The 138,313-nt window shown below is 38.0% G+C and overlaps 2 protein-coding genes across 11 annotated transcripts; one reads left to right on the top strand and one right to left on the bottom strand.

Annotated features, from left to right (window-relative positions):
* Window positions 1–11,922: 11,922 nt before the first annotated feature.
* ATG12 (autophagy related 12) lies at window positions 11,923–21,756 on the bottom strand. Its single transcript, NM_001251998.1, is given in 4 exon segments — window positions 11,923–12,078; window positions 12,797–12,859; window positions 17,804–17,940; window positions 21,587–21,756. Coding segments are annotated over 4 exon segments (423 nt in total). The 5' UTR covers window positions 21,750–21,756; the 3' UTR covers window positions 11,923–12,018.
* Window positions 21,757–21,793: 37 nt separating this feature from the next.
* AP3S1 (adaptor related protein complex 3 subunit sigma 1) lies at window positions 21,794–94,235 on the top strand. 10 transcript variants are annotated; one of them, XR_010156978.1, is made up of 8 exons: window positions 21,936–22,304; window positions 46,856–46,947; window positions 50,205–50,316; window positions 75,285–75,356; window positions 83,069–83,176; window positions 86,992–87,032; window positions 92,252–92,299; window positions 93,519–94,235. XR_010156978.1 is itself a non-coding variant. In XM_016953651.4 (7 exons), the coding sequence occupies exons 1-6, from the start codon at window positions 21,936–21,938 to the stop codon at window positions 87,025–87,027; spliced, it is 789 nt and encodes a 262-aa protein (XP_016809140.1). In that variant the 3' UTR covers window positions 87,028–87,032; window positions 93,519–94,235. The 10 variants fall into 10 exon arrangements, 8 of the variants coding, with proteins under 8 accessions (XP_001148407.1, XP_016809140.1, XP_054540509.1 ...); XR_008548070.2 differs by having other exon boundaries at window positions 21,936–22,454; window positions 93,519–93,534; XM_016953651.4 differs by lacking the exon at window positions 92,252–92,299.
* Window positions 94,236–138,313: the final 44,078 nt, after the last annotated feature.

Consider the following 138,313-nt stretch of genomic DNA (forward strand, 5'->3'; position numbering starts at 1 on the left):
TTTTTGGACAAAGGTCTTGCTGTGTCACTGAGGCTGGAGTGCAGTGGAGCCATTGGCTCACTGCAGCTTTCAACACCTGAGCTCAGGCAAGCCTACTGCCTACGCCTCCTGAGTGGCAGGGACTACAGGCGTGCACCACCACACTTGGCTGATTTTTTATTTTTTTGTAGAGATGTGGTCTTGTTATGTTGCACAGGCTGGGCTTGAACTACTAGGCTTAAGTGATCTTCCTGCCTCAGCCTCCTGAAGTGTTGAGATTATAGGCATGAGCTACTGTACCTACCCTCTTTTCAACTTTTTAGATTCAGGGTTTACATGTGCAGGTTACCTGGGTATATTGTGTGATGCTGAGGCTTCTGGTACAAATGTTATTGTCACCTAGGTACTGAGCATAGTATCCAACAGTTTCAACCCTTTTTCTCCTCCATCCTCCCTCTAGCTATCCCCAGTGTCTATTGTTGCCATCTTTATGTCCATCTGACTCCACCTCTTGACCTTCAAAGACCTCAAGGAACTTTCTTAATATACTGATATTGACACATTTTTATTGTTTCTTCTCTCAACTTCCTCCCTTCCCCCACACTCAGGATTTCATTGATCGTCTGTATGTGGATGCCTCCCACATTCCCTTAGTTTTACATGCAGACTGCAATCTCCAACACCTTTTGGCACCTCCGATGCAGTATGTGTGAAACTCCTTTCAAGAATGCTCTTCCAAACTCCTAAAGGTTCTATTTCTGCAATGAGGCACCCAGGCTCAAAAACCTCATCCACTGCTGCCTACTCCTTCCTTGCATCATTATCCAGACCCCATTCAACCAATTGCCAAGTTTTGTATCTCCTTATCATTTTCTCTACTTTGTATTCTTATTGCTATTCCACTATTCAAACCTCTATTTGATTTTGGCTGGATTATGGCACTGGCCTCTGAACTGGATTCCTTGGTTCCAGCTTTCTCCCATATGTATCCTTTATTCACAATCGCTTGATTTATTAGCCTAAAGCACAGAACTGATGATGTAGTTTCCTGGTCACATTCTTCCAATAACTCTAACTTTCCTATACAATAGGTCTTATCAGGCTGGCATAAATTTTTTTTCATATTTTGACTGTAAACTACCTTTCTTGATATTTCGCCTTTTATTATTTTTCTTTATGAATATATCTTTCAGCCAAATTGAATGTGCTTACCAAATCCATTCTTTTGCTTAAGCTTTTCCTTCTGCTTAAATCCTAGCCAGCCATTTCAACATGTCCCAATCTTATTTTAAGATCCAGCTTTTACTTTCCTGTCAAATGTGCCATCTCTCCTCCTCCTGAACAACGGAACGATCACTATCTTCCTTAAGGCACTTACCATTTCTCAGCATGTATTGCAATTACTTACGTGGATCACTTTGACAGTGAGAACCTTTAAGACAGGCTCCTCTTAAATTTTATTTTTATATCACCATCAGTGCCTAGCACACAGTATTTTGTACAGTATTAGGCACAAATAGAAATATTTCTTAAGTGCATGCATAAATGAAGTTAGTAAAAGCATATTGGCTAGAGTAATTTGTCTAGTTCCTCATTCCTCTTTAAGGATCCTAGGGTTGTGATTTCAAATCGAGAAAAGACTTTTTTCAGGTTCTTTGCAAAGGACATCTGAATTCTTCCCAACAGTGTTGCATATTGTAACCTAAATGTAGTCATTAAAAAAGTTGACATTATAGACTTTATTAACATAAGTATAATACCTAGATCCAGAGAGGTAGCTCTACTGTACTCTGAATTGCCCAGGGCAATCAATGACTGTCACATTTTCAGACAGGCATTGACATGGTGGTAGATATAAAGAGAAGGGAACTATCCAACATATTTTAAAAAGCATGTACTATATGCCAGGCACTGCTAACAAAACTAAGCCACTGCCCTCAGAGGGCTTACATTTTAATGGGGTTGGGTTGGTAGGAGGAGCACACCAACAAATATTGTATACAGCATACATGGAGAAATGGACATACAAATACTTTATAAAATATACAATCGAGAAAAATAAAACAGGGGAAGTTGGGTAAGTAGAGTGGCGAGTTGCTGTTTTAGAGGGAGTTCAGGGGAACATTTCCTTGAGGTGGTATTTGAGCGAGGACTGAAGGATATTAGCAAGACATTTGTCTAGGGCAAGTTTCCAGGTGGAAGAACCAGTAAGTGCAACAGCCCTGGGATTGGAGAAAGCTTAGTGTTTGAGTAACAGCATTTGGGTTGCAGAGTGTGGGGAAGTGATGACTACATATCAGATAGGCCAAGGTAAAGACTTCAGCTTTTACACCAATATAGAAAGCCACTGGGGATTCTAGGCGAGGAGAGAGTACATACAGAGGAACCAACGAGTTAGTTGTTGCAATTTGAGTGAAAAAAAACTATGATGGTGGCTCTGTCCACAGTGGTAGCAGATAAGAAATGGCTGGACTCTGAACATGTTTTGCAGGTAAATCAGTCAGGCTTTTAAATTTTTATGGATACATAAATGTACATATATATGGGATACATGTGAAATTTTGATACAAGCATACAATATGTAATGATCAAATAAAGGTAACTGAAATATCCATCACCTCAAGCGTTTCTCATCCTTTGTGTTATGAACATTCCAACTCCACTTTTCTAGTTATTTTTTGAAGTATACATTATTAACTATAGTCACCCAATTGTGCTACCCAACACTAGATCTTTTTCCTTCTAACTGTATTTTTTTTACTCATTAACCAACCCTTTATTATTTCCCTTTTCCTACTACCCTTCCCAGCCTCTGGTAACCATCATCTACACTCTATTTCCATAAAAGCAACTTCATTTTAAGTTCTGTGATAGATGTGCTGAACGTGCAGGTTTGTTAAATAGGTATACATGTGCCATAGTGGTTTGCTACACCTATCAACCCATCATCTAGGTTTTAACCTCCACACACATTAGGTATTTGTCGTAATGCTCTCCCTCCCCTTGCCCCCAACCCACCCACAGGCCCTGGTGTGTTATGTTCCCCTCCCTGTGTCCATGTGTTCTTATTGTTCACCTCCCACTTATGAGTGAGAACATGACGTGTTTGGCTTTCCATTACAGTGTTAGTTTGCTGAGGATGATGGTTTCCAGCTTCATCCATGTCCCTGCAAAGGACATAAACTTATTCTTTTTTTATGGCTGCATAGTATTCCATGGTGTATATGTGCCACATTTTCTTTATTCAGTCTATCATTGATGGGAATTTGGGTTGGTTCCAAGTCTTTGGTATTGTGAACAGTGCTGCAATAAACATAAGTGTGCATGTATCTTTACAGCAGAATGATTTATAATCCTTTGGGTATGTACTCAGTAATTGGATTGCTGGGTCAAATGGTATTTCTGGTTCTAGATCCTTGAGGAATCACCGCACTGTCTTCCACAATGGTTGAACTAATTTACACTCCTACCAACAGTGTAAAAGTGTTCCTATTTCTCCGCATCCTCACCAGCATCTGCTGTTTCCAGGTTTTTTTAATGATTGCCATTCTAACTGGTGTGAGATGCTAGCTCATTGTGGTTTTGATTTGCATTTCTCCAACTGACCAGTGATGATCAGCTCTTTTTCATGTTTCCTGGCTGCATACATATCTTCTTTTGAGAAGTGTCTGTTCATATCCTTTGCCCACTTTTTGATGGGGTTGATTTTTCTTGTAAATTTGTTTAAGTTCCTTGTAGATTCTGGATATTGGACCTTTGTCAAATGGATAGATTGGAAAAATTTTCTCCCATTCTGTAGGCTGCCTGTTCACTCTGATGATAGTTTCTTTTGCTGAGCAGAAGCTCTTTAATTTAATTAGATCCCATTTGTCAATTCTGGATTTTGTTGCAATTGCTTTTGGTGTTTTAGTCATGAAGTCTTTGCCCATGCTTATGTCCTGAATGGTATTGCCTAGGTTTTTTTTAAGGGTTTTTATAGTTTTAGGTTTTACATTTTAGTCTTTAATCCACCTTAATTTTTGTATAAGGTGTAAGGAAGGGGTCCAGTTTCTGTTTTCTAAATATGGCGAGCCAGTTTTCCCAGTACCATTACCGTTTATTAAATAGGGAGTCCTTTCCCCATTGCTTCCTTTTGTCAGGTTTGTTGAAGATCAGATGGTTGTAGATGTGTGGTGTTATTTCTGAGGCCTCTGTTCTGTTTCACTGGTGTATATATCTGTTTTGGTACCAGTACCATGCTGTTTTGGGTACTGTAGCTTTGTAGTATAGTTTGACATCAGGTAGTGTGATGCCTCCAGCTTTGTTCTTTTTGCTTAGGATTGTCTTGGCTATACGGGCTCTTTTTTGGGTCCAGATGAAATTAAAGTCGTTTTTTTCTAGTTATGTGAAGAAAGTCAATGGTAGCTTGATGGGAATAGCATTGAATCTATAAATTACTTGGGGCAATATGGCCATTTTCATGATATGGATTCTTCCTATCCATGAGAATGGAATTTTTTCCAATTTGTTTGTGTTCTCCCTTATCTCCTTGAGCAGTGGGCCTTGAAGGCCCTTCATGTCCCTTGTAAGGTGTATTCCTAGGTATTTTCTTTTTTTTTTGAGACGGAGTCTTGCTCTGTCGCCCAGGCTGGAGTGCAGTGGTGCGATCTCAGCTCACACTGCAAGCTCTGCCTTCTGGGTTCACACCATTCTCCTGCCTCAGCCTCCCGAGTAGCTGGGACTACAGGCGCCCACCACCACACCCAGCTAATTTTTTAAATTTTTTTATTTTTAGTAGAGATGGGGTTTCACCATGTTAGCCAGGATGGTTTCGATCTCCTGACCTTGTGATCTGCCCACCTCGGCCTCCCAAAGTGTTGGGATTACAGGCATGAGCCACCGTGCCCAGCCAGGTATTTTCTTTGTAGCAATTGTGAATGGGAGTTCACTCATGATTTGGCTATCTGCTTGTCTTTATTGGTGTATAGGAATGCTTGTGATTTTTGCACATTGATTTCCAGTCCTGAATATCCTTGTTAATTTTCTGTCTCATTGATCTAATATTGACAGTGGTGTGTTAAATCTCCCATTGTTATTGTGTGGGAGTCTAAGTCACTTTGTATGTCTCTAAGAACTTGTTTTATGAATCTGGGTGCATCTGTATTGGGTGCATATATATTTAGGATAGTTAGCTCTTCTTGTTGCATTGATCCCTTTACCACGATATAATGCCCTTGTCTTTTTTGAACTTTGTTGGTTTAAAGTCTGTTTTATCAGAGACTAGGATTGCAATCCCTGCTTTTTTGTTGTTGTTGTTGTTGTTTTCCATTTGCCTGGTAAATATTCCTCCATCTCATTATTTTGAGCCTGTGTGTGTCTTTGCACAGGAGATGGGTCTCCTGAATACAGCACACTGATGGGTCTTGACTCTTTATCCAATTTGCCAGTGTGTGTCTTTTAATTGGGGCATTTAGCCCATTTACATTTAAGGTTAATATTGTTACGTGTGAATTTGATCCTGTCATCATGATGCTAGCTGGTTATTTTGCACATTAGTTGATGCAATTTCTTCATAGTGTCATTGGTCTTTATATTTTGATATGTTTTTGCAGTGGCTGGTACTTGTTTTTCCTTTCCATATTTTGTGCTTCCTTCAGGAGCTCTTGTAAGGCAGGCCTGGTGGTGACAAAAATCCCTCAGCATTTGCTTGTCTGTAAAGGATTTTATTTATCCTTCACTTACGAAAGTTAGTTTGGCTGTATATGAAACTTTGGGTTGAAAATTCTTCAACAGTGTTGAATATTGGCTTCCACTCTCTTTGGGCTTATAGGGTTTCTTCAGAGATCCACTGTTAGTCTGATGGCTTCCCTTTGTAGGTTACCTGACCTTTCTCTCTGTTGCCCTTAACATTTTTCCTTCATTTCAACTTTGGAGACTGTGACAATTATGTGTCTTGGGGTTGCTCTTCTGAAAGAGTATCTTTGTGGTGGTCTCTGTACTTCCTGAATTTGAATGTTGGCCTGTCTTGCTACGTTGGGGAAGTTCTCCTGGATAATATCCTGAAGAGTGTTTTCCAACTTGGTTACATTCTCCCCATCACTTTCAGGGACCCCAGTCAATCGCAGGTTTGGTCTTTTCACATAGTCCCATATTTCTTGGAGGCTTTGTCATTCTGTTTCAATCTTTTTTCTCAATCTTTCCTTCACACCTCATTTCAGTAAGTTGATCTTCAATCTCTGATATCCTTTCTTCCACTGATCAATTCAGCTATCGATGTGTGAAAAGAACTCCTGCAGCTAGCTCGGTGTCTGCCTGAACAGCTGCCCAGTTTTGTGTTTGAAACCCAGAGCCCTGGTAGTGTAGGCACATGAGGGAATCTCTTGGTCTGTGGATTTCTAAAACCAGGGGAAAAGTGTGGTATCTGGGCCAGATAACACAGTCCCTCACAGCCTCCTTTGGCTGGGAAAAGTAGGCTCCCCTGCTCCTTCCACTTCCTGCATGAGGCGACACCCCACCCTGCTTCTGCTCACCCTCTTTGGCCTTACCCACTGCCTACCCAGTCCCAATGAGATGAACAAGATACCTCAGTTGGAAATGCAGAAATTACCCACTTCTGCATTCATCTCACTGGGAGCTGCAGACTGGAGCTGTTCCTATTTGGCCATCTTGCCAGCCAATCCTAAAAGCATTTTTTTTTTAGGCTCCCACATATGAGAGTATGTGCTATTTGTTTTTCTATGCCTGGCTTCTTTCACTTAACATCACAATATCCTCCAGTTCCATGTTGCAAATAACAAGATTTCATTCTCTTTTAGGGCTCAAGATGCCATCATGTACACTTTCTTTATCCATTGATCCATGCATGGACTCTCAGGTTGATTATGTATCTTGGCTATTGTGCATACTGCTGCAATGCAGGTATCTCGATATACAGATCTTCTTACCTTTGGGTTTACAACCAGCAGTGAGAATGCTGGATTACACAGTAGTTCTTTTCTTCATTTTTTGAGGAAACTTCATACTCTTCTCCTTAGTGGCTTTAGTAATTTACACTCCCACCAACAGTGTACAAGTATTCTTTCTCCACATCCTCACCAGCATCGATTATTGCCTGTTTTTTGGATAAGTCATTTAAACTGGGGTGTGATAGCTCATTTAGTTTTGATTTGCATTTCCCTGGTGATTAGTGATGTTGAGCATTTTTTCATATACCTGTTGCCCATTTTGATATCTTCTAAGAAGCACCTATTCAGATCTTTTGCCTATTTTTAATTTTTTTTTGCTATTAAGCTCTTTATATATTCGTTTTTAATTCCTTGTCAGATGAGTAGTTTGCAAATATTTTTGCCCATTCTGTAGCATATTTCTTCACTTTTCCTCTGCTGTGCAGAAGCTTTTTAGCTTGATGTGATCTCATTTGCTCATTTTCACATTGGTTGTGTTTTTGAGGTCTTACAAGAAATCATTGCCCAGCTTAAACTTTTGGTTTCCCCAATTTTCTCTTCATAATTTCAAGTCTTACATTTAAGTCTTTAATCTATTCTGATTTTTGTATATGGTGAGAGAGGGGTCTAATTTCATTCTTCTGCGTTTGGATACTCAGTTCTGCCTGCACCATTTATTATAGAAGAGATTGTCCTTTCCCTAATGTATGTTCTTAGTGTCTTTGTCAAAAGAGTTGACTGTAAGTAAATACATGGATTTACTTCTGGGTTCTCTATTCTGGTCCCTTGGTCTGTGTCTTGTTTTTATGCTTCTATCATGCTGTTTTTGTTACTATAGCTTTGTAGTACATAATTTGAGGCCCAGTAATGTGATGCCTCTGGCTTTGCTATTTTTGCTCAGGATGGCTTTGGCTGTTCTGGGTCTTTTGTGGTTCCATACAAATTTTAGATTTTTTTTCCTCTATGTCAGTGAAGAATGTCACTGGTATTCTGGTAGCAATTGCATTGAATCTTTAGATTACTTTGGGTAGTAAAGCTGATGGATTGAAACTGGGTTGGAACAGAGTCAAGATTCTAAGCAACTATAGGGATGGATTTATCATTCTTAAGACAAGACTTGGGAAAAGTGGGGCAGGAAAGGGGGAAAGGTATGTTTTGTAGATGTAGATAAAAGAACTGGGAACATATACTTGGAGGAAGCAAGGAGGCAGATTTTGCCATGTTGTAAGAAAGACAGTTATGAAACAAATAGAGCCATCTCAAAATGGACAGGACATCCTTTTTGTCTATCACTAGAAGTAATCAACCTAGATTCATGTGTATCAGCTATGACAGAAGGAACTATGGGAATTGATTTATAAGGATTCCTCTAAAGATTTTACTCACGTTTTATCTTTCATTAATATTAAATACGAAAACATGGGTATAGTAGCTAGTATCAGGTATCAAATTACTTTCCATTATTTCTAAAAATTCAATTTTAAAAACTTCCAAGACTTAAATTGAAATCTGAAAATCTGTCCTACCCCCCTGAGTCAACATGAAAGTGACTCCAAGAACAGGGACTTTATTAGTCTCTTATGAGCTTTATTAGTGTTATTCCAATATTTAGGACATAGTAGGCACTCAATATGTGAATGACAGGTTATATGAACAAATTGAAGTTTATACTTACGTTTCAAGGTTTTTGATATTGCCAAATGGCCCCCTAAAAGTGATATACCAACTCATATTCTATTCACCAAAATATGACAGGATTTCCCCACAACTCTGCTAATAGCAAGATGTACATTATTTTTATTGTCAGTCAGCATTGTTTTTATTTGTATTTTTTGTAACCAATGGGGTTCAAGGTGTTTCATGTTTTGTTGGCCATTTGTATCTTTTTGTGAATCGAAATTTGGTATGTTTTGCCTGTTTTTCAGTTGGTCTTTTCTTACCAATTGAAATGAATTCTTCATATATTTAAGACATTAAAAACACTGTCATATGTTGCAAATATTTTCCATTACCTTCTGCTGTACAAAAACTTAAACTATACAAAATTTCCTGTTTTTAGCTGTCATACTTTGCTAATCACAATTTCATTCACTCCATGTGTTACATTACTAATTATTTACATATAAGGAAATGTACTAAGTATTATGTGTGCGTGGGTACCAGATAAAAACCAGAATAACTGGACACATGGCTCTGAGGCAGTATGCAATAAGTGCTGTAATAGTGGTAGTTTGCTCTAAGTGTTTCTATGAGAGAAAGGGTATCTTCTCCTTGAATGATTCAGATAGCCTTTAAAAAGTTAAAATCTGAATCAGGCCTTGAAGAAGTTAGGATTTGAAAGGGTGAAGGTGTAAGTAAACTGCACGAGCAGAAGTAGATAACAGAAAACACAAGGCATCTTCAAAGAATGGTGAATAATCCAGTTTGGGTTAAATAATGTAGGCAGAGTATTTATATAAATACGATTTGAACTGTATTCAAATAGTAGTATTTGCTGAACTGTTTTCTGAATAGTTTTCATTACGTGGCCTGTAGCTGGCTTCCTTAGTGCCAAAAGTTTACTCAGCATATAATCCTTGGAAAATGAAGCAGAAACTGCATGAAAAGAGATTTTTATTTTCACACTCCTTCAACACCTAAGGCTTTCTCACTTTGTGTTACAACTAAATTGGTTGACTAATGTCATGTAATCTGAGAAATACACTGTACTTCGTTCTAGTAGATATTTAAGGTCCCTTTAGGACTGAAACTTACAGAAATCAGATTCCAGGAATTATCCAATCTCATTTTGATTTCGGATAAAACATTAATTTGCCTTATTCCTTAAATATGGTGAATTCATTATGAAGTCTTTGACATACTTTTAAAGATGGAAGTACAATATTGCAATATTATACATATACTTTGTGTGCCATGGGTCATCTATGCACAGCAAGATGAAGCATGATATTAATGACATCTATTTAGTCACAAAGAAAATTTAAAATATCACCTGAATGTTCAGTTTTTCCCCCAAGTTTAATCAGACTTGAGAGTTTAAATTAAAAATAAATTGTGTTGTAGGTTCTAGTCACCCAATAACTTATCGGATCCAGGCTTAATTATTGTTTAATGCTGCAAATTTAGCGCAGAATAATTCTTTGAGTAAAGATCAAGAAATAATTAAATATGATTTGAAAAAGTACAAAGTCCAGGCCCGGCACGGTGGCTCACACCTATAATCCCAGCACTTTGGGAGGCCAAGGCGGTTGGATCACCTGAGGTCAGTCAGGAGTTTGAGACCAGCCTGGCCAAAATGGTAAAACCCTGTCTCCACTAAAAATAACAAAAAATTAGGCGGGTGTGGTGGCAGGTGCCTGTAATCCCAGCTACTCAGGAGGCTGAGGCAGGAGAATCACTTGAACCCGGGAGGTAGAGGCTGCAATGAGCCGAGATTGTGCCATTACAGTCCAGCCTGGGCAACAAGACCGAAACTCCGTCTCTTTTAAAAAAAAAAAAAAAGTGCAAAGTCCTATGTATTCTTCAGAGTTGTTAGGAAAGAAAACAAATAAGGTTAGCTACATATTTAGCTAACCTTAGATTTAATAAACTATTAAGTTATTTAGGTCAAAAAGAATAATTAAATGGATGCTACAAATTCAACCAGTATTTTCGATTTTTTGAGGTCTATCATCTGAACCCTCAGTGGCAAACAATACGAAAATTCAACATATTTTTATTTGTTAAATATATGAATATAATTAAATATATTCCTTCAGTAAACTGAACTGGACAAAACTAGAGAACAGACCTTTTCCATACTCAACTTATTTAACTTTAAAGTGATCTTACTTTGAATTCTACTACATACCATCTTAGATCCTGTTTTGAAATTCCATTCACATTACATTCGATTTACTAGAATGCCTTTTTTTTTCTTTTTTGAGATGGGGTCTCACTCTGCTGCTCAGCAGGAATGCAGTGGTACAATCACGACTCACTATACCCTTGAACTTCTGGGCTCAGGGGATCCTCTTGCCTCTGCAGCCTAATAATGGCTGGTCTCAAACTTGTGGCTTCACGCAATCCCCACACCTCGGCCTTCCAAAGTGCTGGGATTACAGGTGTAAGCCACCATGCCTGATCTGGAATGCTTTCTAAAAATATGGCATTATAAACATAATACTAAAGAGAAAAAAAGGTTAAATCTCACTTCAAGAAATTATCAGTCTAATAGCATCAGTAAAAATGGCACTTTTAGTCATGGCATAAAATACACAATAAGGCTATTTTTCAATTATTGAGTGTTTTCAAGTTGGAAAATGCATTATGAAACACTCAAAAAGATGTTACTGGGTTTACTCATCAAGTGCTTTTGACACCATATAAATGACAGAGTAACACCACAGTTATGTGATTGGGACTCAAGAATCCTTAAATGATAGGACTGAAAACAGGTATATGACTTATTTGTCCAGAATTTATATTTTTCTGTATCCCAATAAAATAATTAAGCCATGTGTATTGTGTAAAATTACAGTCTTTCAGTCTGTCCAATGTGCTTGCTCTCCTGGCTAGATATTAGCTAAAAATTAGCAAAAACAGCCATTTCCCCTATTATTCCCCAGCAAAGATGTGAAACCAAAGTGCCTAACCTTTTCTGCCTGGTGGACTGCCCTCTACTGGACTATTTGAGGTATTCAGCCAGCAGGTCAATGTGACTAAAAAGGTAAACATAGACATAAATGTAAACATTAAAAAAAAAGGAACCCTTTAGTATATTAACTTTTACCATGAAAACAATTTCAGTCATTTTGAGAACTGGCAATGAAGATGTTTATACAGTCTTAGTCTCCTTTTCAACCTTGGAGGCAGATCTGCAGCAATAATAGTAACAAGTAGGAGCAATGGGTGTACTATCATGACCATCTTTTATGATGACTGGTGTATTAATACAAATCACATTTTTCTGAGTCCATTCATGCTATGGATGTTTTCTTATGCATAAACATAGAGTAGACACATACTAAATAGATCACATCTGTTAAGTCTCTTGCCACAAGCATCAAAACTTTTCAGAGCTGTCTCTTCCGTGAAAATCCATTTTATGTAGTAGCAAGTTGATTTTCTTTGTGGTTCATCCCCACGCCTGAGACTTGCAGTAATGTAAAACCAGTTTACCATCACTGCCAAAACACTACAAAAAAAAAGGCAATAAATCAAACTCAATCTTTATTATTCTTAGATGAAACTAAGAAAATAAATGCCACATGTATCATAAATATCCACACACGTATATTAAGTTACCTATGTTACAGGCTATCTCAAGGATGCCTGTTTCTATCAGACACATATTAATAATCCTAAGTGTTTAATAAAATCTGTCCTTTAAGCATCTTAGGCATGAATGAGCTTATGTATTTTAATCTTGTCCTTTCTCTACATGTCCAACCACAATGTATGTAATTTTAGCTGTTTTCTAGTAGTGGTGCTAGTATGTGTACTCTAATAACTATTACAATGACACTGTAAGATGTTTAACAGTCATTCTTACGCTGTTTTCTCAATTTCTTGTAGGCAGATTTGGATAACAGATTATAAGAACAATGTAGAAGAAATCAAATGTAGATAAAGAAAAAGCCTTACTTTATGAGAATCATGAAGATGACTTTGAAATGTAATTTATTCCTTGGTTCTTCAATCATTGTATAATTTATTAATATCTTACTATGATCAAGATGTTAGATAACAGAACAAGAAAGTCATCTTTTCTACCCCAGAAAATTAAGAATGGCATGCCATCTCTTGAAATAAAAATGTGAATTAACAATACTACACAATATACATATTATACAGATGTGCATACTCGATTAAGAAAAAAAAGCAGTAATTTCTTTTTTTTTTTTTTTTTTTACCTCATAGAGAGTTCCAACTTCTTGGTCTGGGGAAGGAGCAAAGGACTGATTCACATAAATAAACTACAAGAAAGGAAGGAAAAACAGAGATGTTTAATGGTATCCTGATTAATCTGCATTTTTCTGCATTCCATTCAGCTAGCTATTTTGTATTGTTTTCACAATTGAAGAAAGCTTCTCTGAACTCCTAACTTTTTTAAATAGTCAATTTAAAGAGATCTTTATGAAGATCTCATTTTTCCTCCACAGGAATAAAAATAACACAATTCCAGTTCCTAGAACAGTGGTTCCTAACTTTTTATAACTAAGAAACTTTTAAATATTTTTTACAAATAGCTTTTGAAGAGCTGGCTATTCAAGAAATTACATTATCGTAAAAATGTCCCCACTTACCCACAAAGAATTTCTCCTAAGATAATTACACAGGCACACAGCCAAAAATCAATATGTCTAATATTCAAGGTAGTTTGTACACTTTCCTTGGGTAAATGTATGACATATATACTTAGGTTTTTTAATAAAGTCACTTACAGGCAAATGAAGCAGGAAAAAAAGTAACAATCAAAACCTTATAACCTTGCTCTTTAAAGGATTCACTGCTCAATGTTTCAGTTTAGTCTGTTTTTACTAAAATATTTCTAGTACTTAAAGTCACAGTGTTGAAGTGCCCTCTAATAATTTTCTTTTTGGAAAACAAAACTTTATTTGCAGGTAACATATTTAGTTTTCCTTTAATATCCAAATTTGGGACTAAAATGTCCTGGGTTAAACTTAGTATTTAAAAAAAAAAAGTATCAGAATAGTTGGTTGACAGATACTATTTTGATCACCAACCATGAACCATCAATATTGCTTGCATCTCTCTTAGCCAATATAGTGTGGTGATTAAGTGTATAGGCTCTGAGACACACCTGGGTTTGAATCCTGGCTTTACAAATAATCTCTCATCCTCTTTATTTGTAAGATATGGAAAATAATAGGACCTATACCTCTTGGGTCTGTTAGGAAAGACAAAATGAGATAATACACTAACTTTCAGTGCCTGGTATATGTACTCAATAGACGTTATTGTTAAATTATCTTTAAATAGTTCATGCTGAAATATCAATTCGTGGTTATGGCTGAGTAGAGTTCTGGCACAAAAATTTCAGAACTGTAACAGAAAACAATGTGCATTATAATGTGAATTTTTTGTAATACAGATATAATTTGTGTTCAGTGCCTGACAATTTATGAGCAAATCCAGATTTTACTCTTGTACATTATAAATGAGGGGAAGGGCTCTCAATAACAGCTTAGTTTATTTTATCAGTGTCTATGATGTGCTGAGAATTGTACATGGAACTATGAAGATTAATGTGATCTCTTCCCTCAATGAGCTTATAATCTGTAGGAGAGGCAGACACACACATGAATAAATACGGGTGAGAAAAGTACATCTAATGAAGTATGTAGCGTACAGAAATGTACACTACTCTAGCCTAGCAAAAGGGTCAGTGATGGCTTTGTGGGAAATAAGCAGGATTTAACCAGGTGAAGAAAGCAGTAATCAGGACTTCACAGGCAAAGGAGACAAAGAGTAAGATGGTGTTGTGTTCACAGAAAACAGCAGACTCAATGGAGCAGAGAACCAACCAAAGGCATTCAATGTGATTTTGTAACAGGTGTTAACTGGAAATTTTAAAAAAGCAATTCAGTTAGTTTAAAAGACAGAAAGACATAAATCTGTTTGTATACTATAAAGCTCTATATAAGTAATAGGTTAACATCATCAATTCCATTGCAGAATCGCTAAGTGGCGTATAATTTGTTACTTTAAAGTAGATGTAGTTACTCCAGGTTTGTGAAAGTAAAATTCCATGGAAGTATTATTTCCAAACTGCAAGAACTTGGGCAGACAAAATTAGTTAGTTTTATTAATTACTTTGCCTTTAAATCAGCTTTTTTTTCTTTCTGCTTTTAAATCAGCAGTCTTTAAATTGATGTCTCTAGTTATTCTGGTTATAAAGCTCTCTGTCTAGTGGATTCCTCAGGGTTCACTGGAATTGCATTTTCTGCTAATAGTCTGTGCCCCGATTAAGTCAGTTATGCAGGATATGAAAGCCTTATTTCACACTTTTTCCTTACGCATCTTTGCTGTCAAAGTTTGACGACAGCCTAATTTTCTAAGTCATGCCCTCTTTGCCGTCCCCTACATTTCCAAATGATTTCAAGTCCAGTAATTTTAACAGAATGCATCCTGATGTTCATTATTCTGGGTTGATACTCTCAGGTACTTCGGATGTTTTTTCAATATGTAGTTTCAAATCTCTTACCTTAAATGACATTTTAACAGTATTTTTTCTGTTCCCTTGCTCTGGTTTTCTTCACAGACTCTTGTCCAAAGGTTGACTCACTTTTTAAATTTTTTTCATCTTCTATTTTTCTTAACACATTATCCATTGTTTATGTTCCTCCTACTTTAGTCTCCATTTCTGAAATAATTTTCTTTTATTTCTAATTCTTTTCCTGAGCTTCATTTCTTAGTTTTACTAATGCTGATCGTTTTTCTTTCATGTCTTATACCATCTTCTTGTTTTTAGCTCATTTTGAAATACAAGGTTACAGTTTTCGACTTGTCTTACAGGTGTATATTTCTGGCTTGATTTCATCGTCTCAAGGGATGCTGTTCTTTTCCGCATCTCTTTTTTCTTGTAACACTGTACGGGATTTGACCTTGTTATTCCTGTTATTGTTTTTATGTGAAATTAGTTTTCCTCAACTTTTAGAATGAGGTGAATTAGGGTAGTTTTTCTAACTTCACAGAGTTCCCCCTGTTGTTTTTTGTATACTATTCAAAACGATGGAGGCCTGCTTTGAGCTTTCCAGGCTCTGTTCCCCTCCATTTTGATCTGGTCTTTCTCTTTCCTTCCTTTCTCATGTCCCTACCCTTTTCAATTTTCATTTCACTTCCTGAAATTTCTCCTCAGTATGGGGTCCCGGAGCCCTCCTGGGTCCATTTTGAGATTGTTTGAGCCCTTCAAGTCCTTAGTGCAAATGTATTGTCATCACGTGCTACAGAAGAGGGCAAAACTCCTTAGTCAGCTTCTATTCTTAAATTGGCTCACTTTACTTCCCGGTCAGGATCTATTAGCGCTTTTGAGGTTCTACTTTTCTCAGTGCCATCAGATGCCAACCCTGTTTCTTACTGCTTCTTTCAGCACAGATGCTGATACCATGAAGGTCCTGTGGTTGCTGGTGGTTTGTCCCCACCAACATGTGTTTTGGGGCTCATGGGGATACCTTATCACCTAGTTTTGTTACAAATACTAATCAGGGGTTTTTGGTTTTGCTATCTAGTTGACTAAGTTTTGTGAGAATTCAGAGAGATTCACGTATACCTTCTGATTCCACCATCTTCCCAGAATTCCTAGCATTACTTTTTTTTCCTTTAACATCCATTTTGCTAGATAAAATTCAGGAGGTATCAGTTTTAGTTTAATCTAGGAAAATGACAAAATAATTCTCATGTTTCCTATTGCTTAAATGGGAAAGGATAATCATATTCACTACAGAGGCTTTAATTTAACCCTTATGAAATTGTTTTCATAGGGTAAAATGGCTGAATGATGGCAATTTTATATGGTTCAACCTACTATGTATTGGTATCAATCAAGTCCTTTCAGGTTACTGAATGAACACAGGCAATACAAAATTTCAAGACTCTTAACACAGAACACAGTATCATTTCATTTTTCTTAAATCTCCATGTATTTCTAAACTAATGCATTAAATTACTCAGTACTCTTATTTTACCAACTCTTTATGTTGCATCTTTAGCAAAGATACAGCCTCTGCTCATTTCTCTCAAGTGTATGTCCTCATTCCCCTGACTTTTCCATTTAGCTTCACTTTTGTGAGAGCATTTGCAGCCAAACTCTTAGATCGGAGTCAGTTTTTTGCTCCTCCCTGACAAAAAGAAATTCCAACATGTCCTGCTTTAATGATAGTTCACTTGTTTTACCCATGCACACGCCTGTGTTCAGAAGCAAATATTTCCCCCTAGTGCTCCCAAAAATTCCTGATGTTATTTAAAAAATACTTAGCAATTCTTCAACTACCTATCCACTCATGTTATCTGAGTTAATACTATCCAAGATTGTGATCTATCTGCAGATAAAGGTGTCTCATACATATAATTATGTATATATAAAAAACACTTAATGTGCCAAATACATGTAGACATTTAAATTTCTGTAGTCAAATGCCAAATTAAAATGCAGTGGCATTTAAAGAATTAACGTTTACTACAACTGCCACTGTGAAGTGCTTAACGTGTACTGTAACATGAAATATTTCCTAGTTCTTTCACAATATATGGCAAAGATACATTGCTTACCTCAAGAAAAATAGGAAAAAAGTAACTGCTATCAAAACAAACTGAAAAAATCCAAAACTTCTGTAGTAATGTACAGATATTGCAATGCTCTATGATAGATTTTTATGCATGGGTATTCAGTGACTTTCTGAGGAAAACAATACAGGAGGCAAAAAATAAATACATAAACTGGTTCACACTGTAAAACAAATCTAAAACATTTCATTTCAGAATTCCCCAGAGAATCCTTTGATAAAGTACATAAACTCCACTAACAAGAGATAAGGCAGGGCACAGTGGCACACTCATGTAATTCTAGCATTTCTGAGGCGGCCCCGTCTCTACTAAAAACACAAAAATTAGCCAGGCTTGGTGGTGCACTCCTGTAATAATCCTGGCTACTAGGGTGGCTGAGGCAGGAGAATCGCTTGAACCAGGAGAAGGTTGCAGTGTGTCACTGCACTCCAGCCTGGGCAACAGAGCGAGACTGTCTCAAAAAAAAATTGAATAAATAAAAATAAAGGGATAAAAGGGCATAACAAAAGCAACATATGTGGCTCCATATGCATTTCTATAAACAACAGTTAATTCACTGTTGCCTAGGAACTACTGCAAATTTTTGTAGGAAAACATCACCATTGGTTTCATACCAACTGTTCTGAGGCCACAAGTTTAAGAAACTTTTTGATGAAGTCAATGAGTCCTTGGATGGTTCGTGTTCGCTCTACTGCCCACTTCTTTGTTTTCATAATAGGAGTGTCTCCCACAGCCTTTAGCAAAATGTCAACTGTAAAAGAAGAATAAAATTTACTGACAATTACACTGAAACATCTAAAGAGAATGGAATATAAAAGACTTAGAAATCAGAAATATTTAATCTACATCCATCTTACGTATTTATGATACCGAAGATACGTGAGAGATGTAACAATGTTAGATTCTTTTCCATCATTTTTTTCTTGATCCTACAAAGTTCTCCCAACAGGACTAATTTTTAAAATGCATTTTATCTTAACAGGCAATTCCAAAGAGAGGAAATACAAATGATCAATACACAAACAATATTTAAGTTCACAAAAAGCAAAGTAAAATAATGTCATGTCCCTTTTCACCCACGAAACTAGTTAAAATTAGAATAATTACCAGTGTAGATGATACTACTTTTGAGAATGTAAAATGGTATACCCTTTGTGGAATGCAATATGGTAATACAGATCCTAATAAAAGTATACTTTGATTCAATAATACTTCTAGGAACCCAGTGTAAGAAAATATGAAATGTGTAAAAATTCACTTAAAAAGATTTCACCTCCATTTAAGCATTTATTTTTATATGAAACACTGGTAAACCTAAATATCCAAAAAGGATATTTGGAGGTGACTGATTAAATAGAATGTAGTAAACCGCATACACTTTAAACTGCCTGGGGTTCGAATCCTGGCTCTGCCACTTGCTGGGTATATATGTGGATATTTAATCTCTCCAACAGCATGTATAATATCTTAAATTCATTAAAAACCATCACAAACACATTCACATAAATATGGAAGAATATGCACCAAAATGGTATTTCTCAGTAGTGACATTGTAGGCAATGATTACTTGGTTTTACTTATGCTGTTTGTAACTACCAAATTTTCTGTAATAAACTTTTTAATAAAGGAAAGCAATAAGTTATTAACAATAATAGAACAACCAAAGCCAAAAAGAAGTTGCAGAAAGAGAAATCTTAAGGTTTCAACGATCCAAAACACAGATATGCAAACCCAAACCCTATGAATCTGTCTCTCAGACATAAAGTTATTTGCTAAAACAAAACAAAACAAACATACATCTGGCTGGGCGCGGTGGCTCACGCCAGTAATCTCCACACTTTGGGAGGCCGAGGCAGGAGGATCACTTGAGGTCAGGAGTTCAAGAGGGCCCAGTCCCCTTCCAACTTCTTGTTCAAGACCAGCCTGGCCAACATGCTGAAACCCCGTCTCTACTAAAAATACAAAAACTTAGCCAGGCGTGGTGGTGCATGCCCGTAATCTCAGCTACTTGGGAGGCTGAGACAGGGGAATAGCTTGAACCCGGGACGCGGAGGTTGCAGTGAACCGAGATTAAGCCACTGCACTCCAGCCTGGGTGACAGACTGAGACATCCTCTCAAAAAAAAAAAAAAAAAAAAAAAAATCTACAGTCAAAAAGCAAGACACATTGAAAGCAAAATAGTGTATTGCTGCCCCCTAAAGTTAACTCTATTCTATTACACCCTTCTTGCTCCATTCTTTTGATATTAAATATTGGGGCCAAAAGATCAGAGGTCATTTTATTCAAGTTTACTCCTGGAATGAACGCATCTAGAACACATGATGTATGCACACTTTATCTTCCTACTAAAGAACTACTTAATTATCCTAGGTCCAGTTATCTTGGGAATAGGAATGAATTTGGAGATAACGTGGGATTTTAGTTAGCCTATCTTTCATACCTCCCTTCACTGCTCCCTCAAATCCCCTGGGGATATCAATAAATCGATTAATGCAATTAAACATTTCCAGAAAGTGAAGCAGGAAATATCATGAGTTATGCTACCAAGGATGAAGTGTAAGACAGTGAGAAACTAGAGAAGGAAAATAATTTAATTACAGCTGCCCTCTCTTTTTAATTTTAAAGGTGATTTGCTTGTAGTTCTGAACCCGGATGCACATTAGAATCAACTAGGGAAACACTTACTCCCCAGGAAACCTAACATACCTCCAGTGCCAAAACCTTGGTCTGTTTCAACAATCTTTCTTCTGTAGATTAAAACAAAGGCTGAGGATACAAAACAGTTAAGCTGCTTTCATCATATTATCCTCAACAAATGATGACAACCACAAGGTAGGAATAGTTAGAAACTAAGTTTTATATTGGAGAGGCAAACTCAAATGCTAACAAGAGCCAGAAAATAAAAATCTCATCCTTAAATGACAGTTCAATTTGCAAAAAAATACTGTCCAGACCAAGAAAATATGCCCTCGGGCAATATTTAGATTGTAAGCCATTTTTTTTAGCTTTTGTTTTACACAGCTATCATCAGAGTCCAGTAACAAGTTTTGACTAAGACTGTTAGACCTTAAAAAGAATCTCCGGAAGTCCGCTCTTGCCTATAGTAAATTGGAAGAAAAAATGCAACAAAACACTGTAAAACCTGCAGAATTATTTTGAAGATTCTAGTGGCTATCCATGGAAATACTCATAGTGCATCACGTGGAAATGGGAGTCTGATATAAAGGGGGAAGGGGGGCAGTCTTGGGAGAGAATTATCCTCCACAGTAGCAGAAGTTGAAGAAAAGGCAATGAGACCAATGTCTTTTTTTTTTTTTTTTTTTTTTTTTGAGGCGGAGTTTCGCTCTTGTTGTCCAGGCTGGAGTGCAATGGCGAGACCTCCGCCCACTGCCACCTCCGCCTCGCGGGTTCAAGCGATTCTCCTGCCTCAGCCTCCCGAGTAGCTGGGATTACAGGCGCGCGCCACCACACCCAGCTAACTTTTATATTTTTAGTAGAGATGGAGTCTTACCATGTTGGCCAGGCTGGTCTCGAACTCTTGACCTCAGGTGATCCACCCGCCTCAGCCTACCAAAGTGCTGGGATTACAGGCGTGAGCCACCGCGCCCGGCCAGAGACCACTGTCATCTTAAGACAGAACGGGGAAAACGTCTAAGGACGAAATCAGCCTCTCTGAATCGAGGATGCTTATATGCTGCTTTTCCCATAGGCAACTCTAACTCTACACAGAGTGCTTTAGAACACGTAAGTTAGCAATCTCTTTTACAAAGGGAAACATTCTCAAGCAATAAAGGGTTGAGGATAGCTGGCTCAAGCAATGAAATAACTCACAAAGGTTCCAAAATGTGTTTCTTAAAAAGGTAACATCTATGCCTTTAGCTTTCCCTTAGCAGTCTTCATTTTGCGTTAAGAATTTGGTTTTTGGTTTAAGGAGTGAATTCACAACCAACTGGGAGGGGGAAAAAAGCAAAAGCGAGTTAAATTGGAAGGCGTGAATGCTAATCCAGGCTTTGCCAATGACCATCCCTACACCATAAAACATTACTCAAATAATTAGCTCCTGTGTTAAGTACCTGGAATTACCGAGACCACCCCCCCCCCACTCAGCTCCCTCCTTCCTTCAAAGAGCTCGCAGTATGGCCAACTCAAAAAATACAGTATAAAATTAAGTGTGGCAGCCAAGTATCAGGCCCTACACCGACAGACAGAGATGGTACTTTAACACTCAACTTAAAGGCCTTAAAAATCAAAAAGTACACTTCTTTTCTTCTGATGACTGGTCAAAATGCAGGTCTAGGACAGGCGCTCCTCTAAATTTTGCTTCTTTACTGGCCGCCACCCCTAGTCGGATGCAATCTGAACCTCCCGCCTCTCTGCCCGGAAATAAATTCAGTTACTTTTTTTCTTGGTGTCGCCAGCAGGTTCCTCTGTTCCCGGGGAAACTGCAGCGGAAGACGGGGGCTCCGGGGTGGTTGTTTCTGGGGAGACATCCGTAAGTCCTTCCCCTCCAGCAGCACTTGAGGGAGGAAGCTGCAACACAGACTGCGGCTCCTCCGCCATCTTGCTTGGAAAGACTCGAGAGCGGAAGTAGCGACTGAGCGCGTGCAGTGGGCGTGCTTTTTCTCCAGGGAGCGTCGCAAAGGAGGCGCCGGAGTAGGGGGACGCAATTACACAGTGAAACTTGGTGTTCCCGGCTAGTCATTCAAATCGAAGCTGTCGCAGACCTCTGAACGTTAGTAACGCAACATGTGTTTCTCCGCGACTACAGACCTCGGGAGAGGAGCGGTGGGCAACGTGTCCGTGCTCGGTCGAATGCGCACACTCCCGTTAGGCCGCTGGCTCGGACCTAGAAATGTTTCCGCTTTCCTTAGTGCCTGCCTCGCCCAGGCCCCGCCCCTTGGGCCCCGCCCGACGGCTCGGGAGCGCGCGCGGTCGCGTGCGGGAGGGGGCGGGTGGGGAAGGATCGCAGGCGAGATTACGAGGCGAGGCCCGCGCGCCCGCCCCCGCCCTGGCCCCCAGTGCCCACCCGGTCGGCCCGGCACAGCCATGATCAAGGCGATCCTAATCTTCAACAACCACGGGAAGCCGCGGCTCTCCAAGTTCTACCAGCCCTACGTGAGTATCCAGCCGCCGCTGATCCGGGCGAGGGGGAGTCGTTGGCGACGGGCAGCGCCCAGCGCGGCTTTCTCAGAGCGACCCCCTCCGGCGCGCTGCGGCCCTTGTCGCGTCCCGGCCGCCTGGCGCTCGCCAGCTGTCAGCCTCCCGGTGGGTGTGGACAGGGTGCCCACCTCCTTGCCGCGCGGTCAGCCACCGACGTGGCTTTGCCCGGGCGGTTCCTCCGCCCGTCGGTGGGCTGCATGCTTTCCTGGCTGCGCGGGCGAGGCCTTGGAGACTTCCCGGCGCCCGGCCCTCGCCGATCGGGCAGCCGCAGCCCAGCCGCGCCGCGGAGCCCTGCGCCCCGTCCCCAAGAGCCCACCCCGCGCGGCTGCCTTCCTGCCGCCCGCGGCTGCAGTTAGCCCGGGAGGAGGAAGACGGCGTGGAACTCGTTCTTCTCGCCCCCCTCCGCCGACTCCCATCCTTTCCAGGTGGACTTCTTTCTGTTCTTTGGACAGATGGGCTACCGTTTTTCACTGTGATCCTCTCATAGCGCAGGAACTTTGGCTTCCTGCGTTTGATAGATAACTGCATGTTCTGTACAGTCTCTCTTCTGTATGTTTCGATACGTGACAGACTCCCCAGTGTGACTTTCAGGTGTCTCCTTATTGAAAAGGAAGATATGTGAGGACCTAATATTTTTATCAGGCTTTTTACCAGCTGGCTGCAAATTATTTACCCTCGAAGTAACCGGCGACGTTTGTAGTTGACTGATTGGAGCTGTGGTTCTATACCTAAAAGTTATGATTTCAGCTTCTGGTTTGGCATTTTTCCACGTATGGGAATTTGCCCTCATTTATAGTTTTTTTCTATTTATGAAGAATAGTAGCATTTGTAGAACTTCTCTTTTAGACGTGTAAATACTGTTTAGTATGGACAAGTGCAGGAGGCATTAAGGTAGTAGAGATAAGTGATTTGTTGATGATCGAGGAAGGGTTTTATAGAGTTATGTGCTTATCTGAGGGCAGAATTCGCTAGCTGAAACACATAAAATTGGACTCCCAGTGGTAGGATTAATGTGAGGTATAACTGTTGTGTGGTATTGTGGCACTTTGCTTATAGCAAGAAATGAGCTTTCAATTCAGTTTTGAAATTGTGCCAAGGCTAACACTTTTATGCAGATAAGTCCCAGATGGAAATCAATCTTGCCATTACAAAGTAAATGTGAAAATGTCAGTTTGCCTAAAATGATAATGCAGTCTGGAGGTGTTAGTTGAAGTGAGAAATCTTGAGCTTATTCATCATTTTTTTCAGTTGTTTTGCTTTTGCTAGCTATAAAGAATATTTTCTGCTACTCGTGTGTGGTTTTAATTTAGTATAACTTGAATACTAATGGTCTGTTTAAAAATTCTACATCATTCTTTAATCCAGATTAAATTCTAGTTGATCCTCTCGAATGGGAAAAAATGCCATTAACTTTACCTGTTTGTTAAAATATTGTACCAGCTTTTATTGAAGGAGTCTTTGTCATAACCATTTTGCCAGTGTCATCCATTTGCAGTGTAAAAAAGGTATGTTGCAATAGTAAAACAATTCAAAAAATTATTTTTCCATATCTAAACTTAAGCAATATTCAAAATAGTGGGTTTCCTGGCTAATCCATATAATCGGTGTATACTACTCGTATAGTGTATAATTTAACTATCTATTGAAAAATGCATTTAATTTAGAAACTCAGGAATCTGTCTTTCCCTTGTCCAAAAGTGGGAACAAAGTATTGTTTACCATCACTTACTAGGTAGCAGTGACGGTTAATGTGGGAAGTGGCAGTTGTGGCAGGAGTGGCAGCTCTGGTGGCATTTTTGGCCATTGTATGAGTGACAGTGCCACTGAGGGCACAGAGCTAGAAGATATAAAAAGAAGAATCTGGTGGTCACTGGCCGTGTATAAGTGGAGTATGAGAAGTTGTTTCTGTGTATTAAGTTTCTATAAGTTGGGTTTTGCTGAGTGTTTTTTTGTCTTTCAGGAATAATTTAAGATTATTTATTTATACATTTGCTTACTCCACTAGACCATAACCTTTTTGAGGGCAGTTATTTTTTTTCAGTCATTCATTCCATCAGTTTGTCAACGGATAAATTTAATTTATGCCTACCATGTGCAGGCACTGTTTTAAAATCTGAAGATGAACAGATAACTTTCACTCTTGTGTGAGAAACATAGCGCTATTAAGGAGTAGGCTATATTATAGCATGCCAGATAGTATTATGTGCTGTGGAAAAAAAAATAAAGCGGGTAAGAGTCTTAGAGAGTGAGAGGATGACAGTTTAAAATAGGGTAGTCTGGTAAGTTCTCACTGAGAAGGTGGCATTTGAGCAAAGACTTGAAGGAGGTAAGAAAGGCAGCCTTGCAGTTATCTGGGGGAAGAGCATCCCGGGTAGAAGGAGCAGCAAATGCAAAAACCCTGAGGAGAGCGCCTGTTTGAAGAACCCCAGGAACTTGTACATAGCAGGAGCAGACTGTGTAAGGGAACATTAGTTGGAAGTGTCTGTTTGTGTAGGGCGTCATTCTATTCTTGCTGCCTGGAATGTCCTTCCTTTCCATTGCCACGTGTACAAATTCAACCCCTTGTTCTAGGCCCAGCACAAACATCACCTAAACATTCCGTGAAGCCTTTGATCTTGCTCAAAGCCTCCTCATGGTTTTTAGGATTTTTTTCATCTTTGTTATGACACAGTATTCTCGTTCACAGCCTATAATTCCTCGTGGCAGCCATCCTATAGAATACTTGAAGGAACGTATCAGATTTTAGGTATATTTTTGTCATTCTAAGCAGTCAACACTGAGTCTTGAACATAGAAAACTCTCTAACTCTTTGCTAAATGCCTTTATTTAGAATCTCCTAGCTTGGGATAGAGTTGGGATTAGTTAACTTGCTGAGTTTCCTTCTATCTCTTAAAATGTAGTCCTTCACTAACTAGAGGTTTTAAGAATCTCTGCCTTTAGCATAAAAGTAATGATGGAATATGTGTTACTCAGCTGTTTCTCTTTTAAGGGGTCTCTAAGAAGTATATGTCCAATATGAATAAAAATATTGAGTTTAATTTATTAAACAATATCTAGAGGTGTGACTGAGCTAACAATTCCATATACTGGCAGGATGCTGAGGTTTGAGTCCAACAGTAATCGTTTAACACTGAGCAGTTTAAAAAATGTTTAACCATTTGCCAACAAGTTTATCCTACTGCACTGCATTTTCATTCCTCATTTATCTCCCTCAAATATAACAACTTACATATTCATCTCTGCCCTTTAACAGTGCACATTTCCATTTCATGCTGTAATAGATTGTTAGATTCGATTGTGGCTCCAAGCTGTTATATGTGAGAAATATGAAGTTACGCACCTGTTTTGCTAAACAGAAGTTTTGGTTCATTCTGCTAGAGTCAGACATTACGAATTCAAGTGTGGGCTAGGTGCCATGGCTCATGCCTGTAATCTCAGCACTTTGGGAGGCCGAGGCAGGCGGATCACCTGAGGTCAAGAGTTCAAGACCAGTGTGGCCAACATGGTGAAACCCCATCTCTACTAAAAATACAAAAATTAACCAGGCATGGTAGCGCACGCCTATAAGTGCAGCTACTCGCTCGAGGCTGAGATAGGAGAATTGCTTGAACCTGGGGAGGTGGAGACTGCAGTGAGCTGAGATCGTGCCACTGCATTCCAGCCTGGGTGACAGAGTGAGACTCCATCTCAAAAAAAAAAAAAAAAAAAAAAAAAAAAATTCAAGTCTGGACTCAAAATGCATCCCTTTTTGTTTTTGCCTTCTATATCCTTGGCCTATGACTGCATAAATTCAAATGTTTTGCTTGGTTTGTCTTTTTAAGTTGATACTTAGCTTCAGCGACTTGGCAACAGTAACCTTTAGTCTTTTAATACTTACCTGACAGTATTTGTGCATTACTGTAAATAACTAATGAGACTTATATTTTATAAACCAAATATATTTTTACATAGCTATCAAACAAAAAAATCCCTTGGGTTGTGATTCCATAGTGTATCCTCTGGTGAATTACTTTTAAAAAATTTTTCTTTTCTTATAGAGAAAAGGTCTCACTATGTTGCTCAGGCTGGTCTTAACCTCCTGGCCTCAAACACTCCTCCAGCTTTGGCTTCCCAAAGTGCTGGGATGACAGTTCTGAGCCACCATGCCTGGCCTGTGAATTACTTTTATAAAGTGGAAATGTCTTTCTTTTGTGTGAATTATCTTAGTTGTTTCTTCAGATATAAAATACTGTGTGTATGTATGCATGCGTGTGTACACACCACACACATATGAAGTGCAAGCAGGAAAATTTTCAAATTAACCTATATGAGTTGCCTCAATTTTTTTAATAAACTGTATTTAATTAAACTGTTAACCAAATGCAAGCCTTAGGAGGAACTCTAAGATTCTTCTTTCTCGTTTTTTTTTTTTTTGAAAATCTTAACATAAAAATACAAAGTGTTGAAAGTATAGATAACTTCTTTTTTCTTTTAAAAATATCCCTTAAAAAGATCCATCCATGTTCACTGATGTCTTTTTTTAGTGACTATTAAGACGTTGTGGCAGATGGGATAATTAAACTTATGTCTGTGATCAAGATAGAATTATCAACACTCCTGAGTATGAGGGTGTTAACACATACTAACACACGGCATTTCAGCTTTTTGTTAAGAAGAAAATTCCATACGATTTGGTTTCCTTCCATATTAGTTATAATGCGTTTGTCTGCATAAATTGGGTTTTATGTAGCCTGACTCAAGTGCTTGGAAAGAACTATGTTAGGTACATTGTAGGAAGTGCAGAGTAGTAGACCGATTCCAAAAGTATTTGATTCAGCAAATCAATGACTTTATTGTAGATCCAATTTCTTTCTCTTTCTCTGCTTTACTCATCACAAAATTACTATTATCCAAAGGCTGTTTTTCTCCTTTGGTAATCAGTTCAATTCAGAAAGAGACAACTATCTGTTTCTGCAGTCCTGGACTGTGTCTTTCCCTTCATTCTGGTTAGACCCACCCAAGACCAATATTAATAGCTTACCCTAATCAAGATCCAACTTTGGATTGGAGCTGAAGATGAGAGTGAAAACGGGAATAAAATGGATATTCTCTTGGAAAGATGAAAGAAAGGAGTGGATGGTGGGTAGGCAAACAAGGGTCTGCTATTTCTTCTTCTAAACGTTTAAAAAAATATTTATTTTTATGGCCGGGTATAGTGGCTCATGCCTGTAATCCCAGCACGTTGGGAGGCCTAGATGGGAGGATTGTTTGAGCCCAGGAGTTCAAGACAAGCCTGGGCAACATGGCAAAACCCTGTCTCTATGCCAAAAATACAAAAATTAGTGAGTCATGTTAGCACACACCTATAGTCTTAGCTGCTTAGGTGACTGAGGTGAGAGGATCACTTGAGCTCCGGAGATCAAGGCTGCAGTGAGCTGAGATTGCGCCATTGCGCTCCAGCCTGGGTGACAGAGAAGACCTTGTCTCAACAAATTTAAAAAAATATATGTTTTTATTGAGGTATAGATGACAAAAAAAAATTACATATATTTACCGTGTACATGTTATTTTCGTATATGTATATATTGTGAAATGGGTAAATCAAGCTAACTAACATGTCTATCACCACTATTCCCTCTTTATTAGCTTTTAATATATATTAGTTTTCTGAAATTCTAGATTGCTTCTGAGGTTGTTAATATCAGGAATAGTTCCTTGTAATATGCAATACTGAACATGTGTCACAATAGATCTTAATTTCAGGTTTTCCTTATACCAAAGTATCCTCTAAAAACCCAAATGCTTATACGTTCACAGTTTTTATGTGGAGTATGCTGGAAAACTTGCTTTTTAAAAATTAAGATTAAACCTTTTGAATATTTAATTGTAAAGGTGGAAATAAAGTCTTCAAAGTTAAAATGATTTTTGGTTATGAGGTAAGTGTTATAAATAGGACAATGTTATAGGTCATTTCATGGCTTTTCTAAAAGAAGGCCTTACGTGACGTACCTATATTATATTCTTTAGCAAAGTTGTTTTCAATTTTAAGTAAGTTTCTTTTTTTGTGACTGTGGAAAATTAAATATTAAGGCCACTAAGGTCATTCTTGATTTTACCACACACAGATAATTATTAACACTTAGTGTATTTCCCCCCGGTCTTTATTTTTCTTTTCAGAATGTCCCAGTGAATAGGATATACCTTTTAGACATTAATAACACAAATAAATGCTTTGAAGCTGATGATGGATTTATTAAACATTGTGGCTTTAAGATAACTGAATATGTTAATGTTCAGCCACTCTCTTGTTAAAATTAAAAAAAGACAGTATATGTTAATAGCACATTAATAATTTGCATGTTTTAAGAAATGTGTATATATCTTTCTTTTGTATAAAATTAAACTTACCTATGTAACCTGAGGTTATCAGTGTCCTTGTCTTTTTCGTTCTGAAAGGAAATCTTTGCTAATTTTTGTTTGAAAGTCAAGAGTTCATTCTTACCTTTAGCACTTAGTCTTTTTTGTACCTGTGGATTATGGATTTTGTCACTGCTGTTTATAATTCAGGGTGATTCTGAGTTGTTACCATCTAGAGGGCCCAGTCCCCTTCCAACTTCTTGTTGTATAAAACTGTCACATTAGGCTAACTAAACACATTCTTTCCTCACCCATCTGCCTTTTCAGCTCTCCTCTCATCAAATCCTTTGAAGTACAATATAGTTAAAACAGCTTTCTTTGCTGAAGAATCAAGCAACTCTTAGAAGGATATTGAAGTGAATAAAGGACAATTCTAGCTAATAACTGTTTTCTTAAGACTCCAAGTGGAGGAAGCTCTTGTAGAGTTAGGCCTCTGACTAGGCCTTCTAGAGATAGGCCTCTGGGAAGAGGGGTGGTCTTTCTGGATACTTTCTGATCTGTCTCTCCATTACACTCTTTCTCTTTTCCTGTGCATATTCTTTCAAGTATTTATTTGTTGTTTGTATGGCCCTATTCTAAGCACTAGTAATACAGTGATGAGTAAGACAGATGTCACCCTTGCCCTGTGGGTTTACATTCTGGTGATAGGAGATAGGCAGTAAATTATTTAAGATTGTAATTAGTCTGAAGACAAATGAAACAGTATAAGGGAATAAAGCTTGATGGAGGAAAGCCTATATTAGATAGGGTCATTGGGAATACCTCTTTGACGACCTGACATTTGAGAGGAAAACTGAATGAGATAAGAGAGGAAGAATATGAAAACAGCAAAGAAAAGAATGTTTCAGGCAGAAAGAAGTGCAGTGTCCCTCAAATGGGACCACACTTGATGTGTTCAGGAATAGCAAGAAGGCAAGCTGAGAAATCACGGGGAAGAGAGACAGGAGATGAAGCTAAAGAGAACGATGGGGACAGATCATGCCTGTATGCCACACCATGCCCCTTCTTGACATAATTCAGTTTGATGACATCATGCCCAGCATGTTCTCCACAAGAGGAGATACTCCTCTTTGAATCACACTTGCATTTTGCCATTTAAACAGTGCCTCTGCAGAAGGGGCAGTGAGGCTCTCCTCTGATTAGTTACTTTCTTCTCTACCCAGTTATTGTTAGGCTCTGTAAAGATGGTGTTGCTAGGCCAGTGAATGAAGGTAAAAGTCAGGGCATCAAAACCAGGCATGGTGTGTGCCTATAGTCCCAGCTACTTGGGAGGGTAAGGTGGGAGGATTGCCTGAGCCCAGGAGTTGAGGCTATGCTAGGCAACCATAGCAGGGCCCCTGTCTTCTAAAAAAAAAAAACAAAAACAAAGGAAACAAAAAACATGAGTGCTCCAGTTCTGTATAGCCTCTCTATCAATGAGACCTGTGATCAAGCTTTCGTAAGTCACCTGTGAAGTAACAGAACTCAAGAAGAAAACCATTTTTTTCTTAGCTTATTGTCTTAATTATATGTGAATAGAGTTTATGTGAAGCCCACTAGACCCACCTCTATTGTGCTGAAAAGCATTTACATTTTTCCATTCTTGCAAGCCTGGTGTAATTACAAGAATCACTTGCTGTCAGTCACAGTTCTCTTTGTTACTCAGGAGGAAAGGGCTATCTTTTAATATTCCAGACCCACTGAATTGTTTTGATTACCTTGTGCTTACTGAGGAAGAGTACTAGTTGATTCTACCGCATACATATCCTGCTATTTCCTGTCATTAATATATCTTAGTGTGACATGAAAGGGTTATAAAATAAATTTTATTGTAGTAAAAAATATATAACATAAAATTTATCATTTTAACAGTTGCAAGTGTACAGTTTTGTGGCATGAAGTATATTCACATTGTTGTGTCACCATCACCACCATCCATCTGTAGAACTTAGTCTTTCCCAGCAGAAACTCCTTACACATTAAAGACTAACTTCCTATTCTCCCCTTCTCCTAGTACCTGGCAAACACCATTCTACTTTGTGTCTCTATGAATTTGACTGCTCTAAAAACCTCATATAGGAGGAATCATAGAATTTTTGTGTTTTGGAAACTGGCTTTTCTTTTAGCACGTCTTCGAAGTTCACTCATGTTATGTAGCATGTATCAAAATTTCCATAATTGTTAAGGCGGAATAATATTTCATTGTATGTGTGTACATACCATCGACCTAAAAGGAAGAGGCTGAAGCACAAAATAGGATTCAAAGAGTTTACTTGAGCCAAAATGAGAACAGTTGCCTGGGAGACTCAGTCTCAAGTATCCTTGGATATGAGCTCCCTTTGGCCATTGTTACAAGCAGGTTTGTGAAGGCATTAAATAAAGGGGACATGGAGTGGGCTGATACTAAGTGGTCTGTCAGGAATTCTCACTAGTTTATAGAAATAACTTTGGTTAATGATTAACATTGTTGAGATGCAGGGAGTAGTTTATAGTGTGTGGTGCAGCATTATTAGGTTATTTTCTAGTTACTTGTGGCAGTATAAAGCAGTTTCAATAGATAAATATTTCTCATAGCTCAAAGGAGAGAAGTAGGATGTGATTGCTGTCACATTTTAATGCCTTTCTGGGCCAGATCATTTAAAAGGACTTGCATTCCTCAGATAAAAGTTTCTTTCTCGATGCCGTATTTTGTTTATCCGTTTGTCAGTGGAAACTTGGGTTGCTTCCATCCTTTGGCTATTATGAATAATGCTGTGAACATAGATGTACTGATATCTGTTTGAGTGCCTGCTTTTACTTTTTATAGGTACATACCCAGAAGTGGAATTGTTAGATTATATGGTAATTTTATGTTTTGCTTTTTTGTGGGGAAGCGGCACATCATTTTCCACAGTGGCTGTACCATTTTACATTCCCACCAGCAATGCACAAATGTTCTAGTTTCTCTACATCCACGTTATTTTTTGTTTTTTGAAAATAGCCATCTTAATGTTTATGAAGTGGTGCCTCATTATGGTTTTGATTTGCATTTCTTTAGTGACTAGTGCTGTTGCGGATCTTTTTGTGTGTTTATTGACCATTTGTATATCTTTGGAAAAATATCTATTTGAGTCTTTTGCCCATTTTAATATTCAGTTGTTTGTTTTTGTTGTTAAGTTGTAGGAGTTTTAAAAATATATTCTAGATATCAGTCTCCTGTTGTATATATGATTTGCAAATATTTTCTCTGATTCTCTGGTTGCCTTTTTACTCTGTTGATAGTGTCCTTTGATACACACAACTGTTTAATGAGATTTAACTTACGTTTTTGTTGTTGTTGTTGTTGTTGTTGCTGGTGCTTGCTTTTGGTATCATACCCAGAAAATATTTTTTTAATTACTATATAATAGTACATTGTATGGTATACTATAATTTAACCAATCAATGTGGACTTCAATTTTGAGTAAGGTTTTTTGATGAGATTAAATAAGAGAATGGTTGTGGAGCTTGACATACAAAGACTTAGTAATTGTTGTGTAAATAATAATGATTACTTTTATTACTGCTTGTTACTTTCTACTTCTAATTGGAAGATCATGTAGTCAGTCATAGGACTATAGAACACACCAGAGATTGTTCTCAAATACTCTTTGTGTTTTCTCAGAATGAATTATCTCTTTTATTTTATTTTTTTCCAAAAACCCCAGCGTTTAAATTATATGGGCCCTGTTTTGGTAAAAGGCAAAAGGTTTGTAAGATCTGAAGAGAAACCAGAGTATGTGGGCCCTGTTTTGGAATGAACTTGCTGCTTATAAAATGGAAAGTCCTCAAACACTCTTCCACAGAAAAGTTCTGTAAGAAGACTTTTATAGGAGCAAGTATGGCTGTAAAAGTTGCCCCAGCTTCTTTCATTTTCTCTGAGAAATTAGCTAACCTTTTAAAAAAAATCTTAATTAAAATATAGCTCTCACATGCTATAAGATTCACCCATTTAAAGTATATAATACAGTGGCTTCTAGAATTATATCATGGTTGTGCAACCATCGCCACAATCTAAGTTTAGAACATTTTTGTCAAACTAAATGAAATTTAGTAACTATTAGCAGTCACTCTTCAATCCCCACTCCCCACTGTCCCTGGCAACCACTAATCTGTTTGTTTCCTTAGATTTTTCTATTCTGAACATTCTATATAAATGGAATCATGAAATATTACAGTCTTGTGATTGGCTTCTTTTACTTAACATGATGCTTTCAGGATTTGCCTATGTTGTAGCATATATTAATATTTCATTACTTTTTATAGCTAAATAATATTTTAGTATGGAGAAATATATATACACTGTATCTTGTTTGTCCATTTATCAATTGATGGACATCTGGGTTGTTTCCACTTTTTGGTTACTATGAATAATGGTGCTATGAACATTCATGTATGAATTTTTCTGTGACCATACGTTCTCATTTCTCTAGGGTATATAACTGGGAGTAAAATTGCCAAATCATATGGTAAGAATATGTTTAATTATTTGAAGAAATGCCAGACTATATTCTAAAGTGACTGTACCATTTTACATTCCCACCAACAATGTCTGAGGGCTCCAGTTTCTTCATATCCTAACCAACTCTTGTTATTGTTGGTTATTTTTATTCTAGCTGTCCTGATGGGTATCAAGTAGTATCTTATTGTGATTTTCACTTACATTTTCCTGATGACAGATGATGTTGAACATCTCTTCATGTGATTATCATCCATTTACATATCTTTTTGTAAGAAATATATATTCAAATCCTTTGCCTGTTTTTAAGTTGTCTTTTTATTATTGACTTGTAAGAGTTCTTAATATACTCTAAGTGCAGATCCTTTGTCAGGTATATGATGTGCATGTATCTCCTCCTATTCCATAGGTTGTCTTTTTACTTTCTTGCTGCTATCACTTGTAGCACAGTGGTTTTGAATTTTGATATCATCTAGTTTATCTCTTTTTTTCTTCACTTAAGCTTTTGATATCCTATCTAAAAAATCTTTGCCTACTCCAAGGTCAAAATCTTGTAACTGTGTTTCCGTTCAAGAGTTTAGTAGCCTTAATTCTTATACCTAGGTCTGTGGTCCATTTCAGGTTAGTTTTGTGTATGGTGTGAGGTGGCGATCCAGTTTTATTCTTTTACATGTGGATATTTAGTTGTTTGAGCACCATTTGTTGATTATTCTTTCCCTATTGAATTGCCTTGGTACTTTACTCCAAGGTTTCCTCCCAAATTTTATCTTGTTCTTGGAGTTCTTAGACCTTCCAGCTGCCACCATGGTTGACTCTCTAAATATTTCAAACTCAGTCTGTCACCTTCTCAGCTTTTTGTTATTTCAGTAATAGAGTGTTTGCCATTGAAATTGGGAAATATTTTAATATGTGTCTTTGTTCATTTTGTGCTTCTATAACAGAATACTTGAGACTGGGTAATTTATAGTGAACAGAAATTTATTTGGTTCATGGTTCTGGAGGCTGGGAAGTCCAAGGTCAAGGAGCCACGTGTGGTGAGGGCCTTCCTGCTGCATCATAACATGGTGAAAGGCATCACATGGTATGCACACGTGGGCAAGTGTGGGAGAAAACTTGCTTTGATAACCCACTCCTGTAATAATGACCTTCATTCATTCATGAGAGCAGAGCCCTCATGACCTTATCACCTTTTAAAGGTCTTACGTTTTAACACTGTTGCGTTGGAGATTAAATTTCCAACACATGAACTTTGGGGGAGACATTCAAACCAAAGCAGAATGGTTGATGGTGGTTTAGGGCGTTAATTATACCGGCCATTTATTGAGTACTTTTTTGTGCATGCTAAGCATTTTTTATACATTGTAAGAGAAAATAGGAGGGAATTCTTCTCTAAAGAAATTTAATGAGATATCTTGGAGAGTTCTAATTAAGTTACTATTGTAAGTGCCCCAGTCTCTTCTTGTTTGGGATTTGAGGATACTGCTATCCTGATTGCTGGTTCTTTGCACACTCTGGCTGAAGTTAGGCCTGCCCATGTACACAGAGTCTCCAGCCAGACTTCTTAGGAGAGGCCTTGGCAGAAAACACACTAACTGAATTTTCTTTGCTAGGGTCTTCTCTTTTTCATGATTCCTAAATGTTTGGAGTGCTCTGAGGCTTTGTCCTCAGACATCTCTTTTTTTTTTTTTAAGTGCAACATAAACTATTATTATTCTTCATATATTTTCTTGATTCTGTGATTTTGTCCACATTTTACTTCTGCCCTTCATGTAACTTCATACTCCCCATTCTCTATATTTTTGAATTCTACCTATTCTTTAATGCCCTTCCTCAGTATTTGTCACTTTTCTTTGAAGATGACAGTCTTGCTGCTCAAAATCATTGTTCCTCTTGACTTCTTACAGTATGTTATTTGTACTACTCTTATGTCAGAAATCGCCCTCTACCTTTTATTATAAAGTTATTTTCTATATATGTATGCTTATATATGTGAGTGTGTATATATGTATATATTTTATATCTATCTATCTATCTATCTATCTATCTATCTATCTCTATCTCTGTCACCCAGGCTGGAGTACAGTGGTGCAATCTCGGCTCACTGCAACCTCCACCTCCTGGGTTCAAGCGATTCTCCTGCCTCAGCCTCCTGAGTAGCTGGGACTACAGGCATACACCACCATGCCTCACCACTTTTTTTGTATTTTTAGTAGAGATGGGGTTTCACCATGTTGATCAGGCTGGTTTTGAACTCCTGACCTCAAATGATCTGCCTCTGTTGGCCTCCCAGAGTGCTGGGATTACAGGCGTGAGCCACTGTGCCTAGTCCTATTTTAATATTTTTATTCAACCAGGGCCTCGCTCAGCCACCTTGGCTGGAGTCCGGTGGTATATCACGGCTCACTGCAGCCTTGATCTCCCTGGGCTCAGGTGATCCTCCAACCTCAGCCTCCTGAGTAACTGGGACTACAGGCATGCATCACCATGCCCAGCTAATTTTTGTATTTTTTGTAGAGATGGGGTTTCACCATGTTGCCCAGGCTTGTCTGGAACTCCTGGCTTCAGGTGATCCTCCCACCTTGGCCTCCCAAAGTGCTGGGATTACAGGCTTGAGCCACTGCACCCAGTTGATTATGAGGAATTCGGTTTCTTTTTTTGAAATATAAAAAAGGCAAAATACAAAACTATAAATTCAAAATAATGATATCTATATTTTACTTCTTGTATTAGATCATAAGCTGTTTGAGAAAAGGATCTATTTGTCTTTGATCTTGGTAATCCTCTATATTTTAACATTTACCAGAGTGAATGAATGCATTTTAAGAAAATACTTTCCTAAATTTTTAAAAGAATGATGAAGATGGGAGATGACATTGACTATGATTAGAGGGAAGTTTTAAAGTTGCCTGTGTGATATATGCATAAGGACAGGAGGGAAACGTAGGAAAAGGGAAAATATTGTTAGTGGGTTTCTGTTTTTTTAAAGTTTATTTTTGTTTTTCATTACTACATTAAGAAATATTAAAATAATAAAAGTTTGTGCCTTTTTGTAACTGTAGTTGTCTTTAGACTGATGTAATCTAGGAGTTGTGACCAATTGAAATATAGCTGTTTTGACTTCGGTTGTGAAACTATAGTGTTAGGAAATCTGATCAGCCTGAAGCAAGTTCTAGGCTCCTTAATGAAAGCTGCTAAGTTAAATAAGAAAAATAGTTTTATGTCAGCAGATACTTATTTAATTTTAGCTTAGCCTTTGGATGTTTGATTAAAATTTTAAGGCATTCTTTCCTATATTGTTTTCTTTTTTCTTCATTTTTAATTGACATAATAACTGTGCATGTTTATGGGGTACAGTGTGATGTTTTGATCTATGTATACATTATAAAAGGATCCAATCAAGCTAGTTAATACATCCAGCATCTTTTTTTTTTTTTTTCCTAGAGATAGCATCTTGCCCTGTCTCCCAGGCTGGAATGCCCTGATGCCCAGGCTTATGGGCAGTGGTGTGATCATTAGCTCACTGCAGCCTCAACCTCCAGGGCTCAAGGGCCTCAAGGGATCCTTTTGGCTCAGCCTCCTTGGTAGCCAGGACTACAGGTGCCCACCACCATGCTCAACTAAGTTTTTAAAACATTTTTGTTGTTGTTGTTTAGTTGGGGTCTCACTTTGTAGCCCAGGCTGGTATGAAATTCCTGGCTTCAAGCAATCCTCTGGCCTCGGCCTCCCAAAGTGCTGGGATTACAAACGTGAGCCACTGCACCTAGCAACGTATCTATAATCTCACCAACTTATTATTTCTTTGTGGGGAGAATGTTAAAAATACATTCTTTTGGAAGTTTTAAAATATATATTATTATTAACTGTGGTCACCATGCAGTTCAGTAGATCACAAAAACTTATTCCTCCAGTCTGACTGAAACTTTGTACCCTTTGATCAACATTTTTGCTTTCCCCGTTCCTCCTTTTATTCCCACCACCAGCCGCTGGTAACCACCACTACTGATTTTCTTAGTTGAGTATTGCCAGCATTCTAAGAAGATTCCAAGGGGCAGCAGTTGAAGTTCCTATGAGAAATTCTTTCACTGTCAGTGTAATGAAACATAGTTAAAGGTTAGCACAGTTGACCTCTTCCTTGATAAGCAGTAATATAATACAGAAAGATAACATTCCTTAAAAGAAAACTTCCTATAAGATTTTATTGTCCTTAGAATTGTAGAGCTGACTTTTCAGATAAGGCCCAGAGGTAGTACTTAAAAATAAGTCAGTGTTAATGCATGCTTATTATATGCCAGATAGCATTCTACAAGTATGTACATGTATGTATAAAGTAAGTGTATGAACTCAGTTCTCACAACACCACCATGAGGTAGATATTGTTGCATTCTCCATGCTACAAATGAGGAAAACTCAGGCACAGAGAGGATAAGTAACTTGCTCAAAGTCACAGAGTTAACGAAGAGTACATCCAGGAATAAACCCATATATCTGGTTGCAGATTATTTACTCTCCTCCTTTCCTTCTTTTAGTTTGTTTCTTCAAGTTATACATACATATTGGTTAAAGAATCTAATAGTTTCATAAGGTTTGTTATGAAAAATAACATTTCATTTCTCCCTTTCCACAAGTAACTATTTTTAGCTGCTGATTTCAGTGTTTTATGTACGTGTCTAAATAATGTACTTGTTTTACTGCCTGATTTATTACTTGTAGACATGATTTATTCTGCTATTAAAAATGATTATTTGGCTGTCCTCTCCTCCACAACTAATTCCCAGTCCCCTCATAGTTATTTCATAATTTTGGTTAGATCAGTGTTTGATGTTTACGTTAATTTATTATGTAAACACTATCTTCAGCTGAGCCGTGTTGTAAACTGTACTGTTTTTTCTTTCCTGACACTTTTTCTTTAAAGGTTGTAATTACCTTTTCATTTGATGTAGTTTTTAATGCGCTTATCCCTAGTTTACATCTTTGCCAGTTGTCTGAATCATACACATCTTTTCTCAGTTTTAGGTTCTTAAATAAATCTCTTCTGGAGCCTTTTGACTAGGACCAATCCAGACCAGTTGTATGGCAGTCATGCTGGGATCTTTATTATTTTAGGGGATTCCTTTTGCTTGTTTCCTGTGTTGGACCTCCTATTGCTTCATTTCTTTGTTTATTATCCTGCCATGGTGGAGCCAGTAATACCCTCCAGTAATTTCTTGAGAAAAAGGTCATGGGAAGTAGATTTTTTGTGATCTGGCATGCTGCCCAAAAATTTTTACTATGACTCCACATTGACTGTATATAAAAATTTAGGTTAGAATTTTTTCTCAGAACTTCGATTATATGCTTCATCACCTTTTAGTTTCCAGTGTTGCTATTTAAAAGTCTGAAGCAGTTCTGATTACTTACCTTTGGTGTGTGATCATTTATACCTTCCAAAAAGTTGTAGATTCCTGTTTTTTGGGCAGAGTTTCTCCAGTTTCACAGACCCTTGCCATTGGTCTGTTTTCATTAGTTGTGCTGGGTACTTGATGGGTCCTTTGGTTGTAGAAACTTTTGACCCCTGCTGGAAACATTTCTTCATTTTCTGTTCTCGAGTCTCCTTTTTTCAGTTTTTCTGAATTTCTTTGGACTCTTCTATGTATCTTATTCTTTCTCTTTCATTTTCTATCTTTGTGCCCTTTGGGTCAATTTCCCACCTTTATTCTCCAGTTTTCTACTGAATTTTTAAAATTTCTCCATATATTTTAAATTCCCATGAGCTTCTTTATTTCTGAATTTCACTCTTTTATAATATACTGTTATTTTATAGTTGCATTATCTTTTCTTACTTCTCTTATATTAATGATATATATTTTTAAATTTTCTTCTTTTTACTTGGTTTGTTTCCTCTGAGTTGCTTTTTCCCCTATTTTATGTTTAACTTTTTAAAAAAATTTATTTATTTTTTAGTTTTTATTTTTTATTATACTTTAAATTCTGGGATACATGTGCAGAATGGGCAGGTTTGTTACATAGGTATATGCGTGCCATGGTGGTTTGCTGCACCTATATTAGAGTTGTCTTCAGCTGTCCAATAATCCTCGACTGACTGCTCCTTTCTAAGGATAGGGTACTGAAAGCTGATTGGAAGCTCTCAATCCATGATTAGAGGTTGCCTGTGCGATCTTTACTTGAGGTAATCAAGCTAGGCAGTTTAGGTAGTGTAGGAATTGGAATTGTGACTACAACTCCCCAAATCGTCATGACTTAACGTAATACAAGTTTGTTTCTCACTTGCATAAAGCCCAGCGTTGGTGTTTTTGGTCAACTAGAACCTTTCATGTGGGCCTTTTTTTATCATTCTTGAGAAGGGGCCAAAGGAACTTCTACATCTAGTTAGCATGGAAGATTTCGCAGGAATTTTTATGAGTGAGGCTTGGGTAGTATATTTTTAACAACCTGATCATCTGGGAGGAAAAAGCTCTGATTTATAGCATTTGCTGATCTTTATGGTATAAATACTTCATCATGACCAATTTCAGGCTACTGACATGATGTCACCAAATGCAGAATTAGGCAGAGATGCACCCAATAGGCTTTCATGCCAGCTCTGGCATGCCACTGTAACTACTAGCCACATTCCACTGGCCCAACTGTGTTGTATGGCTCCACCTAAATTCAAGGGAGGGTGAAATTGTGTGCCCTGGAAGTAAGGGAACTAGATTTTAGTGAACAGCTAACAGTTTTCTGTCATAGTTGGTATCTCTATTATCATTATCTTTAGATCTAGTTAGAGTTCCTACAGAGTTATGTTCCAATCTCCTGCCTAGACGGTGAAGAAGGCCTGGCTCTAGGTATTCTGAGAACTGATTAGACAGGATCTGGTGGTATCTGTACATTTACATAATCCCCATGTTTTCAGTGTGGTCCCTGAATTTATTTTATGTTATTGTAACAAATTACCACAGACTTAGTGGCTTAAAACAACCCAAACTTATCGTTGTACGGTTCTGTAGGTAAGAAGTCAGATGTGGGTTTTACTGGACTAAAATCAAGGTATTGGTATAGCTGCATCCCTTTCTGGAGGCTCTGGGAGAGAATCTATGTTCTTGTCTTTTCTAGCTCCTAGAGGCCACCCTCATTCCTTGCTCATGGCTTCCATTCTCCATGTTCATAGCCAGCGGCATAGCAGTATATCTCTGATTCTTTTTCTCTAGTCACATCTCCCTCTGACCACAGCCCAGGAAAAGATTCTCAGATTTTAAAGTGCCATGCGATGCAATTAGCCCCACCTATATAATCTGGGATAATATCTTCATCTCAGAGTCCTTAATCACATCTGCAAAGGCATTTGTCATGTTAACCACACATATTTACAGGTTCCAGGGATTAGGATGTTGTCATTTTTTGGTGGGCCGTTTTTCTGGCTACCACAGTACCCCTTGCTCTCCGAAGACCCTCCCTTTGATCTATTCCTAGTAATAAAATTAAGAACTTTTGTTGGGGATGGTAGTGGGAATTTAGTGATCCTTCTGCTTTTTAAACAAACTTTCCATCCTTATTTTACAGTACTCTCTTTATCTTCACTTCCAGACATATGTAAAAGCACCAATTCATGAGGTTTTTGCCTATTTTGTGACACAAATTGAGTTAGTTTTATGATTTCCCTCTCACCAGTTTAGGATTAAATTTTCTGAGAATACTTTAACACTTATTTAAACACTTTCAAGATTTTGTTGTTGTTGTCTTCCTTTCCCATTCTCCTCATCCTTGTGTGTTTATGCCTTTACCAAAAAAGCCCTTTAATATTGTCTTAGCTGGGGTTTGGGCAGGCAGCAAAGGCAAATGTGTGTTTAATTTACCATCTTAATTAGAACACAGCTTGCACTTTTAACTTCTGTACCATTCTGCCTTAACTTTATTGCCTTTTTTATGTGTAAGGTAACCCAGATTTTGGATAATATAAATGGTTGTGGATCCTGTCTTCTAGATTACAAATTTATTTATTCAATACACTTTTATTGGCTACTCTACATCAGCCACTTTGCTGAGCATTTCAAATACAAAGCTCAGGTTCCGGTGTTAGAATTCAGACTACTACAAAGGAAATTTGAGCACATTGTTATAAGTGTATGATAGGAATAGAAACAATACCAAGGAAGCATGGAGAAAAAAGGGACTAATTTTAATTGAGAGTCAGGAAAGACTTCATAGAAGTCATAATGTTCTAGCTGTGTCTTAGAAAGGGTGTTGCTAGAGAATGGAGTGTGGAAGTTGTTCCCAGACGGAAGTGGGAAAATGTGAAGAAGGTGAATGGTAAGAAGTTCAGTGTGGCTGGAGCAGATCATAAAGGGGAGGAGAAAGAGATGATGAAACTTCAGGGATTAGTCTGGCTTAGATTTTGGAGAACGTCTTATGGCATGGTAGGGAGTTTGTATTTAGGTCAGATAAAAACTAGAGATCTTTAAGAAAGGAAGTAACACGGCTTGCACATCTTTGGTTAAATTTATTTCTAAATTTTTATTTGTTTAATTTCTTGTTTGGGATGATATTGTGAATGGATTTTTAAAAATTATTATTAAAAAAATTTTTTTTGAGGCAGGGTCTTGCTCTGTCATCCAGACTGGATTGTGGTGGCATGATCTTGGCTCACCATAACCTCCACCTCCCAGGCTCAAGCAATCCTCCTACCTCAGCCTCCCAAGTAGCTGGGACTACAGACATGTACTACCATGCCTGGGTAATTTTTTGTAGAGACAGGGTTTTGCCATGTTGCCCAGGCTGGTCTTAAACTTCTAGACTCAAGAGATCATCCCACCTCAGCCTCCCAAAGTGTTGAGATTACAGACGTGAGTCACTGAACCAGGCCCAAATTTTCTTTTCTTTTTTTTTTTTTTTTTTTTGAGATGGGGTCTCGCTATGTTGCCCAGGCTGATCTTGAACTTCTGGGCTCAAGTGATGATCCCCTTCAGCCTCCCAAAGTGCTGAGATTATAGGTGTGAGCCACTGTGCCCAACTCAGAATCATTCATATTTAAGGGCGTGGTTCGGTTCTTTAACTTACTTTTTATAGGATTCCATTGTACAATTCCATTCCGTAATTATCCTTCTGTGACTGGTGGACATTTGGGTCATTTTCAACTTTTCTTATTACAAACAGCGCTTTTATGAACATTCTTCTGTTTGTCTCCTGGTACAGAGGTTAAGAGATTTTTTTTATGTACAGTCAACTCTTGCAAGGGTCTACTTACACACAGCTTTTTTTCAGTAAGTTTATTGGGAAGTTTTTTGGAGATTTTTGACAAATTGAAAAAACTTGCCAATTGTGTAGCCTAGAAATATTAAAAAAATTAAAAACTTTGGAGATATGTTATCAATGCATAAAACACAGTAGATACTAGTTTATTTTATCATTTACTACCATAAAATATATACAAATCCATTGTAAAAAGTTAAAATGTATCAAAATTTATGCAAACACGTAGAGACTGGACATGGTGCTACTCTCAGTACGTGGTGCTACTCAGTGGAGAGAACTGTAAACAAATGTAAAGATGCAGTATTAAATTATAAATGTATAAAATTAACTGTAGTTTGTACTGTACTACTGTAATAATTCCAACATTCTGTTGCTATTGTGGTAAATTCAGGTGTTTTGAGAATCTGCTTTAAATGCTGTGTGATGCTAATCATCTCCTGGTGAGCAATTTGTCTCTCTAGTAAATTGCACATCACAGTAAAAAGTGCTTTCTCCCAATTCCTGTGTAATTTGTTATCATGTTTGTTGTAATATCATAAACCTTGAATAACACTATGGGAGTCATATGAAGTGCTACTAGTGATGTTGGAAGTGCTCCCAAGCAGCAGAGAAATATCATGACGCTACAAGAAAAAGTTGAATTGCTTGTTATGTACCTTAGATAGAGGTCTGTGGCTGTGGTTGCCCAGTATTCAATGAATCCAGCAAAAGGACTATTGTAAAGAAAATAAAATTCATGGTCAGGCACGGTGGCTCATGCCTGTAATCCCAGCACTTTGGGAGGCCAAGGCAGGTGGATCACTTGAGGTCAGGAGTTCGAGACCAGCCTGGCCAATATGGCAAAACCCCGTTTCTACTACAAATACAAAAATTATGGCTGGGCGTGGTGGCTCCCATCTGTAATCCTAGCACTTTGGGAGACCGAGGTGGGTGGATCACCTCGGTCGAGTTCAAGACCAGCCTGGCCAATATGGTGAAACCTCGTCTCTACTAAAAATACAAAAATTAGCTGGGCATGGTGGTGGGCGCCTGTAATCCCAGCTACTTGGGAGGTTGAGGCAGGAGAATCGCTTGAACCCAGGAGGCGGAGGTTGCAGTGAGCGAGATCATGCCATTGCACTCCAGCCTGGGCAACAGAGCAAAAACTCTCTCTCAAAAAATTAAAAATAAAAATACAAAAATTAGCTGGGCATGGTGGCGGGAACCTGTAATCCCAGCTACTCGGGAGGCTGAGGCAGGAGAATTGCTCGAACCCTGGAGGTGGGTTGCAGTGAGTCAAAATTGCACCACTGCACTCCAGCCTGGGCAACAGAGGGAGACTCCATCTCAAAAAAAAGAAAAGAAAAAGAAAATTCATGAATCTGTAGCTATAGCTATGCCAGTGTGTGAGAAAACTTTGCACCTTTTGCAAAATCCCTTTTTATGTAGTATTGAAAATCCAGCTCTTATGTGGGCACAGGAATGCTATACGAAAGGCATACCTATAGAATATGATTTGAGAAGAAATGAAGTCATTATATGATAACATAAAGCATAAGGAAGGTAAAGGATCTAAAGCTGGAAAATTTAATGCCAGCAAAGGATGGTTTGATGCTTATAGAAAGAGGTTTGACTTTAAAAATGTCAAGATGACAGGAGAAGCCAGCTGTTGCTGGCCAAGAGGTAGCAGACGAGTTCCCAGGCACCATTAAGAAAACCATTGCAGAGAAAAGATGTCTGCCTGAAAGGATTTTTAATGCAGACGAAAGTGCCTTATTCTGGAAAAAGAAAAAAATCTACCACAAAAGATATTTTTTAGTAAGGAAGAGGAACAAGCACCAGGATTTAAAGTTGGAAGGGATAGGCTAACTCTACTGTTTTGTGCAAATGCATTCAGGTTTATGATGAGGACTGTCTTTATCTATAAAGCTGCTAATCCCTGAGCCTTGAAGGGAAAAGATAAACACCAGCTGCTAGTCTCTTGGTTCTATAAGAAGGAGTGGATGAGAACCCCTTTTCTGGATTGAGTCCATAGATACTTTGTTCCTGAAGCTAGGAAATTCCTTGCTAGTAAGTGACTGCCTTTTAAAGTTTTTTTGATATTGGACAATCCCCCTGGCATCCCAGAACCCCATGAGTTCAACACCAAAGGCATTGAAGTGGTCAACTTGCCCCCAGTCACGAAGTTTGTAATTCAGCCTAAAGATCAGGGTCATAAGGACCTTTAGGGCTCATTACAGTTGGTATTTGTGGAAAGGATTTTCAACACTATGCAAGAGAATCTTAATAGAATATCATGCAAGTCTGGAAGGGTGACATCATTAAAGATGTCATTGTTGTTATAGAAAAAGCTGTGAAAGCCATGAGGCCTGAAACAGTGCATTCCTGCTGAAGAAAACCGTGTCTATATGTTGAGCATGACTTCACAGGATTTATGACAGAACCAATCAAAGAAATCATGGAAGAGATTGTGAATGTAGCAAAAAAGGTGGGAGAATGAAGGGTTTCAAGATAAGGGTTTCAGAGAAATCTAAGAGCGCATAGCACAACAGAGTAATTAGCAGAACACATTTTGATGGAGATGAGTGCTTCTGAACAATGCCAGATGATAAGGAAGCAGACTTAGAAGAAGCAGCGCCAGAAAACAAATTGACATTAGACAATCTGGCAGAAGAGTTCCAGTTATTCAAGACTGCTTTGACTTCTTTTAATGACATGGACACTTCTGTAATATGATGCTAAAACTAAAGCAGACAGTGGAACAAGGATTAGTACTGTATAGAAACATTTTTAGAGAAATGAAAAAGCTAAACGGCAAACAGAAATTACTGTGTATTTCCATAAAGTTACATCAAGTATGCCTGCCTCTCCAGCCTCCTCATCCACTACCTCCACCTTTTCTGCCTTTGCCATACTTAAGACAACAAAACAAACACCTCTCCTCGTCCTCTGCTTCTTCAGCCTACTTAACATGAAGACAAAGAGGAAGCCTTTTTGATGATCTATTTCCACCCAGTGAATAGTAAATGTATTTTCTCTTATGATTTTCTTAATAACATTTTCTTTTCTCTAGCTTACTTTAAGAATTGTTAAGAGAAAAAGTGTAGTGGAGTTAACATTTTTGGGGAGTCAAAACTTATGCATAGATTTCCAAATGCATGGGGGATCTGCATCCCTAACCGCCACGTTGTTCAAGGGTCAACTGTCTATGTAATTGCCAATGTGCAATTGTTTTTGATCTTCAAAAACTGGTTTCATATGGTTTAGATTAGTATCTAGGAGAGAAAGTGCTGGTTAATAAAACTGTTTCCCCAAGTGATTATATGTTTACCCTCCCACTGGTGAGATGAGAGTTTCTTTGGCTCTACATCGTTGTCAACATTTTTTACTATCATATTTTTATACTTTTGCTGATATGGTACATGTGGGGCTATCTCATTGTTTTAATTTGTATTTCACTTAATTACTACTGAGGTTTAGTATCTTTTCATTTCTTTGTGGACCATTCACATCCTTTCCTGTGAAATTGGTGTTCATGATTTTGGTCAGTTTTCTATTGCAGTGTTTAGGAAGCTTACTCTTGTTTTGTTTTGTTTGAGATAGAATCTCACTCTGTCGCCAGGCTGGAGTGCAGTGGCGCGATCTCAGCTCACTGTAATCTCTGCCTCCTGGGTTCAAGCGATTCTCCTGCTTCAGCCTCCCGAGTAGCTGGGATTACAGGCACGTGCCACCACACCCAGCTATTTTTGTATTTTTAGTAGAGACGGGGTTTCACCGTGTTGGCCAGGATGGTCTCAATCTCCTGACCTTGTGATCCACCCATCTCGGCCTCTCAGAGTGCTGGGATTACAGGCATGAGCCACTGTGCCCGGCCAGGACGCTGACTCTTACTGGAATATGAATTGCTTGGTCCAGGTTAATAAATATTTATTGACCCAATCCTTAGCTTTAGATCGGCTTATATAAAGATGAGTAAGATGGATGGACTCTTACCTCAGTCTATATTTAGTAAAGGTTAAACTTAATTGGAAGCTCCATAGTTCTATTTCTTTCCTCCATTCAAATATAGATTAGCTACACTATTTATATCTTTACCTTTCTGATTCAGTTTACTCATTCGTAAGATAATCAGCTTTGACTAGTTAATATCTAGTTTCCCTTTTACCAGTGTATGTAATTCATCTAATATTTTTTCTTGTTGGTTTTTGAAACTTAGAAATGTGTTACTTTTATTATAGTGGTAAATATAAATAATTGGGTTTTTTTCTTTTTCATCAAAAAATATTGGGTTTTGCTTCTGTAAGGTATAATTTAAGTCACTTCTTCAAGGACCCCTCTCTTAGATGGATTTCCCAGACAGATATTACTACCTTTGATTTTAAAAATTCTTAAAATGCTATTAAACCTATACACTCCATCCTAATATATATGAATTATTCTTCCTCAGAGTGAAGATACACAACAGCAAATCATCAGGGAGACTTTCCATTTGGTATCTAAGAGAGATGAAAATGTTTGTAATTTCCTAGAAGGAGGATTGTAAGTAAAGCATTTCATAGACATTTCTAAGTTTTGACTATGTGATTAAAATATATACTGTTTAATCAGTTTATGGTAAAAGTTTTCTAATTTTGATTAATTGGATTAGGTGAATTAATTGCCACCTATGTTAGCTATAAATCTAACTTAAAGAATTATTTTTAAAAGATATGCAATCTTTTTTCCTCTTAAAAATTTTGGAAGGGAATTTTATATAAAGGTAATATATTAAATCGTAAAAATTCCACATTACAGGGAAGTATAAAATGTAAAATAAGAATCTCTCAACCTTAGTCCTTCTACCCAATTTCTTGTGTATCCTTCTAGAAAATTGTTTGTATTGACTAACATATAAAGTATGTTATATGTGTTGACTAACCTACAACCTTAACATTTTTATTTATGAGATCACACTTTGTATGCTCATTTGCATGTTGCTCGTTCTCAGTATTTTCAAAAGCTTTGCATATAAACACATCTAGGACAAGCTTATTCTTTTTAATGACTACAGAGTATTCCTTTTTGTGAATGTTCATAAAAATTAGATTACATTCTTTATTTTACTGTTAGAAGACTGAAGTCTGTTTTTCAAATATACCTAATTCAGCTAATCAATTTTTCTATTTTTAAAATGAATAAGAATATTGCCAAATATTACAAATAAATACTTTTAAACTAATAACTTCCATGAAAACAGTTTGTTCTCAAACATAAATCAGTCAGAGAAACTTAGAATTTTCTGTATTTTACTGTGTATGATGGATGAGAAATACTCTGGATAACAGGGAATCCGTGGTCATAAGTTACTTTTTATCGTTTGGAACACTTAACTTGGGTTTCCTGAAAGATTATATCATGCTGTCCTTAAATGTCCAATACATACTTACAAATTTTGCTGTTAACTCAAGGCTTCTAATTTAATAATTGAGACAAGTGTACCTGCTTCTGTTTTTGAATTTTACTTGTACTTATTTAATTTTAGTTGTCTTTGACATTACTATCACTACCTCTCATCCTAGCCTCTTGATTTCTTATCTCCTAGGAAACTTAACACCCAGCACAGTTCACTGCATGTAAGAACTTGATTAATCTTACTAGGGTGCTATTTGAATTAGAAATTGTGGCTGGAAATTGTGATTGTTCTTTTTTAACCTTACAAAAAATAGAAAGCAAATATTGCAGCAGAGATGAGGCCTCACATCTAGTTTAATCCTAGTTTTGTCACTAACCAGCTGATTTCCTTGGACAGGTTACTTAAATTCTCAGGCCTCAGTTTTCTCCTCTATAAAATGAGTTATTTGGACTAACAGGATTTCTCAGTCCTGTGGTTTTATATGATGTATTACATTCTGTACAGGAATTTTTATCAGTATTATACTGTAGCTTAAAGATAAGATTATATTTTTAAAGGCAAAGTATGTACTTGCCACATTAATATTTTGCTTGCTTTTAATAGTATTACTGGCCTTTTTGAAACTTATATTCTTCAGAAGTTTGCTCTCCTTTTAAAGTAAAGCAAAAGTTTTAAGATAATCACTAAATCGCTGATTCAGAATGAAGTAAAGCCTCCTATTTGTGTTCTTTTTGCCTCTTTCAGGGAACAATTGCAGTCATAGTCTGTAAATATACTCTCAGAATCTTTAAATTGCATGTAGATATTTTTAAATTAAACATCTTCTCTAGAAGAGTATCTAGCATAGTAGGAAATTTTTATTCTTGTCAAAGATCATTTCTCCTTTTGCTATTAGAAGACATAGAAGTAGTATATACCTTGGGAAGTTGTTTCTACAGAACTTATAAGTTTAGTATTATTTTTACTGTGTAAGAAATAGATGCTGGCCAGGCGCAGTGGCTCACGCCTATAATCCTAGCATTTTGGGAGGCCTAGGCGTGCAGATCTCCTGAGCTCAGGAGTTCGAGACCAGCCTGGGCAACATGGTGAAACCCCATCTCTACTAAAAGTACAAAAATCAGCCAGGTGTGGTGGTGTGCGCCTGTAATTGCAGCTACTTTGGTGGCTGAGGCAGGAGAATTGCTTGAAGCCAGGAGGCAGAGGCTGCAGTGAGCTGAGACAGCACCACTGCACTCCAGCCTGGGTGACAGAGTGAAACTCTGTCTCAAAAAGAAAGAGAGAGAGAGAGACAGAGAGACAGAGAGAGAGACAGAGAAAGAGAGAAAGAAGGGAGGGAGGGAGGGAAGGAAGGAAGGAAGGAAGGGAGGGAGAGATGCCATTTTCCTATATTCTGTTGGGATGGATGTTAGTTTAATTTTGGTTACATATAGCCTTGATTGTAAATTATGTAAGTGTTTAGGGGTCTTTTAAGAAGATGAATTCATTATTGTAAACTTAACTATGAAATAGCTAAACTATATTTAGAAAAATATAAGATGTTTGGAATGATTCCTAAATTATTATTTCTAAAATACTAAAATTCCAGTCATTATAAATAAAAGTATTTCATGAAAGAGTGTAGTATCTTAGCTCAGTTTTCTTGCATTTATATGTCAAAACAATGTAATTTTGGAAGAGATCTTGACGGTAAATCTATCCAAAACTTAAGAAGTGTCATTCTTCTTTTTTTTCTGGTTGATAATCAGTCTTAAGCTGTGTAACTTACTGTGACGTATGGAGTTAAATCTAGTAAGCACTTACAAATGCCCCATGATCTAATTTCCGCCTACTTCTCTGACTTTATCATTTACTAATCTTTTCTTATCTACTGGCCTTTTTTCTCTTCCCTGAACATACATACTTTGTTCTTGATGAAATGGCCTTTTATTACTTACTACCTTAGCCTGAAATGCTCTTCTCTAAATTTTTTCCAAGCCAACTCCTTATCATTAGATCTCAGCTTAAATGCCACTCTTGCTTAATATTCAGCCTGAAGTAGGGAACCCATCAATATATCATCATTGTATTTTGATTGTCAGTGTAACACTTGCCACTATCTGATGATGTTCTGATGTGTGTGTTTGTTGCTTCTTCCCCACTACCAGTGCTTGGCACATAGTAGTTACTCAGAGAATAGTTTAGTGAATGAACTGAAATTAAGCACTGGCTTCTTTTACTTGATATTTCTGAAGAAAACAGCCACCTTAATTCACCTAGTCTCTGAATAAGTTCACTTAAATGCTTTGCCATTGAATGTCACCTTTCATTTGACAAGTGGTTTTTAAACAAATTGTCAGTTTGCTTGAGCTAATGAAAATGATTCGCATTTTGTTTCCAATAACATTACAATTTTTTTGTCATTTAGATTAATTGGAGGATCTGACAACAAACTGATTTATAGACATTATGCAACGTTATATTTTGTCTTCTGTGTGGATTCTTCAGAAAGTGAACTTGGCATTTTAGATCTAATTCAAGTAAGTTAACACTTGCTTCTTACTATCTTAAATAACAGTTTGACATTTAAATTTTTAAAAACTTATATATTCTAAATTTTCTAAAATGATGTAAGAAATAAAGCATTTCATAATAGATATTGTGTTGGTAAAAGAGGTCAGAGGACATAGAAACAAGCAAACATTTGATCTGATTAAAACTATCATAACTAGTTTAATCATGACGTTTTATCTTGCTCATGTAAGTTACAGCAAGGAGCTTAAGACTCGTGGGTTTCTTAACACATGTATCCAAAACTAACCCTAAACCCTACCTCTCCCTGTCTCCTGAAAATCTTTCATAATGTCCCTGGAACTCAAGGTCAGTCATCAGCAAATTTCTTTTTATCTTCAGCCTCTTCTGTTAATATTACTTTACATTTTGCTCTAAATTAAATCTTGCTTCCCTGATGATACTATGTGCAACCCTTTGAAGTAGTGGCCATTTTCTCTCCTGCTTCTTTCTGCCTTTGAGCCTGGAGGTGTAATCTTAGCTTCTCATTGCATTTTCCAGACCATTCTTTCTTCTCAAACACCTCCAAATTTTATCTTATGTTATCAGACTATACCACCTTCTATCCATTTAGTTATAGTCATCACTCATCTCCATCTCTCCTTCATTGGAGATTTTGTTAAGAATTGTGAAGGGTCTGAGATTTGCTCTACTTGCAAACTAAGAAGTTAACCTGCCATAATTTCATGGATGCTGGCAGAAGGCAGGAGATTTCTGGGCCAGAGACAAAGGACCTTATTACTAATAGCAAAAACATTAGCTAAAGTGACAGCATTTGCTTGCACGAATTCTCTAATTCCCAAAGGGTGATATGAAGAGGTCCAGATGATACCTGCACACACAGTGGATTAAATGACAGATGAGGAACGCCAAGTTTAGGGAACTGGAATCTTTTATAATGGATACTAAGCATGTCTGCCCTTGTTTGGAAGGAAGAGAGACTGTCTCTTCCAAGAGTGTAAGGAAACCTATCCTTTGCTGTGGAAGAAGACACTGTCTATTTTCCAGGGCTGTTTGATATACAAGCATGCTTAAAAAGATAGCCCAGAACAAAGACAGTCAATGCCTCTGCTCACAATATGTGTGGAAACACAAGATCCATCTAAAATTGTCTCCTAATAGATTTTGGTTCTTGGTTCACTGGCATTCATTCCAGTACTGCTTGTTTTGTAATTCTTGGTGATTCCATTGTTCATATGTATAATTCTCCCAATATCCTGGTGTCTTCAAAATCTGGAACTCCTCTCTTCCAATAAATTTTGCCCTCCACTCCATCTCACTATGTACCCATTTCTAGATTTTATCTTTGTCTAAACTGTAACCCCTCCATAATCTCAATTTCACAGTTTTGAAGTCGTTAGACCTATTGCAACCCTCAGTTTTAAAAATCTATCATTTTTTTCACTCTGATTTTACTGATGTCTTACTTTCCTTATCCAGCTTAAATTTCATAATCATGGTAGTGATATAGCCTTGTGTACACTGAACTCCTTGCCCACACCCATACATCTGAACATACCTAGAGGAAAAAAAAAAGTAACCATATTTACCAGTCTCACTTTAAATTAATGATCCCTTAGCTCATTGAGTCCTTTATGCTACCCAAGAATCATTTTCTGTTTCCCCAGTCCATTTACTCTCCCATACCTCTAGATGACTACTCATACAGTCTCCTCTCTCCTAAAATATCTAGCACTTCTAGCACCTTGCTTCCCAGTGCACAGATAAAATTGGCTTTTGAAGTTAGCAAGAAGGTGGCATGGTTTGAGCTCTAGTTGGCGTTACAGAATAGACAAGAAATTAACCCAAGCAGACAACTTAGGTAACAAATTCTTAGCGCTGTGGCTAAGGCTTTAAAAATAAAAACATTGTGACCAGGTGTGGTAGTTCACATCTGTAATCCTAGCACTTTGGAAGGCTAAGCTGAGCAGATCACTTGAGCCCAGGAGTTCGAGACCAGCCTGGGCAACCCCATCTCTACAAAAATTAGACAGGCATGCTGTTCTGCACCTGTAGTCCCAATCACTCGGGAGGCTGAGGCGGGAGCCAGGGAGGATGGCTTGTAGTGAGCTGAGATTGTGCCACTCACTCCAGCCCAGGTAACAGAGTGAGACCCTGTCTCAAAAAAAATAGAAATAAAAACATTGTTAATAAAATAAAAAAGGAGATAAATGATAAATTGATCTATTTGTATGCCATATTACTCTTAAATCTGTAATTCTTAAACTGGGTTTTTGGGAGGAGCTGGGTATCAAAGTTACATGAAACCACAAGGTAATCATGGCACATATTCCTGGTATATGTTTCTTCTTTGTTTTGAAGATTGGCGGCAGTGAGGAAATGAACATAAACATGTATATATTATGAGGTAGAATACAAATTTTTCATAATATTTAAAGCTCTAAGTGGAGACTTGAAAGAAATTTTGAGCTTGAGGTAAAGGTGCCCCGAGATCCCTTGGGTATATGTTCACTTTCCTCCTGGGGCCTACTTGAGAAACACTGCTAAGTTATGTTTTGCTTTCTCAAGGCTTTTCTAGTAAAGAAAAAGAAGCCAAATCTTACTTTTGATGACATTGAAGGGTTGATCAGGACTATATATTGCATTGCCTTGTAACTTTGTTTATTCTTACATTTCTTAGTTTATCCCACCTAGGGGAGTAGTTAATTCATTTTATCATTATGTCAAGAGAGCATTATATTTTTACAGAAAAAAAAATTAATATAGAACCATGCTTTCTATTTCTCTGTTTCCCATGACTGAAGAGAGTGGTAGACATGCACACTATGTTCCAAAACACTGTTTTTATTTACCTGAGCCTAGCCACTAGAATTACAGGAAGAAAAACAGGAGAAAGTGTACCATTTCAAATTTAGTCTCTTATTGAAGAGAAATGTTGCTATTAAGAAAGACCAAAACAAATGTGTCTTTTCCTAGAGGTAAATCAGAAGTATTTTATGCTTGCGTCCTGAGATTAAGTCATCACCGTTGATTATTATTTTGATGCTGTTGTTGATCTTCTTATGAGAAAGTAGTTCTATCTCCAAAGGGGATTAGATGGGGAGTTTTCAAAGAACAAACATGCTATTAATATATCATATCCAAAGTAAATTCTGTCATGTACTCGTGGAAAGTGGAAACTATCTTTTGTGTTTTGCAAAATTTTTTATCCATGCTTCACACGTTGATCACTTGTTTTGATATTAGATAACATACAGAAGAAAGGATTTCAGGAGGACTTTGTCATTTTCCGATTACTAAAGTAGGCTAGAGCTGTTTTTACAATACCCCTGAGTTACCACATGCTGATGTATTGTGTCACAAAAAAGAAGATTTCTGTAATTCACCTTATAGGTGCTATGTCTGTCACTACCAGGAACATGTTGGAAGTTCTGTGGTTGTGATCTTTCCCCTTCAATTACCACAGTTCATTAAATACTGAAGAGGGAGTGTACTGAGCACACATGAGTCAGTCACTTTAAAAACCATCAGTTGAATAAACAAAGATGGAAGTGCATAGCTTATTATTTCTGCTTCTGTTTCATCAAATAGCTATTCAGAGAGAACTGATTTTCTTAATTTGTTCATCCTCTAGTTTTTAGAAAGACAATTTTAATGTAAAAAGTAGAAGTGGAAAATTATAAACCAAGAGAGTTTACATCAAAACCTCTTGGTCTTGCATATTCTTTTAGAGAACAGATCAAGAAAACTCAATATGTAACTATTAAACCTATGCTTATAATTTTGACATTTTAAATATCAAAGTGATACCATTCATATAACTGGAAGCATATATTTTAATGCAGAGAGTTAGTGTGTCTAAGGTATGCATATGTTGTCCCAAATATGACTTTGTGTCTGTATAAAATCTGGGAGAAGGCATTATTAATAAATTCGTTATGGAATTTACACCACTATTCCACCAGTACTGAATTTACATTGGTAGTCCACAGAATTTACACCAGCTACCCAAACGAATGATCAGTTTTTGTTTTCTTTTGTTTCTTTTTAAAAATTCCTTGTAAGTTTGGAAAAAAGGGGTGGACTTTTTTTTATTGATATATACCATTTTAGTGTGATATTAACTGCTATGTATGCCATATATGCTAGAGTTAATAGCTAGCTTTTTTAAGGAGTCCTTTCTGTTGTAGCATATTGTTATTGGAAGTGTTAAAATATTTACAGGATGAGAATAGAAGTTTATTAAATATTAATGTTGGGTTGAGTTATTTATAAGCAGTCGTATTGTCCTTAATTAGTTTATTATGCCAAGCTGATAATGGAGGCATATAAATTCACTGGATAATTCCAAATGTCTGTTACAGTTTTCTGTACCACATGTAACAGTAATCAGAGCATCAGTCTTATTCAGTTGTAGCTAGATTAAAAAAACAACAAAATTGAGAACTAACAGCTAAACTTTCTTTAGGTTTAGAAAGATACGTTCTGACCATGTTGTTAGAATGTATATTTAAACTGGAGCTCCATATATAATATTTGTTATTATTACAGTACTGTTCAACTACCTTTTGAGGAATTATTTTATTCATGGCTGCTAATGCTCATTTAGTATGATGTTGAGCAAGTTATTTATTCTTTATAGACCTTAATTTTTTTTTTAACTGCAAAGTATGCTTGTTTCAACATGTTGCCTACAGACAAGAGGTTGTTAGAAAGACCTGTGAATTAAAGCTATCTATTATCTTGTAGTGGTTAAAACCATTTAGCTCTGCCATATACTAGCTATGTAATTTTGGGCAAGTTATTTAACCTCTTTGACCCTAACTTTCCTCATCCACAAAACAGGGATAATAATAATAACACCAATTCACAGAGTAGGTGTGAGCGTTAAAAAAAGATATTTCATGTGAAACCCATGACTAAATGATTAACATTTCAGTGGTTTTTAGCTAACATTATCACTAAAGCATATATTTGTAAGAAAGGCATATAAAATATTATTTTGTTAGTACACAAACTGAAGTAAATATGTTTTTTTTAATCTTTCTGACTTTCTCATTGTTAGAAGCATTTTTGAATCTTTTTATCCTATATGTTGTTTGATGGCTTGGAATGAATTTTATATGACACATTTATGTGATAAGAAATAGTCTTCATTGGGGAAATTTATAAGCCAAGAATACTTAAGTGAGGAAAGGTCTCTGATCTTCCCAGCATCACCTGGCAAATTATGGTGAGGTAGGTACTTCTGACCGACTGAATATACAGTGGTGTGCCGATGAAGGCCCACCCAATTATTGTTCTCATCTATCATGATGGTAGGCCTGAAAGCACACTTGGTGGTGGGGTGACAGATAAACACTGTTTAAGCCTTGGGCTATGTAGGTTTGGGTACCACCTGTTTTTTAAAATTGCCTGGGAAAACCGACTGTCCAGCACTTGGAAATTGTGGGAATTTGCAACTCTCCTGTTGGAGATGAACCAACTCTTGGTCCCAGAGGAAGATGAGTTTCTGGTGCAGTTCCTCCTGCTGGAGCAAGAGGGATTCCTGGCCTAGCGAGCTTATTTTCCAGGCACTCAAGTGAATGCCCAGGATCATTTTAGGAAAATTCTGCCTCCTACATTATACTGTATTACCAGGTTATTTAAAACTTTCTGTTTTCAGTAAGATTTGTTTCTCATGTATTTTTGGGCAACCCCCAGTTTTTTTAAAATAGTTTGGGTCAGATTGTTAGAGTTGTGCAGGATTCCTAAAATTATTTTCCTGTGTTATTTTCATGCTTGAGAAGTCTAATTTCCAGCAACTGCAAATATAATAATTCTCAGTTATTTACATTGCTATTTATTTGTGACAAATCCTGGTATCAAATTTGATGATAACTGCTTTTCTAATTGACATGTTTCATTGATGTCTTAGCAGTTCTTTTAGGAGGCATCATGGCGTCAGGTTTAGAGTGTCAGGGTGTTAGAGTCAGGTAGTATGGATTTGAATCTTGGCTCTGTCACATAACAGTTATATAACTTTAGGCAATTACTTAACCTCATCTGTCCCCAGTTTTCTTTTTTGTAAGTGCTGATATTCATACTTATCTCACCAGCATTGTTGTAAGAATTAGAACTAATTTATATAAACAACCAGCAAATGGTCTAGAATATAGTAGACACGCTTTTCTTAGTTACTTCACAGTAGTGAAGGAAGTAGTTTAGAACTCAAGTGCTTAAAGTCAGAGTTTTGGAGCTGGAAGTGACTTAAAATTTATTTTCTTCCCTTCAATGTAGGTTTAAGAGAAAAACTCAGGTTATGTTGGTCTTTTTCTTTGATTTAAGGTAAATTCATCATGTCCTAATGTAGAATGGTTGGTTTTCAGGAAGGAATTGGACATGGTGGAGAGACTCCCCAAATTTAACATTAACCACAGTACAGCTATTAACCCAAGAAATTAACATTGATACACTACTATATAATCTGTAGGCCTTGTTTACAATTTGCCACTTGTCCCATTCAAATGTCCTTTTTCTCATTCTGGATGTAATTCACACATTCCGTTTAGCTGTCATGTCTTCTTAATCTCCTTTACTGTGTAACAATTCTTTAACTTTGTCTTTCATTCATGTCTTTCATATACTGATCCTTTTGATGAGTACTAGCCAGTTATTTTGATATTCCCCGATTTGGGTTTGTTTGATACTTCTTAATGATTTAGATTGTGCATTTTTGGCAAGAATACCACAGAAATGATGTTATGTCCATAGTGCATCATATCGGGAGGTATATGATGTCCATTTGTTCCACTACTTGTGATATTTGTGATGATCACTTGGTTAAGTTCGAGTCCAACAGGTTTATGCACCATAAAGTTTCATTTTCCCATGGTGCTAGTATTTTTATGGGGAATATTTGAGACTATGTAAATATACTTTTTCTAATCATATATTTGTTAATTCATCTTAATATCTATTGATCATTCTTACCTAAAAGAATTATTAATATTTATGGTGTTTACCAAATGGTGGGGTTTTTTTCTATCATACCTTCAATATTTAATAGTTGAAATTCTCCTGTGAGGAAAAGCTTTGTAATATATATATATTTTTATTATACTTTAAGTTCTGAGATACATGTGTAGAAGGTGTAGGTTTGTTACATAGGTATACACATGCCATGGTGGTTTCCTGCACCATCAACCCGTCATCTACATTAGTTAGATGTAGGACAGCATTATCTTCTAATGCTATCCCTCCCCTAGCCCTCCACCCCCTGACAAGTCCCGGTGTGTGATGTTCCCCTCCCTGTGTCCATGTGTTCTCATTGTGCAACTCCCACTTATGAATGAGAACATGCAGTGTTTGGTTTTCTGTTCCCGTGTTCATTTGCTGAGAATGATGGTTTCCAGCTTCATCCATGTCCCTGCAAAGGACAGGAACTCATCCTTTTTATGGCTGCATAGTATTCCATGGTGTATGTGTGCCACATTTTCTTTATCTACTCTATCACTGATGGGCATTTGGGTTGGTTCCAAGTCTTTGCTATTGTGAACAGTGCTGCAATAAACATATGTGTGCATTTGTCTTTATAGTAGAATGATTCGTAATCCTTTGGGTATATACCCAGTAATGGGGTTGCTAGGTCAAATGGTATTTCTGGTTCTAGATCCTTGAGGAATCACCACACTGTCTTCCACAGTGGTTGAACTAATTTACACTCCCACCAACAGTGTAAAAGCGTTCCTGTTTCTTCACATCCTCGCCAGCATCTGTTGTTTCCTGACTTTTTAATGATCGCCATTCTAACTGAATGAGATGGTATCTCATTGTGGTTTTGATTTGCATTTCCATAATGACCAGTGATGATGAGGTTTTCTTCATATGTGCATTGACTGCATAAATGTCTTCTTTTGAGAAGTTTCTGTTTATATCCTTTGCCCACTTTTTGATGGGATTGTTTGCTTTTTCCTTGTAAATTTGTTTAAGTTCCTTGTAGATTCTGGATATTAGCCCTTTGTCAGATGGCTAGATTGCAAAAATTTTCTCCCATTCTGTAGGTTGCCTGTTCACTCTGATGATAGTTTCTTTTGCCGTTCAGAAGCTCTTTAGTTTAATTAGATCCCATTTGTCAATTTTGGCTTTTGTTGCAATTGCTTTTGGTGTTTTAGTCATGTAGTCTTTGCCCATGCCTATGTCCTGAATGGTATTGCCTAGGTTTTCTTCTAGGGTTTTTATGGTTTGGGGTCTTACGTTTAACTCTTTAATCCATCTTGACTTAATTTTTGTATAAGGTGTAAGGAAGGGGTCCGCTTTCAGTTTTCTGCATATGGCTAGCCAGTTTTCCCAACATCATTTATTAAACAGGGATCTTTTCCCCATTTCTTGTTTTTGTCAGATTTACCAAAGGTCAGATGGTTGTAGATGTGTGGCATTATTTCTGAGGCCTCTGTCCTGTTCCCTTGGTGTGTATACCTGTTTTGGCACCAGTACCATGCTGTTTGGGTTACTCTAGCCTTATAGTATAGTTTGAAGTCAGGTATCGTGATGCCTCCAGCTTTATTCCTTTTGTTTAGGATTGTCTTGGCTGTACAGGCTCTTTTTTGGTTCCATATGAAGTTTAAAGTACTTTTTTGTAATTCTGTGAAGAAAGTCAATGGTAGCTTGATGGGGATAACATTGAATCTATAAATTACGTTGGACAGTATGGCCATTTTCACGATACTGATTCTTCCTATCCATGAGCATGGAATGTTTTTCCATTTGTTTGTGTTCTGTCTTATTTCCTTGAGCAGTAGTTTGTAATTCTCCTTGAAGAGGCCCTTCACATCCCTTGTAAGTTGTATTCCTAGGTATTTTATTCTCTTTGTAGCAATTGTGAATGGGAGTTCACTCCTAATTTGGCTCTCTGTTTATTATTGGTGTATAGGAATGCTTGTGACTTTTGCACATTGGTTTTGTATCCTGAGACTTTGCTGAAGTTACTTATCAGCTTCAGGAGATTTTGGGCTGAGACTATGGAGTTTTCTAAATATACAATCATGTCATCTGCAAACAGAGACAGTTTGACTTTCTCTCTTCCTATATGAATACAGTTTATTTCTTTCTCTTGCCTGATTGCCCTGGCCAGAACTTCCAATACTGTGTTGAATAGGAGTGGTGAGAGAGGGCATCCGTGTCTTGTGCCAGTTTTCAAAGGGAATGCTTCCAGCTTTTGCCCATTCAGTATGATATTGGCTATGGTTTTGTCATAAATAGCTCTTATTATTTTGAGATATGTTCCATCTATACATAGTTTACTGAGAGTTTTTAGTATGAAGGGGTGTTGAATTTTATCAAAGGCCTTTTCTGCATCTATTGAAATAATCATGTGGTTTTTGTGACTGGTTCTGTTTATGTGATGGATTACGTTTATTGATTTGCGTATGTTAAACCAGCCTTGCATCCCAGGGATGAAGCCGACTTGATTGTGTTGGATAAGCTTTTTGATGTGCTGCTAGATTCGGTTTGCCAGGATTTTATTGAGGATTTTCACATCAATGTTCATCAGGGTTATTGGCCTAAAATTCTCTTTTTTTTCTTGTGTCTCTCTCAGGCTCTGGTATCATATCAGGATGATGATGGCCTCAAAAAATGAGTTAGGGAGGAGACTCTCTTTTTCCATTGATCGGAGTAGTTTCAGAAGGAATGATACCATCTCCTCTTTGTGCCTCTGGTAGAATTCGGCTGTCAACCTGTCTGGTCCTGGGCTTTTTTTGGTTGTTAGGCTATTAATTACTGCCTCAATTTCAGAACTTGTTATTGGTCTGGTTCAGAGATTCGACTTCTTCCTGGTTTAAGTCTTGGGAGGGTGTATGTGTCCAGGAATTTATCCATTTCTTCTAGATTTTCTAGTTTATTTGCGTAGAGGTGTTTATAGTATTCTCTGATGGTAGTTTGTATTTCTGTGGGATCAGTAGTGATATCCCCTGTATAATTTTTTATTGTGTCTATTTGATTACCCTTTTCTTCTTTATTAGTCTGGCTAGTGGTCTATATATTTTGTTAGTCTTTTCAAAAAACCAGCTCCTGGAGTCATTGATTTTTTGAAGGGTTTTTCATGTCTCTGTCTCCTTCAGTTCTACTCTGATCTTAGTTATTCTTGTCTTCTGCTAGCTTTTGAATTTGCTCTTGCTTCTCTAGTTCTTTTAATTGTGATGTTAGGGTGTCTATTTTAGATCTTTCCCGCTTTCTCCTGTGGAGATTTTAGTGCTATGAATTTCCACTGAAACACTGCTTTAGCTGTGTCCCAGAAATTCTGGTACATTGTATCTTTGTTCGCATTGGTTTCAAAGAACTCATTTATTTCTACCTTAATTTCATTATTTACCCAGTAGTCACTCTGGAGCAGGTTGTTCAGTTTCCATGTAGTTGTAAGGTTTTGAGTGAGTTTCTTAATCCTGAGTTCTAATTTGATAGCACTGTGGTCTGAGAGTCTGTTCATTATGATTTCTGTTCTTTTGCATTTGCTGGGGAGTATTTTACTTCCAATTATGTGGTCAATTTTAGAATAAGTGTGATGTGGTGCTGAGAAGAATGTATATTCTGTTGATTTGGGGTGGAGCGTTCTGTAGATGTCTATTAGGTCCACTTGGTCCACAGCTGAGTTGAAGTTCTGAATATCCTTGTTAATTTTCTGTCTTGTGGATCTGTCTAATATTGACAATGGGGTGTTAAACTCTCCCACTATTATTATGTGGGAGTCTGAATCTCTTTGTATGTTTCTAAGAACTTGCTTTATGAATCTGGGTGCTCCTGTGTTGGGTGCATATATATTTACGAAAGCTAGCTCTTCTTGTTAGGTTGATCCCTTTACCATTATGTGATGCCCTTCTTCGTCTTTTTTGATCTTTGTTGGTTTAAAGTCTGTTTTATTGGAGACAAGGATTGCAACCCCTGCTTTTTTTTTTGCTTTCCATTTTCTTGATAAATATTCCTCCATCCCATTATTTTGAGCCTGTGTGTGCCTTTGCACGTGAAGGGGTCTTCTGAATACAGCACACTGATGGGTCTTGACCTTTTATCCAGTTTGCCCATCTGTGTCTTTTAATTAGGGTATTTAGCCTGTTTACATTTAAGGTTAATATTGTTTTGTGTGAATTTGATCCTGTCATTATGGTGCTAGCTGGTTATTTTGCCTGTTAGTTGACGCAGTTTCTTCATAGTGTCGATGGTCTTCACAGTTTAGTATGTTTTTGCAATGGCTGGTACCGGTTTTTCCTTTCCATATTTAGTGCTTCCTTCAGGAGCTCTTGTAAGGCAGGCCTGGTGGTGACAAAATCTCTCAGCATTTGCTTGTCTATAAAGGGTTTTATTTCTCCTTCACTTACGAAGCTTAGCTTGGCTGGATATGAAATGCTGGGTTGAAAATTCTCTAAGAATGTTGAATATTGACCTCCACTGTTTTCTGGCTTACAAGCCAGCAGGGTTTCTACAGAGAGATCTGCTGTTAGTCTGATGGGCTTCCCTTTGTGGGTAACCCAACCTTTCTCTCTGGCTACCTTTAACATTTTTTCCTTCATTTCAACCTTGGTGAATCTGACGATTATGTGTCTTGGGGTTGCTTTTCTCAAGGAGTAACTTTGTGTTCTCTGTATTTCCTGAATTTGAATGTTGGCCTGCTTTGCTGGGTTGGGGAATTTCTCCTGGATAATATCCTGTGAAGGGTGTTTTCCAACTTGGTTCCATTCTCCCTGTCACTTTCAGCTACACCAATCAAACATAGATTTGGTCTTTTCATGTAGTGTCATATTTCTTGGAGACATTGTTTGTTCCTTTTCATTCTTTTTTCTCTAATCTTGTCTCCAAGCTTTATTTCATTAAGTTGAGCTTCAATCTCCGATATCCTTTCTTCCGCTTGATTGATTTGGCTATTGATACTGTGTGTGCTTCATGAAGTTCTCCTGCTGTGTTTTTCAGCTCCATCAGGTCATTTATGTTCCTCTCTAAACTGGTTATTCTAGTTAGCAATTCCTCTGACCTTTTATCAAGGCTCTTAGCTTCCTTGCATTGGGTTAGAACATGCTCCTTTAGCTCAGAGGAGTTTGTTATTACTCACCATCTGAAGCCTACTTCTGTCAATTCATCAAACTCATTCACCTTCCAGTTTTGTTCCCTTGCTTTTGAGGAATTGTGGACCTTTGGAGGAGAAGAGGCAGTCTGGCTTTTGGAATTTTCAGACTTTTTGCACTGGTTTTTCCTCATCTTTGTGGATTTATCTACCTTTGGCCTTTGGTGTTGGTGACCTTCAGATGGGGTTTTTGTGTGGACATCCTTATTGTCCTTGTTGATGCTATTCCTTTCTGATTGTTAGTTTTCCTTCTAACAGGCCACTCTGCTGCAGGTCTTCTGGAGCTTGCTGGAGGTCCACTCCAGACCCCGTTTGCCTGGGTATCACCAGAGGAGGCTGCAGAACAGCAAAGATTGCTGCCTGTTCCTTCCTCTGGAAGGTTCGTCCCAGAGGGGCACCCGCCAGATGCCAGCCAGAGCTCTCCTGTATGAGATGTCTGTTGACCCGTGCTGGGAGGTGTCTCCCAGTTAGGAGGCACGGGGGTCAGGGACCCGTTTGAGGAGGCAGCCTGTCTCTTATCAGAGCTCAAGCACTATGCTGGGAGATCTGCTGCTCTCTTCAGAGCTGGCAGGCATGAACGTTTAAGTCTGCTGAAGCTGCGCCCACAGCCACCCCTCCTTCCCCCAGGTGCTCTGTCCCAGGGAGATGGGAGTTTTATCTATAAGCCCCTGACTGGGGCTGTTGCCTTTCTTTCAGAGATGCCCTGCTCAGAGAGGAGTAATCTAGAGAGGCAGTCAGGCCACAGTGACTTTGCCATGTTGTGGTGGGCTCTGCCCAGTTTGAACTTCCAGGTGGGTTTGTTTACACTGTGAGGGGTAAACCGCCTACTCAAGTCTCAATAATGGCAGACGCCTCTGCCCCGACTAAGCTCCAGCATCCCAGGTTGACTTCAGACTGCTGTGCTGGCAGCAAATATTCAAGCCAGTGGACCTTAGCTTGCTGGGCTCCATGGCGGTGGGATCCACTGAGTGAGCTAGACCACCTGGCTCCCTGGCTTCAGCCCCCTTTCCAGGGGAGTGAACGGTTCTGTCTCACTGGTGTTCCAGGGCCTCTGGGGTATGAGAAAAAACTCCTGCAGCTAGGTTGGTGTCTGCCCAAACGGCCACCCAGTTTTGTGCTTGAAACCCAGGGACCTGGTGGTATAGGCACCCGAGGGAATCTCCTGGTCTGCGGGTTGCAAAGACCATGGGAAAAGTGTAGTATCTGGGCCGGGTGGCACCTTCCCTCACAGCACAGTCCCTCACAACTTCCCTTGGCTACAGGAGGGAGTTCCTCAACCCCTTACGCTTCCCGGGTGAGATGATGCCCCACCCTGCTTCTGCTCACCCTTTGTTGGCTACACTCGCTGTCTCACCAGTCCCAATGAGATGAGCCAGGTACCTCGGTTGGAAATGCAGAAATCACCCGCCTTCTGCGTTGATCTCGCTGGGAGCTGCAGACTGGATCTGTTCCTATTCGGTCATCTTGCCATCCACCTCCTTTGTAATATTTTTACTCTTTTTAAGTCACTGCTCAAAATATCAATCATACCATATTCAACTATAGGTAGAAGAATGTATTTTTAGGCCAAATACCATTTTAAAAATCAGCTTTTGCTTGGGAGTTTAAATATAGTTTTGACAATTTATATCAATATGAGCTTTAAAAAATGTTCTCAGGAGTAGTTTTGTACACAGAAAGAAATTATTCAGAGGTTACTTTCAGTTTTAATAATACTTATTAACCTTAACAAATTCATAAACCCGGTTCTTTCTTAGAATTCTAAATTCAACATACAAATCAAATTAAGTCGCTTAAATGGAGGGACTGAAACAATTAAATTTCCTATTGTACAAGCACTCCTCGCTTTGCAGATTACCATGGTAATAATTCATGTTTATAGGAACCATGTTTATCACTTTGCATGGTTCAGTGGTTGCTGAGATCTATTAATGTGGTACCCTATAAAACAAGGAGTGCCTGTATTTTAAATGGAATTTATATATTTAATATGTTTTATTTTTATGCTCATATTTTGGCATACTTTCTCAAATTTTTAAATATCTCTTAAATTAATTTTTAGAAGTTCATGTATTATGGTTACTCTTAAGTTATCTTAAGTATTCTAATAGTGTAGGCAAATTTTCCTTTACTTTTCAGCTTAAAAAGTCAGGTGGATCATGAGGTCAGAAGTTTGAGACCAGCCTGGCCAACATGGTGAAACCCCGTCTCTACTAAAGATACAAAAAATTAGCCGGGCATGGTGGTGCGCGCCTGTAATCCCAGCTACTTGGGAGGCTGAGGCAGGAGAATCACTTGAACCCCAGGCGGGGAGGGGAGTGGAGGTTGCTGTGAGCTGAGATCACACCTTTGTACTCCAGCCTGGGTGACAGGGTGAGACTTCGTCTCCAACAACAACAACAAGAAAAATCCCATTCCAACTGGATATTCACGTTTACATAGATTTATAAAAGCCTAGTCTGTTAAGTATTCTTATAATACCACATTTTTTAAGGCTTAAGTATTTAAATATCAACTATACAGAGTCTTTCTAAACTTAACATGAAAATATTAATATTATAGGTTCACATCATAATTTCTGTTACTTTAAATTTTTCTGGGTTAAAAAATCACTTAACTAGTAAGGCAACCATTTTTTTTTCCTAGTTTCTGAGGTTATTACATGTTGACTTGAGAGGCCCTGGCCTGATCCCAAGACTGATTCTTTACTAACACACTGATAGGAACACTGATACAGATTCTATCACATAGAAAAATGGTTGATCTCAGAGTTCTTCCTAGGTTGAAATCATAGCCATATAACTTAATATTATGAACTTAACTATTATTACTTCTTTCTACTTCCAGAAGTCTGCACTAACATGACGGCCAGCATAATTTACCATGTTAGTTGTATTTCCATTTCTTCTGCTTTCTTGAGATATTTCATTATCTTCCTCCTGGTTCCAAAGACACATTAATGACTTCCCATTTGTATTAGTCAGTGTTCTCCAGAGAGACAGACCTGACAGGATATATGTATATATGAAGGGGAGTTAGTTTATTAGGGAGAATTGGCTCACACAATCACAAGGCAAAGTCCTACAATAGGCCGTCTGCAAGCTGGGGAAGAAAGAAGCCAGTAGTGGCTCAGTCTGAGTCCAAAAGCCTCAAAAACAGGGAAGCCAACAGTGCAGCCTTCAGTCTGTGGTCAAAGGCCAGAGAGTTCCCTGGCAAACCACTGGTGTAAATCCAAGAGTCCAAAGGCTGAAGAACCTGGAGTCTGATGTTTCAGGGCAGGAGGAACCAAAGGAAGCAATCAGTATGGGAGAAAGATGAAAGCCAGAAGACTCAGCAAGCAAGGTTATTTAACCTTCTTTTGCCTGCTTTGTTCTAGCCACGCTGGCAGCCAGTTGGATGGTGCCCACCCACATTGAGGGCAGGTTTTCCTCTCCCAGTCCACTGACTCAAATGTCAATCTCCTCTGGCAACACCCTCAAAGACACACCCAGAAACAATACTTTACCAGCTATCTAGGCGTCCTTCACTCAAGTTAACAGCTAATATTAACCATCACCTTGTTGAATACTTTTGTTAATTTATTTTGTTCTCCTTAAATTTTATCATTTGATTTAGGTGGATGAAATGGAATGGAAAAGCCTGTGTTTGTAGTTAGTTCTTTTTCTATTTCTTCACTTAAAGGAAGTTTTGAATGAGATTTTAACTGTTAACAGTAGATTTTTGTGGATGCTGTAAGTATGGACAGTTCAAATTTTTGCTTTATACTTTTCTGTATTTTCCATATTTTCTAAATGATCACTTCTTACTACATTAGAAATAATATATTATTTGTTGTTGATGTGGGTTCTGGAATTAGATTTTTGAGATTTGAATCAGGACTCTACCATTAAGTGTTAGTGGTTAACCTTTTACTTTAGATTACTCTTCTGCAAATGGTTGATGATAAAAGTAGTTGCCTTATGGGATTACTGCAAAGGCTCAAATAAAATAATATACTTAAAGCAGTCGGAACAGTGGTAATGCCACAATACTGTGTAGAGTTGACTCTTGAACAACACAGGTTTGAACTGTGTGGGTCAACTTATACACAGATTTTTTAAGATAAAGATTACACTGAGTGTACTTGCCTCTCGTGCCTCCCATTCCACCTCCTCCACTTCATCCACCTCTGCCACCCCTGAGACAGCAAAACCAACCCCTCATCTTCCTTAGTCTACTCAATGTGAAGACGAAGATAAAGATATTTATGATGAACCATTTCCACTAAATGAAGAGTAAATATATGTTCTCTTCCTTATGATTTTCTTAATAACATTTCTTCTCTAGCTCGTTTTATTGTAAGATTGCAGTATATAATACATATAACAAAAAATGTGTACTAGTCGACTGTTTATGTTATCGGTAAGGCTTCTGGTCAACAGCAGGCCATTGTAGTTAGGTTTTTAGTGAGTCAAAAGTTGTACGCAGATTTTCAACTGTGTGGAGAGTCAGCATCCCAACCCCACTGTTGTTCAAAGATCAGCTGTACCAAGTAAATGCTAGCTGTTATTATAATTAACTTTCTATAAATCACAGAGAAGGAATCATTAATGTAAACTCTTTCAGAATTATTATGACATGATATAGAAGGTAGATGGTCCTTTCTTCAGCTCTTAATTTCTCTATATTGACGTTAAGAGTTCATTATGTGTTAAGTGCATGGTACATAGTAAATGCACAATAAATGACTGTTTTTGTTAACATTGTCATCACTGGCATGTGAGTGTCCAAGTGAGGTTTAATAGAAATCCAGTCCAGAATGCAGTCATATATTGAGTCAAGTGCTATTTACATATCTTAAACACCATACTTTAAAGATTCTTAATAGTACATGCAGTGGTACCTATTGGAGAGTGTACCTAGGCTACATTCATAATTGTTCTTCAAAGGTAAATGATCTGATTTTAAGTTCAGTTTGTCTTCCCTAGCTCTGCTGGTACATTCAATATTTGTAATGGTATTTTTTAGTTATTGGTTTGAGTTAAACCAAGATGTTTCTCTCTAGAACATCTTGCTGGTGATAAAAAAATAATTTTTTGGCTTCAGCATATTAGTATCCTTAAATTTATGCCTCCTATTTTTGCACTAAAGACTTTTCCTATCTTATAACATGTCGGTGTAACCCTTTTCTTTTTATTTATTATTGTAGATTCAAAACAGCAGGATCTGTTTCTCCTGAATTTTAACAGAAATTTCTAAACCCAGAAACCAATTTTTTTTTTACTTAGAAACTCAAAAGGGGGTCTGCCAAATAAGTGGTATTGTTTAAGGGTAATTTGTGGTATTTTTATTTTATCTTGTGTACATTTTTATTTCTCCGTGTGTTTGGTATTATAATACTAGCTAATGTATATTGAGTGTTTTCTTTTGTGAGACATTGTTTTAAGCCCTTTATATTTATTCATTTAATCACTAAAACAACTCTATGATATAGTTACCATTATTATGCCCAGATAAGAAACTGAGGCTTAGTGTTAAATAACTTGCCCTGGATCTCAGAGTTAGAGGCAAGGCTAGAATTTAAGTATACACATGCTAAAGTTTGTGCTCTTGAGTACTAACTACAAAGCTGTCATATAATGGATACCTGTTACTCTTTGTGGCCTGGATGTATAGGTTACTGTTTGTGGCTTGGATGTAAAGATAAAGAAAACACAAGCATGTTTTATAACTAGAATAGCATGGGAAAGGAGGACTCTTTATATTTGGAGGAGGCATTTTTTGAAATTATTTACTTTTTATATTTGTTTTTTGAATACTAGGTAATTAAAATGCAGGACAATTTAAAATATTATTCTTTTTGTAAATTAGAAGTAATTTTTCTCCCACCAGCTTTTGAATTCCTTGAGGACAGAGTTTAGGTCTTTGGTTTTATATCCCTGTCACCTGAGTAGCTACTCAGTAGTAGTTAGATACCTGTTATATTGAAATTGGCTTTAAACTTTATATCATTTTAAAGTTGAAGCACAAGAGGGTGCTATTTACTATGATACTTCTAGGTCTTAGCTCCTTTTATCTTTCTACTTGTGAAATAATAATGCAACAGCAATTTTTTTATTGTTGTTATGGTTAGAACCATCAAGACTCTAATTTTTCCCTCTTAATTTCTTCACTTCAGATTGTCAATTATTTGTTTTTTGTTGGCCTTGTCCATGTAACAGATCATCAGTGTGTAATGGACCTTAGGGCTCTAGATTTCTGATGATATTAAATAATTTTTGCTAAATCAAAAGAAAATTAGAAAGTCTTTTGAAGAAGGTTTTTTGATTTTTTAAAACTGAACATAGTATCTGAGTGCTTTAAATTTTAAGAATCGTTTTCATAAATTAAGAACATGCAGTTATAATGACATTTTGCTGCAGGGTACTTTTTTTATAGTATTCACATTTTTTTACATGTGATATTGTTCTGGATTAAATGTGGACAGCATTTTTTTCTTCCTAAGTTAACAAATTACAATGTCTTGGTAGTTGTGGCATGTAGTTATCTTCTTTTTATATCAGTATTTATCAGCAGAATTATAATTTTCTATTTCTATTTTAATTTTATAATTATCATGTATTTTGAACAGCCAGATAAATAATTCTGGCTGCCATTTATTAAATGGGTCTTCGGAACTGTGCTGGGCACTCTATCTAAATTGTTTAACTCAATTTTTATGATAATCCAGAAAAGTAAGTAGTTTTATCTCTATCTTATAGTTCTGAGATTTAAAGGAGTTAAATGATACTTGAGGCCACAGAGCAGGGATTTGAAGCCATGTATGTCTTCCTGGTTTCAAAGCATGTATCCTCAACACAGTACTGTGCTGCCTCTATAGGCAACCCATGTTTTTTACCACTCCGTACTTTACCAGAGGCACACTTAATGCTATCACGAACTTTTTTTCTTTTTTGCCCAATATAATCTGCACATTTAGTAGGTTCTGCTGATCTTTTATAAATACATGTAAGTGAAGGGGAACTATTTAGACAGCATTTTTACCAATATGGTCTTCTCATGGTTAAAAAAGTATGACTGCAACATATAGGTAATCAGTGGAACTAGAAAAATTAAGAAAGAAAAAATAAAGGCATACTGGAAATTGTATTCTGATTAGTAAATCTAATAATGATTTAAAATCAAGTAAGACCACTCCACATCATACACAGAAATCAATTTCAGATAAATTTGGTCCAAACATGAAGAGTAAAATAATAAAGCTTTTGTTTTCTTCTGAGTGAATCTCTTTCCTGACCTTGCTGTAAGCCAAGATTCCTTAAAGTGGACATAAAACAATGTTAACTATAAAGAAGAAAACTGAAAAATTGGATTTTATTGGAATGGAAAAATTCTGTTCTTCCAAGGACACTGTTAGGAGAATGAAAAGGCAAGCCACAGAACTGGCAAAGGTATTTGTAATACATATGACAAAAGACTGTAGCTAGACTATATAAAGAATTCCTATACATCAATAAGAAAATACAGACCCTTGTAATCCCAGCTACTCAGGTGTCTGAGGTGGAAGGATTGCTTGAGCCCAGGAGTTTGAGACCAGCCTGGGCAACATAGTGAAACCATGTCTTAAAAAAAAATGATAAAAAGACCAATAGAAAATGAGCAGAAATCTTGAACAGGCATTATGAAAATGGATATCTAAATGGGTAATACAAATGAAATGGTACGCAGTCTTATATCAGAGAAGTACAAATTAATACCATCATATACCACCACACACCCTTGAGTATGGTTAAAGTTAAAAGATGGATAACATAAGGTGGTGAAAAGGCTATGGAACTACAGAAACTCTCATATACTGCTATTTAAAGTCTAAGTGTGTATAATCGTTTTGAAAGTCTATTTGACACTGTATACTAAAGCTTAACCTACACGACTCTTTGACCTAGCAGTTCTACTCCAAGTATACAATCAGTAGATATGTGTATACGTATATATATGTTCACTAAAAGATGTGTAAGAAATGTTCTTAACAGTACTAATTGTAATGGCACCATACTGGAAACAACACAAATTTATGTCACCAGTAGAATGGACACACTGTGATATTCTTATTCAGTGGCATACTGTACAACTAAGAATGATTAGCTGTTGTATTATGTAATAACCTGAATAAATCTCACAAAAAATAACAATGAATAAAAGAAGCCACTCACAAAAGAGCATGTATCCTATGATCTCATTTTAATATGGTTCAGACATAGATAAAATGTATTCATAGTGTTAGGAAGTTGGGTATTGGTTACCTTTGATGGTTGATAAGTGACTGATGGACTCTGAGAAGGCTTCTATAATGCTGGTAATGTTAAAACATGATTTGAGTGTTGATTATACAGAAAAATTTATGTTATATGTTATGATTTTTGTACTTTTCTATGTGTATGTTACACTTAAGTAAATACTTAAGTGGGGGTGGAACTTAAGTGGCTTTATTTTCCATAACTTTTAACTATGATTTTCTAAATAAGTATTCAAATGATTTCTAAGTTAAAGACTATTTTAAAAGTAAATGTTTTCTTCTTTCTCAATGGAAATGTCACCAGTAACTTGAGTTGTTTCCGGAGCTCTGGTATCATCCCAGGCTGTCTAGTTTCTTTAAGCAGATGTGCCTATTAATAGGGGTCTAGGAAAAGACCTTTCCCAGCTGTTTCATCAGGGCTGCCCTGGTAACAGTGAAAATTTTCCTCTCTTCACTCCTATTATTACTCTCTCCAAAAAGTTAATATTTGTTAATTGCTTACTCTGTGTTCAAGCAGCATTACCCCATTCAGTCCTCATAACAGGAGTCTGTTGTATCAAAGAGGAAAAATGTATCTGAATTAGTTAGAAATAGAATGAGTAAAGTCATTTCAGGCACCATGTCACCAGGGCCTTGAGGAGAAATAGATAAAGTTGGGGGTTTGTGTGGATACTAAATGATACTAATTTTTTATCTACCAAAAAATTAAACTAAAATCTCACTTGTGGCTGACCTGTTGTAAAAGGAACATACAAGATTTTTTTTGCCTCTACTTCCACAGTCACTCAATACAATACATCTGACACCACATATGTGGGAGTTTGTCCCCCGCACACCAAGCAGTTCTCCTGCTGGGTGTCCTGTAATTCAGTGCTGACAGTATCTACGTGGGGATAATATCAGATCCCATGACACAGTCCCACAAGGCTGCCCCCACTTCAGATGCCAGTTGCAAGTAGTAGGTTGTGACCTGTACTTTTGATTGAGTGATGGTAAATTGGGATTCTTGTGACCCCCCTCCTCAGTTTGATTAATTTCCCAGAGCACTTTACAGAACTCAGGGGAACACATTTACCCACTTATTATAAAGAATATTACAAAGGATACAGATGGGTGGGACCCTCATGGAGAACCTCTACTAGGGCAGTGTGGAAGGGAAATGTGGGGTCAGAGCCCCCACACAGAGTCCGTACTGGGGCACTGCCTCGTGGAGCTATGAGAAGAGGGCCATCATCCTCCAGACCCCAGAATGATAGATCCACTGACAGCTTGCACTGTATTCCTGGAAAAGCCACAGACGCTCAACACCAGCCTGTGAAAGCAGCCAGGAGGGAGGCTGTACCCTGCAAAGCCACAGGGTTGGAGCTGCCCAAGGCCGTGGGAGCCCACCTCTTGCATCAGAGTGACCTGGATGTGAGACATGGAGTCAAAGGAGATCATTTTGGAGCTTTAAGATTTGACTCCCCCACTGGATTTCAGACTTTCATGCACCCTAATAATTCACCCAAAAAATGGGCAAAAGATTTGAATAGACATTTCTCAAAAGAAGACATACAAATGCCAAACAGGTATATGGAAAGGTGTTCAACATCATTGATCATCAGGGAAATGTAAATCAAAACTGCAGTGAGATATCATCTCATTCCAGTTAAAATGGCTTATTTGCAAAGTCAGGCAATAATAAATGCTGGCAAGGATGTGGAGAAAAGGGAACCCTTGTACACTTGGTGAGAACATAAATTAGCACAGCCACCATGGGGAGCGGTTTGGAGGTTCCTCAAAAAACTAAAAATAGAGCTACCATAGGATCCAGCTCACTGCTGGGTATATATTCAAAAGAGAAGAAATCAGTGTGTCAAAGAGATATCTGCACTCCCATATTTGTTGCAGCACTGTTTAGAATATCCAAGATTTGGAAGCAACCTAATTGTTCATCAGCAGACGAATAATGGATAAAGAAAATGTGGTACATATACACAATGGAGTACTAGCAAAAAGAATGATATTGTCATTTGCAGCAACATGGATGGATAGAACTGGAGATCTTTATGCTAAGTGAAAGAAGCCAGGCACAGAAAGACAAACATCATATGTTCTCCTTACTTTTAGGATCTAAAAGTCAAAACAGTTGAACTCATGGACATAGAGAGTAGAAGGATAGTTACTAGAGACTTGGAAGGGTAGTGGAGGGTTGGAGAAAGGTGGAGATGGTTGTGGAGATGGTTAATGGATACAAAAAATAGAATGAATAAGACCTACTATTTGATAGCTCAATAGGGTGATTATAGTCAATAATCATTGAATTGCACATTCAAAAATAAGTAAAAATGTATAATTGGATTGTTTGTAACACAAAGGATAAATGCTTGAGGGGATGGATACCCCATTTTCCTTGAAGTGATTATCGTGCATTGCATGCCTGTATCAAAACATCTCATGTACCCCACAGATATATATACCTGTTGTATACCCACAGAAATTAAAATAAATTATAGCTAGACAAAATTAACTGTATATATTAACTATAATAATTTTGTTGTCACCTCCTTGTGGTGAGGCCAAGTGTTTTGAGTATCTGCTTAAATTGCTATGTCCTGCTAATAATTTCCCCATGAGCAAAAAGTAATCCCTTCTGGTTCTTGTGTATTTTTCATTATGTTTACTCAATATCGTAATCCTTGAATAACACCACGGTAACTCCCATACCAAGTGCCACTAGTGATGGTGGAAGTGCCCCCAAGAAGCAGAGAGTGTCATGACATTACCAGCAAAAGTTGAATCACTTGATATGTACCTTAGATTGAAATCTGCAGCTGTGGTTGCTTTCCATTTCAAGATAAGTGGATGCAGCATATAGACCATTGTACAACAAGAAAAGGAAATTTTTAGGAAATTTCATGAAGTCGTACCCCAGCAGGCATGAAAACGTTATTTCACATTTTTTGCGAAATATGAAATATATGTTAATCAACTATGTCATTGGTAAGGTTTCCATCAATAGTAAACTATTAGTAGATTTGGGTAAGTCAAAGTTAGGCATGGATTTTCAACTGCCTGGAAGGCTGGAGTCCCTAACCCTACGTTGTTCAAGGATGAACTGTAGTTACATGTCCACTTAGCCATCTAACATTGATGCCAGGAAGAAACCTTGGATTGTGGATTTGTAGAAACGTGCCCTACATAGGAGCAACTATAGCAAGAAGCCTCTTGTTTACATTTTACCCCTTTCCCCATAGGATCACCTGTGAATAGTGGGATGACTATTCATTTCAATAAACTAGGGATAGTCCTGGTTTATAGCTGTTGTTCCAGGCTGTTATTACATTATAATAATGTTGCATACTATTATATAATTTATTATTAATAGCTGTTCCTTTTTACTTTTAATACTACCCCATTTAGGATAATAAATTACATGGTCCCTTTATCTTAAGTTACCACTGAAAAGGGTGGTGAGAATAGAAATGGGAATAGAATAGTCAATGACAACTATGCAAGTTGGAATTTAAGAGATTGATTTTTGAAGGTTTGCATCAGAGATCATCAAGATCATCTCAATGATTTACTGGGATGCACTGGACTCAGAAGTTGCTATATGCATGCTATGGTTTATTATAGTGAAAGGATACAGAGTAAAATCAGCAAAGGCACATGGGATGAAGTCTGGAAGACTCCAGTTGCAAGCTGTCAGGTGTTCCTTTCTACTGAAGTTACACAGGACATGCTTAATTTCCCCCAAAATATGTGATAATGTGTACAGAGTATTCCCAACCAGGGATGTTTACCCTGGGGGTCAGTCACATAGGTATGTCATGCCTGCATGACTGACCTTGGCTACTTAAGCTTCAGATCCTCGGAGAAAAAGCAGGCATTCACTATAAATCACATTATTAACATGAAGTACCTGCTCAAATTGGTACAGCATGGCCCAAGACCTCCAGCATACAAAAACACTCTAATCAGACAACTTTCTGAAAGGTTGGAGCTTAGTTCTCAGGAGCTGGCCAAGGGCTAGTCCTGAAAACAGTCCATTTATGGGAATGTGCAGAGTTTGAGCAACGCAAGCCTGCTGAGGTGACTCTTCCCACAAGGTCATACAAGTTATTCAGTTTAGAGTTTGGACCCAGGTAAGTCTGATTCCAAAGTCTGTGCTTTTTCGCTAAGTAGTTTTTAGTGGTCTTTTATACTGATTTGATAATTAAAAATTACTGGCTGCATTAGATATAGTAGGGACTTGGACTGTGCCTTACCTCTCTTGATGGATATTTCCTAATGAGCTTTATTCCCCCTCACATCAAAATAAGGAGGCTTAGTTGAGTATTTTTAAGTGCTTTTGTAAGAAATGGTGCTAAGACTTTCTAGTTTTAGTCCTTTTCAAAAAAAGTTTATTTTGTTTTCTATATTTACGTATTGAAAAGTAATTTATCTGTAGTTAAACTTGGTAGGACTCTATTCTTTTTTTACTTTTTTTGCATTAATACAATTTTTAGTTTGAAAAAGATAAATGTATAATACAAAATTTTAGTTCATAATTAAGAATTGCCTTCCTTGTAGATAATAGTTTTGAATAAATTTAAACAGTTCTTAAAACCTTTTTTCTCTTTCCATAGGTATTTGTGGAAACATTAGACAAATGTTTTGAAAATGTCTGTGAGCTGGATTTGATTTTCCATGTAGACAAGGTACTATTTCTATTGTCACATCTAAGCTTTTTAAGAAAAACATTAACTTATAATTGTCATAGCAAAAATGGCTTTAATGAATAATTCTATTTTTATTCTTTTATTATTCAATTCATAAATTGTTTTTACTATGAGCCAGGCTTTGTGCTTGGTGGAGAAGATTCAGATCCTGCCTTAGAGGAGTTCACATCGAAGGGTGGAAACAACGGCATTAACAAATAATAATAATAGTATGTGTAGCATGTTAATGGGGACACAGCTGAACCACTTACCTCTGCCTAGGAGACTGTGAATGGAGGAAACTACATTTAAACTGGATTTTTAAGGGATTAGTAGATATATCATACATAGAAAAGGAGAGGATGGTCCTACTGGCAGAGATATAAAATATAGGCCTTTTTGTGAGGAGGGACTGATACTGATCAACAGGCCTAATTTAAAACAACCATTAATGCCATGACTTTGAACTTTATTGTGAGGCAATTTAATGTTTTTAAACAAGTTTTTACTGACATTATTATTGCTTTGTTTGTATATTTTTTTGATAGAATGATTTTTTCTTGTATTATGGAGATTGAATTGGTAGGCTGGGAAATTAAACACATGGAAATCAATTAAGAGTTTATTGCAGTAGTCCAGAAGGAAATGACTAACACACTACGATGAGGTTTGAAAGAAGGAAAAACACTAAGATTAGGTTTGGAAGAAGGTAGAATTGATGGGATTTGATGGCTTATTGAAAGCTGAAGGTGAGAGAAAGAATGACAGATTTCTACCCGTGTTAGTAGATGTTTGTGATACGGAACTTAGGAGGAAGAGATTCCACTTTCACTATGCAGATTTTTTTCTGTATTAGGTTTGTATAATCTAAGAGATTCTTTATGAGTGATTCAACTACTGAGTAAGAGTCTGAAAATTTTAGCAAAAAAAATCCAGTGTGATTTTTAAAAATTGGCTTTATTGAGGCATAATTTACAGGTGTTAAGTCAACAGTTTTAAGCTTACAAAAACTAAGTTTCGACTAGTGTGTATAGTACATGTAACCAGCATCACAATCAAAGTAGTACAAAGAATGCATTTCATTATTTGTAATGTCAAAAAAATACTTTTCTCTTTGGCCAATATTCTAGATCATATCTCTCATTTACCAAGTGATTTGATTTTATAAATTAATTCATTTTGGACAGAGTACTTAAGCATGATATTTTTATGAGTCTGTTTTTAATGTTCTACTGTTTTTCTCTAATTGCTATGTCTAATGCTTTTTCACACTTACAAAGACTCTTGTTATTTTTAGTCATTAGGGTTCACAATATTCAAAATTATGTTTGAAGACCAGGTGCAGGTGCTCATGTCTGTAATCCCAGCAGTTTGGGAGGCTGAGGCCAGAGGATTGCTTGAGCCCAGGAGTTTGAGGCCATCCTGGGCAACATGGCAAAACCTGGTCTCTACAAAAAATACAAAAATTAGCCAGGTGTGGTGTTATGCACCTGTAGTCCTAGCTGGTTGGGAGGCTGAGGAGAGAGGATCACCTGTGCCTGGGGAGGTTGAGGCTGTAGTGAGCCATGATTGTGCCACTGAACTTCAGCCTGGGTGACAGAGTGAGACCCTGTATCAAAAAAGAAAAAAATTTATGTTTTGGTACATGATTAAAATTTTTAGAAAGCTGTGTTTTAAAATGACGGCTGAGAGGTCATCATTAGCTTATATAAATACATTTACCATCTTTTAAGAAAATTGAGGACTCTCTTGTGAAATGTGATGGTAAGAGTAAGGTTCTTATATTTTTTTTACTAGAGAAAGAGAATAAAAGTTTTTAAAATTAAGCTGTACTCATCTGCAACTTCCATACATGACACAAAATGTTTTTAAAACTTCTATTTCTCATTAGTATGCATTCATTTTAGAAAAATCAGAAAATACAGAGAGAAAAATATGTGAAAATCATCCCTATCCCAGAGATTGCCTAGTGTTAACATTTTAGAATATGTATAGTTCTTGATTTTACATCTTTAAAACAAATAATCTTTAAACAAATACATCTTTAAAACAATAAAGATGGGATCATACAATATGTATTTTGTGTTAGCCTGTTCATTTTACACAACACTATATCACTATTTTAGAACCTGCCAAAATTAGCTGTCTCTCTTTTCTCTGGGCTAAGATCTTGTTTTATTTTTTCAAGGCAAGGAGACAAAAGTTTTAGGATACCAAAAGACAGAGATCAAATAAGTGTTTCCTTTCTATTCTCCAAGACAATGCTAACTTTGCTTTCAGCCCTTTGATGAAAATTATTTTCAACTTAAAAATATATATATATTTTTTTAAATTTCAACTTTTAAGCAGCTCTGGACCTGCCAGCAGTAGGGATCTTCTGACTGGCTCAGCTCACATTTTCTTTTTTTTTTTTTTTTTTGGGATGGAGTCTCGCTCTGTCACCCAGGCTGGAGTGTAGTGGCGATCTCGGCTTAATGCAAGCTCCACCTCCCAGGTTCACTCCATTCTCCTGCCTCAGCCTCCCGAGTAGCTGGGACTACAGGCACCCGCCACCACGCCTGGCTAATTTTTTTGTATTTTTTTAGTAGAGATGGGATTTCACCGTGTTAGCCAGGATGGTCTCGATCTCCTGACCTCGTGATCCGCCTGCCTCAGCCTCCCAAAGTGCTGGGATTGCAGGTGTGAGCCACCATGCCCGGCCACAGCTCACATTTTCTTAAAGGCAAGACATAGGGAGGTTTGCACACAACCCTCAGACTGCTTCTGAGTCACAACTGAGTAGATGAAAAGAGAAAGTTGTAGAGAATACCCCTTTTGTTATCAGTCAGGATGAGCTAATTTATGCTGCAGTAGCGAACATGGAAATGTTAGCCACTTAAAACAAAAAAGGGTTATTTCCCATTCACGCAGTATGTTTATCATATTCCACATGCTGTCATTTTGGGATCCATGGTAACAAAGCTGCCACTATCCAGAACATTGTTAGTTTCTATGTCAGAGAGAAAAAAAGTTTTCATTGGGTAAATTTATCTGCTTTTCAGGGTATCACAGATGATAATTGTACCAAGTATTTTGCCACTACAAACATGGATCAGTAACTTTCCAGCCTCCAATGTAACAGTTTCTATGTGGCCAGCTGCCCAACCTGTAAACCACTGTCACACATTTTCTTTTATTGTGGTTGTTACCAGTTTCTTTTTATAAATCTTTACATGCTAATAACTGTATCAATCACATAGGCTAGTGTAGTTACCCTGAAGTAGTGGGACAGACCCACCCCTACTCACAACTGGTTTGGATGTAGAGACTAACAATGTCACAGGTGCCCCAAGAGGATAGGAAAAGATTTATTACTCACATAATGAGGCTTTCTGGAGAAAACAGAGAACAACACGGGGCTTGGGTTTTATGGTGGTTTGGTGGTGGGGATGGGGTGTGAGGATTTCTGCATGTGGGCCAGGTCTTAGGTAGTCTGAACTTTCCACTAGTGTAAAGGAAGGAGCATCCAGACCTTCTTAACAGCTTGCCCAGATATGGGGCAGAAGAGGAATGGGGACTAGTAGAACTTGAAGGCTGTGAGCAGACACACATCAAAAATGGAGTCAGACCCTTTATCACATACAGCTAAGGTATGCTGTGGTTATTACCCCTAAAATCCTAAAATATGAATCATTCAGTTTGTTTCTTACTTACACTATATGTTTATTGTGGATTTGCTGGGAGAGCTGCTGAGTTATCTGCCCATTTCCTGTATAGTGTGGCTCCAATTGGGTGGCCCCGTGTTGTTGCCCGTATTGGAACAAAGCATCAAAATCCAGGGCAAAATGAGAGAGCTAAAGATTCTGTGCAGGGCTTGGTTTGGAGGATGTATGACTTTGATAATGACAGCTGTTAATATACTCTGTTCTCCTCTCTGCATTCCCCCACTTGCCTCCACAAGTGATTAGGGTACAGATCTGATCGGAGGCCTGTGTCTTTCATACCCTTGAGGCTGAGAGAATAAAGACTTAAGAGCAGAGTGCTTTCTTCCAACCTGGTCCCTCTTGAGGATTTGGACAGCCTGGTCTTTAACCACAGGCACAGAACGAGAGACTCCTTTTACTTTCACCAAATAAAGGAGCTAGCCATTAATAACATCTTGGAAGCCAGCCCTGAGCACAGTAAGCCAATAGAAAGAAAGCACTGCCATCTGAACAAGAGAGATGAACAGATTGAACAATCAGAAATTACGCTCCATGGAAAAGAACTACTGGAGAAGATAGAGTAACACTTGAAATTTTATAATTTTAAAATTTATTTATTTTGGTATGGCTGGGGTCTTGCTGTGTTGCCCAGGCTGGTCTTAAACTCCTGACCTCAAGTGATCCTCCTGCCTTGGCCTCCCAAAGCATTGAGATTACAGGTGTGAGCCACCACCTGGCCTCACTTGAAATTTTAAAATGATTTTAAAAGTACTTAAGATTTGGAAAAGTCTTCTTGGGCTTGAAAAGAGTTTTTCAGACTGAAAACTTTTAAAGAAGGTGATCACAATTGAGGCTTGAATTAAAGGTAGAAGATCAAGTGTAGGAAATAATCCCAAAGCATAAGACTGAAAGATAGAAAACATGAAGAAGAAGAAAAGAGACTTTGAAGGATACATTTAACATGTATTATACAAGTACTTGGAGGATCTTATCCAATTGAGAGAAAGAAGAATGAGGAATAATTAAAGTATTTTAGTAGGAAAACAAGGTCTCTCAGTGGTCTAGAAAACTTGATATTTGTTTTATAAATAATAATAAAGTCATTTAAGAGGGAGAGATATTTATTAATGGGAAGTATAAGCACAGTAGAGTCTCATATTTAAAAGGAAGAGAATAGTGTAATAAAATTAGATCAAACTTAAAATATTGGGAGAAAAGAGAAAGTATAATTAAAGGTAGAAATAATATTCAATACACTAAAAGTGCATAGAATGAAATAATTTACTGAAGATAAAGATGGGTTTAAATAAAAGGCACAGTTTATATAGGAAAGGCCAGATAAATTCTAGAGTATTTTTCTTTATAGTTACCAATTTTCATAACTGGTTGCTTTTCTAATATCCACCAAAAAAGATCATTTAAGTTTTTTAATATCCTGTGGCATAAAATTTTTAATATATTTGATTTGTTTTAATCAGTTGCAGACATTATTTTCTATTATGTTCAAGTTGTCCATCTTTGGCCAGTGGGAACCCCTTCAGATTATCTTTGCTAGTTCATTTGACCTGACCTACCCCCTGTCGTAGGCTTTGGTAGCTGTCTTGTGTTGTGGTCCAGCTAGATGTTCCAAACTCATTTTATTCATTTCCTGTTCCAGACATGTTGTCAACCATTCTTTTCTAGGAGCCCTGATTCCTTTTTGTTGGCGATGGTATATAGTAACTACAGTCTAGAGGTGCTCATAATTATGAAGCTGCTCATTGTTTTATGGCCTTTTCAATGAACAGAGCATCTTACATATTTTCTGCTCCAGCCCTCAAGTCAGCCATTTCTCCAAGGAACCCTGGCTTCCTTCAGTAGAGAATGATGTTTAGAAATGACGATTTGGGCACTGTGTTTGCTCATTGTTACTAGGGTGACATGACTCCTGGTTCTTAGTGAACTGAGCTGGGAAATAGATGTATGTATACACGCACAGCTGTTTCTGGATCTTGATATGTATATTAAAAGTCATTGACCACTTCTTAATACCTCAGAATCTAGTACAATACTACAGAATTTCTTCTGGCTTTCTCATTTTCCATATTTGCAGCTTGCTTCTCTGACAGAGATCAGTGAGAGATCTCATTATAAAAATATATGTCTAATAATTAATGTTGATTCACTGTTTTAAATTTTTATATTTTTGTTTGTTTGCTCTTACCAACACAGTTTCATTTATCACTGTCATATGTATATCAGGCACCAGTCTCTTTTATGGTTTTCCTAACTTAATTTCTCATTCTTTCCTTCCTCTAACTTTCAATTCTTTATTTTCTTGCAGAACTGCGAAAATTAATGTATATAATATGTTCTCATTTGTGTAAATTAGATATGCATATACACACGTATAACAAGTATGTGCACAGCAAGTTTTCTAGGATACCTAAGATATAGCTAGCTGAGTAGCTTTGGATAAAGGGACCTAAAAACGGATGCAGAGTGTGGTAGAGACTATTGTTGTTCATATGTAAGTTTCTGTATGAACTTTTAGTCATTTGCCTATATTCTTTTTTTTTTTTTAAGTTACAGTAGTTTTCAAAACACTGTCATGTCTGGTTTGGTTTGGTTGGCTAGGAAGATTAATTTATATAAATTTGTCTTCAGAATTTGTGCATGAGGTGTCCATGTTTCCAAAATGAAAAACAGTAAATAATGATGACTTTTTTTTTTTTTTAATTGAGGCAGGGTCTCACTCTGTTGCCCAGGCTAGAGTGCAGTAGTGTGATTTCAGCTCACTGCACCCTCCACTTCCCGGGCTCAGGCAGTCCTCCTGGGTCAGCCTCCCGAGTAGCTGGAAGTACAGACGTGAGGCACTATGCCTGGCTAATTTTCTGCATTTTTTGTAAAGGCAGGGTTTTGCCATATTGCCAGTGATCTGTCCACCTCGTCCTCCCAAAGTGTTGGGATTACAGGTGTGAGCCACCATACCCAGCCTCCAGGGATATTTTTTAAATTATGAATAAATTTGCATGAAATCTTACAAAGAAATTTAAATTGAGTAATACATATTTAACTCCTAAAAAGAGTTTGTTGAAAAAAAAATTACCTTATAATACCTAGTGGTTCTATGCTAAGCACTTACATAAATTATTTATTTAATTGTTATGGTAACCCTATGAGGTGCCTATATTATTTCTGTCTCTATTTCGTAAATAAGGTAACAGACTCAGAGAGCTGAAGTAACTGCTCAAGGGCTACAAGTAATAAGTGGTAGAGTCAGTATTCATACTTATCTAATTTTGGAGTCTCCATTTCTAACCTTACCACATTATTTTAAAAAAATTATAGCAGAATAGATTCTTCTGTGAAATGTAATTCAGCTCTGAATTGTTGATTTTTTGATCCAATAATACCTTATGAAAAGACAGAAGTTATATTTTTACTCCCCAATGGAAGACATCATTTTTAGTCATTGTAAGATGTATTTATTAGAAGAAATCTGAATATTACATGTGTAGAGGATTTGGGGGTAAAAGTACTATTAAAGTACCCACAATTTAAAAAATTCTACCTTTTTCCAGTCTAGAGCCTGTTAGAAGTACTGTACTACATTGCTTCATTAAGTACCATGAGTGTAAAATAACAACCTAATTATTGTTGGCTAAGAATCTGGCATAAAAGGCCCTTATAAATCATATTTTAGTATTAAACTTCACATAATAATAATAATGGTAGTTAATATTTACTAGTCATTTACTTTGTTTTGAGTACTGCATTGGATTACCTTGTTTATTCCTTTCAACAGTCCTATGAAGGTAGTACTATTGTTTTTGTTTTATAGCCCATTAAGCTCAGACTTAAGGAGGTTATATAACTGCCTAGGGCTTCACAGTAGTGATGAAAGTGGATTATGAGCCCTTACTCCAAGTTGTTTTTACCACTCATACTTTTAACATAGACAAAGTGGTATTTGAAACAAAAAGTGAATCATGAAACTTCTTTTTAGTGAATTTTCTTTATGGGTATATATTCTTTTATTCCCTTTAGGTTCACAATATTCTTGCAGAAATGGTGATGGGGGGAATGGTATTGGAGACAAATATGAATGAGATTGTTACACAAATTGATGCACAAAATAAGCTGGAAAAATCTGAGGTAAGAATGGAAAATGCTGTAGTTAAGAAGGTTCTAAGCATGATGACAGATTACGCATGATTTGTAGTTTTCACTGTTTGTCCTTCAGTATCACCCTTTAGGTTCAGCCGTTATGCTTATTCAGTTTTTAAAAAATGGAATATACACGTAGTATGCTAAAGGTTCTGTGACTGTTCTCTACCCAACAGCTTTGTGTATTCTTCTTTTAGCCACAGTCATAGCTGCCTTGGGTAATAAGCACAATTCCAAATCTTATTGCCTAAAAGAATTATCTGAATAATGGAATCTAATAATTGCTTTGTAAAACTTCAGTCAGTAATTATCAAGGAAATCTTAGAACTAATATTTTAAAGATATATAAATTTTGTGTTACAAAACTACTTCTGGAAAGGGAAAGGACAGGAAATGGAATTCTTACAAGGAAGTAAGTAATGTTTCAAGTTATTAATAAATGCGTAGCATGTTTGAGTTCACATTCAAAAAAGAAATTCAATACCTTAATCTTTTAATTCTAAATCTTTCCCTAAGATTTCACTGACAAGTTAGTTAAGTCACATATTTTAGACATTAGTACATATATATCCATGGTCTTTATTGCATTCTATAAGATCGGTTTGTTATACTTAGCTAACTTTCTGCTGTTAGATTCAACCTTAGATTGGATAAGTGAGGAACAACCAGCACTTTAGCATTGTATAAAACCCTACTTCAGAATTGTAGTGACTCTTCCCTCAAGCACTAGTCTGAATATCAGTAGCAGGTGCTGTAGCTGAGCCACCCGGGTTCACATTATTTTGGTTGTTTATTACCCTAGCAGAGGTTTAGAAAGATCAATAGTTTTATCATTTGAGTTCAGGAGTTCGAGACTAGCCTGGCCAACATGGTGAAACCCCGTCTCTACTAAAAAAATAAAAATAAAAAATAAATAAATTAGCTGGGCACGTAGAGCGCACCTATAATCCCAGCTACTCGGGAGGCTGAGGCACAAGAATCACTTGAACCCCGGAGGTGGAGGTTGCAGTGAGCCGAGATCACGTCACTGCACTCCTGGGCAACAGAGTAAAACTTCATCTCAAAAAAAAAAAGAAAGATCAATAATTTTGATATCTCATTCACCACCCAACTTGTTTGAGGATACTCTTACATTTGGTATTTGCAGTCATAACTCAGATTGGAAAAAACAAACTTTATTTTTATAATTATTAGTGTTAAGCTCAGATGTTTCGTTGATTTAAAGTAAATATTACTATGAAAGCATCAAGGTATTAAAAATACACTGGCATTAATTTACAACAGGTGAGTTCTGAAAAATTTTACCTTGTTGGTATTTTAAAGGATCAGTTTAACTCAATTCTGTGTCCATTTTAATTGAAGAAAACACAGGGTGAAGAATAAATCTCAAATCTAGAAACAGTTGAAGCTTATAAAACATTTTCCAGTGTTCTCTTTTAAATTTAAAATAGTCTTGCATTTTTCTTTATCTCAATTTCCCATTCCTGTTGGTTTCCCAAAGGAGAAGTTTATAGTGGTGATTTAGAGCTAAGATTATCTTAACTAACTATATGTTTTGTTTGTCCTATAGCCAATTTTTAAAATACTGGCTTTTGAAGGTGGAAAACATAAATTAGGTTAATAGAGAAAATTTTGTTTTAGGACAAGGAAAAAGACTCATAATTTAATTTAGTATAACTGACTTGCAATATATTATTTAGTAAAGAAAAGATTATTATAAACCCTGAGCTATTGCTTTTAAAGTTTTAAAAGAACTTAAAATGTGTGTCATTTGTTAAACATTGCTTTGCAAAACTGTATGGTTATAGATTTTAAATGCCAAGGGACAAACAGTGATGCAATCCTTTAATAACTGGTATAAATGAATGAGTATCTAGTAATTTGTGAATTCTGCATAATCATCTGTAAAAAATATTGACCAGTTGTCTGGAATTTTCACCTTTCTAGGTAGTTAACTCCTTTTCATTGGTGGTGGTCCTTCTTTTTCTTCTGCTACTTAACACATTTATGCCTGGTGTTCCACTATTGGAATGCTAAGCTTGTGGGAGTTATTTATATCCTACTGCTCAAGGTCATCCCCAAGGTCTGATTTTTCACAAAAAAAAGTTTGCAACCTCCGGCATAAATGGGTTAATGTGCTATATTGACAAAAGTTATGAAGGACCTATAATTATTGCATAATGGGTATTTGCTTTTTGATTGTTGAATAAAACTTCGTTAATGAGGCAATTTTTCTTATCTATAAAGAGCAGTAAAATGCGTAATTTACATTTCAATGGAAATAGTTATAAGAATACTATAACTTAAAATCTATTCACAGAAATAATGCTATTTAAAATAGTTTAGAATACTGGTGATTACTTCTATTATTCATTCCCTGATCATCTAGCATCATACATAATTGTTATCTGGTACCAAATTAGTTTCTCTTTTTTTGTCTTTTACAAGAAAGTATGTTTTAAGTCTGATTGGGGATAAACTACAAAATTATATATTTTCTATACATGTAACGTCTGCTAATATTTTAGTTATGAAATCGGATTTCAAGTCAAAGTGAGGCCATTTAGTCCTGATCATCTTTTTAAAACAGCACTGAAAATTATCATGACTAATTTTTCGTAGCTTTTGTATATTTTAAGTATGTTTGAAAGGCTTCTAGCTTTATTCCAGACACATTGAAATGTCAAAAGCTTTCATGTTTCATGTCCATGTTACTTCAATTGGTTAAATTTACCAGAGATATTACTCTGCAGAATAATCCAAAATTACTTGAAACAAAGTATAAACTTTTCCTAATCTTCTTACTAAATTTCAGTTAAAATGTATTATATAAGCACAAACTTAATGACTTGTTTGGCTGGGCGCAGTGGCTCACGCCTGTAATCCCAGCACTTTGGGATCACTCAGGTGATCTGCTCACCTGAGGTCAGGAGTTTGAGACCAGCCTGGCAAATATGGTGAAATCCCGTCTCTACTAAAAATACAAAAAAATTATCCAGGCATGGTGGCACTTGCCTGTAATCCTAGTTGCTCTGGAGCCTGAGGCGCAAGAATCGCCCAATTCCGGGAGGCGGAGGTTGCAGTGAGCCGATATTGCACCACTGCACTCCAGCCTGCGTGACAGAGTAAGACTCCGTCTCAAAAACAAACACACAAAAAAAGACTTGTTTAAAATCGAGAATGTCATGATTGATGAAAAGAACTGGTTATCAATATTTTTAAAAATTATATAAGTAATATCTTAGGAACATCATTTCTATTTAAAAATCAGTCTGGGTATAATTGAGACACAGCTTTTTAAACATAACATGCATTTATCTAGGGGCCTTTGTCAGAAATCAGAGCTTTTATTATGTTGGTCTAAAGTTAGTACATTTCTGGTAATGGAAAAAAGTGAACCAGTTTAATTCCCAATACCTAGACAGGTAGAAGCAAAGCTCTGCCAGATCCTGAAAGAGAGAAGCAAAGATATACTCTGAATGTATTTCCATCTATTCTGTTTTGATAGAAAAATGGTTTACTATAACATTGGAATATTGGGAGAGGAGGGTTTAAGCTGGGAGGTTTATGGGATTCGGGGGAAGTATAAGAGGCACTCAGGAACCTGCCTAAGAATAAAAGGACTCCCTGGGGGTGGAGGTAGAGGGGTGGGGTTGGGGAGATCTGTTAGCTTTTATGTATTTCATGTTATTCTTAAGATGGATAAATGGGTCTGAATTTAGTCACTACTTTTTGAAAGTCAGTCCTCTTTTTTTTCCGAACATCCTGATCTTTCTAGCTCTTTCCATTCTTCTCTCTTACAGACCTTTATCTTTCAGTCTCCCAGACAGGACAGGTAGACAAGGTATTGCTGACTTTGAGAAATATGTACTATAACAAAGGGAAAGCAAAATGATGTCAAAGGCAATTAATTATTTAGGCCAGACTCAAAAATTCTTTGTGTTAATAAACCCATATAGTCCCTGTAGCCTATTTTCCATTCTAGTTTCTCCTTGTAGTTTCTTCATCTTTTATTGGACTTAGTGTATTTTACTAGTATATCATTGATGTCATGTTTGTTCTGTTTTGTCTGCCTGCATTGTAAAAGGAAAGTTTAAATTTTTTTTAAACACTTGTCATCTAACTGACAAATTGCATTTGCAGAAGTGACAATTTACTTTGTATATAAAAACGTAAAATTTATTTTGAGCATCATACAGCAGAACCAATCTTAATTTAACTCTCACAGATTTGTTTTTTTTCCATCTCTAAATTAGGATTCTAACATAAAATTGCCTGCTGGGTTTTGGAAGCTGTGAATTTAAAAACCAAAAGCTGAACCTTCAGAGTTTTACATACAAAATGGGAAGCAGTGAAGGCTTAGAATAGTGACTGTTAAATAGTACTTTTTCCCCTCAAATGGTTTTCAGTTCCAAAGTCTTAACAGAATTGCTTTTACAGTTTTGACCTGCAGGTGCATATTAACAGTGGCCAACAGAAAATAAGATCAGAAATCTTATAAAACTTGACTGTATTTCAAACTTGAATGCTCAAAAAATGGAATTACCAAATTACCAAATCACCAAAATACAATGGGTTTTCATTGTAGCAAACCTTCTGACATCCAAACATGTCATAATCAGAATCAATAAAAATATATTAATGTTTTAGTATTGAATAAAAAACCCTGAATATTTTTGCAAAGCGTATTGGCAAATATTGGAAATGTTTTTAATAGACCTCTAGTTTTACAAAACTAATTTTTCTTCTGATATTTCCTGTACGTTTTTTCACACCGTAAATTAACTGTGTGAATTACTTTTTTAAAAGTTCCATGTACGTGGTGATGAGCAACTAACTCTTTTGTGTGAAACCATGTAAGCAAAAGAAATGTTTATAAGGTCTCTGATTGAAAATTTCAAAATAAAAGTAATTTATTGAGTCCTATGGAGGAAAAAATGTATAAACTTACAAAGTTAGATTATGCACTTACTAATTAGAAAAACATTACTGAGAATTGATGATTGCGATGATATCACAAAGCATTGCCTTTTAGCCACTAAATTTTTACTTTACTCTCTCGATGTGTTTGAGAAGAAGTAGCAACATACAGGTGGCTTTATAGTGTCTTATTTTGAGATTGTGGGCTATATCACAAAACTGGGGTACCGTTTTTGGTCCCTCTATCCATGTTATTTTGTCCCTCATATAGAGAATACATAGTAGTCTCATTCTCACCATTGGTCAAAATTATTGCCAGTTTCTGTGTTACAGTATGTAATTTATTACTGCTATTTTCCAGCAAAGAACCATTAATCACTTGGGTCTGTTAACTTTATTGCTAGAACTGTTAATTGGCCTTTTTTTAAAAAAATCAAGTTTCTGTTTTCAAAGAGGAGAGAATAAGAAAAGTGGCTCTAAGGTACTGATGGTGGAAGGTCAGCTCATGAGCTGGTTCTGCCTCTCTACCTTGACATACACATTTGTCTTGTACTTCTACAAAATTATGGTGAGAACCCTTGAGGTCACTTGTAATGGTCAAAACTAGTAATGATAAATCCATGAAAGTCATTAGTCTGCTCTCTTTTTTTCATGCAGGCAAATCCTATGTTTGAAATTAAAGCTATAATTGAAGATAATCCGTACAAAATGACTAATAATTTGGAAGGTTTTTTAAATTTTTGAACACTCTAATTTTGTTAAAACTGTAAAACACCATAGTTATTGCTGTCTAGAGAATTGTCATGAGCTTATCTAAATGTTTATAATTGCAGTATTAAAGCACTGCCATTAAAACAAAGCCTATTATATATCCCCAGATTAAAAGTTATTCTACCTCGTGTTGAGAGATTTTTTAAACTATTGACATTTTCTTTTTTGCTCAAAAACATGCTTTCAAAATGTGCCATTATTTTGTTAATGATTTTGAGTCTGAAACCATTTAATATTGTGTTTATTAATGTTGGTGTTCTTTCACTTTGCTGTTAGGTCAAAATTATGAATGTGCATATAGCAACTTCCAGCAGGAAGGGTGGGTAAAGGTTTTAATATGTACAGATTGTTCCAACTACCATCTTATTATGCTGTATTCAAACTTGAAAGAAAAAAGATATTTTAAGATGGTAGGATGGTATTTTATGTCTTAGATGAAATAAATAACAAGATTACTATATTACTTTCCTTTTCCCTTCAAGAAAGTTGATTGTTTATTGCATGAGGAAAAGGGAGCTTTCAGGGTCTTCGAAATATATTTTAGTAATGCTGCTTTTTCAGTTTTGCTTGCACATATTTTGTTTATTTTTGGGTCTGGCAATTTAAAAACAAAATCAAAAACAAATCATATCCATCCATTACTATCTTTGTGATTCAAGTGCTTGAAATTTCCAAGAGTATGTCTGTATAAGTCTTTATCTGTTTGGCCTCATTTTGGTATACTTGCAGACTTCATTTTGTTTTCTTTCTCTTAATTCTGTTAATTTATTTAATCTCATGGGAGAGAAAACATGATCATTCTTTTATATACTGTACTTCATTCTTTCATCCAGTTCATATTCTTAACTGCTTTGGATTCATATATTTGTTTTTATTGGTGTAGTTGCTGCAGTTTTACCTGCCATGGTGGTGCTCAAGTATAACATAGATGGAAACAAGTTATTTCTCCAGTAGAATTTCATTCTTTTTTATTTCTGCTGTGTGTCAACTATATAATCTTAAATCTTTAAGAACTATGTTGTACTGTCAGAAATATCTTACTTTTACGTTTAAAAATGTGTTTACAGTAATCCCCCCTTACCTGTGTTGGGTACATTCCAGAACCCCCAGTGGATGCCTGAAACTGTGTATACTACTGAACCTTATATATGCTATGTTTTTTCCTATGCATATATACATATGATAAAATTTAATTTATAAAATAGGCACGGTAAGAGATTAACAACTAATAATAAAAGAGAACAGTTATAACAGTATAATGCAATAAAAGTCATGTGAGGCCAGGCGCACTGGCTCACGCCTATAATACCAACACTTTGAGGGGCCAAGGCAGAAGACTCACTTGAGGCCAGGAGTTTGAGCCAGTCTGGGCAACACAGTGAGACCCCATCTCTACAAATGTATATTTTTTACATTAGCTAGGCATGGTGGGACACACCTGTAGTTCTAACTATTCAGGAGACAGATGGGAAGATCACTTGAGCCCAGGAGTTCAAGGCTGCAGTGAGCCATGATTGCATCACTCACTCCACTGTGCGTGACAGAGTGAGACCCTGTCTCTTAAAAAAAAAAAAAAAGTTATGTGATTGAGGCCTTTCTCTATCACAATATTGTACTGCACACACTTATTTTCAGACCACAGTTAACCACGGGTAAATGAAACCATGGAAAGTGAAATTGCAGGTAAGGGGGGACTACTGTACTGCTAACAAGTCAGGTAAACAATTTCTGTAAGTTTTAGCGTTGAAAAGTTAAGTGTTAGTAAAAGTTATTTTGTTGCTTTGAATGTATCTTACTGGAAAAAAAAAAATCTTAACCAAGATGAAAATTACTTCATACCTCTGTGTCAGCAAACTGATTGCCTAATGGAAAGTTACATTTTATGTTTTAATAAAAATGTTTCAGGCATCACTTTCATGAATGTCTGAAAATGAAATTTGTTTTATAGCCATTCTGGTGTTGACTGAGTGACATAAAGTCTTTTTTTTTTAGCCCTAAATTTTCATATATAAACATTGCTAGCTGGTTTAAACATCTGTTGATCAATTGTCCTTATCATATTTTCTCAACATTTTATATTTTGCATAATATGATTTCTTTTTAAAACGTTAGTTTAATTAAAACTTAAAGCACCTATTACAACTTTAAATTTTCCTACCATTTAAATTCATGGCATACTACACAAAAGTATTGAACATGCTTGAGAAATAATTTGATCCTCCTAATTCATTTGCGTGTTCTGAATAGTTCCCATCTTTTGCATGTCTATGGCTTGCTGCTTATGTTTAGAAGAATTGTAGTTTGTTGTACTTAGAAACTTCTTTTGGTTTTACATATTAAGCACAAATATGCTATTTAAATCAATTGCTATATTGACTTTATGTATTCTTGTTAGCAGCCAACAGTCGACACCATCTTTGGTCACAATGATACAACTCAATCTAATGAAATTTAACAGGATGCGTTTTTAAATTTTTTTTATTTATTTTTTGCTTTAGTTTAGCTCTTCATGGTACAGGATATTATGGAAAAGAGAGCTTCATGTACATTTAATACTGAAAACATTATGTTTACTATTTATAAGTGTAAACCATAGTGTCCAATAAAATACACAGATACACACACACACACACGCGCACAATTTCTCTCACAATAATAAAATCCCTTAATAATTCACGCCTTTAAAATATTTATACTCAAATATTTTGTCAATACTTTTCTATAGTCAGTTCATTATTTGTCTTCTTTATGGAAATTCCTAAGTAAAAATAGTGGCAAATTGGTCTTTTAACTAGAAAAATTACAAAATCCTCCTATCTAAAAAATGATACTACCTCCAGGACGTCTGCAATTTTGTAAAATTTTCTTCCTTAGTAGACAACATACTTCCTGGTAAAAGAAAGCCAAAAGATGGTAAACCTCTTTGAATTGGATTCTTCTTTGATCCCAACCCACTCTAAATTTTGGTAGCTAGACCTTTAACTTGAAATGATCAAATTAAAGACCCTTTCAAATATTATACATGCTGCCTTAATTATTATTTAGTTGTATCTCCAACATCTTGGGGGAGCAGGAAGGAAGGGGGGATAACAAAAACTTCATTGCTTCAGGTAGGTATAAGTATAGAGGTCAATCACATTTTTAGTTGTACATCAAAAATAACTAACATCCATTAAATTACAAAACTTCTCCAGCCCTATTCACTATTTAATTGGGTATGGAGTTATTCATTTGTATCACTCTTATCATTGCCTGTGTAGAATATACTTATTATTAATACTATTCTACTAATTTTTCTATTATTTCCAATTCTGAATTGATAATCCATGGCTTTTATTTCATTGCTTAACAATGTTTGTATCCTTTATTTAGCAAATAGTTTACACTGGCCTATTTTGTATCAGTCAAGATTTTTCTCAGGTAACAGCTTTATTATTATTTTTATTTTAATTAACAAAGGTAGGATTACATAAGAAAAGAAAACTAAAATTATGAAAAGGGACCTTAAAGCTAGTGTTTCTAATTTTATGGACATTGCCATATATAATCTAATCAAAGTGGAAGATTCGTTTTTGTTGTCTATTTTTGTACAAAATGATGCCACTGAACTCAGATGTCTTTGTTGACTTTGCTTTATTATATAGCCTGAATAAAAAGTAATGAAATGTAATTGGTATATAAATTAAACGTCAAATATGAAGGCTGTTAACGTAGGTGAGAAAAATGATACATATGCATTTTCTTTTATTTGTAAGCATATTTTCTTTTAAAATTATTTCACAAATTACAAATGTTCCTACTAATAGGAAAGCCAAATATTATGCACTAGTGGTACTTACTGGAAATTTTAGAATTCATTTATTTATATTTACTACCTCTTGCATTTATGCTTTTCTTTCTCTAAATTTGTAAACTGTAAGCTGAATATATGTCGCTGAATCTATGCTATATGACAAAACATTTTTAATCATTATATTTTTACTAATGCATCAAAGGGTTGGAATGATCCTCTTCGTGTAGTTTCATCTTTAGGCAGAACTATATTCTTTGGATTGAGGCTTTACTTAAAAGCCTATTTTTTTAATGTTCTAGAACTTTATTAGAAAAGTTTAAAAGAGCCCTCACAATTTAAAAAACTAATTTTATTGTTTTAAAATGTTTTAAGGGTTTATCCCTAAGAAATTAAACAAGCACAATCTATTACTTGCAATTTTTATTTCACAGCACATATTGCTAATAAATGCCATTTTAAAAGCAAATCTATCACAATCGTTGCAAGAGATATTTAATAAGGAAACTAATGTAAATCATGCTTCATGCTATATGTCAGTTAAATCAAGATATAGGTGAAGATTTAGGTTTTATCATGTGAATATTGTGTGATAGTGCACATTAATTTGTATTTAAATCTTTACATTGTTATCATTGCATGTGTTCACTGTATTTTTTAATGTGTCACTGTTTTCTCTTTATAGATTAGTATTTCAAAGTAACCATTCCATACCAACTCAAACTACCATCTGGTCCCTAAGCTTGTTATATGAAAATCTTTTATCATTGTCTTCCATTGTAAGTGTTTTATGATGAGCTACACCTGAGTTGTACATTTTCTTTTTCTTTTATTTGCTTCTGTATACAGGCTGGCTTAGCAGGAGCTCCAGCCCGTGCTGTATCAGCTGTAAAGAATATGAATCTTCCTGAGATCCCAAGAAATATTAACATTGGTGACATCAGTATAAAAGTGCCAAACCTGCCCTCTTTTAAATAAAAATGTAAAAAGGCCACTCCCAGGTAAAATCCAGGGGGAAGAGTCATCTAAGTTTACCATGCAGTTGTTTACCAAAAATAGAGGAGGAGAGTCTTAACTTTTGCTCTTGGATTTAAGTCAAGGTACTGTATAGAAGTTGTGTAAAATCAGTATGAAAGTTCAATGTTGCTGTTCTTGCTCAGTGATTTTAAAGAAATTGAGTAGTTCCTATGTGATTTTTTTTTCTTTTCTAAACTGCATTCCTGTGCCCACCTACGGCATGCCTCTATGTATTGGCTACTACAGTGTTTTAAAAAGTGTTTCAGATATTTCTCTAATTATGTACAACCTAAAATGTTGGTGTTTTGTATGGATCACAAGTGCAGCATTCCTTAATTCCTTCTGCTATATGTCACACAATTGTTATTTAAAGAACCAAGTATGTATTGCATGAAAACATTATGACTTTTTTCTCTTAGTTTAAATAAACTCCAAGGTAACTGGACTTCTAAAGCACCTTTCTGTTTGCCTGATATCTACTTTAGCAATAATTTTTTTTACAACCCTCTGACCAACAAAGTAAATAAAAGTATATTTTATCACTATTAAGCAGCTGTTAATGTCGATTTATTTTATACTCATGTTTTTAATATTCAGAAACTCAGTAAATTATTCGGAAACTCAATTATTTCACAAATCAAGAGCAGTGTATCTTAGGCATATTGTGCAAGATGAGATCTGGAGTGGGGGGGGCGACAGTCTTTCTAAAATGTATATTGAGAAAATGTAAAATCTTTTTTATACAAATAGCTTTAAGCCTTGCCTGTTGTTCCTTCTTGCCCAGATGGTAAAAAATAATTTCAGCCAATACCTAATTGATTTTGAATACAAAAACCCTTGGGACTCTACTTGTCTGTTTCATTCTAAAACAAAGTTAAACTAATGTTTTCTTAAGTCCTAACACTCACATATTCTAGTTTCTTATAATTGGCCCACATTTTATTTGGTCTTCCATGAACTGTGAGTGAGGTTACTTTTCCAGTTAGACTAAGGTTTTCCTTACAGTTCTAGTTCTCCTTCCTCAAATATTCTCTTTGAAATACTTCCATAGACTTGCAGCATGTATGAATTTTACTCCAAGAACCCTAAGATATAAGAAAAGTTACTTTATTTTTTTCTAAATAAAATTAATCTGTCTCTAAGCTCTCCAGCATGTTAGGGTAACAGGAAATTTAATCTGATTATTGGGATTTTCATCAGCTCAGAGATAAGAAAAAGTCCTAGAGAAAGGTTATGCAGAGTAGAGCATTTCAGGAGGTCCCTGGTCTTTAGTCATTTGACAGTGTTTATTAAGTGTTTACTGTGCGCTCCCAAGTCCCTGTCTTTTTTTTTTTTTTTTTTTTTTTTCAGAAGGAGTCTCGCTCTGTCGCCCAGGCTGGAGTGCAGTGTGCGATCTCGGCTCACTGCAAGCTGTGCCTCCCGGGTTCACGCCATTCTCCTGCCTCAGCCTCCCGAGTAGCTGGGACTACAGGCGCCCGCCACCACGCCTGGCTAATTTTTAGTAGAGACGGGGTTTCACCGTGTTAGCCAGGATGGTCTCGATCTCCTGACCTCGTGATCCGCCTGCCTCAGCCTCCCAAAGTGCTGGGATTACAGGCGTGAGCCACCGCGCCCGGCCGTCCCTGTCTTTATGGAGCAATATCAGTAACACAGAGTGCCTAGCAGTACCCCCTCCCCTCACCACCACCCCACCCTTTTCCTTTTCTCTTTGTTTTTGGGGAAACAAATTATGGGAAGGTTAAATGTTGGTTTGGTTAGGATATACCAAAATTAGGGAAACCTCTGGGCCAGACCGTACTTTAACTTCAAGAAACAGTCAAAAGTGTTTTTCTCCCATTATATTCTATCAAATACAATGCCCCAACAACCAACCATCCTTCCTCCCCTTCCATTCTCTCATCTCCCCTCCCTCTCTCTTTTCTTTCCTGCAGCAAATACTTAGCATTAGCTATGTGCCAGGCATTGTTCTGGGTACTGGGATAGAGCAGGGAACAAACTAGATTCTGTTGGAACATAAATTCATGTGGGGTGAAACAATAAATACATGATATGTCAGGAGGTGAGAAGTGCTATGGAGAAAAGTAAACCTGGGTAAAAGATAGGGAATAGTAGGGTTGGGGGTAGGAGCTGGGCTGTTGCTGTGATTTATAGAATAGGTAGGAGGAGGCATCTCTGATGAAGTAACATTTGAACAAAAACCTGAAGGAGGTAAGGAAGGCATCATGGGAACTTGTGGAGCAAGAGTAAATCCACATAGCAAGTAGCAGATGGCAGGGCCCAGAGGCAGGGGCATGCTTGAGATGTTTGAGAAACAGCAAGGAGCCAATAGCAAAATGGGCAAGAGGGAGAGTGAGCTCTTTAATGTTCCTATTGTCCATCTCTCACAATGTTTTTTCATGGGCAATACACAATAAGGGATATTAGCTTTTAAACTTTTTGATATTTTGGAAAGTAACAAGGCATAAACTTCTGGTTAAATGTACATTATTAAACACTTACTCACATTTGTGCTTTTTCAAACCACACTAAACTGACAATAAAGACATAGACCCAAATGGACAAAAAGGATCAGACAGGTGATAATAGCTACAAAATTTTTGAAGCTGGAAAGCTTATGAATAAAGCTAGAATATAAGTTAGCAGTGGAATAATCATGAAAGTATGTGGATTTGCACCACGGAATCCCGAAAGACTTTAGGAAGTAGAGGTACTAATGGAACTGTGAATAGAATTATCAGTTATCAAATTGTCGTATAAATCAAAGCAGATAGACTCTCAGATCCCGTACACCATATCACAAACCTTAGCAATTGTCTCTCATTCACCCCTGATCTAAAAGCCTGGAGATTACCCTAAATACCTTCTCAACAGTGGGACTTCAGCCCACTTTGTCTCTCAGCCCCTAGACTGTTAGTAGCCAGGCTTATACTCTACCCTGTCCACAAGCAGGAGATTCTAGCATATTCTTCCCTAGGGAGATTAGCCCAAGAGAAAAGACCTACAGTTAATGATGTTTTAAGCTTGCCCATTGATGTGGACCATCTGTATCATCCTCCACTAAAGCCCCTCGTTGAAAAGCTTCTCCCATGCATGCAGAGCTTCCAGTCAGATGTTTAGGGGCCTCACACGTGAGCAGAAAGGCAAAAATCACCAAACATTTGAGGAGAGCTTTTAACATGAAAGGTAGAGGCCAAAACAAACAACATAAACTAATAGGAAAAACATTGTAAAATTAAAAGTTATCATCACTTATCCCCTGCTATATTAGACACCTCTTCAGAATCTTCTTGGCCCACCGCTTCGGCCACTGCTGTAGTAACTAATTCTTCATAGTCTTGACCAGCTTTGCTCAACTACAACTAGATATTGCCTTGTTTTTGGCCCAAGCTATAACCTCCTGCTTTCTGCCTTGGACCTTCTCTTCACCCCAGCTGAAATGCAGGAACCCTTTTGGTACTTATGTATGTACAATTTGGAGATGAGGGAAATTTAACACCATTCTGACTCCTGTGAGTGCAATACTTCTGTTTTATACCTTAGCAGACAGTTGAGAGTATTTCAAAAGTCTTTCTCAGTAAGTCCCATGGGATTGAAAACTAGTTGCCTGGAGCAGTAACCAACTCCCTAATATGTCGCTTTTAAAAAAATTCCCCCCCCCCTTCTCTGTTTAGTTCATATCCTGTACACCTTCCTGGGAGTACATTTTCCAAAAATCCTCTGTGCGTAAGTGTTTATCACAGGCTCTGCTTCCAGGAAACCCAGGCTAAGCAACACACAGGGAAATAAAAGATTAAGAGCAAAAAAGGAACATATGGGGAACCAAATGAAGTTTTCGGATATAATATAAAATATTATAAAATTGAATATTTAATGGAAAGATTGGAAGATAAAGTTGAGAGGATTTCCAAAAAGTAGAATAAAAAGACAAATGGTTGGAATATAAAAGGTCAAATTAAAGGATCACTTCAGGTAATTCCATATCTGACCGGTAGAAATTCAGCGGGAGGGATGGGGAGAACACAGAAAATACAGGGAAGAAAATTTCCCCCTGAAAAAATTTTTTAAAGATGGCTTAGATCATAAGAACATGAGTTTTCAGATTGAGGGGCCCATTAGGCTGACTAGCAATGAATGAAAAAAAGGACCATACCAAGTGTCTAGCAGTCCATTTTGGCTGCTATAACAAAATACCATAGACTGGGTAGCTTATAAACAACAGAAATTTATTTCTACAGTTCTGGAGGGTGGAAATTCAAGACCAAGGCACCAGCAGTGCCTGGTGAGGCCCATTTCTCATAGAAGGCACCTTATTGTTGCATTCTCACATGGGGAAGGGGCACATGAGCTCCCTCAGGCCTCTTTTATAAGGGCAGTAATCCCATTCATGAGGGTTCCCATCTTATGACCTAATTACATCCTAAACATTCCCCTTCTTAGTACTATTGCATTGGAGATTAGGATTCAGCATACAGATTTTGAGGGGCACACACATCCAGACCATAGCACCAAGGGACATCACTGTGATTCTAAAAGATTCTAAAATCTGTGGATAGGGAGGGAAAAAGCAAGTCACAGAGGATCAGGAATCAACATTTGAAGCCAAAAGACAAGGAGAAAGAAATGACTTCAAAATTCTGAGGAGAAATTTTAAACCCAAAATTGTGTGCCAGACAAATTTTCAGGTATATATGTAGTTATAATGAGTATGTTTTCATACATGCAAAGTCTCAAAAAATCCATTTCTCATACTCTCTTTCTCAGAAAGCTACTGAAAGATTGGCACCACCAAAGTAAAGGAATACATTATTTTTAAAAATCAGGAGATCCAGTAACCAATAGATACGGCACAAGAGAAAGATGAAGGAAAGTCACAAGATGTTGGTGAATCTTAGAACCATAGCTTTATGGCAGACCTAACGGACAATTAGCCTAGATTGAAACAGGAAAATGAAGAGTTCAAGGAAAGGTGGCTCTTTAAAAAAGAACATGGCCAGGTGTGGTGGCTCACGCTTGTAATTTCAGCACTTTGGGAGGCCAAGGTGGGCAGATCACTTGAGGTCAGGAATTTGAGACAAGCCTGGGCAACGTGGTGAAACCCCATCTCTAGCAAAAATACAAAAAATTAGCCAGGTGTGGTGGCGCACGTCTGTAATCCCAACTACTTGAGAGGCTGAAGCAGGAGAATTTCATGAACCCAGGAGGCGGAGGTTGCAGTGAGCCAAGATCGTGCTACTGTACTCCAGCCTGGGCGACTGAGCAAGACTCTGTCTTAAAAAATAAATTAATTAAAATTAAACTTATAAAATAAACACATTTTAGTAAATTTGAGAAATATAATGTAGGGTTACATTATTATTTATCTTGATTATTTTGTAAGTTTATTGATCGTCGACCTTTGAACAACATGGGCATTAGGGGCATTGACCCCCTACACCGCCTAAAATTTGCATATAATTTTGACTCCTCAAAAATAAGTAATGGCCTACTGGACCAGAGATTTACCAATAACATAAACAATTGATTAACATATATTTTGTATGTTAAATGTATTATATACTGTATTCTTACAATAATATTTAGAGAAAAAGAAACATTAAGAAAATCATAAGAAAGAGAAAATATATTAATATATTTACTAGTCATTAAGTGGAAGTGGATCATCGTAAAGGTCTCCATCCTCGTTGTCTTTATATTGAACAGGCTGAGGAGGAGAGGAGTCTTGCTGTCTCGGGGGTGGCAGAGGTGGAAGAAAACTCATGTATAAGTGCATCTGTGCAATGCAAACCCATGTTCAAGGGGCAACTGTAATTTCAATCTTTATATTAGTGGAAATAGCTTTTTACTTGAAAATAACTTTAATGTTTGATACAATAAAATGGAGGTAAGAGGGAGGCTCTTCCTTTCAGAAATTTGTATTTTAAGACAGCTAGGCTTATAGAATGTCAGGATAAACATGAACCAGATATTGTAGCTTTTAGAAGTTCTTTTAAGCATATGTAGAATGCCCAAAAAGAGCAAGCTTTATCTTGCTATAGTATATGGCAAGGTTTAAGATATTTTTTGTTGGCCTGCATACTAATTAGTATAATTTGAAATAGAAGGTTGATATTTCTGATATACCAAGAGCTCACAAATTAGAAAAAGACAATCTAATAATATGCTAAGGATAGAAATAGACAAGTCATAGAAAACTAAATCTCAGTGGCCCATAAATATGTAGAGATACTTAACCTCACTAGTAGTCAAGGAATGCAAATGAACAATTAGATTTTATTTTCACCTATCATATTGACAAAAACTAGAAGAGATGACAACATCCAGTACTCGAAAAGATAATGGGATAATGTGAACTCTCATATTTTGATAGTGGGAATGTAATGTACTACTACTTTTTTTAAAAAAGTCGAGTTCTGCGGAAATTTAAAAAAATTAAAAATACACGTATCACACATACCCCATGACTTCATTTGGGAACTCTATATTTATATAGCACTTCCTGGTTCATTTGTATAGAAAGGTATTTATTATATCAAATATTTTTGTAAATTAAAAAAAAAACCTGGAGATGTATTAAATGCCCACCAGTATGGAAATAGTTGAATAAATTGTAGTAACTGCCGCACTAGTTGCAATAGGAAACAACTGGAATGACTTGAATGTCTGTCAGAAGGAGACTGATGGAAAAGCTAGATTACATCCGTATTACGGAGTCCTATGGAGCTACCAAAAGGAACGAGAAATATCTCTTTATATTGCTACGAAGTTATTCCTAGAATATAGGGTTAGCTTAAAAAAGCAAAGAGGAAGGAGAGTACATATGGAATGCATATTAGGGCTGTCCAGAGAAGAGATATATATATAGAAATATATATACTTCTTTATAGATGATACATATACATATTATATATAATTTATAAATATAAGGAATTGGGTCACATGATTAAGTAGGTTGACAAGTCCCAAAGTCCGAGGTTGAGTCAGCAAGCTGAAGACCCGGAATCACTGATGATGCATTTCCAGTCAAAGGCCAGCATGCTTAAAACTCAGGAAGAGCCAATATTTCAGTTCGTGTCCAAAGCCACGAAAATGTCAGTGCCCCAGTTCAAAAGCAGTGAGGAAGAAAGAATTATCTCTCACTCTGGGAAGGATCAGGAAGGTCAGACCTTTTGTTCTAGTCAGGCCTTTAACTGATTGGGTGAGGCTCACCCACACTAGGGAGGGGAATCAGCTTTACTCAGTCCACCAATTTAAGTTTTAATCTCATCCGAAAACACCCTCAACAGAAACACCCAGAAAAAATGTTTGGCCAAATATCTGGATACCCCATGGCTCATTTAAGTTAACACATGAAATTAACCATCATAGTGTGCTGTCAGTTATCTAAGAAAAAGAGAGAATGGGTATGTATGTTTTGTAGATTTTTTAAATGGAAAGATAAACTATACTTTTTTGGCGGGGAGGGAGACAGGTTCTCACTCTGTCACTCAGGCTGGAGTGCAGTGGCATGATCTCAGCTCACTGCAGCCTCTACCTCCCAGGCTCAAGCAGTCCTCCCACCTCAGCTTCCTGAGTAGCTGGGACTTCAGGCACATGCCACCATGCCGGGCTAATTTTTGTATTTTTTGTAGAGATGGCGTTTTGCCTTGTTGCCCAGACTGGTCTCAAATTCCTAAGCTCAAAGCAGTCTACCCACCTCAGCCTCTGAAAGTGCTGGGATTACAGGTATAAGCCACCATGCCTGGCCAACCATACATACTTTTTTAAATGTATGAGAGGAAAGAAACAGGACACAGGGTGGGGATAGATTCTAGATTTGTCTGAATGTACCTTGTTTTGGGACCATGTAAATATTTTACATACTTAGTAAAATACATTTAAATTTTGAAAATGTACCCTCTAAAAACTGAAAGCAGAGCAAATGTATTGAACTATGCAATGAGTTGTGGCATAATGATCCAGAGGGGATCTATTTCACATAACTCTGAAACACTTGACAATACACCACTAAAGACCTGCCGTCCACACCCCTGAAAATTAAATTGTTTTCAGTAATCACAGTGTTGGTGATATTTTTTCTTCCGAGGCTGGGTATGTGGATTGTGGGGTAAGCTAAGGAGAAAGTATGTTGGCACCTGTAGTGGATGCTCTTATGTGCATCTGTCAGGACTGCAGCAGTCGTTTCTTCAGCTGCTGGCAGTGACCACTCAGTTGAGTTACTCTTTGAGAACTGCCACCAGCTGTAGAGAGCTGCGTCACCCAAAGCCATGGCTCCTCACAAGGACGTCCTGCATCCAAGTGCTAAAAGCTTAGCCCCTTTAGCTAAGGCACAATAGCTCTGAAAGGCCATTCCATCAGCTCCAGTGCTACCTATGGGATCAGCTGAGGCCTTCATTGTGACTGCTCTGCAATTTACCTCCTCCTCTGCCCTATCCTACCTCCTTCAGACTCTCACAGACTTTGATCCCAGTGGCAAACTATAGTAAATGGGCACATAAATCCACCTCAGTCTGTTTCTCAGGGAAGTTCATCAAAGCAGTTATTGCCAAGAATGGTCTGAAGAAGCAACGTTTTTTTTTTTTTTTTGAGACAGTTTTGCTCTTGTTGCCCAGGCTGGAGTGCAGTGGCGTGATCTTGGCTCACTGCAACCTCCACCTCCAGGTTCAAGTGATTCTCCTGCCTCAGCTTCCTGAGTAGCTGGGATTACAGGCATGCGCCACCATGCCTGGCTAATTTTGTATTTTTAGTAGAGGCAGGGTTTCGCCATGTTGGTCAGGCTGGTCTCGAACTCCCGACCTCAGGTGATTCACCCACCTCGGCCTCCCAAAGTGCTGGGATTACAGGCATGAGCCACCACACCCAGCCAGAAGCAGATTCTAAAATGACATTTTGGAGCTGGATCAGCATTGGCAGGCTGGCAATGGAGGACCCTATTACTGGTGGCAGTAAAACCATTTGCATGCTATAACAATGTAATTGTGGAAACTTTCACTGGTGGTGAACTGGGATGGGATACTGGGAATGCCCTGATACGAACAATGTTTCAGGCATTTGAGAAGTGCAAGGGAAGTAGTAATTATAAAGAGCATGGGATTGGATGGCTTTTCTGGGCAATCACTGTATAGAGAAATGCTGACAGTAATTAATCACCAAGCAAGGCTATTTATGAAGGCCAGAGGGCCTCCTTGGCAGCATATAAAAACTCTCATCTCCTGCAGCTGGAGGACAGGAAAGGCTGAGGAGCAGCCCCAGGGCTTAAGTTTGGCTGTAGAACTTTGCCAAAACAAACCTGGAGGAGCTGAAAGAGTACAGGTGGGCCTGGATCCTTAGGGTTCTGGGTCAAGGGGGAAGGAACATAAAGTTGAATGAGAGGTTATTTAAGCACTTTCCAATGATAAAAGATATAATAATCTGGCAAGACAGTGCTAACCCGTGGCTAGGGTAATTTTGGGAAGCTTGGAGAAAGCCTGAGCCACTTACTTAGGCCTAGCTAAGTGAAGTATAACCAGAACTACTAAGGCAGCCAAGAGATCAAAAGGCTCAGAGAAGTATGTGTGCTAGAGTGAACATACTGTGTAAGGCAGGAAGGCCCAGAGGTGACTGTTTACCAAAGCAATAAAGAATGTGCTGTTTAAAGGGGCATCAGCATCATTCAGAAGCTCAGAAGTGGCTGTCCTCTGAAGGCCAGGGCTGAGGGTAGGAAATGTTACAGAACTGGGTGCTCTGATAATAATAGGGACGATGGGGTCCTGAAATAACAGCGGTTAGGTCGTGCACTTCACTGCCGGGAGAAAAGTGGATAAGTTATCTTAATGAATTGCAAGGTGTCAGCCAAGTGTTACGGTCTGCAGTTTGCTAATAGAGATGTTTAATGGAACATGGCTTCAGTAGATGTAAGATAGATGGGCAGCCAGTAAAGACATTGCCTAATCTGTACAACCAAAAGAAATCAAGAATGGATCATCAGGAGGCTGAGAGCAGCTGCTGGAATAAAAAGTCATGAACCCTTTACTAGTGTCTGGTTCTGAGCCAGTTCTCAGATCCAGAACTCATTGATTAACAGAAACGCCAAATCTCCAGGAGGAAGCACCCTGCAATACCACCACAAATGCACCCCTGAAGGGACTTTCTTGGGTAACTGTGCACTGGGTAATGGAAAACCCAATGTATTGGGAATTATTGGGCACATTTTCCAAGTTGCCATTGATTCCCAGGGACCAACCATCATCATCGCCCCTTCCCCGATTACACTGGGAACATAGGAGGGCTGGGTAATACATTTAGTCCTGGCCCAGGTCTAGTTTATATTGAGTCCACTGGGTCCACAGGTCCACCTCATGGTTATTATATTTTCCTTATCCTCGAATATATCTAACTAGTATGAGTGTTTGGTAAAACCTTACAGTGGTTCCCTAGTCTGTGGGATAAAAGATACAGTAGAAAGGAATACTAAGTGGAATCTTTGAAACTGCCCCTACACCACTCTTAGCCAGGATAATAAGTAAATGACAATATTGTAACTTGGGGACAAGGGCAGAGAGTAATGCCATGTTTAAAGACCTAAAAGGATTCAGGAATGGGTCTCCATCATGTCCCACTTAATTGACCAGTCTGCTCCCTACAGATGGATTCTGGAGGATGACTGTGGACTACTGCAAATTGGCCAATTATACCTGCTGTGGCAGATGTATTATCTTTGTTAGGACAGATTAATAAGGCCCTCAGATAGTTGGTATGTGGCCAGTGATCTGGGAAATGCCTTCTTTCCCATCCCTTATAGGAGGGAAGTCTAGAAAGTTCACATTCACTTTGGATGCACAACTGTCAACTATAAATGTTAACTCATCTGCCCGTCATCATAATATAGTCAAAGGATCTGGATCCTCTGGACATTATATCACATTAGTCCACAGATTGATAAAATTGTGTGATTTGGACTGCATGAACAAGAAATTACAAACATATCAAAGGCCTCGGTAAGATACATGCCCTCAGTGGTTGAAAGAGAAACCCCATAAAGATTCAGGGGTCTGGGATCCAAAGGTCTATGATATCCCTGTCAAAGGAATATTGTATTTCATAACTTCCCCACTCAGAAGTAAGCACAGTGGTTGGTAGGCCCCTTCAGATTCTGGAGGCAGCATATTTCATACAGAGAACACTATTCCAACCCATTTACACAAATAGCATCCAGCTCCGAATGAGTCTCAGAACAAAAAAGGACTCTGCAGTAGGTCCAGGCCACGAGGCAAATGATTCTTCCTCTTGGACCATACTACCTAACAAACCCAATGATATTAGAGCTGTCAGTGATGGGAAAGGGTGTCATGTGGTGTTTCTGGGCATGTTCCAGTTGGAGAATAACAACATAGGCCCCCTAGAATTCTGCAACCAAGCCATGACACCCATAGTAGAAAATTATAAACCATTTGAAAAACAATTCCTTGGGTGCTACTGCGCCCTGGTTGACACAAGTGATCATGCTTCCAGAACTGACCTGAGATCTGTCCAGCCCACAAAATCATAAGGCTAGGCAGACCCAGCAAAAATCTCTGCTAAGATGCAAGTGGTGTACATGGGAAAGAATGGTGCCAGAGTGCACACGTTAGCTGCACAAGTCCTGGCCCCAGTTTCATTTTCCACTGTTGACCAATGCGTTTCCCTCAGCTCCTGGGTAAGACAATGGTGAGGAGAAATGCTTCCAATGGGCAGAACTTTTGAGTTGTGCACATGGGCATCCACTGGGTATGAAAGTAAAAGTGGCCCAAGGTAAGAGTACTTATGGAAGCATAGGCAATAGCTAATGGCTTGGCTGGTTAGTTAATGGATCAGAAGATCAGGAACAAGGAGGTTTGGATAGGAGGCATGTGGGTGAATCTATGGGAATAAGCATGAAAGTACAATCTTTCTTTTTGTTTGGTATCTGAAAAGTCTGAATCGTATGTTACCTGACAGAGAGCATCTATCACAAAGAGGTGCTTACACAATCAAATAGACAGAAAGTCTCACTAGAATGTCACTCTGCCTCTGTTATTGGCCACTGCAGTGTTGGCACAATAGGAACTTGAGTAGAGAAGCCATAGCGACAGGGATGGAGGCTGCACATGGTCCTAACAGCAGGGGCTTCTGCTCACCAAGGCTGACTGAGCTACTGCTTGTGTCAAATATCCCAACTACCAGTAACAGAGAGCAGGGCTCAGCCCCTGATTCAGCACCTTCGCTTGAGGAAACCAGCCACTTGGTGGCAAGTAACTTTGGATGCCTTCCATCTTGAAAAGGGAGCAAATTAATTCTGACTGGAATTGATACATATTCTGGATATGAACTTTCCTTTCCTGGCTGCATGGCCTCAGCCAACAACACTATCCAAGGACCTACAAAGGGTTTGATCCACCTACCTAGGATCCTACATAACCTCACAAAGGACCAAGGAATTCACTTTACAACAAAGGAGGTACAGCAGTGAATACAGACCAATGAGACTGATTGACTGGTCTTGTCACAAGCCCCGAAACCTAGAAGCTGCTGGATTGATAGAGTAATGAAATGGCCTTTTAAAGGGACACCTGAACACCAGCTTGGAGATGATACCTTGTGAAGAGGGACATATTCTATAGGATGTAACATATACCCTAAATAATAACAAATATATGGTGCTGTGTCTCCAGTAGGTAGATTCCGTAAGTCCAGGCATCAAGATGTAAAAGTAGGAGCGGCCCCACTTCTCCCAGTGATCCACCTGGGAAATTTGTGCTTCTGGTCCTCACAAGTCTAGGATCTATGGGTATAGAAGCCTTGGTTCCCAAAAAGGAAATGCTGCTTTCAAGCAGAACGAGAGTCACATCAGTCTACAGCTGCCTTCTAGTCCTTCTGACTCCTCAAATCAGGAGACCAGTAGGCAAAGAAAGGAGTTTGCATCCACCGTTACTCCACAGCTCATTGAAGTCTGACCAAAAGAGTGTCTTTCAGAGTACCATAAATAGTAGCTATAATGGCTCATCTAGTGGAAATCACAGCCATTTTGGAGACAGATTTCATTAGGACTCTGCTACTACTGACAATACAGCTCACTCAGTGAGATGCCAAAACGAAAACATTTAACATACTCTGCCTCCTCACACTATATATATATATAGTATCAAGTTACCCACTGCATATATATATATAAAACCTATTATATACTAGGTAACTTGCCTGTGTAAGATCACAGGATTTGGGAAATATAATTTCTATGTTATAACTAGCTTCTATAATAGATTGCTTAGTAAAATGAATAGGATTGGGAAAAAGATAAAAAGGAACTTACTGATGGCTGGCTGTGGTGTCTCAGGCCTGTAATCCCAGCACTTTGGGAGGTCGAGGCAGGTGGATCATGAGGTCAGGAGATCGAGACCATTCTGGCCAACATGGTGATGAAACCCTGTCTCTACTAAAAAATGCAAAAAATTAGCTGGGCGTGGTGGTGGGCGCCTGTAGTCCCAGCTACTCAGGAGGCTGAGGCAGGGGAATCACTTGAACCCAGGAGGTGGAGGTTGCAGTGAGCAGAGATCGCGCCACTGCACTCCAGCCTGGCAACACTGCAAGACTCCGTCTCAAAAACAAAAAAAAAAAGAAAAAGAAAATAAAAAGAAACTCACTGATATCCAATGTTTCAACCATCCACACCTTAACAAGTCCCTTTACTTTAAGCCCATCATAAAATAAACCATTGTCAGTGTTTGAAAGAATTCTATGTCCTGCATATCAGAGGGTGATTAATTACATGGCTTCTAGAGTCAAAACACATGATTTCTAAACCTAGTTTGGTCTTTTCATTAAACCAAATAATCTCTGTAAGTCTGTTTTCTCATCTGTAAATAGGAATGCCAGTGGTACTTACCTCATAGAACTATTGTGATGATTACATGCCATATAGAGTGCTTAGCATGTGCCAAACACAAAGAAGTTCAGCATTTCATAAAATTGTGGCTTTTTTTTTTTTAACTTACATGCCTTTGCCTCAGCAGTAAGACCATACAAATACAGAAGGAACAAGTCACTGGTTAGTAAATAGTTTTTCACTTTCAAGTGTTTGTTCCTTGGAACATGCTCATCTGGAACCTTCTCTCTCTGATACCGTTCTTAACTACTCAAGCTCCCGAATTTTGGTGTGCTAAGACCTTTCCTCACCACTACTCCAGTCTCTCTTAGGGTTGGGGAGAGACTGCATATTGCAGCACAGAAATTAAGATCAGAGTATTTTCCACAGTGAAGCTGTTTTAGTTTGAAGGGGCAGAGGTTCTAATTTTTACATTTAAAACTCCCTTTGTAGTTTACCTTCCACTTCCTGGAGTTTATTTTTATAGGTTATTTCATGTTCCAATGAAACCAGAAGAGATACTATACACAAACCTAAAAAACCTTTATTCTAGAATTATTAGCAATACATGTTCATGTTTTTCAAAGACCTCTCCCCTCAATATGGAGGCTAAAATAGATTATTTTCATATTCCATCCTTTGACACTAACCGCCACCACCACTCTATCCCTACCCCCACTCCAATGAGCTGGCCCTGTGAATGTGGCCTGGCCTCCCAGAAAGTTGTCCCATGTTGGCTTTAATTAGATATTATTTCCCATACATGTGGTATATTTTATGCTAGTTATTTGTAGAAACAACAGACTCTGGTTACTGACTTTTCCTTCTACCTTTAAGCTGCTTTCTAGTGCCCTACAATGGACCACATAGGATTAGAGACACTGGTAAAATTATTTTTTGCACAAAAAGAGCTTCTAAACAGCTTTATAATGTGGAAGTCATTATCTTTTCAGTTTTCACTGGACCAGTACTACCTATGCCCTGTTCAAATGATCTTTAAATGTACTTTAAATGTGACTGCAGTAAAATCTACCAACCTAAAATGCATGTTTAGATGACAGAAATTAGCTACCCTGTAGTTCTGGAGATTTGAAACAATTTGCAGATTTGCTTGTTTAGTAGTCTGACAGTGGCAACCTGGAATAGGCCACCATGTGCCAAGATGATCTTTTGCACATATCCACAATCACCACTTTCAGATTCACTATATAATACACTCTTTTTAATGCAGCCATCACTTATCAAAAGCCTAATTCATAAGAGCTTGTGATGTTTTACACCAGGTAGGAGAGGCATAGTTTTGGAGCACAGGGAGGACACAGCTGGGGAAGGATTTCAAAAGAGATTGAACTGCTGGACACAACTGACTGAGAGAAGATCCAGCCAGAGCAGGATCTTTCAACCTCTGCACTTACATTTTGGGCTGGATAATTCATCATTGTGGGGGGATGTCCTGTGCATTGCAGGATGATTAGCAGCAGCATCCCTGGTTTCTACCCACTAGATGCCAACAACAGCCCCCCCTCCAAGTCATAAGAGCAAAAATATCTCCAGACACTGCCCAACATTGTTATGACAACTATGAGTCAGGATGCATCAGGTAATCGGAATGAGTCAGGGTGGAGCAGGTAATCGGAATGAGTCAGGGTGGAGCAGGTAATCGGAATGAGTCAGGGTGCATCAGGTAATCAGAATGAGTCAGGGTGGAGCAGGTAATCGGAATGAGTCAGGGTGCATCAGGTAATCGGAATGAGTCAGGGTGCATCAGGTAATCGGAATGAGTCAGGGTGCATCAGGTAATCGGAATGAGTCTGGGTTGCAAAGCCAACCTCAGTTGAGAACTACTGACAGAGAGAATTCAGAGTTCTAGAGAAACACTTGGTATATAGTCTGTACTTTGTTAGGGCCCTGATGGCAGTGGCACCAACTATGAGCTACTAAGAGGCATTTATCCTATGCTGTCAAGAGGCTGACATTTAAAGCCCCTCTCAGTTGGATCCCAGTCTACACTTCTCAGAGTCTACTCTCTTCCTTGAATGCCAGTGTTAGATACTAATTAAGGGATTACGCAATCAATTTAGCGGGTCCTAACCAATATTTTTTAAAAAATGAAATAATGGAATAGAATAAAATAATACGGAAAATATCAATACATTTTGTGGAATAATACTGATTTGCAAGATTTTTTATTCTGTGTGTGTGCACAACTGTATGTTTAGTCATATTGTTACCAGAAAGGAGTCCCGACCCAGACCCCAAGAGAGGGTTCTTGGATCTCGTGCAAGAATGAATTCAGGGCTATTCCGTGGTGCAAAGTGAAAGCAAGTTTATTAAGAAAGCAAAGGAATAAAAGAATGGCTACTCTATAGACAAAGCAGCCCCGGGAGCTGCTGGTTGTCCATTTTTATGGTTATTTGGGGTGGATTATTCATGCCTCCCCTTTTTAGACCATATAGGGTAACTTCCTGATGTTGCCATGGCATTTGTAAACTGTCATGGTGCTGGTGGGATTGTAGCAGTGAGGAAGAGCAGAAGTCACTCTCGTTGCCATTTTGGTTTTGGTGGGTTTTGGCTGGCTCTTTTACTGTGTTATAAAGTTTCGGTGCCACAAAAGAAATAGTACTCGAAAATAAATGTTTGTTTTTAATTCTCAGCAAGGCAAGGTACTTCTATAGAAGGGTGCACCCTTACAGATGGAGCAACGATGAGCGCACACTTGGACAAGGGAGGGGAAGGGGTTCTTATCCCTGACGCACGTGGCCCCCGTTGTTGTGTCGTTCTGCTATTGGCCAGGGTTAGACCGTGCAGGCTAAACTAATTCTGATTGGCTAATTTAAAGAGATCGACGGGGTGAGTGGTGTGGCGGGAAAAATGGTTATGACAGAGCAAGTAATTGGAATGAGTCAGGGTGCATCAGGTAATCGGAATGAGTTAGGGTGGAGCAGGTAATTGGAATGAGTCAGGGTGGAGCAGGTAACCGGAATGAGTCAGGGTGCATCAGGTAACAGGAATGAGTCAGGGTGGAGCCGGTAATCGGAATGAATCAGGGTGGAGCAGGTAATCGGAATGAGTCAGGGTGCGTCAGGTAATCGGAATGAGTCAGGGTGGAGTAGGTAATCGGAATTAGTCAGGGTGGGGCAGGTGATCGAAAAAGGTTGCTTTACGAGGAAGTTAAGTTTAAAAGTAGAAGGCAAAGAATTGAACATACTGATATATTGATTCTTTGAAAAGAAATTTAGAACTCATATCTAACAACTGCAACCTGTTTTATCAGCAAGGTCTTTATGAGCTGTATTTTGTGCTGACCTCCTATCTCATCCTGTGACTTAGAATGCCTTCACCATCTGGGAATGCAGCCCAGTAGGATTCAGCCTCATTTTACCCAGCTCCCGTTTAAGATGGAGTTGCTCTGGTTCACACGCCTCTGACAATATTGGATATTGATGTAAAATGTATTCCTTATCAAAAGTTGCAGTCAAAAAAGTTTGAGAATCCCTGTTCTATTTTAACATATCCCCTGGACATACACTTCTCTCCTAATGCCTAACATATCAGTGTCCTATTGCTGAAACAGATTATTACAAGTTTAGCAGCTTGAAACAAGACAAGTTTATTCTCTTGCAGGAGGTCAGAAATCTAAAATCAGTTTCACTGCTCTAAAGGCGAAGTGAAAGGCTGGTTCCTGGAGGCTCCAGGAGAGAATATTTTCCTTGTCTTTTCCAGTTTCTAGAGCTGCATTCCTTACATTCCCTGGCTTATGGCCCCTTTCTCCATGTCCCAAGTCAGGAGTATAGCATCTTCAAATCTCTCTCTGCTGCTCTTCATATTGCCTTCTTTTTCTCCGATCTTCTGCCTCCCTCTTCTAGGGCCTCCTGTGATTACATAGAACCCCCCAGGATAACCCAAGGTAATCTCCCCATCTGAAGATCCTTCACTGAATCACTTTTGCCAAGCACCTTTTAGCATATAAAACAACACTTACAAATTCTAAGAATTAAGACACGGACATCTTCACACCTAATCTGTGCTTTACTTTTGTGAGAAGCCCATTGTTCTCTGTACTGACTCAAATCAACCCCTCAATTAAGGCTTTCATCTCACTTCCCAGAATTGGACATGTTGAGTAAGAAAGGTCCTTATGTTTCTAATCCATAAGATGAGGCTAGGCTAAATCCTTGGTGTTCAAGCTCCTTTTCTGAAGCTCTTGAAATTTTGGTTCACACAAAATTTTACTTGGTATGACAATATGTGAATAAGATGAAAGCTGAACTGCTCTGTTCCCCCATAGTGACCTGCCCAGTTTCTCACCGCAGAGCCATCCCACTTGCATCTATAGCTGTTAGAGCCAGGGAGACCTGAGAAATTTTCACATTAAACTCCTACCTTTGCTATGCAGAAAGTAAGGGCTACAGAGGTGAAATAACTCTGTGGTACTGGCTCTGCTGTTAATCAGTGGAGTCATTGTCATATACTCTCTGAGACTCAATTTTGTTAGCTACGAAAATGAGCATTGAAAGACTTTGTAAAGAAGTGGGATGTGAGAGAGATTTTGAGAAGCATTTAAATTGGTAGGAAGGAGTAGGATATTATGATACGTCGAATATTTAAGATAGTCCCCCAGATCCCTGCATCCTAGTGTACAAACCCTGAATAATCCCCTCCCCGGTGTGTGGGCAATGTGTGGGAATATGATACGACTTCACTTCTGTGACTAGATTACATTATGTGGCAAAGGTAAAGCGATTTTTGTAGATGTGATTAAGGTTCCTACCCAGTTGACTTTGAATTAACAAAGAGGAATATTTTCCTGGGTAGATCCAGTCTAATCAGGCAAGCTTTTAAAAAGAGGGTAGGGTCCAAGCATTTGGGGCAGGGAGAGATTTGAAGCAAGGGAGACATACTTTTGCTAGCCTCGGAGAAGTAAACAGCTATGTTGTAGAGTGGGCCACATGGCAGGAAGCAGCAGCCTGAGATAGCTGAGGAGCTGAGAGAGATGCTCAGCTGACAGCCAGCAAGACAACAGAGGCCTTGTTCCTACAGCGGAATTCTGCCAACAGCCAATGAGCTTAGAAGAGGACCATAAGCCTCAGGTGAGACTGTAGCCCTGGACAACATTGGTTGCAACTTGGTGAGACCTTAGACAGAGGATGGATTCCAGACCCTTGGAAACTTTGAGGTTATAATGGGAATTGTTTTAAGCCTGTAAGTTTATGGTAATTTGTTATACAGCAATAAAAAAGCTCATAACAGTATTCAAGGGATTCACCAGAGCAGAATCTAAACTATGCAGGTGTGGTATATGAATATGAATATTAAGTGATTTTATCCAACAACATGGAGGAATCTCAAACGCATATTTGCTCATTGAAATAAACCAGACCCCAAAGGCTGCATACCGTATGAGTCCTTTTAGACGACATTCTGGAGAAGACAAAACTATAGGGATGAAGAACAGTGGTTATCAAAGGTTGGGAATAAGGGAAGGAGCTGACTACAAAGAGCAGCATGTGCAAACTAAGGTAAGTGACCTGTTCTGTATTATGACTGTATGTTCTGTATTATAATAACATACAGGCTTATTAGAAACATGACATGCTGCTTTGACCAGCGTCACAGCTGCGTATGGCGATCTGGAACATTCATGTGGCATGCATGCAAGTTCAGACCGACTGTGTTCCACTGATGGCCAAGGAGTCACCGGCATCACACACAGTTATGCAGTGTTCCTTAAGATAATATGACCCAATAGGGTAAATAGACGGGAAAAATGCTGTTAGTCATTCCTAACAGCGCAGTCATGGTAATCACGACTGGTTATTCTTTTGAGATGGGAAGAGTACAGTATGGAAGCTAAAATCTGTGAGCCAAGGTCAAGCTTATGCAATGTTTAGCCACAGGGCTTATCTTTGAATGGCCTGTAAAGCAATAGTACTTACTCTCCAACAGTAAATGCCATGTCTTTTGACCTAGCACTTGCATGCTTGCTTTTATTCACCCCAAGTAAAAAATCCCAAAGAATTCCGTCTTCTGTTAAAATTAAATTTAAATTATTCTGCAAAAACCTTAAAATGTTTTCCTAAAGCTTGTCTGCTTTGTAGATCCCTCCACTACTTTTCAGTACCACTAAATATAGTAGAACAAAGTTCTTAATGTGAAACTTCAAAGCTTATTTATGCCATGATGATACAAGTGCTTACTATTAAGACATTTCCTTTTTATTCAATAAACTTCTGACCTATATACAAAGGATTCATTGCTCAATAAAGATCACATTACCAAATAAAAATGAACCGATTTATTGTATTCTGTGGGCTGCATCTTCAAAGACGAAAGTATCCTCAATAGAGGGTTTATTAATTTATAAAGAATGTAGACTATCCATGAGAGTTCCCTGTACATTAACAGTCCGGCAGGAATATTAAAAATCCAGGGATTCAATTTCCATTTGCAAAGCGGGGAGGATGCTGCCCTACCTATCTCTGGTTTGATGATCATCAAAGTTTTCAATGCAGGAATCCCAGAGTTTGCAGCCAAATAGAAACAATTTTGTGGTAACCTTTACAACAGCCTTTTCCCCTCATTTAATCCACTTTCATCAAGTGAATGTAAAAAATAACTAACAAGCTAAATCACCATACTTATTTCAGGGCTGGTCATATATATTAGATCACCTGGCATTATGTAAGCAAGAGTACAGGAGCTGGAATGAATTGGCTTATTAAAGGAAGTAAAGATCAGGCTTTCAGGAGTGGAGGGCTGCAGAGAGGGAGTGGTGGATGTGTTGTTTGAGAAGCAAACTAGGCCTTGAAAATTAGGCTGAGGAGTTCTGATGTTATTCCCTGAAAACTTTTAAGCACATTGACAATTTGTTTTGATAAATGCACATTCAACCAGTGTTTGAAATATCTAGCTTCATCAATTTGGAAAAGAAATACTTAAGAAATAATTATGTGTTCCAGTTAAACATAATTGAATAAGCGTTCTTAGTACACCATTCTCCTCAAAACTGACTCAAAAATCTAACAATAATAGGACAGAAACAAAAAGATCTTCCCACCGCTGCAAACCAAAACCAAAACAAAACAAAAAACCCTCTATCTTCAATAAAACAACGAAATGGTCTTAAGTCCAGGCCACAAACTGAAAGCATACTTGAAATATTGTGAAAGCAAAGTGAGGGAGAAAAGTGAAAATTCAACCTACCTTCTAAGATCTTTAGCTGGAAACATTTCCTTGCAAGGAATTGTTATGTTGTAGAAAGGTTTATCTTAAAAAAATCTTTTAGCATGGTCATTCCTAAGGATGTAGATGGTCCAGCGGAGAAGCAGGGAATCCCTCGAGACAGTTTAGGAACCACAGGACGCTGGGCCGTGGGGCTGAAGGAGAGCTTTGCTGATGTGCCACCCTCACCCACATCAAGCCTCCTTGTCTGGGGAGATCACATGAATCCACATTTGAGGACCTGCTCTTCCGATACCAGCACACAGAGCCTGAGTCTTAAAGCTTGGGGTGCCACATTGCCTCTTGAATGCTAACATCTAAAAATTTAAAAAAGACATGCTTCCAAAAGAAATAAGATAAGTTATTATTGAAATAATCTGAGACAAAGAAGACAGCTGCCCTAGTTCACTCTCTTACCCCTCCTCACACTATTTTTTGACCCCGGTTGACAATATAAGCAACGATTTTAAATGAATGACATGGCACATATACATAGATACCACCAAAAAAAGGAGTGAGAGAGGAAAACAGCAAAATGCGCTCAAAGACGTAGGAATTAATTAAGCCCTGTAGAGTTTCAAAGAAATGTTAGATAGCATGATTTCTCTAAAAAGAGAACTCGAAGAACAGATGTGAGAATTTAAAGAACATAAGAGAGAAGAAAATAAAAAGACCTGGATAACTCAAAAAGAAATAAAAGAAAAAATAATTATACTTTAGAAGAGATTCAGGAAGGAAGGGAGGAATGGAAGAAAGATTAGGAAGAAAGAAAGAAAAAACGAGCTTAAGAAAAATCATACCATGAGATAGAAAAAAACAAAGGACATAAAAATTGATTCTAGAGAATGTGATAGTTATGGAAGATAGATAAACGAACTTCAACAGTCACACAATTAGTATTTCTAAAGTACAGAACTGAATAAATAGAACCCCAAACATATTTAAGAATATGATTTTTTAAATAAACTTTGTAGCTGTAAACAAAATCTTGAGTCTGCAGGCTGAAAGGGCCCAGGAGATGCAAGAAAAAAATACATATGTCCATATGTACACAAATTCACTCCAATATAGGGTCTGCTGGAGTTGCTAAATTTCAAGATTAGAAAATTGATAGGAAAAGTGAGTTACGTAGAAAAGGGGAAAATCAGATTCTCTTTATACTTCTCCATAGTTGTATTATCTACAAAACATGTGGTAATGGATTAGAATTGGAGACATCTGCGGGAACTCATTTTAGCTGAATATAGATACAGCTGGATATATATAGAAATATTTATACCTATGCTTATTGTGATACTATGATTATGTATAATCATAATATATATTATGTATGTGTATATATATAATCATCATACATGTATGAAATAGGCTTTTGTCCGAAGTTCCTGGCTCATAACTCCCATAGCCCTTGTTACACTTGTTACAGTCTTTTGTTATAATCTTGGGGCACTTCAGGCCTCAGAAAACTGAATCTCTCTCTCTCTCCCCTTTTCCTGTCCTCCTCTTGCCTACTGAAGGCAGGACTCTAATCTGGTTGTGGATCAAAAGGCCCTGCTTCCAGAGAGGCTCCTGCCCCATACTCTGGAGGAAGGAATGCTGCACAGAGAGGCCAAGAAGAATCTGAACAGGTCTGGCCTCCCTGGCTTTCCTCGTCAGTGTATGAATTCACATATGAGATCACACCCTTTTTGTCCAATCACCTTTCTACGTGGTTGTCAATTTTGCCTATAATGAAGGTTCCATTAAAAACCCCAAAGGATAGGGTTTGGGGAGCTTCCAGAGAGCTGAACACCTAGAGGCCGATAGAAAGGTGAAGAACTCATCCATGTGCTGGGAGGGTGGTGCACCCCAACTCCACGGGGACAAAACCTCCTACATTCAGGGCCCTTCCAGACCTCGCCCTTTGTATCTCTTCCTCTAGCTGTTTATTTAAATACTTTAAAATATTCTTTGTAATGAACTGGTAAACATACGTGTTTCCGTGAGTTCTGTGAGCCAGCCTAGCAAATTACTCAAAACCAGAAGGGGTCATGGGAACCCCAACTTGAAGCCAGTTGGTCAGATGTTCTAGGGGCCCCAGACTTGCACCTCAAAGGGAAGGATTAGGGCAGTGTTGGGACTGAGCCCTCACCCTGTGGGATCTGATGCTATCTCTGTGTAGACAGTGTCAGAACTGAATTGGAGGATACCCAGCTGGTGTCCACTGCTTGGTGTGTGAGGGAAACCCGCACACATTTGGTCACAGACATCTTCATCTCTGTTGATGATTGTTGTGGTGATGTGAGAACAGAGGAAGAACATGGTTTGAGAATTTTCCCTATACACATATATACACTGGTTAGTATACACACATGTTTCTTTGCTCTGCCAGCTGAGAGGGTCTAGAAGAAGCAAAACAAGAAGAAGTGCTACCCTATAGGGCAATAAGGACACCCAGCACACAGATCTTGTATTCCAAATGCCATTCTACAATAAAGGGAAACAGGGCTCCCTGGAGAAACAGCTGATACTAGAGCTGGGACAGGGCTGAGCCTGCAGCGTCCCATGGTGCCAGAAAGTAAGGAGATGCTCAAATAACAAAACAACGGATATATGTCACCTGGACTCGGAAGCCAACCGAAAGAGCTCCTCATGGCCAAAGCTGAAACAATTTGAGCAACAAAATAAATAACAGTATTGGATTATAACCAAAATAATAAAATACATATCCTTGTGTCCATACTGACACAAATAAATATATTGAGTAAATAAATAAATACATAAATAAGAATAGGCAAATCTGTACAAAAGAATTCCAAGTAATGTATGTATGCACTGTCCCCCTCAAGTAGGTAAAGCATAACATCCTGTCCCTTAAGTCCAGGCTGCACACAGTGACTTCCATCCGTTAAGTACAGTATAGAAAGGGGAACAAAGAGTGGAGAAACCTGACAAACACTGCCTTAGCCCTGGAATCAAGCCCAGCATTGGTGATAAGTTGTGTTCATGGCATGCACCCTTGATATGATAAGATGAGAATGATGCTTTACCTCTGTTCTCTTCCTCCCACGAATCCATAACCCCAAATATAATCATGACAATAACATAGACAAATTGAGGGCCAGTCTCCAAAGTACCCTGATTTGTACTCCTAAAAACTGTCAAGGTCATCAAACACAAGGAAAATCTGAGAAACTGTCACAGCCCAGGGAAGTCCAAGGAGACACAATGATTAATATGATGTGGTATCCTGGATAGAATCCGGGATCAGAAAAAGAAAAGCAGGTGAAAAGAAATTCAAATAAAGTGTGGACTTTAGTTAATTATAGTATATCAATATTTATTCAGTAGTTTTAACTGACTAATGTATTTAATATACTAATGTGAGACATTAACAATAGGAGAAACTGTGAGGGTTCCCTTATGCCCTTGGTACTACCTCTGTGACTTTTCTGTAAGTGTAAAACTATTTAAAAATTAGAAAATATTTAAAAACAAAATTTTTCAACCCAGAACACATATATGGCATGAGTTTCTTTCCTTCCTACTTTTTTCTATCCATCCATATCTCCATCTCTCCTTCCATCCATTTTTCTGTCTGTATATACATGGAGAAATGTCTGTAACACAGTCCACCACAGTTAAGGGCCACTACACCTAAATAGTGGATTTTGTAGGCATTTTCTGAACTGTTCGACTTATGTTTTAAAATCATGCTATTTCTATTAAAGCATTAAAGTCACTGTGCTTTTTAAATGAAGAAGTTGGAGAGAGAGATGTTAATTATCAAGAATTTTTTGTCCTGACAATATGCTAGCTGTAATAGGAGTCAACATACCGTTTCATTTTATAAAGGTATGCACGATATTTGGTCTAAGAGAAGGTTTGCTGAATGACCACAATCCATCAGTACCTTTGACTGCAGTTAATTACATAATCAAAACCAAAAAACAATCAATCTGAGAGGGCTGATTTAAAAAAAAAGAAAAAGAAAAAAAAAAAACAAGAAAGCATGTGCTTGATTTTTTTTCCTGTGGGAACACATACACACTCAGTGCCTTAATTGTGTGATTTTGCTATTAAGATACATCATATCTTTTACAGTCAGCCCCCCACAGGAAGGAGAAATGCTCAATTGATCCTATTTCTATCCAGGAGAGCTCAGTTAGTTTCTAGTTAAGAATTAAACATATCTAAAACGAACAATACACTACTGACTTCACAGTAGAGCTCTGCCTAATGTCAGAGGTGGTTCTGACTTGATACAAATAATTGTTGTTTCAGGATAATATAATTGCAATAAGGAGTTTGTTATGAATAAATGGAAAGAATACAAATCTTGAGAAGAGTCACTTCCTTTTCTCCCTATCCCTTTGTGGAAAGCCAGAATATCTCACCCTAAAATATGAAGGATTGAGCTGAAGGCAATGAAGAAGAAGCAGATTCAGGAAAGCTCTTTGCTCTTCCTCTATTTGCCTAAAAGCAGGATATAGACTCACAAAGACAAAAGATATCCTGCCTGCTTCTCTACCAGGGAGAATAAAGGTTAAGCACTGGAGACTGTTTTAGAACCTTATGAACCCGAATATGGACGAGCTTTACTAACTGGCCTTTATCTGCCATTCATTTGCCTTCCAGGCATTGCCACCCCTGGAGGCTTAAAATCCTTTCACTTTGTCTTGTCACTACTTAAAAATGTACTATTCTTTGTTGACGATGCTATTTAGCTGGAATTCAAAGCCAACTTTTTGAAAACTACTCGTTCCCTGGGAGTCTCCCATGTATATATGAAATATATATATAGATAAACATCTGCTTGTTTTTCTCTTGTTAATCTGCCTTTTGTTACAGGGAGCTGTTCTAACTAAGAACCTATGAGGGTTGAAGAAAAATTTATTTTTCTTCTTCTACACCTCAAAGCAGCAAAGGTGGCCAGATCTCTCACCTTTCAAAATTTTATGTTAATTGGACTTAGATTTTTAAACTGCAGAATTTTAGTACTGGTAGAAATAATCAAGATCAATCCAAGAGTCTAAGCCCTTCATGTTGCAGATGAGGAACAAAGGATTTTCATACTCACTTTTTGTTTTTGTTTTTTGAGACAGTCTCCCTCTGTCGCCCAGGCCGGAGTACAGAGGAGCAATCGCGGCTTACTGCAACTTCTGCCTCCCGGGTTCAAGGGATTCTTTTGCCTCAGCCACCTCAATAGCTGGGATTACAGTCGTGCACCACCACACCTGGCTAATTTTTGTATTTTTAGTAGAGATGTGGTTTCACCATGTTGGCCAGGCTGGTCTCGAACTCCTGGCCTCAAGAGATCCACCCACCTCAGACTCCCAAAATGCTAGGATTACAGGCATGAGCCACTGCACACATCCTTCAGCTCAGTTTTTAGGAAAACTGATAAACCTAATTCTGCTGGCAAAATAGATAAATTGAGGTAGATATTCATTTTACAAAATGATCCAATGCAGTATTCTTTTAAACATGCCCCCCATATGTTTTAAAAGTATTATTCAATTTATAAAAATGGAATTCACACACAACTTTCAGGAATTCACCTACATTTAGCAAATACACATTTCTGTAATGTCTCCTGTGTACAAAGCTCTGTGTTAGGCACCACAGGGATTACAGAACCCCAGCTCCACTATGAAGTAATATATGACCTTGAAGAAAACTTTATTCGTCCTGCCTCCCAAAGCTACCGTCTTCCAGGCTCACAGAATCGGTGGTGGCAGCATTTTTCTTTTTGAGGTGTGTCCAAGGTCAAGGTTTGAAGTAGTTAGGAAGAAAATCTGATAAGAAGAAAAACAAAACCCAACAATGAAAACAACATATGGAATAGGGAGAAAAGTCAAGGAGAATTTACATTTCTAAAGATGCTATGCTTCTGGCCAGGGGAAATAATACATTTTGCCAGTTGGCTTCATGGTGTCCCAATCTGGGCCCAGACACAGATGGAACAGATGTTGGAGCTTCTTCCTGGAACTGTATGGCCAGACTCTTATCCCTTAGGATTCTCTGACTTAATCCTTGAAGAGACTGGAACTTCCTGGTCTCTGAATTCATGCATGTTCTTATCCAGAGGTAACAATGCTGAGGCTGTGCTCTGCTCCTATGGGACTAACAAGTGCACCATGTTCTTGGCAGTCTTTCTTTCTTTCTTTCTTTCTTTCTTTCTTTCTTTCTTTCTTTCTTTCTTTCTTCTTTCTTTCTTTCTTTCTTTCTTTCTTTCTTTCTTTCTTTCTTTCTTTCTTTCTTTCTTTCTTTCTTTCTTTTTTTGACGGAGTCTCGCTCTGTCACCCAGGCTGGAGTGCAGAGGCGTGATCTCGGCTCACTGCAACCTCCGCCTCCCGGGTTCTAGCAATTCTCCTGCCTCAGCCTCCTGAGTAGCTGGGATTACAGGCGCCCGCCACCACGCCCAGCTAATTTTTGTATTTTTAGTAGAGACGGGGTTTCACCATGTTGGTCGGGCTGGTCTCGAACCCCTGACTTCGTGATCCACCCGCCTCAGCCTCCCAAAGTGCTGGGATTACAGGCATAAGCCACCGCGCCCAGCTGGCAGTCCTCTTCCTTAATGCATTCCTTAGACACTGCCGCTCCTAGGAAGTTGCTTATGTTTCAGCTTCACCCTTTCCCTCCCTCTTCCTGTCAGTAGGACATGCCTTTCTCACCACATTGGAAATTCCCCTTGAATTTTGTTAGAGTCAGTGTACAGTCAACATTTGTGGGCCTGGCCATATCCACATGTCCTTAGCAAACTAGAAATCTCCATAGGCTTGAGGGGAAGTTAATGAAACATGAACTGACCACACTAACATTTCACAACCAGGAAAGTCTTACAGAAATGAAATGGAAAATGAATTAAAATATCAAGATCGAGGCTTAAAAAAATGTGAGAAGAGCACTGATATCCCATGTGGAAAACATAGGGGACTGTTCTAGTTATTTTAGGAAGAGTTGGCTCACAGCTGAGAGATGCTCACAGCTGAGCGTTCTGAGCAACTTGCACACTGGGGCAGGCGGAGGAAGGGCAGAAGGAGAAGATGTGAACTGTCGGCCCGAGCGTTTCATGGACATTCCTCTCATAGCAGAGCTCCTGAGCTGCTAGGAATCTTTACTTCAGGTTGAGTCATCTGAGCTCATACTTAAAATAATAATGATAATAATAATAGCAACCTATATGAATCATATTGTACTTAAGTTTCAATTTCTTTTTTTTTCTTTTTATTACACTTTAAGTTCTAGGGTACATGTGCACAACCTGCAGGTTTGTTACATATGTATACCTGTGCCATATTGGTTTGCTGCACCCATTAATTTGTCATTTACGTTAGGTATTTCTCTTAATGCTATCCCTCCCCCATTCCCCCACCCCACAACGGGCCCCAGTGTGTGATGTTCCCTGCCCTGTGTCCAAGTGTTCTCTTTGTTCAGTTCCCACCTGTGAGTGAGAACATGCAGTGTTTGGTTTTCTGTCCTTGTGATAGTTGGCTCAGAATTATGGTTTCCAGCTTCAACCATGTCCCTAAAAAGGACATGAACTCATCCTTTTTTACGGCTGCATAGTATTCCATGGTGGATATATGCCACATTTTCTTAATCCAGTCTATCATTGATGGACATTTGGGTTGGTTCCAAGTCTTTGCTATTGCGAATAGTGCCGCAATAAACATACCTGTGCATGTGTCTTTATAGTAGCATGATTTATAATCCTTTGGGTACATACCCAGTAATGGGATGGCTGGATAAAATGGTATTTCTAGTTCTAGATCCTTGAGGAATCACCACACTATCTTCCATAATGGTTGAACTAGTTTACAGTCCCACCAACAGTGTAAAAGTGTTCCTATTTCTCCACATCCTCTCCAGCATCAGTTGTTTCCTGACTTTTTAATGATCGCCATTCTAACTGGCCTGAGATGGTATCTCATTGTGGTTTTGATTTGCTGTTCTCTGCTGACCAGTGATGATGAGCATTTTTTCATGTGTCTGTTGCCTGCATAAAGGTCTTCTTTTGAAAAGTGTCTGTCTGTTCATATCCTTTGCCCACTTTTTGATAGGGTTGTTTGATTTTTTTCTTGTAAATTTGTTTAAGTTCTTTGTAGATTCTGGATATTAGCCCATTGTCACATGGGTAGATTGCAAAAATTTTCTTCCATTCTGTAGGTTGCCTGTTCACTCTGATGGTAGTTTCTTTTGCTGTGCAGAAGCTCTTTAGTTTAATTAGATCCCATTTGTCTATTTTGGCTTTTGTTGCCATTGCTTTTGGTGTTTTATTCATGAAGTCCTTGCCCATGCCTATGTCCTGAATGGTATTGCTTAGGTTTTCTTCTAGGGTTTTTATGGTTTGAGGTCTGACATTTAAGTCTTTAATCCATCTTGAATTAATTTTTGTACAAGGTGTAAGGAAGGGATCCAGTTTTAGCTTTCTACATATGGCTAGCCAGTTTTCCCAACACCATTTATTAAATAGGGAATCGTTTCCCCATTTCTTGTTTTTGTCAGGTTTGTCAAAGATCAGATGGTTGTAGATGTGTGGTGTTATTTCTGAGGCCTCTGTTCTGTTCCATTGGTGTACATATCTGTAGGTACCAGTACCATGCTGTTTTGGTTACTGTAGCCTTGTAGTATAGTTTGAAGTCAGGTAGCATGATGTCTCCAGCTTCGTTCTTTTGGCTTAGGATTGTCTTGGCAATGTGGGCTCTTTTTTGATTCCATATGAACTTTAAAGTAGTTTTTTCCAATTCTGTGAAGAAAGTCATTGGTAGCTTGATGGGGATGGCATTGACTCTATAAATTACATTGGACAGTATGACCATTTTCACAATATTGATTCTTCCTATCCATGAGCATGGAATGTTCTTCCATGTGTTTGTGTCCTCTTTTATTTCATTGAGTAGTGGTTTATAGTTCTCCTTGAAGAGGTCCTTCACATCCCTTGTAAGTTGGATTCCTAGGTATTTTATTCTCTTTGTAGCAATTGTGAATAGGTGTTCACTCATGATTTGGATCTCTGTTTGTCTGTTATTGGTGTATAGGAATGCTTGTGATTTTTGCACATTGATTTTGTATCCTGAGATTTTGCTGAAGTTGCTTATCAGCTTAAGGAGATTTTGGGCTGAGACAATGGGGTTTTCTAGATATACAATCATGTCATCTGCAAACAGGTACAATTTGACTTCCTCTTTTCCTAATTGAATACCCTTTATTTCTTTCTCCTGCCTGATTGCCCTGGCCAGAGCTTCCAAAGCTATGTTGAATAGGAGTGGTGAGAGAGGGCATCCCTGTCTTGTGCCAGTTTTCAAAGGGAATGCTTCCAGTTTTTGCCCATTCAATATGATATTGGCTGTGGGTTTGTCATAAATAGCTCTTCTTATTTTGAGATACGTTCCATCAATACCTAGTTTATTTAGAGTTTTTAGCATGAAACACTATTGAATGATGTCGAAGGCCTTTTGCATATATTGAGATAATCATGTGGTTTTTGTCTTTGGTTCTGTTTATGTGATGGATTACATTTATTGATTTGCATATGTTGAACCAGCTTTGCATCCCACGGATGAAGCCAACCTGATCGTGGTGGATAAGCTTTTTGATGTGCTGCTGGATTCGTTTTGCCAGTATTTTATTGAGGATTTTTGCATTGACGTTCATCAGGGATATTGGTCTAAAGTTCTCTTTTTTTTGTTGTGTCTCTGCCAGGCTTTGGTATCAGGGTGATGCTGGCCTCATATGTTTGTTGCAGAAGATCCAGAGGATGAGAAAAGATTTTAAGAAAAAAGTGAAACACAGGCTTAATTTCTATACTCCAGTGATAAGCAGATATTTTATATGCATTGAATCTCTCCATTTTAACATATTTAAATGCTGCTTTTTAAAATAACATGTTATGGATATATACCACGGAAATAAATAGAGCTTATCATTATAATTTTAGTGTCTATATATATTCTACTATATGGCTGCATGACCAGTTACTTAATCTTCCATTAATGGGTATGTGAGTTATTTTCAGTGTTTTGATATTGAAACAATGATATGTGGTGTGCATGAACCTTCTCTCCAGGGCCCTGCTATTAATGCCTCTCTGCTTCGACACCCCCCATTCACAAGTGTTTCCACTACAATTTACACATTCCAGAGTAGGAAATTGGATTGCATCAGCTTGGGTTGAGTGTCAACACTGGATCAATTGCGTTTGATGAAAGGGCCCCACTGTGCATCAAAGCTATTCCCACAGTAAAAGGAATCCATGTGACTGGGAAGCCCATCCATGAGGTATCTGCTCAGCTGGCTGTAGCCCTTGAGGTCAATTATTAATGTCTCAATCTCCAGCACTTAACACAGTGCCTGGCACAGAATAGATGCTCCATAAATCCTTACTTGCTGGATGGATGGATAAACGTTAGTGGCAAGCTCAGTCTTGCTGCCTAACTTGTAAAGGCGCCCATGTCTGCAATTCTGACTTCCTTTTCAAGAGATGAGATTAAAAGACTTGAATGGGACGAGGAATAAAGAGGCATTCCTCCCTCCTTGGTTTGGACTAACCCGTCAGTGTGGTAGACACAGGTATGAACCGTTGAGATCCCTCTTCAAGGAAGGATTTGCTGACAAGCGGTGAGTAGTGCAATCAGAAACAGTCTACAGCTGTTAGCTTCTTCTAGTTTTGCCTCAGCTGCAGAGACTCACTTTGCCCAAAGTCATGCCCATCCTGGGCACTGTGCATCTGGTGACTGAACAAGGCCTGGCCATTTGTTTCAGGAATAGAAAGCCCTGGATATTTGTTTTGGGACAACTCTGAAGGACCATACCCACTCTAGAGCTCCCTGCTGGGTTGACCTACATTGCTGTTGACTTCTCCCTCTACCTAATCCTGCTTTAACCCCCTCCCGTCATAGGTATTGATCCCTAATAAACATCTTGCAACCCAAACTCCATCTCAGCATCTGTTTCTGGAGAACCAATCCTACAACATTTAGCTTACTGTACTGCATGCCCTGCATTTATCAAATATGTATAATAAATTGGAAAAGTTGGGCCGTTCAAGAATGTACAACTTCTGCACCTAACCCTGGCCCTCACTAGCCTCAAGGAGCCTATTCCAGAATCATTTTAGAAGGAGTAGTGTTAGTGATGGCAGTAAATTTCTTTTTTCTTTTTTTTTTTTTGAGAGGGAGTCTGGCTCTGTCGCCCAGGCTGGAGTGCAGTGGTGCGATCTCAGCTCACTGCAAGCTCTGCCTCCCGCGTTCAAGCCATTCTCCTGCCTCAGCCTCCCGAGTAACTGGGACTACAGGCACCCACCACCACCCCTGGCTAATTTTTTGTATTTTTTAGTAGAGACGGGGTTTCATCATGTTAGCTAGGATGGTCTCCATCTCCTGACCTCATGATCCACCCACTTTGGCCTCCCAAAGTGCTGGGATTACAGGCGTGAGCCAGCACATCTGGCCTGATGACAGTAAACTTCTAATTCATGTTGACAACATCACTAGGAAGATATCTAGGGCCAGAGAACCCCTGGGCAGAAAACACTGGAATTTCTGCTAGTAAGTGGGCAAAGTGGTATCTTTGGGGCATTACCATACATGTGACCTCATTTATGTACAAAACCTGGATATATTCAAAGGCCAGTACATATAGATAGCTTTAAGGTCATCATTTGGTGGTAGCAGAATTCCTGAGCCTTCAGACTTCCACTCTGGGTTACTTGCCACTGCTCTTGGCTTCCATGTTTGTTAGGCCAGATAGAAAGCACAGAGCCTCATTGTCCTTGTTTCCGGCCCACTCTCTGCTCTTTCAGGGTGGCCCCGCCTGGCATTACAGTAGCAGTAGGGAGTTTTCGCGGTACAGGCTGAGGTGACAGGCAGTGATGGGATAATTTTCTTTCTGATCTCTAATTCTGTTTGCTCACAACATTGGACAATGTGAGGTAGCATCATAGGCGTATACCCTGTGCAGCATTGCAGCCCAACTTCTTGCATGAATGAGGCATACAGAATATGTGGCACATGCTTATGTACTCTTGCATCCACACATTCCTGCACGTCATCCTCAGGGGGTTTATTTTTCCTTCCATTAAGTTGTACCTGAAATCTCTTTGCCAGGCTTCTCTTCCAGTAAAAAGAATATATCCTTCTTTAAAGGAAAATGGAAAAGGTGATTGAGAATTGAGCATCTGTTGGAACCATTGTTCTCAATTTCCATGTCACCTGATCCAGAGACGATGTAAATGATGCAGAGACACTGAGAGGAAGCTCTCTGTTTGCTCCACGTCATTACAGCTCAAGCCTGAGGTGGTGTGTATTGTGTGGTGGACTTCTAGTACTGCAGTCCTTCCATGACCTCCCTCAATTGTTGACTCATTTTGTGGAGTTGGGAACTGTTGAGACATACCAGACCTAATTCAATGAATTAGCAGGAAATGACACCAAGGAGGCCTAAAGAAAGTCAAAGTACAGGCACAGATATGTAGGTGCTTATGGCAGAACCAGCCAGGGATCACCAATTGTCCATGAGCTTGTCTACATTTCCCAGTCTCCTTTGCAGTTAAGATGGGATATGTGACTAGTTCTGGCCCATAGACTATGAGCAGAAGTCATGTATGGCACCTCTGGGCTGAGGAACTTAAGAGTGTGGGCTTCCTCCACAATCTCTCTTCTCCTATTCCAATGTACTTGAGGACCACAGGTTCAAAGTGATGAAGCAACAAAATGGATAAACACCATTCAAGCTGCATTAAATATCTTTTCTCTTCCTGCCTTCCTTGGTTCCTAGAGCCTCCTTGAGCTTTCTCTTCTTTGTGCACCCCAACTCCCTCTTCCTCACCTTACATCTTTCCTTGGTAAAGAGGCCAGGAGTAGCACTTTACAAAACAATATATGTGAGTAATATAAGACTCAGAGGCATACCGCCCCATGTGGAATTTGTCTATGCCACAATAATTTCATGTTTGCCTATGTTGCCTGTGTCTCTGTGAGGCTGATGATGTCACAGCAGAACCCCATCATGCATATTTTTATTATTGCTTCCACAACTAATGCTTTAACATGATTCTTTTAACTAGGACTCATCTAATTTTAACTTTTCTCCAGGAGAATGCCCACTTGGTCGGATTTCATACATACTTAGTCTTTACTCTTTATTATCTGCAATTAACAATAGGATATATTTACATTCCAATGATTTTAAGAACAATTTATTTACTCTTGTTTTTTTCAAGCTAATAAAATTTTATTTCCATTTGATGATGTTTATTGTAACTGAGCAAATACTCAGTCTTTTCTAAATCAGGATAAAAATAAACACAGTAAGTTACTACATTATATAGGTATCATCAAAAGAGTTACTGTTTAATCCACTGACTATGAAAAATCAGCTTTTCATACTCTTTTATCTATATTCGAGATTGAAATTCTGTCACAGGCTAGCAAAAGTAGAGACCTTTATATATGACATCTGAACAAATAAGAGCCTCAGGGCCCAGCTGCAGATATTCAGTGTTATATAAAATATGGATCTAAGTCCTAGCTCTGTTTCCAACATGAATTCCCTCATGGAGCCTGGTGTATTCTTCTGGCTGCTTCTGCCCCTGCTGGCTCCACAACAAGGACATCAGGACTCCAAGGACACCATGCCTCCTGGATTCGACAAAGGACCCTGCAGAGCCTGGCTTCCCCATGGTGTTCACATCAGTCATTGTCCTCTTCTCTCATTCCACCCCACCCCCTTTTCCAGCTGTCATGTATGAATACTTGCCAGCTCCTTGTTATTATTGCTTTTTGGAGTCTTTTTGGTTTAAGGATTGGGCAAGCTTGCAATTTAAACCTTATGGGTTTGAATTTTCAAGTGTGAACTTTGGTGATTACTCTTGTCCAAATGCAGCTTCCTGCCCTCGTGGAAAAAAAAAGTCTCCAGAGACATTTGGACATCTATTGCAAAAGATATTTGGACACCTATTGCAAAAGAACATATTGCTGATGATCTAAGTATAATGGAACCAGAAGTATATGGATTGTATTTCCTCTTAAATGAGCATGATTTTCAAAATGAAGGATGTGAGTGAATTATTTGGCAATATTGAGTTTGGAGATGGTCAATTTTTAAGTATTGGAAAAGTGAGACAGAAAACCAGGCCTGCTTTTAGGATTCTTCCTCCTTGGGTGGCAGGGAGTTACTATATTTGGTTCTGTTGCAGCCACTCCCCAGCTGTGAGAACTGTTGCACAGCCATCTCCTAGCATGGATTGGAGACTGCCACCATTCAAGGGCATTATTAAGTGATGGCCCGTCACTCAAATGCATTTAACACTTGTAAATAAGTGGTTCATAAATGTAGGATATAACACTAATGGGAGTATTAAGCAGTTGAAGCCATTGTAACAGATCAGCTACCAGCCTAGTCTTTTTTTTTTTTTTAAATAGATTTCATTTTTTGGAACAATTTTAAGTTCATAGCAAAGTTGAGTGGAAGGTATGGAGATTTCTCATATACCCCCTACCTCCATTTGTAGCTTCTATCATTATGAACCTAACATTGACACACCACGATCATCCAAAGTTCATAGTTTATATCAGGGTTCACACTTGGTATGGTCTGTTCCATGGGTTTGGACAAACGTATAATGCTGTGTGTCCACCAATATAGTATCATACAGAGTTGTTTCACTGCCCTAAAATTTTTCTGTGCTCCACCTATTCATCTGTCCCTCCCCACATCCCCTAGAAACCACTGATCTTTTTACTGTCTCCATGGTTTTGCCCTTTCCAGGATGTCATCAAATTGGAATGACAGTATGTAGCCTTTTCAGATTTAGTCAAGTCTTTGTAAACAGGAAGATCTGGTTTCAAATCCTGGCTAAGTGACCTTGGACAAGTTCTTTTGCTTTTCTGAGACTGTTTCCTCATCTCTGAGAATTAAATAAGACAATGTTTATCAAGTGCCAGGTTCAGACCTTGAAACATTCATTACTGTGCAGATTTACTTGATTCCTCAACAGAGAGAGAGGTGATTTTTTTGGTTAAGGAGCACAACTATAGTAGGAAAAATCATTATAGCACTCCTTATGTCGGACTCAATATTACATAGATGTGTGTTTCCAAAATTTACACAATATATAGGGATTGGTCAATGACCTGATTTAACAAGCATCTTCAGATCACCAAGTGGGGCTTCCCGCCTTTCTCTTTAGGCACCATTAGTTATTGGTTTCCCTTGGAATTTTGTCACAAAGAAGGAAAACCAGATAGAAGAAGGCCAGAAATGCCGCAAACACACAGGATGAAGTCATCCAATATGTGTGATATTGTTCCACAAATATAAATGTCTTAGAATTAACAAGAACAATTATACAGATTGTGCAAAGTCACAAAAAAGCAAGCTAAATGTCTGTGCAGAGTTGTAGGGCAATGCTGATGGGGCTGGGTAAGCATGAGCTGATGGTACAACTATCTTTGTATTTCAAACATTTGGTAAAATAGTAAAAGTGAAAATCTACATTTGAAATTACTACAAGAATTATTGAGCAGAACTTATGTGCAACACAGGGAGTTAACTTGGTGGGAATGCAGATATTGAGGTGAGCCAGCCAGGACCTGCATTCAACAGACAGAAGCCAAGAAAGTCCTGCAGCAACAAAAACATCATATTATAAATAAACTGCCATTTAGCCCTCTGAGGAAAGTGGAAACTTTCCTTCTACTTCTAAATTTCTGTGGAGTTGTAGCAGCCTCTGAAATCTGGTCCCTGATGTGTTCTGTCATTCTAAAACAAGCCCAGGTCCCCAAGAAGCAGGGACCCCACCTGGCCTTCTGTGGGAAGAGCAGTCTCACATCACTGTTTTCTGATCACTTCACTAAACATGTGTCTCCTTCACTGTCACTAAAGAGACAACACGTTTAAAGCTGCCTTCTCCCACTGGCCCAAATGGGTTGCCTTGGAAATATCTTGGACCCATTCCTTTACTTCATTTCCCATTGCACCAAACTGCCACACCTTGTTAACTTTTTTTTTTTTTTTTTTTTTGAGACAGAGTCTTGCTCCCATCCATGTTGGAATGCAGTGGTGTGATTACAGCTCACTGTAATCACAGTAATCACAGCTCACTGTAATCACAGTAATCACAGCTCAAGAGATCCTCCCACCTCAGCCTCCCAAGAAGCTGAGATTACAGGCACATGCCACCATGCCCAGCTAATTTTTAAATGTTTTGCAGAGACAGTGTCTCATTATGTTGCCCATGCTGGTCTCAAACTCCTGGGCTGAAGAGATTCTCCTGCCTCGGCCTCCCAAAGTGCTGGGATTACAGATGTAAGCCACTGCGCACAGCCCTGTTGACTTAAAAAAAAAAAAACTTTATTGAGATATAATTTATATATCCTACAACTCCCCCATTTAAGTTATACAATTTAACAGTTTTTAGTATAATCACACATAGGTGCAATCATCACCATAGTTAATTTCACAACATTTTCATCACCTCAAAAAAAAACCTCCATATTTTTAGCTCCATGCTCTCCTGTCCCCTATATCCCAGCCTAAGCAACAACTAACCTATGTGCTGTATCTATAATTTGCCTATTCTGAATTTTCATATGAATATAATTATGCAATGTGTGGTGTTTCATAACTGGCCTCTTTCACTTGGCCTACTGTTTTTGAGGTTCGTCCATGTTATAGAACATATCAGTACTCATTTCTTTCTATGGCCAAATAATATTCCATTGTATAGATACACCACATTTTGTTTATTCATGCATCAGTTGATGGACATTTGGGTTGTTTCCAATTTTTGGCTATCATAAATAATGCTGCTATAAACACTAATGTACAAATTTGTGTGTGGATATATGTTTTTATTTTTCTTGCGCATATACCTAGGGGTGGCATTGCTGGATCATATAGTAACTCTAAGTTTAATCATTTGAGGAACTACCTGTTTTCCAAGGCAGCTGCACCATTTTACATTCCCATGAATAGTGTATGAGAGTTCCAATTTCTCCACATCTTCTTCAACACTTGTTATTGTTTGATATTTTGATTCTGTCTATGCTGTTGCCTTTTACAAAATTATTTTCCTGTGAAAAAAGGCAACATCTCTCTTATCTAGATAGTTTTCTCCTTTCCTGATGTCGTTACCTCAGTCTAGCTCTTCATCATCTCACACAGAATTCTGAAGTCAAATCTGCTTTTTATTTTTCCCCTTTCCAGGTCACGTTGCAGCCCTGCCAAACTCTATGTGAGAAATATATTTTCATCTCCATTTAGTCTTCCTCAGATCTCTCCAGTGGCTTCTAACTTGTTATCACTCCATCACTGAACAACTCTTGTTAGCTTTCCAGGTACCCCTGGAAAATTTGCCCCCACTCATCCTACTCAGCACAGATCCTCCTCCCTGACGAATCTTCCAGATGGCGCTCACCCTCCTCACTTTTTCCTGCTCACTTTTGCAGTGATGCTGCCTGTTTACTTTTGCCTCTTCAGCATTAGACTCCTCAACCATGAATGTCCCCTTTTCTGTTTCCCTTGATCAGAAAACACCACAGCATTCAAGAAGATTTCTCTGACTTTTTGCCCCTTCCTTTCCATGTCCAAGGGGTGGATATAGCCAATCATGTGTTAAAAGTGTAGGCCAATCTTGTACTTTTTCCCCGGATTGTAAATCTGAGACAAGTGATACAGGATTGAAAAGTGGTGACATTGGTCTCCCAAAGAGACTCCCCATTAATTTTATATATATCTACAAGGACATCTGCCCAGCAACTGCCTGTCCAACCTCAGACTGGCATCACCCTTGTTATTGATCTTCGTAGACAAGGATAATTATTTTAAAACAATTGTGTAATCCTTCTCATTTTTTCCTTTAAAAATCTTTGTCTTTCTTTACCTTCCTAAATATGCACATGGTTTCTTATGGCATGCATATTCCCATTACAATGCTCTATTCCCAAATAAATATCTTTTCTATTAGAAAGCCCCTCTCTGTTATTTGGTTGACAGTACCAATCAATTCCTTTTTATTTGTTTGTTTGCTTATATTAGCCAAAGTCAGTCTCTATTGATTAAACCAGATAATCCTAACAGATACATCAAGCTCAGTAATACTAGTAGGACTATTTCTTTAGCACTGCTGTGGACAAGGCACCATCTAGATTATTTTAGTTAATCTTCATAAGCAACCTCTGAAGTAAGCAGCATTTTGTCTCCCTTTTATGAATGAGGCAATTATATCTTTGAGAAGGCAATAAACCTGTCCCAGACAACACAACTGATTAATGGCAGACAGGTTGAATCCAGGTTTGCCCAGTTCCCAGGTCTATGTGCTTAGCTATTATGCAGTGAGGCCTCCCCTGGCATCTGTCTGACAGCCAGTGAAGGTTCCTTTCTAGAGAGTGCCTCGTACTTCTTGGTATTGTAATTCAATACCAAGAGTTATATTCTTGGTATTGTAATTCAATACCAAAAGTTATATTCTTGGTATTGAATATAGCTCACAGTCTTCTGATCACAATTGCATTTCATCATGTATTATAATTATTTGTGTACATGTCTCAACTTCCCTAGCCCAGAATCTGGCATATATATAACAAATATTTCGGAATAGATAATTGTGTCTAAAGAAAACCAAATGAAATTCCAATTATAATTGAAGTAAATTGCTTTGTCGGAGCAAGTAGAGGGAACTCACGGTGGCAAATATGGCAGCAGCTACCCTTTTCCCATGAATGCATTTATTGTTTCTTTTTTAAAAAGCTTGTCATGGTTATTAGAAAATACAGATCTCATTTCCAGTGCTTTTCACACAAACATTTAATAGTGGATTGTGGTTTTGGTCAGCAAGGCTACTTTAATTAAATTCAATAGTTAGCAAATACTTGCGGCAAAATTTTCCCCAAGCTACGTCATTGGCCAGTGTAGCAAACTGCTTTTCACCAGCATCTCTCTGCTGGGAGGTTTTCCTCCTTTGTTTCGTCATTTAATTTTCTTTCTTTTCGTCTTGCTTCTCCTGGACTTTTATGATGACCCAGCTGAACTAGCTGCTTCTGTCTTCATAACTTTAATGTTGAACCCTGGAGGGATTGAAGGAGAAACAGTTCCCCAAGTGACTATTGGTAAACATACTAATAAATGAAGGGGAGTGGCCCTGTTGGAATGAGTGATGCCAGGCTAGCTGGCTAGTCCTAGGTGGAATTAAGCAAGGTGGCACAGGCCAGCACAGATGATGTCAGTAATAACATTGTAATGTTTCCACAAACTGCATGAGTTGTCTAATTGAGGTGATTTTTTAAAACTTCCATGGAAAACATGCAAAATCTAACTTTTCCTTTTACATTTACCCAGCTGCTACTATTTATTCTCCAGGCTTTGGTGTTTTAGGGATTTATGTCCCTCTTATTAAGGCCATGGGATACAACATTTGTGTTTCATAACCCCTTTGGTAATATAGAATGCTTTAAACTGCTCCATCAGATTAACTGTGTGATACAAAACCAACATAGAATGCTGCCATTATGAGAAAGTGGAACTGATAGTGTAACTGGAGATGGAGACTGGCTGAGGCAGAGCCTGGAATCAGGTAACTTCAAGGAAAAAGGAAGTCAGTCAAAGAAGGTCAATAAGAATAATGAAACTTGAAGTTATCGAAAAATTTCCTTTCTTTTTTAATAAATATATTCTACACATTTTAAAAGTTTCTTTTTGCTTCATTTAAATGCCATTTTCAAACATTAGTGAATAAACAGAAAGATTCTAAACATCACACATGCTGAGTGATGGAAGTAGCATGGACTTCAGGCAGGGCTCAGAGACCTGGGTTTAAATCCTGACTCTGCCTGTTATCAGCTCTGTATTTTTAAGCAAATTGCTGAAGCTCATTGAGCCCCAGTTTCCATTCTTGTTCAATGGAGATAAAAACAAAGGCCTGTAGAACTGTTTTAAGGAGCAAATGAAATGCATATACATTAAAGTGCTTGCTAGAGTGAGTGGCACATAAGAGCTCCACATGAGATAGCAATATATATGCTCTTCTGCTACATACATTGGTGGAACCAGCACATTGGTTACAATTTGTCAAGCTGATCACCAGCCTCTTTTTCCATGATTAATGAAGTGGGCATGATAGATTTAGCATTTCTTCTGCAAAGAAAGGAAGAAAGTTAAAAGATTAGGTAGAAACGCTTCTGTAACAAAGAACATTTTTAAAAACATATTTTTCTAGTTTATAATGTTCATGGCACTATAGAAGTGTCCAAACATCTCTTATGTAGCAATTGATGCAACTGCACCTTTCGAGCAGAACTGCAGACTAAGTAGATCAAGTAAAGTGGAGCTGCCTAGTTTGTACGGACTTTATGACCTCAATATAGTTGTAACAATTATAATTCTTGCTAATTCAAGCCTGTGTGAACACTTAGAAAAGCTAACCTGAGTCCTAGGAAGAAAAAAAATGTATGAAGCAGTGGTGTTGTGCTGAAAATAAAAACAGTGGGGTAAAATTAGCCATATATATATATGGGTATATATATAAATATACATGCTTTAATAACCCGTGATATAAATCAACAATCAGCCTTATGAGTTATAAAGCCATTGGATAATGATTAGAAAATGGATTACATAATCACAGCCAAAAAGCATGGGAAATCATAGACCTTTTGATTTTATCTTCGAAGATAGATTTAATTTGGATTTAAACATTTTAATTATATGCATTAATCTTATCTTCTCCAGTCCTCCAGTTTTTGAAAATGATTCTTGGCCTTAGTAATAACATTCTTGAAGCTGAATCTATGCTAGTAGATATAACTTCCATGGTAATAAATAGAGTTGGAACAAAGAGGAGAAAGTGGACTGTCAAAACTTGTTCATTGAATTTGTAACTTTTTCCATTAAACAATAACTTGTAGTTTATCAGGTATTCCTAGGAAAAATGAACTGCTCTACCTAAATAAATTTTGTAGGCAAGAACCCTACCGCACCTCCAATTTTTTATGTTAACTATTTCTGTGAGAAAATCTTACATTTTTCATTCTCCTAAAACAGGGTAGGCAGAATATAACAAAATACCTCTGTTGATTTTATCCTGGACAACTCAGGGTAACCTCATTACTACTCAGTGTGCTAGTTTCTACTCCCACTTCTACCTGTTTATAGCCTGCTGCTCCTGGTGAATGATAGTTATAACCTAGGCAGAATTCCAGGATTTCCAGGGGAAGCTAAATAAAGTTCTTAGGACAGTAAGATTAATTTTGTGTATATTGCTGCATTAATAGGTCCTATCTGTGACAATGAGGGAAAAAGGGACTGGAATGGGAGCGGGAAGCCTGGAGTTCTAGATACTACTCTTCCACCAAACAGCTGTGTGATAGGAGCAAGCAACATAATTTCCCCATCCATATCCCTCCTGTGCTCCAAGGTTCTGAAGATATCTTCATAGGACTGCGGTAATGCAAAGTACATAAATTTGTGACATCTTTTGCTCTCATTATTGGGAAGATTTTTTTCTTGCTTTTGGATTTGGGGCTAAGTAAAAGATGTGTTTGCTTAAAGTGAAATCGTAGTTAATTGGAATTCAGGAATCTTATATTCTTTCTCAAATTTTATAAAAGACTAATTAGGCATATACTATGCCAAGCAGTGTAACAGGAACAGTAAATAAAGTGATGAATAGGACAGCCCTTATCTTTGCCTTCATGGAGTAAACAGTCCTGTTGATAAGATGGGCCTCGAAATTAGCAATCCTATATCAGGAGAAAAGTTAAGAGGCTTCTGCAGGGCACGAAGTCAGGGGTGATGTTAGCATGGCAGGGGAGTGTGTTGAGGCACTGAGGGGAGAGAATATTAAAGAGATATCTTGGAGGTAAAACTGATAAACTTGGCAATTGATCCCATGTGAGGAGTGAAGAAGAGGGAGGAAACATGGCTAACTCCTAACTTTCTGGCTTGAGCAATTGGGGGTGGGAAGGCAGATACCATTTCCCAAGAAAGAAAACATTGGAGGAATTGGAAGAGCAGCAGATATTGCGGGGTGAGAGGTTGAGAGAAAGAACTGAGTCCAGTTCAGACCGAGGAGCCTGTGACACAGTCAACACCAATGCCAAGGAGCCAGTGGATACAGGGGTTGAGGTTGCAGACATAAACACAGGATTCATCAGCATATGTGTGGTTTCTGAACCTATGGGACAGGATGGCATCACTCAGGGAAAGAGCACAGAGTCAGAAGAAAATATGACCCAAGACCAGGCCTTGAAGAACTCCGATATTTAATGTTTGGGTAGAAGAAAAAGCAAACAAAAGTATCTGAAAAGATGGGCCAGAGAAGAGAGAATCAACCAAGGGGAGATGGTCCCAGAAGTCAAACAGAAGGGAGTGATTCGCTGTGATGAATGCTGCAGAGGCCAAATAAGGTGGGAACTTTGGCTTTAGACATGTGGACATTATAGTGATCTTAGAGTGAGAAGTTTTAAGAGATGATAGGGTTGGAATTTCATTGGGAATAATTTGAAGAGTAACAGGTGAGAAAATAGAGACAACAAAAGCACATACTCTTTAAAGAAGTTTTGCTATACAGGTGATAGAATAACGGATGGGCAGGCATAGGAGATCAAGGAAGCACCTTTTTAAAAACTACAGACGTCAGCATGTTTAAACGAGAAGAGAGAGTGTGACAGAGAGGGAGAGGAAAGAAAGTTGGAGTAAGAGTGAGAAAGAGTAAGATTAATAGATAGCAAAATATAGCTGGGCGAGGTGGCTCATGCCTGTAATCTCAGCACTTTGGGAGGCCGGGGAGGGGGGGAAAATGTTTCACAAGGTCAGGAGTTCGAGACCACCCTGGCCAACATGGTGAAACCCCGTCTGTACTAAAAATACAAAAATTAGCCGGGTGTGGTGGCTCATGCCTGTAATCTCAGCTACTTGGCTGGCTGAGGCAGGAGAAGAATCCCTTGAACCTAGGGAGGCAGAGGTTGTAGTGAGTCAAGATCGTGCCACTGCGCTCTAGCCTGGGTGACAGAGAGAGACTCCGTCTCAAAAAAGAAGAAAAAAAAAAAGCATAAGATATCCAAGAAAATTAGAGAGAATAAGATTCAGAACCTAAGTGAGTGAACTGAACTTAGACAAGAAGCACATGTTATTTGTTGTGTCCAGAGAGAAGAAAAGATGGGTGTGGATGAAGATAGGTCTGGTATGGAAAGTTGAAGTGGTTCCCAATTACTGACTTCTGTGTTCTCTGTGAAGTAGGAGGCAAGGGGGAAGGAGGAGGAAATTATAAGTAAGGAATGTGGTGAAGGTGTGAAAATAGTGGCAGATAGTGAAAAAGCAAGACGTTAGAGAAAAGTGGTAGGACTGGAGACACAGCAGGGGCTGGTCACTGGTCACTATGAATCCATGGTGTTACCAACCTGCCTTCTGGACTTATGGGTTTGAAACTGCAACTGGACTTACTAGTAATTTCACCTTTTGATACTGCCTTTGCAAAAATTATAACAGTGGGAAAATTATGACAGTGAAAGCGATCTGACCTAACCAACTCCATCCTGCTTCTAACCTCCAATCTGTCCTTGTTTATTCCAGA

Source organism: Pan troglodytes, chromosome 4, assembly GCF_028858775.2.
Source record: "Pan troglodytes isolate AG18354 chromosome 4, NHGRI_mPanTro3-v2.0_pri, whole genome shotgun sequence".
Classification (NCBI taxonomy): Eukaryota; Metazoa; Chordata; class Mammalia; order Primates; family Hominidae; genus Pan; species Pan troglodytes.

Bases quoted from the DNA above. Each gene is read 5' to 3' on its own strand.
- AP3S1 (XM_054684532.1), top strand. From the start codon at position 21,936: ATGTGTTTCTCCGCGACTACAGACCTCGGGAGAGGAGCGGTGGGCAAC. The intron at 50,317-75,284 runs GTAAGTTAACAC...CTCTTTCCATAG, and splicing joins GCATTTTAGATCTAATTCAA to GTATTTGTGGAAACATTAGA. The intron at 75,357-83,068 runs GTACTATTTCTA...TATTCCCTTTAG, and splicing joins TGATTTTCCATGTAGACAAG to GTTCACAATATTCTTGCAGA.